Here is a 136,273-nt window from a genome sequence, read left to right on the forward strand (position 1 = left end):
AGGTCACATCTCCAGTTCGCCCGCAATGGCTGGTTACTTCTGATGCCGTGATAGCACGAGATATCAGCCACTTCGGAGCCTCGGCGAACCCATGCTTTCCTGATCCTGCGACTCAACTTTCGCGGCCCGCTCGACGGGACAAGGATTCCATTCAACGGCTTCCACGCCCAGGCGGTAAGGGATCAGGGGTTAGGGATTAGGGATTAGGGATTAGGGATCAGGGACCAGGGGCTTAGGGGTTTAGGACCCTGCATGGCTGCACTTCAGTGGTGTGATCGTAAGCTGCATGAAACCCCTGTCTCCGTAGATCTAGAACCTGCATGGACCGCAGGTGGCAAATTTTCCGACGGGTCCTACAGGTCTCCTATCTATTCTGCTGGCCGGAATCCCAGTTGCAGGTGGCAGGGTTAGAGGTTCTAGACTGGTTGTGTAATGCTGGCATCGGCTCCCTTCAGACCGGCATCTTTTCCCCCGGATGTATACAGTGCGGGTGATTGAACCACGCCAGCCGTGAATCTTGAACTGCCACCCCCTAATGTTGGTATTGTTTTCTGTAGCCGAAATCTGTATCGACAACTAGTCAAACCTCGGAAGCTCATTCCGCTGGAAGGATATCGCTTCGCCAGGCGAAGATCGGGAGCATGACATGCGAGAGGGGTCAAACAAGCTGCGTGACAGACATTGGGTCGCGGGAGGCAGTGTTGAAGGAGTCTCGACTACCAGATACGGCGCTCCCCTACAAGACGACGACGGATGATCTTGGGATACATAGTAGACACAGATTGCCATCAAGAAAGAGCTTGAGTTCATCACAAACTACCTTCTCTTCTCAGGAACACCACCACCTGCGTCTGTCCTTTGACCTCCCGCTCCTTTACTCACTCTTTTCTGTGAACACTTTGCAGTTCAGCTACTCTCAGCCATCATCATGGGCGTAGAATCGGAACCTGTCTTGACACGCCCTTGGGCGTTACCAGATGACCAAGATCTTCAGAACACGCCAACCTTATCCACAAAACCCATCGAGACGACAGCGAAGGCGGCATGTAGCGCTGAGGATTTTGACACAATTCTGTCATGGAATGACACAGAGCACTCTTTCTATGATGAGTGCCTCCATTGGCATTTCGAGAAGCAAGCTACCTCGCAACCCGACTCCCCAGCCATCCTATCTTCTCATCAGACTTACACCTATGGGGAGTTGGAAGCCACGACTGCGCGCCTCGCCAAATACCTCTCTCAAGAGTGTGGTGTAGGGCCGGAAGTCATTGTGCCGGTTTGCTTTCCTAAGTCGGCCCTGGCCATTGTTGCCATGCTCTCAATTCTCCGAGCTGGGGGTGCTTATACTGCACTCGACCCGAAGTATCCCGATGCACGAATCCAGCAGATTCTGCAACAGACCCAAGCAACGACGGTTTTGGCATCTCCTGATTCCGTTAACCGTTTCGAGGGACTGGTGCAGAATCTGGTGCCCATCTCGGAGGAGCACCTCCTCACATTACCCAAAGACACAGATGACCAACCGCTTCCTTCTCCCGATAGCAAGAAAGCCAGCCCAAAAAATGCTTGCATCGTCGTCTTTACCTCGGGTAGCACGGGTACCCCCAAAGGCATCGTCCTAGAGCATAGGCACATGTGTGCCACCGCCCATGAGCACGGCCGGGCCTTTGGGATTCGCAAGGGGCTTCGTGTGCTGCAGTTCGCTGCCTACACATTTGACATGGCCAACTCGGACATCTTCTGCACCCTATTCCACGGAGGCACCATCTGCGTCCCGTCAGAGAATGAGCGCATGGACGACCTTGCCGGCTTCGTGGCGCGGTTCCAGGTCGAGTCAGCCAAGATCACCCCGTCCCTAGCCGGTCTGCTCACCCCAGCCGACATGCCAAGCCTCAAGACCATCATTCTGGGAGGTGAGGTTGCCTCCAAGGACCTACTGGCCCGCTGGGCGGACTATGCCCAGACGATCATCAGCTATGGTCCTGCGGAGTGCGCCGTGACCTCGGCAAGTCATGTTTACGTGAAGGGGGCCGATGCCGGTGTCATCGGCAGAGGTTTCGGTACACGACTATGGATTGTAGACCCCCATAGCTGCCACGTCATTTTGCCTATCGGCTCCGTGGGTGAACTCCTGGTCGAAGGACCCAACGTCGGCCGAGGATACCTGGCCAACCCTGAGCTGACGGAGCAGTTCTTTGTCGGTGCCCCTGACTGGTGCAGCAACAAAACCAACAGCCAGGGCGAGCCGCGGCGATTCTACAAGACGGGTGATCTGGTCCAGTATGATTCCGACGGCGCGGTGCGCTTCGTCGGCCGCAAGGACTCGCAGATCAAGTTGCGCGGCCAGCGTCTCGAACTCGGCGAGGTGCAGCACCATCTCAAGGAGGCTTTTCCCAAGGCCGTGGCAGTCCTCCCGGCTATGATTGCACCCCATGCTCTTGGCGCTGCCAAGAGTCTCGCAGCTTTTGTCCAATTAAGAGACGGTGCCGGCATCATTCAAACCAAAGAAGACAACATTGTCGCATCTCACCTTTTGGGGACGGATGAATGGCAAGCCAGCGTCAAGGCTGCGCATGAACTACTGTCGGAGGCTCTGCCCTCTTACATGGTCCCGGCGCAGTTCATCCCGGTGTCCCAAATGCCAACAAACGCATCTTGGAAGACCGACGTGCGGCGCCTGCAAGAGTTGGCTGCTGACCTCCCCCTGGACGTGTTGACTCTTCTGGGTTCTTCCCTTTCACTTCCGTCCACCAGCCAAGAGTCCCTGACGGAAACGGAACTCAAACTACAAGAGCTTTGGGCCACCGTCCTTGGCCGTGAGTCTGGCCAGCTAGGTCTTGATGACAGCTTCTTCCACATTGGCGGCAATTCTCTCGAGGCTATTCGCCTCGTCGGCCTCGCCCGCGCCCAAGGTCTGGACTTGACGGTCCAGCAGATTTTCCAAAGTCCCAAGTTGAGAGACCAAGCCGGCTTGCTCAAGCCTCGTGCCGAGATTGCGTCAGAAGGGGAACCCATCCCTCCACTGTCGCTGCTCAACCCAGAGACGGATCGCGATACGGCGCTTCAGTATGCTGCCAAGCTTGCCGATGTCGAGCCGAGCCAGATCGAAGACATCTTTCCGTGCACACCTCTGCAAGAGGGCCTGCTGGCCATGACTGCTCAGCGTGAGGGAGATTACGTTGCGCGCAGCGTGTACCGTCTTCCCGCCTCGACTGATCTAGATCGCTTCAAGAGAGCGTGCGAGGAGGTAGTAGCCAAGGCACCAACCCTGCGCACGCGAGTGGTGAGTCTCCCCGATGATGGGCTGGTCCAGGTCGTTGTCAACGAATCTTTCCAATGGGGTCCCGTCCTGGACATGGACTCTGCCTCTTCTCTCGAGTGCCAGAAACCAGGCCAGGTTCTCGGATCAGCATTGTCCTTCTTTGCTCTGGCCGAAAGCGCCCGGGAGGCGGCGACGTACTTCGTGTGGACAATCCATCACGCGCTCTATGACGGTTGGTCGGCGCCCCTCATCTTAGACGCGATCGAGCAGGTGTACAGCGACGGCCAGTCACCAGTCTTTGCCCCCTTCCAAGGCTTCGTCAAGCACGTTCTCCGGCAGGACAAGACAGCTGCCGAGGACTTTTGGCGAGTCCAGTTCGACGGCGGCGACGGCGCCGTTTCCTTCCCCGCTCTCCCCGACCCCTCAAAGGTGCCCCTTGCCGACACCGTCATGGACCGTCTCGTGAGCCTCACCTGGATCCGCAGCAACACCACACCCGCCACGGCTGTCCGCACGGCCTGGGCTATCCTGCAATCCCAGATCTCCGGATCCAAGGATATCGTCTTTGGCGCAACCTTGACGGGCCGGCAGGCCGATGTCGCTGGCGTGGAGCGCATGACGGCGCCAACCATCGCCCCGCTTCCCGTACGAGTGACGCTACAAAATGATCAGAATGTGCAGGATATGCTGCAATCGATCCAGCAGCAGATGGTAAACATGCTTCCCTTTGAGCAGTTTGGCGTTCAGAACATCAAGCGCGTGTCCGGCGCTGCTCGCGATGCTTGCCAGGCGCAGACGCTCCTCCTGATCCAGCCCGCCGGTCAAAACCTGTCGCTGAGGCAGAACGGCCTCATGTCTCACGTCTCTGGCTTCGTCCACGAGACCAAGTCCTATGCTCTCACGCTCTACTGCTACCTTGAGGCCGATGGCGTGCACATCTATGCCGTATTTGACTCGTCGGTGATCAAGGAGGAGCGGGTCTCCAGGATTCTGGGACAGTTTGAGCACATCTTGAAGCAGTTGAGCGACGCAGAGAAGCTTGCCTTGAAAGTCTCTGATCTTGAGGTAGCTTCCCCTCAAGATATGAGAGACATCTGGCGCTGGAACGCCCAAGTCCCCCCGACAATGGACCGCTGTGTGCACGACATGATAATCAACCGCGCCCATCAACAGCCCGAGGCAGACGCCATCCATGCATGGGACGGCGACCTGACATACGAACAGCTGGATACCCTGTCATCGACGCTGGCTCGCCGTCTTATCCAGCTCGGGGTCGGTCCAAACATGATTGTGCCCCTCTGCTTCGAGAAGTCCATGTGGACTCCCGTGGCTGTGATGGGCGTCATGAAGGCTGGAGGATGCTCTGTCCTGCTGGACGGCGGACAGCCAGAGCAGCGCTTGCAGACAATCGTGCAGCAGGTCGCACCTAGCGTCATGATTGCCTCGGCCCTGCGCAGGGATGAGCCATCTAGACTCTGCGCGTCCGAGGAACTGAAGGTGGTGGTCTTGGACCGGCAGGCTCTCGACGAGCTTGAGGCTACTGACGTCCCAGCGCCTCTTCCCGCAGTGCCGACGTCTAGCTTGCTGTACCTCGTCTTTACTTCCGGCAGCACCGGCCTGCCCAAGGGAGCCCAAGTCACTCACTCTAACTACGCGAGTGCTCTGCACTACCAGGGCGACTTCTTCGGCTACCAGACCACATCTCGCGTGTACGACTTTGCGTCCTACTCCTTCGACGGCGCTTGGTTCAACATGCTGCATACTCTCGAGGCCGGTGGGTGCGTCTGCATTCCTCTGGACGAGGACCGCAGAAATGACCTGGCCGCCTCGATCAACCACATGGGGGCCAACATGCTCAACCTCAATGCCACGACCCACCGTCTCCTAAACCCGGCGACACTCCCGGCCGTAAACAACCTCATTTCTTTGGGCGAGCCGATCCGCAAGGAAGATGTCGAGATCTGGACACCGGGAGTCATCAAGCAGGCCTACGGCCCCGCTGAGTGCACCCCCATCTCGACCGCCCTGCGCGGGAAGGCCGACGACCAGCCAAACGTCGGCATCGGCAGCGGTCTGGGCTCCCTCACCTGGGTTGTGGACTCGGAGACCGGCCGACTGATGCCGCCAGGAATCACGGGAGAGCTCTGGCTTGAGGGCCCCATCGTCGGCGCCGGGTACCTGAACGAAAAGGAGAAGACGGCGGCCGCTTTCGTCCATGACCCGGCGTGGCTGCTTAGGGGAGGAGGCGGCGTTCCAGGCCGCCAGGGCCGTCTCTACAGAACTGGCGACCTCGTGCGACAGCTCGACGACGGACCTCTGGTGTTTGTCGGACGCAAAGATACCCAGGTCAAGATCCGCGGCCAGAGAGTCGAGCTGGAAGACATTGAACACCACCTCCACCGCGTCATGGTCTCTCGGCACGAGAACGTCACCCTGGTTGCCGAGGTCATCAAGCCGGAGGGCCAGCAGCCCATCCTCGTGGCCTACGTCGCTCTCTCTTCCCCGGGCCAGGTGTCCCTGGATCATATCCTCGCCTCCCTGGTGGTCGGGGAGCCCGGCAAGGAGTTGGCCACCGCGCTTCCCGCGCATCTCGTGCCCACGGCTTACATCCCGCTCGAGCAAATTCCGCTCACGATGACGGGCAAGACGGACCGCAAGCGCCTGCGCGAGATGGGAGCCGCGATGACGCGGGACCAGCTGGTCGCCCTGCACGAGGCGCATTCGGGTATCGCCTCGAGGGAGCCGTCCACCCCGGAGGAGCTGCAGCTCAGGGAACTCTGGGCGCGGGTGCTCAACCAAACAGAGATCTCAAAGATCAGCGCGGAGAGCAACTTCTTCGTCATCGGCGGCGACTCCATCCAGGCCATGCGCATGGTGGCCCTGGCCCACGAACACGACATGCGCCTGACCGTGGCCGACATCTTCCAGAGTCCGCGCCTGAGCGACATGGCGAAGCGGGTCAAGACGGTGCAGAAGAAGGAGTCGGCGTACTCGGAGCCGCAGCCGTTCACCCTGCTCTCCGAGGATGACCTGGCAGGGCAAGAGCTCGGCGTCTTCATCAGAGAGACGATTGCCCCGGCCGTCGAATTCCACCTCGAGGACATCCAGGACGTCATGCCGACGACGGCCACCCAGGCGATGTGCGCCGACGCGGCCATGCACGACCCGGCACAGGGGTGCTTCATGGTCCACGTGGACGTCCCCGAGCGCGTCTCCCTCGACACGATAGAGGAGTGTTGTCAAAAGGTCTGGAACCACCTCAGCATCCTGGCCGCCGTGTTTGTGACGCCCGGCGAGAGGATGTTGCAGGTGATCCCGCGGAACTCGGCGGCGCCGGTCGAACGGCACCAGATCGGCGACGCACAAGACATGGAAGGCTTCGCCGCGGACGTCTTCCACGCCGCGCTCCAGCCCGCCATGGTCCCGGGGTCCCTCTACACGCGGTTCTACGTGCTGCACGGCGCGGGCCATTCCACGCGCTGGGGCCTCCGGCTGTCCCACGCCCACTTCGACCGCACCAGCCTGACGCCCATCCTCGACTGCTTCGCCGCCAGCCTGCAGGGCAAGGTGCTGGCGCCCATGGCGCGCTTCTCGGGCTTCGTGGGCTGCGTGCGCGAGGCCGAGGACAGGATGCTGGCGCACTGGCGCGAGGTGCTCCGGGGCTCGAAGCCCCTCGCGCTGCCCCTACGGGGCAGCCCGCCGAGATCGTGTCCATCAAGCGCGCCATCCGGGCCCCGCCCGCGGTCGAGGGCTTCACGGCGGCGAACCTGTACGTCGCGGCCTGCGTGCAGGCGCTCGCGCAGCTGCGCGATACGGACGACGTGGTGACGACGATGACGGTGTCGGGCCGCTCCACGCTCCCGCCCGCGCTGGCCAACGTTGTTGGCCCGACCGTCAACATGGTGCCCCTGCGCGTGCGGCTCGACGCCGGCAGGACATTCAGGGGCACGCTCGAGGCAACGCGGCGCGCGCAGCTCGACGTGCTCGGCTTCGAGACGAGCACGGCGGCGCCGCTGTTCGAGGCCTGCACGCCCGAGGCGACGTGGCGGCCCGAGGAGCGCCGGTCGACGTACATCGTGCAGTTTCAGAACCCGGAGCCGTTCACGGTGGACCTGATGGGCGACGGTGAGTGCTGCCAGGAGCTCGGCTGGTTCGGGCCGGACAAGGTGTGGGAGCACTCGGAGGAGGTGTGGCTCATCGCGCGGCCGGACCCGGAGACTGAGACGTGGAACCTGTGGTACAGCGCCAACACGGTCAACTTTAGCCTGGAGAGGTTAGAGGAGCTTATCCAGGAGCTGGAGGCGGTCGTCGAAAAGACTATGAAAGGCGCGGCGAAATGAGTAGATTGTTCGGGCGGTTGAAGTTTTGGTGGCTTTTGTGAAAGGTGTAGATGTTATTTTTGTCAGCATTTTGGCATACTATGGGTCTTTCTTAGAACTTTGCGACAGAAATGGTAATTGATTTCCATGTTATACTTATACTCGATTCGCATCATTTCATACGAAGCGCTGAAATCGTACATTTGAAAAGACAAAAAGCTAATTCGTGACAATGGTATATTATGCGATTGAATCATATGTGTCTCTTCTGAATGCCATGCTTTACAACCTTCTTAAGCTGGCTTCCAGTCTTCCTCCTACCAACATTTTCCACGGTGTTATTCAATTAGCGAATTTATAGACGACCTCTTTCAGAAAAGCTCCCCAATCTAGAAACTACATTGTCATGGGTCCTTTCAGGTGAACCAAACTTTTGTTTTTTATTTTATGTTCATGTCTGTTTTATGTACTCTCGACGATGGCGTCTCACGTCTCGTGTCGAACAGCGCCATCCTCTTCATTCGACAGCATCCCATCCCGGATGAGCTCCAATCACTGCTCCGCAAACTTCAGCATGAACTCCGCCATGTAGCCAAGAAATTCCTCCGCGAGCGTCTCGTCCAGACGGCCGTCGTTGAAGCAGATGGAAAGCCCCGTGGCGCCCTTCCAGCTGTCCATCCTGATGAGCCTGTGCAAGGGGTACTGGTCAGCAGTTCGCCGGCAACAAGCGCAGCCCAGAGGGGCGAGAGATAGTTAGGGATAGTTAGGGCGTGTGAGGAATACTTACACGTCGGAAAGATAGGTGTCGAGGTGGAACAGGCAGCTCTCCACGACCAGCAGCTTCTCGCTGCTGGCGCCGAGCACCTCTCCGGGGACGTACTTGTCCACGATGCCGTCGCTTGCAAAGACCTATTAGGGAAGCCTGGTGTTAGCATGGCAAGACCCGCCATAGCGACGAAATAAGTTCGGAGAGCAAAATACGAACCGGAAAGCTAGTGGGCGGAAACGACGGTGGTGCACTAGTTGAAAGACGTATCAGCCGATACACCCAATCCCTAAACGTTGACATGAGGGGGGGGATACTCACGACCCAAGCACGCTCGCGAGGAAGTTGCCCTTGGCCTGGTCGACGGCGAGCTGGAACTCGTTCCGCAGCCAATACTCGTAGCCGTCCCTGACGCGCGCGGCCAGCGCCCCCAGCGTGGCCCGGACGGCCTCGGCGTCGCCCTCGTCCACGGCCCACTCGCGCAGCGGTGCGAACTCGACCGAGGCGCCGGCCTGGCACGAGCCGTAGCGCCGCGCCGCGTCGCCGCGGAGGTAGCGCCTGCCATTGACGGGCAGCGGGGAAGAGAGCGCGACGGAGTCCGGGGCGTCGGCCGGCAGGGGCCGGGCGCGGAGCAGGGCGAGGACCATGGTGGCGTGGCCGAGGTGCGTGACGGTGAAGCTCGGGCCAAGCCGCGTCTTGATGGCAGCCTTGATGGCGACGCTCTGCTCGGCGGTGAATGCGCGCCATATCGTGCGCGGGGCGCCGGTGCCGGCGGCGACGGGGAGACCCCAGCTGGACTTTGGGGTGTCAGTTATAGTCATGCAGCGGATGGGGTGGATGTTATGCGAAGGAGAGGAAGGAAGAGACTCACTCCGCTTTTGAGCAGGGCGGCAATGAACTCGTCTCGCGTCTTCTCGTAGTCCTCGCCCAGGGCGCCGACATCGACCTTGCACGCGTCGAGAACGGGCAAGTTCAGGTTAGCAATCTCGTTGCCCCACGCATACTGCGACAATGCCGGCTCAGCCTCGCCGGCGCCCAGCTGTTCCCCAAGGCGGCGCAGCAGATCCCCCACGAAGACGCGCGAGCTGATACTGTCCCAGTGGATGTGGTTGAAGACGCCGAGCACATCCACGCGGGCGCCGGCCGCCAGCGGCGCCTGTTCGCCTTGCACGTCGGCCACGACGACGAGCGTCACGGGCGGGAGGGACTTGGCGGGGTCGATCTGGCGCTGCTTGCCAATCTCGGCCGCGACCTGCAGCCCGGTCTGAGACGTAGGCCTCGCAGTGACGGCGGCCCGGGCCCATTGCAGGGCCTCGGCGTCGGACGCCGGAGGGGTGTAGGTGATGTGCGGGGGGCCGTACTCGGAGGCCCAGGCGGTGGTGCAGGCGACCTCGGGGTGGTGGAACCGGACGTGGAGCAGCGCGTCGGCGAAATGGCGCGCGAGGCCGGCCAGGGAGAGACCAGCAGTCTCGACGCGGAGGGTGGTGCTGAGGTAGTTGTCGTATTGGCCGCGGGAGTTGGGGCCGCGCAGGCCGACCCACGCTTCGGTGCCGAGCCCGAGGCGCCGCACGGCACGGGGGTCGTCCGGTGACGGGTGCCAGCGGAAGGCGGCGGGGTCGAGCCGGGGGATGGGGGGAAGGGACATGGTTGGGAGTGATAGGCAAAGTCTCGGGGAGAAAATGTGTAAGACAGATAGAAGAAGAAAAATTCCGTAGTCTGAAAGCAATGCGGGGGGTTTTGATGCTGTTCAAAGTGAAGTAATCGAATAAATGGATTGGTTAACTTGGTTTACTGCGGTCTTTCAAACCCTTTATCAGAAGCCGTCGTCAAACTACTTACTATGTATTCTCTCCAATACGATGGAACACCAAATGGTGAGGGCTTTCAACCACGCCAGAGTCTTTGTCCTCGGGGCTTGTCGCCCGAACAAGCAGCGCAAGCCCGCCCACCAGCTGCTTGTCCCCGTCGCTCGCCATAAGTGGCACCGTACTAACTCGCAAATCTAAATACGGTGGCGTGCCGGGGTCGAGTCTGGTCACACAACACACGCCCCCTCCCCTTCCCCAGCTCCACTCCGCCTCCGCCGCGCTAGGTCGGACCGGGATGGACTGCATCAGGATGGGTCCCGATGGTACACGGTGCCGTCTACGGTGAGTACATTCATGGGAATACGCCCCCGAGGGGTCTGCTCAGAGGGATCCTGGGACCGTAGAGGTCCCTTGCTGCTGTTCAGCTTGGACGAGCGCGATGGATTCACGGCTCATGTCTTGCTTGCATAGACCGACCTCGACCACTGTCACCATCGCCGGCGCCTCCAAGTCGCCTACCGCGAAGATAGGCAAAGGCAGCATCCGCCCCGAATGCCGCCAAGATACAGCCGATGCCTCGTCGTCGAGGATTCAGGGACGTCCCCATCGTCCACCTCGACAGCTGCGGTTCCTGATTCCTCACATAAACCGTCCCGTCGTCTCTCCTCCTCTCCCCGGACCAATCCGTACGCATGGTCGCGGCTCACTTACACACACTCTCCTCACCCTATCCTGTCCCCCTGCAACCCGTACACACTCCACCATGCCACTCCTCCGCCCCCCCTTCGACCCGGAGCTCGCGCCCATCCAAGCTTCCTTCGAGCCCTTCGGCCCCATCACCCCAGAGTTCGTCGTCAGACACCATGCCCGCACCGATCGTGCCCTGGAGGCCCCGCACATCGCCGCCGCGGAAGCCATAGGCGACCGGCCCCTCACGCACGCCGAGCACACGGCCCCGGGCTTCGGCCCGATCGACCCTCCCGTCGCGCTCTCCACCTTCACGCCCAACATGGTCCCGGTGGCGGGAAACCCGTGCCGGCCCTGCATCCTGTACATTCACGGCGGCGGCCTCATCTTCCTGCACCGCCTCGTCGGCCTTTCGCAGCCGCTGGACTGGGCCGTGGCCGCGGGCGCCGTGCTCGTTAGCGTCGAGTACCGCCGCGCGCCGGAGCACCCGCAACCAGCGGCGTCGGACGACTGCTTCGCGGCGCTGCGGTGGGTGCGGGCATCGGCGGGCGCGCTGGGCGTCGACGCCGCGCGCATCCTGGTGGCCGGGCAGTCGGCGGGCAGCGGGCTGGCGGCCGGGCTGGCGCTGCGGGCGCGCGACGCGGGCCTTGAGCCGCCGGTGCGCGCGCAGATGCTGCCGTGCCCGATGCTCGACGACCGCTGCGAGTCGGTCAGCTGCGCGCAGTTCGACGGCGGCGTGGAGCCGTGGGACCGGACTAAGAACGCGGCGGCGTGGGGCATCGCGCTGGGCGGGCCGGCCGGGGCCGAGGCGGGCAACACGGTGAGCCCCTACTGGGCGCCGGCGCGGGCCGAGACACTGGTGGGGCTGCCGCCCGCGTACATCGAGGCGGGCTCCGCCGAGTTCTGCCGCGACGAGGCGGTGGAGTACGCGTCGCGGCTGTGGGCGGCCGGGGTCTCGGCGGACCTGCACGTGTGGGCGGGCGGCTTCCACGGGTTCGACGAGATGGCGCCGGACTCGTGGCTGGGGCGCCGGGCCATCGCAGCCAAGATGGAGTGGGTGCGGCGGGTGCTGACGGAATGATGGGATGGAGGGGGGACGGGGAGACGCAATGCAGCTGCGTTGCGTCAACGGGCGCACCATGTGGTGAGCAGCCATACCCATGGCTGGATTGGGAGAAAGAATGTCCCCATGTTGGATCCGAAAGGGTACAGAGAAGGGGAAAGATTCGAGAAATACGCCGTTTGTTCCAGTGGAGGCATAGGGGGACCCTTGTATACACATCTTACACGTCTCCAACCAACCCGTCTTACACGTCGCAATCGGGCTAGTGGTCTTACGCCAACTCTCTGAATCCTGCGCATTTCGGGCGCGGCCGAGCCAAGGGGGCGGACTCTGAACTGATGACACGCCTCTCCTTACGGCTTCCTCTATTGATGTGAAGCCGGATGGGTGCCAGCGGACGCTGGAGGGCCACAGCAGCTTAGAGAACGTGTTCGAGGCGGCAATCCGGCAACCAAGTCAACGGCCCCATGATCGGCATTGTGTGCTCTTACAGCACGGCGCATGGATTAAGAATCACTCTCACAACATACTTTGGTTGCCTCCAGAGTATCGAGCGGCGTGTCATGCAGCAGAAGGATCAAGAATAGCTATTGGATGCCAGTCGGGCCGTGTCTTGCTTTCCGAATTTGCGTTAGAGAGTTATAAGCTGTAAATTACCCGGCTATATATCCTTCAACTGACGTACTTGATGAGCGAGTGTCCCAGATAAGCGAATGTCTTATTAAACCCCGACCGCAATATAACGATAACAGGGAATTAAAACCAACGATCTGTAATCAACTCAAACTACCCATAATCCTCATGTTCAGACATCCCTTTAACAATGTGTCATGTTTGTACATTGTATCCTTTGTTATCATAGACGCCGCATCGTCGCTGGCCTGTTTCACCCCTCGGTTTACGACCACTACTTCTGCGACTTTTGTCCTGAACCTGCGCATTTACCTTCATTTGAGACTGTATCTCTCCTGCATCAGCAAAAATAAGGCTTCCTCTGCGCTTAGACGTGTTTTCTTTGACCTCCACCCTCGACTTGGTTGATTGTCCTCCTCATAATAAACCTGAACCTTAGGCCTCAGTAGGGCTACGTGGTGCATGATCCCTCTTGTCCCTTTGGATAATCGTTCAACACCCTTGTAATTGGACGCTGGGGAGCTGCTCTGATGATGGGAGATCTGATTCTTAATGAGGTTAGATTGAGAGCTTGCTTCTGTTGGGTTGCTTGGTGTTATTAAAACCTAAGGTAGGGGATGTCTGAGGGAGTGATTCTGGAGGTGTTGGAGAATGTAACCCGATAATCAGCTTTGAGAGGACGCTTTCTGCACTTAGACGACCGATTTCTGCTCTTTCAAAACCTCCTTGAATATTCTCTTTTGTTATAGGTTTACTGAACGCTTTGCGATATGCAGGAGAGAAGTGCGCCAACTCTTGTCCTCGTCTTCTCCCGTAAACACGCCAACAATTCAAACACCCTTCCTCATCCCCTTTCAATAACCCCCAGAAGCTCGTCAACAACGACGACCCTAAACGCCCGATCGAGCCCACACACCTCCTCGCCGTCCCCAACCACCCCTTTCAGCGACGCAAAAGCCCCCGGCAGACGCCTTGGATCCAGCGCGGCCCTCACTGAGGCGGTATACCGCCCGCCCATGACCCCGTTTAGCGTCCTCAGATGCTCCGCCGCCGCGATCGCATCCCCACCACCTGCCGGCCCCCTCGCCTCCGCTACGGCGCCCCCGAGCCCAATCTCCATCAGCACCACCCCCATCGCCAGGATATCTCTCCTCTTCGCCTCCTCCAGCGCCGCCTCCCCGCTGCCGTCGTCACCCGTCCGCCGCCAGAGCTCGCCCGCCTCCAACCCGAACCCCACGAGCAGCGGCAGCGACACTCGGGCCTCGTACTCCCCGCCCCGGACCGCGAACCAGACGTTCTCGGCGCGGACGTCCCCGTGGACCCGGTCCGCGGCGTGCAGCTCGCTCAGACTCCTCGCCAGCGACCCGGCAAAGCGGATCCTGTCCGACGACAACCTCGCCGCAGCCTCGCGCCTCCCGCGCGTGAAGTGGCCCGCTGGGGTACCCAGGTGGTCCGACAACCTGTGCAACCCCCGGTGATATCCCTGGAGGGGCGACGCGTCATAGAGGTATTCCATGCGTCGACGGGGCTGGTCCACGCGGAAGCCCACACAGTGGAGGACGTAGGCTGAGGCACCGGCGTGCAGGAATGTAGCGAGCTTGAGGGTCTTCTGGCACATACTGGGGTCATCCAGAGATACCGCACGGGTCTCGACGATGGCCCCATTGTCGTCGAATCGCAGATGCGGCGTTGAAGCGTCCAGGTCTGGGGAGGGACAGGATTCGCGAGGAGCAGGCTCGGTTTCAGGGGCGCGTCGCCGCGTTGGATTCGGATCTGCCAGATATCGTGCTCGAAGCTGGGGTCGCGCGCAGTGGCGAAATTGCGGAGTTGTATAGCGCAGGGGTTGGAACGGAACAAGTCTTGGTTGAGGGTGTGTCTGATGGCGAGGACGAGGTCGGCGCGGACGTCGCCGTGGAGCGCTTTCAGTTGTTTGTGAGTATGGGATAGGATTCTTGCATACTTGGGAGTCGTGGACGAGGTCTGGTCTTGCTCGAAGGCGAGTAAGATTGCGTCGATGGCCGTAAAGGAGGCTCGGCAAGGTGCCAGTTCCTTGGGGGCGAGTTCGAGGAGCGTTGTGGAGGCGGCTTCAATCTGGCATACTTCGTCGTGATGGACCAGGCTGTACAAAGTTGACGTGCGAGTCAGCTCGGAATAGAGCTGCTCAAGTTGAACCCGCGTATGATCTGGGATATTGTTACTTTGATTGATCACATTGGCCAATCTATCGGCAATTTGGTTGGCTCTCTGGACCACTTCGTCCATGGCTGAGTTGCCAGTCTCGCTTTTTCGTCTCGCCTTCTGTGGTTCAAGTCAGCAGATCACGGCGAAAGAGTCACATCATAATACAGCATTCCTGATATAAAGGGGTCCATGTTGGTTTCTGTTTCAACGCCGGGTTTCGCTCCGCGTACTCCGAGGTCCTTATGACGATCTCACTCTACTGCGGAAAAAGTACTCAGCGCACCCCATTCTACTAAATCAATTCCATGTCTGACTAGCAGTATGCAGGCATCTGCAAGGACGAACTCTAATCCAAGGAAGATATGTTGCTTATGTCCGTTGTCCGACACAAGCTCATCAGCCTTACCAGGCATCATTTAGCCGCCAGTTAAGGTGTATTTCATGACCATGACATCACCTCAAAGACTGTACGAGGTAACATCTTGGGAAGGCAACGGCGTGTGTAGGGAGCGAGAGAAGGCGGACGTTGCTCGACAAGGAAGAGCAAAGTATATGTCGTGAGGTGACCTATGACGGAAGTAAGCCTGGTCGGTATACCTATGGCAGTGTATGCCCAATGTCCTCAAAGCAAGAAATTCGGCCATGGGTCCGCCCCAATTAGACTGCCAGTCTTGTCAGTCTGCGCTCGTCTTAATATTGTCTGCTAAATCTGGAGCGGATTTGCAACCTGGCAGTGCTCCAGAAAAAAGAAATGTAACATCTCCAAGAGGAAAATCCGGCGAATCCGTGTCATGTTGATTGGGCCAAAGAGTCACTTGGCAATTTCAGCATTCGTATCGGCCAACCTCCGTTTGCACAGTCGTCGTTCCTTGATACTTTGAGGTGCAGGCGGTGAGGAAGCATCTCGTCGTAAACGGTTTCGTGTCGGCAACCAGGGCCGCTTAGTTGCCAATGTTCACTCCTCCCCGGCGATTACGTCGGGACAGAAGTCCCCACGTCGCTATTAAAGAGATAAGAATGCCCCATGATTGGACCATTGGGTGGAGGTCCTCTGCCTGCATCTGCGGCTTGCTCGCTTGGGCATATATTCCGCTGTAAGTATACGTAGCCGTAGCCAGCGACTAATATTTGGCGATGCCGTTGCGGCTGCCAAAGGTTGACTACGTAATGCATTTGGTAGGAGCAGATCGGACTTCTCATCCGAGCCTACGTATTGGCCAGCTGCGCACAATCGATAGGGTCTGAGGATTAGCCCATACGGTAAAGCCGGTGATCTCTTGGGGATTAGCAACGCTGCATGTATCGGGTTGTATCTTTGGGTACAAGATTATTCAGACGACTAAAAGACAAGAGGTTTCGACCGGCGATTGAATCAATTTCGGAAGGCATTGTAAGGGTCAGGGACGAACATATCGCACCCAAATGGCACAAGTGCGTGGACGCCCCAGAATCTCATCGCGGACACAGACTGGCGGTACGTCGCATTTACGCGCCGAGGTCCGTTTCCCCTAGTGCAGATGGGGAAGAGAGGAAAACAACCCGACAACTGTTTTTGGTGGATTATCCGCATAGTTATTGGTTTGTGGCATTCGAAACGAGGCATATACTGTACAAGGATCGCGGGCGTGCCTCGTATTGAGGCACCGCGGTCTCTCTGGGCGTATCCCTCGGCCCCCATGAGAATTCGGAAAGGAAATAGTCTAGTAACCAGATGCGGAACCTGTAACGTCTGATGCAAGGCACGACAGCAGGTAAGCCTCTGCATGGTGCGTCATTCCCTCCTGCCTCCGCGTCGCGCTATCGGACAATGGCGGTAGCCGGTACGTCAGCTTTGCACCAAACTGCGACCCTACTTTGCCTCTCCATTGAACCCATCTCGCTTACCATCTGCGTCATACTCTCACGAACTTACGAGGAGGCAGCCTCCTTGACGTCCTCCTTGACCTCGTGGGCCAGCTCGGCAGCGCTCTTCTTCTGCGAGGATTGCCACATGAGGATACGGCTGCACTGGACGACACCGACGACACCGAGGAAGAAGTTGACAGCGGCGAGGCTACGCACATCAGCCAAAGGCTCCCAGAAAAGACGCAGGGATAACGTACAGGTAGTTCTTGGGCTTGATGATAAAGCACCAGCGGGTCCAGATGATACCGGTGGCCGTCAGGGCACCGTTCTGGGTCAGGGAGAGCTTCTCGGCGGGACGGGCAAAGTCGGCAACACCGGCAAGGACAAGAGCCCACTGTACGTTATATCGCTGGTCAGCAATCCGGATGTATCGATCATATCCCAGCCATATCGGTCTTGGTTTCGTCTTCACGGGTTCCTTCTTGTGGAACTCCGACATCGCGACCGGAACTTCTACAAGGGAGGTCTCCGTTGGGACAAGCTTCAGCGCGCAAGATATCGTACCTTCATAACAGGGGCCCTGCAACCAACAGAGTCAGTGGCATGTTCGCAGTGCGAGCCAGAGCTTCGCTTGCATCGGTTCGGGGTAGAACTCACCAGAAGTGCACCGTCTTGAGGCCGACGGGGCTGTCCCACATGCGCTTGAACCAGCTAGCCTGAGCCTCGGCAGAGGCGGTCGAGCTCTGCCATCTCTTGGAGCTCTCGCGGAACTGGGTGCGGAACTGGGAGGTGCGGAAAGCGTTGCGGATCTGGGCGCCGGCGAACATCTGCTGGCGGAAGGCCGGGCGCGCGGCGTTGAAGAAGTTGTTGGCGGGGGCCATTGTGACTTTTTTTTTTTCGCGCGGATCTAAATCGTTGGGGGGTATTCGGTTCGATGGGGGGATTGGCGAAGGAGAGCGATTGAAAACGGCACTCGATCACGGGAGAATGGGGTTGGTTGGAGCGGAGAGGTTTCCTTATCGACGACGGACTCGGAGGTTGGACGGAGGGAGATGGAGGTTGAGTCAAGGTTGGGAAGAGAAGGACCAGGCGTTGAGGATTTGGGATAGTCCGAGGGTGAGCGGGCAGCTTTTTTGGCTGGGATGCCGGAGACCGGGGAACGGTTGCACAGAGCGCGCACCCGCAGCCCAGCGAGATCGCACGCCGCACATGGTGCACTGCGAAGTAGCGCACAGCAGCTCAGCCAGCAGCTCAGCACGCGCAGCACCGCCAGCCGGACTTAAGCGGGAACAACGTCCACCGACGTCCACCCAAAAAAAAAGTTGGCGAGGGAGCACTGGCCAAGCGCCAACTAGCAAACATCCCGCCCAAATCGGGGAGACACATTATGCAAATGCACAAGTGACAGCTCCAAGGTCCAACCAATCACCAGACGTCAATTATACACAACCCAGGTCTGGCAGACTTTGTGCAAAAAAAGATCCACCCCCGAACGTGCGGCATCTCGTCAACTTCAATCCTCGCCCAATTCCCCATCGCTTCCCAGAGCCTCCCCAATCAAATCGACCCCGATTGACCTTACCTTCCCCCGTCCGCCCGTCCGCCCTCCCGCGCAGCGCAAACATGTCGAGCAAGTACGCATTCACAAAGGCCCTCAAGGAGGTGCGCTTCCTCTTCTGCCAGACGGGCGAGCACAGCGCCGCGACCCGGTACGTTTCGATCCTCCACGGCCCTCGGCGACTCCAGCCTCGACACCGGAGCTCCCGTGCTACCGTCCCTGCCTCCAGGCCGCCCTGTGGCATCAATCGCTGACGTGCCTCTTCTTCGATAGCTCCTTCGTTGCGAGAGCGTACCCCACGATGAAGAAGAACAACCCCCAGACCCCGATCCTCCTCCGCGAGGCCGCCGGCACGCTACCCAAGGTCTATGCGAGATACGGTTAGGATGCACTCTCAATGGAGGACTCGCTACGATGGATGGGTAAATGCTGACGAGATATCGTTGAAACAGAGTTCGGCGTTGAGAAGAGCCAATCGCTCGAGGGTGAGCATTACCCCCACCGAGAACATCCCCATGGCGATGGATACTGGTGCTGACTTCGATAAACAGGCCTGTCGGACAAGCAGATCGAGGACACAGTCACCACCCTGGTCAAGAACGACGCATGAGGAGGCTGATTAGGGGATACGTTTGAACAAACAGATAAAAGACTTTGTACCATCACCTTGTTGAGATTCCGGACCGAGTCGACGTTGAAACCAAACGAAACGTGCTTCGAATGAATGAGCATAGGGCCAAAGGGTGCGAATGGATGGACTTGGCTTGTATTTGACTGGTTCAATGTACTGCTCCGGCTGGCCATCGTGATTCGGATTAAGCATGGCGATCATCCTGTGTATCAATGGTTCACTTGGCGGACAGTCACTGACAGAGCAGCAAGATTTTGAAAGGAATTTCATTCTGGTTCTGCTGCGTAGCTCCTGGACCTGTAGCCGTGGGTATCACTCAAACATAGACCCTCCTCGAAGCCGCTCTCCAAATCTTCCCCACTATTTCCTTCAGAAACCCCTCTCACAAACACTCAAGGTACGACGATGCTTTCAGCCAGCCTGCTCTCTCATATGACCTCCGATCTCTCTGTATTTGCTTCTGTGCCCAAATTCTTTCCTTCGAAGCATCACACATCTCTCTACTGCTTACCGCTGTCCTTTTTGCAATCCGGGCTTGCGGTCTCGCCCTTGTGGGCAGTGATGCTGTCATTCGGAGTGGAGGCGGTGGCGGCAGTCGACACTGAACGTGCCTTTCCCCAGACGCTGCTAGCTGGGAGACCCGTCACAGGCTTGGGAGCCGGGGGCAGTGAGGGAAACTCGGCTTTGCTGCCAACAGAAACCGGATTGGTGTTGGGGCTGGAAGCGTAGCGTTGCTGTTGAAGGTGACTCTGTCCCTGTTTTTCCTGCTTCTTAGGCGAGGGGCGGTTCTTCTTGGGGCCCTGCTGGCCCTGCTTGCTCTGTTGTTGCTTATGGTTTGTCTGCTGGCTGTTGCCCTTGGGCTGCTTGGTGCTGAAGTCCCTCTTGGGGCGCTGTACTTGCCAGTCGCCATCGTCATCCGGCGTGCTTTGCGAGACAGGCAGGTCTTCACCAGTGCAAGAATGGTTCTTGTCCATCTCCACGGCGTCCTTGCCTGAAGTCTGCTGATCGGCAACTTGAGCCCCGTCAGTTACCGCAGGACTCTTCGCATCTCTATCCATGGCAAAGCCCTGCTGAGATACCAAGCTCTTCTCCTTGCCTTTGGAACTCTCGACAGCGTTCCCATCGGACTGGTTGTCCTCTTCCTTGGCAGGCGAGTTGCCGGGGGTGAGAGTGCGCGATGTCTTTGACGAAGTTTGGGACACGTTGCGATGGTGAATGGTGGGCTTCAACGGAACCGGCGCAAGCTCAATCTTCTTGGGAGCAGCCGCAGTCGAGAGGGCAGTTGGCGAAACAAATTCCTTGGCCTTCGGGTTAAGCAAAATTTTCGACTTTGGAGTCGCCTCTGCACCTGCTGCAGGTTCCTTCAGCGAAGAGCTTGGTGTAGCTAGGACTGCTCTGGCAGACGGAGGAGTTGCAGGAGTTGACAGCATCCCAGGCGACCCGTCGGTAGAGCGGCCCTCCTGGTCGGTGGTGGAGCTGAAATGTGCGGTGCTTGCAGCAGAAGGAAGTTCAGTATCGGTGAATTGTAGCGCTTCGAAGCTGCTGTTACCTGCTGTGCCTCCAGAAGCGGAGGGCTCCCGGTCAGCAAAGTGCAACTGAGCGGGCTGCTTCTTCCTATTCTTGGGCAGCCGTAACGAGCCGCCACCATTTGCGCGGAAACTCTTGTTGATAGACTCTTGAACGTCCGATTTCTCAGGCTTGTTCTTTGGATCATTGTCCTCTGAGCGAAAGATCTCCTTGTCCTTGGTAGCCTCCAGGGTGTTGCTCTCTGCTGTTTCAGCAACAGGTGGCACTAAGGCTTGTGGGACAGCATTTGCAGGACTATCGATGGCAATTTGCTTTGTGCTGGTGGACCCAGCTTCCTTCACTGCCACAATCCGCTTTGCCTTGGCGATGACTTCCATGAGGGTTGCAGGGTCAATATCCTCTGCCGCTTCAATGTCAAGTGGCATAGGGACGTCAGGGGCTTGCTTCTCTGTAGCGTTGATAGGGGTGTCTCTCGCAGGTTGTTGAGTACTGCTTGGTTCGCCCTGGTTCGCACAAGCGGGTGCCTTCTTCTTCTTCTTGGGCTTCTTGTTGCTCTTCTTCTTCGTGGAATTCTCGACAAGAATCATCATGTGGACAGCATCTTGGTTCTGGTTCGAATCAATCAGATTGTCAAACTCATGACCAGCTCGGGTGCGGGGCTCGTCAATTTGTTCGCCGAAGCGCTCTTCCACGCTGGAGCTACTCATAGCCGATGAGTCGTGCCTTGCACCCATTCTTATCACTGGCGCATCGAAATGCTCGATGCTGAGGTCATCATTCTGCGAAAATATCTTCCTGTACTTGCCCTTGGCGTAGGAGCTCTCCGATTGGGATTGTGCAGGAACAGCCTTGCTGTTCTCAGTGGTTGTTGTGCCTCTAGGAGCAATCTCGGTAGTTGTTTGGGACTCCTTCTGTCTATCTGAAGATGAATTTTTGGGAGTAGTGGTGGCATTAGGTGCACAAGGATTCTTTTTGGTTGGTGTCGTCAATTGGTCATTGTCCTGAGGTGCGGTGGTTTCATCAGACGCGTGAGTGTTCTCATCAGCTTTCCTTGGCTTCTGCGGTGTGGCCGGCAGGTTGACCACAATGGCTTTGTTGCCCCCTTTGCCAGGGCTGCCGTCGGAAATATGAGGACTAGAGGTCCTGGTTGCCTGCTCTTCGTCCGGGATTACCTCCTCGGAAGGCGGTTTTGACTGAGACTCGGCTTCAGCAGAAGTTTGAAGCACCTCGGTATCAGTGGGCTTCGTCTTCGCCTTGGGGATGTTGCAAGTCGACGTGATGTTCCCGACCAGCCCAAGTATCTCTTGCGGAACTCCCTGCTGGATGTTCAAGGGCGGCGGAGCTGCTGAACCATGTACCCCAGGAGGCTGAAGAGGCTTTGCAAGAAGGACTTGTGGTAGCTGGGGTCGAGGCACCATGTACTGCTCCAAGGAAACCTGCGCTCTCGAATCACGACGGACAGACGAAGGCTGGGTATGACTAGATCCACTCGAATGGCCCTTCCACGCTGATTGTTGTGAGCCGTTGTATGACTTTACCGAGCCGTGCTGATCGTTTTCATGCCCGTAGATGCCATGCATAGCGTTACCATAGTCCGAATGATGCATCGCGCCAATCCTTATTATGCAGTCCAGCTCGTCACTGCTGAAGTGATTCGTGGCCGAAGCCTCTCTTACGCGCGAGCCATCGCTAAATCTGTGTCGCAGGCTATAGTCAGCAGTTTCAAGGATCAAGGAAGTAAGTCATGTTACTAACCTGACAAAGAAGCAAACAAAACCTCCCTGGTGCTCGTTTGCCTGCAGCCGCTTTACGTTCTCAACCTTTCCCCACCGAGACATTATACCATGAATCTTGGCATCAAGGACATCTTGAGCGATCCGTGGGGCCGGGTTCAGTTGGATGTACACAGAGCGTTCGCGCTCCTCACACCTCGCACACGTGCAGGGCGTGTAAGCATACTTGCTGCCATTCTTGGGATGCTGGTTTGAGCAGTATGAGTCTCCTTTGCTCGAGGCCCGGGAGTATGAGCGAGGGCGGTTCTCTTTGGTTGGAGATCGACGGAAGACAGGGCCGTGGATTGACTCATCTGCATGCGGAACTTTCTCCCAGCCCCTGGACTCACCGCGAGGCCGCGGCTGACCGTGACTTGCGTCACCAGGGGCACTTGATGTCTTCGAATGCTCCTGTCGTGCATCTTGACCCGTATCGAAGCGTGAAGGACCCGTTGACGACCCTTGCCCGGACCCTTGTTCAAAGGCAGAGTGAACTACTACATTTCGCTTCTCTGTATACTTGTGAGAAGGATTGTCGTCAAAAGTTGTTCTCTGGTAAACAGGAGGCTGTATGCGTTTCCCATCTCTCGATGCCGTGGAGCTCTGAACTGGCGAGGTATACCCTTTATTATGGAATCTGTTATCTGCAGGCTTTTGTGGAGTCATGTTGACTGGATGGCGAGTGCCATAACGCTGTTGTTCGGGCACAGCCTGTGCAGGAGGCGCGGATGGACCAAGAGGACCATGGTAAGGTTGCGGCTCACCGTTGGAACCTGTCATGAATGGTGTATTGAAGGCATAGCCGTAAGGTCTCATGGGATAATGGTAGAACCCTGGTCTGATAGTACCCAAGTTGGTGATATGAGGCGCAGGGGCTTCGGTAGCCTTGTTTCTGTTGCTCGGGACAGAAGTTAAGGACATCGGCCGGTTGTCTGGAAAGGAATCTTCGGACCGATTGTTGGAGTCTGGGTCTGCAGCAAGGCCAAGGTTCCAAGGTCTTGCTTTGTGCTTGCTGTTCGTGCCGCTGACCACGATGGGCTTTTTTGTAGTGGTGATGTTTCTGGCCGGAACATGAGTGGCAGCGGTCGCTTCGTCAACTTCAGCAAAGCCCAGCTGAGACGATGAAAAACCAGCGCCGCCAACGATTATGGTTGACGGGGACACCGCAGGGGGGATGCCACTCGGCGTGTCGTGCACAAGTTGACCCGCTACATATATGTTAGCCGAGTCTTACAACACAGACAGAATGGGATTTACCAAGCCAGCAATGCAGAGTGTTGTTGTGCCAGTTAGCCTTCATACTGTTAGCCGGGTAGGCGTTTGGCCGAGCCCATGGCTTGCCCAACAGCTGGTCTTGTCGATAACACAGAGTATACCGAACAAGCATAACGTCAATGAATGGCAGCTTTTGGAATTCGAGCCAGGGGCCTGAAGTGATGAGACTGACAACATCACCTTCCCAACAGTTGAACGCCATGAGCTTCGTCTTGTTCTCAGTATTTTGGACCCACTCGTCGCACAGAATGCCGACGTAGACTGCAGTAGCTCTGATTTTGTCGCGAGAAAGGTTCTCGTTCTCGTTGAAGAGTAGAAGAATGAGGTTCCACAGGTTTTGCGCACCGTGGAAATAGATGTCGAAACAGTCGAAGTAATCGTACAGGTCCTCCCAGCATTCGGGCTGGGGCATGGACTTCAGGGATCTCCAGTGCTTCTTGCGGATGGCGTTGGCTCTCTCCTGGAGCTCTTCGGCGCTCCACAGATCAAGTTCGCGGAAAACAAGGACGTGGTTCATGCTAAGGCCGCGGGTGGGGACCTCGCCGTTGTTGGTGCTGAAAATCGCCTTGGTTTCTTTGCGGCTGTAGAAGGAGATGGGGAGATTATCCTCTACATAGCGCCTGGACATCTCTCCCTCCTTGGCAGGAACCATCTTGTAGCCGTTTGGAATGCCACCGGGATAGTGGTAGGTGTGGCTTGGAGGCAGGTCCCGAGCATTTGTTATCGGAGAGGTCGAATTCGCGCCTTGCGCATCGCGATCGAAGCTGCTCACGAGGAAGCCGCGATCGTGGAAAGAGCCCTGGTCACCGTGGAAGGATGAAGCCATGTTGCAGAGCTAAACTATCCAACGTCGTCTCGTCAGGTAGCAGGAGAAATAAATGGGTTGAAGGGATGGAGGCTTGTTTGAAGGAAAGCTGATGATATCTCGTGGTAGTGGGGACAGGTGTTGGGATGGAGGATGAGATTGCAGAGTAAAAAGCTGTGAAGTTGCGACGCAAAGGTGAAGGAACAAAAAGAAGGGACGAAGAACTGTTGCGACGTAAATAAAGGGGAAGGACGAGCAGAGGTAAAGGGACAGAACAGGCAGGAAAGAGGAAAGCACACACAGTGCCTTCTGAGGAAGGAGCTAAAGCAAACACTTGCCTGAGGGAAACAAGCCATCAAAACGCAAAGGTATTCACTCTAGGACGAGCTGGATGAAGGACAACAGGAAGGACAGCGATGGCAGAGCCAGCACTGGTGACCAAAGAGAACAGGCCAGAGAGCAATGTGACAGCAGCGATTGCAAAGTCCACAATAGCACTATGGGCAATTCTAAGTCCTGGTGAATCCATACCAGTAACTGAAGGTTTCTTCTAGCAGTCATGGGTTCAACTACCTTTGATGCTCATCTTATGGAAAGGAAGGCATGGATTTTGCTAAGACACATCAGTAACATTTCTCTGGGTCACAAATCCAACAGGGGTCATAGACAGACCTCCGAGAGGGTGTTGTGATATGTTAGACAAGTTCCAGGCGATAATGATCTACCTAACTCTTAGTCTAGGATGACCTTCAATGCATGTTATGCCCATTGCCGTTCTAGCTCGACCCGTCATGATGCCCACTACGTCGAATTGAGCCACAAAGCGGTTTTAGGGTAGCATCACAAGATACAACACCATCAGGTGGGAGGAGGGATATATTCATCATTTAACTAATGTAACACCTGAGTGGGCAGGTTGCAGGTATCTGGTTATACAAAGGTAAGAAAGAAGCTGGCGTAGCCATTTTGAAAGACCGTATGTCTCTCAGCTCTTCTCGCCGTTCAAAGCATTGAGCATCTTGAGAATCTCAGATTCGCTGTCGCCAGCAACAGCCTTGCCATTGTTCCAGTCCACCGTCTGTATGTCTCGGTCAGTATGGGACACCGTAAGGGGAAAGCGGGGAGGCTCCGTCCGGGGACAGAGCTGCCTGGGCAGCGAATACATACCACGGGTCTCTGGAAGGACTCGGAGTTCTGCTGGAACTTCCTCATCGCCTCCTGTTCGGTCGACGCGCCCTTAATGATGGACGAGATCCTGTTCTTCCCGACGTACTCCAAGATGGTCTGGACCTGGTCGGCAGTAGGCGGGTCCTCGGTAATGTTGAGCTCGAACTCGGCGCGCGACTTCTTGGGGTTCGTCTGGACGCTGTGATCGCTTGCTTGATCTTCGGTGGCACCGGACGCGGCATTCGCCGACACCTGCTTGAGGATGTTGGCAACCCTCACGGAGGCGGGGGAGCTCGCTTTGTGGAAGAGGGTGACGATGTCGAGGGTCTTGTGCTGGAGTAGGTATTAGGTATCAATCACGGGGATCCAATTGTGGACAGACTGCCTTACGAAGCGGAACATTGTGGCGGGTCGTTGGATTGTTGTTTTGGTGGTGTGGTTTGTTTAGAGTGAGCTGTGCTTCGTGAATCGTGCAGGGCCTGATGCGATGAAGTCGGCAGTGGAGCTTGGAGCTCCTAGGAAATTTACGTCATCCTTGCCGGCCGCTTAGCTTTAGACGCCAATGCCGGATTAGCGCACAGGCGGGGCCTGCCGCGCTTGACCCCTGGCCGATGCACCTGGAACCGACCAAGGGACAGGAACATGGAGCTTCGCTTTTCGACCCCTCACTCCCGTCATTTGAATGGGTCTTGAGCAAGGCATCTGGGCAGTCTGACTTCATTGCATTTACTTGGCGGAGGTTGTCATCAGGGTCCAATTATGCCACGATACGTTGCTTTTGTATGTACCAAACCGGACTCTGTGCCTGATGCTGGAGGCAACCAGGGCCCGGTACCTCGTTGTTGGGAAACATCACCCAGCAACGGGTCGTTCATAGAGGTATTGGTCGTTGGCGATTCACAGGCACAGTCCCCTTGGGAATCGATGGGAGGAACGATTGCTAGGGATAGCGCAAAGCTTCGTCCTCATTCGTCGTTGGGCGATTTCCGCAGGGGTGGTTCATGTTTGAGGCACGCGACGGTCGGTGCGAGGTGCAATCGGACACCACCCAGCTTCACCAACACCCAAGGTAGGGCTGAACATTGGCAACATGGTTGCAACAGAAAAAAAAAATCAACCACCCTTCAACCTCCTGGCCGAGTGCAATCGCCGATTAACCATGTGGTTTCGGGCAGATCTGTCAAGGCGTTTTTGCGGAGAAATGACCATCGCATGACGTAGGAGAGAGCTTTGCACCCGTCTGAGCTGAGAATCGCCGCTGAAGACGTCATGACGTCCTGCAGTGAAGTAAGTGGTGGGGTGGTTGTTGCGCAGTGCAAGACAGCTCTTTCCCATCTCATATAGAAAGCCCATCCGCTGAACAGACAAGCTCTTATTCTGCTCTTCCATCAATCAACACTCTCGATACCCATCACTCTCTAAGACCAATCATCTCAATTTTGTACCAGAACAATCTACCATCTCTTCACCACCACACAAACAAAAACACCATCATGTCTGGAAACTCTAGTGTTGGCACCAGCGGCGTCTACGAGGCCGGTGACCAGCGCAACGTCAAGAACTCGGAGCTTGACACTGGTGACCGCTTCCACGAGGGCAAGGAGAACTCTCACCTTGGCAACGACTCCAGTACGTTTCTTTTCCATTGCCAATGACCTGCCCGTCGTATTGACCTCCGCCTAGAGGACGAGAGATCTATCGCCAACAGACTCGCTGCCGAGGAGAAGAAGCACCGCCAGGGCGACGATGAGGATGACGCTGAAACCCGTCAGTCCAAGAAGGACTCTACGTTGCCCGTAAGTCACATTCTGCGAATGAAAGACTGATCAACGCTAACCACCATCGCTAGGCCAAGATGCACGGCAACGAGCCCTCCAAGGGCGCTAAGATCGATCAGGAGCTCCAGGAGGAGGACGAACTCCGCCTGAGACAGAAGCAGGGCAAATAAGTGCACAATTTAAGTGATTTGATTTGTGGATCGGCGTTGGTCAGGAAGCATGAGCATAGATGAGGTTCATAGCATGAATATCACGACTTTGCTGATACAAGGATGACTGAAAGTCGGTTAAGTTTGACGTTCAGTGATTTGTAATATTTCCTGCAGACCAAAATGTTGACCCTTGGTTCCGTCTCGTAAACACTTTGGTACAGTATGATTAATGGGACAAACATTGTTGATCATCGCACAGCGGGTTGCTGTTATCAACATTCACAGTTTAATACACAGCTATGAATAGACTAATGCAGGCCACAGCGAAGAGGGTACTTGCCATACGGCAGGATACAAAATAAGCGGGTGGACCCGGCAGAAAATTGAGCGGTATAACTTCACGGAATGAAACGAGACGATGATCAGAAGATAATGCATGAATTCTATTAACGTGATATTGAGTGGCTATACTGGTACCTGAATGCGGAGTCAGCAACGTGCATCCCAATGGAGATCAGACAAGAGAGGTAATGTCAAGGTTGGAGGTCAGAATATGTAAGAAATTGAATATCATATATTCAGACGATATAGCCGCTCCGGCGAAAGAGGGCCACCGAATGAAATCAATCGCAAATTGTTCTCATCATTCCAGGAGAGGGCGGGTACGAGAAGATTGGAATTGTAAACATACCTTTGTTCATTCTGCAGCCTCGTCGTTGAGGGCCATGTTTTTGCACCTCGAAGCTGGTAAAGAAGGGAGAGTAGACATAGAAGAGGAAGCACGAAGAACTGCACCTTTAAGCTGAAGAGAAAAAAAAAGTTCTGTCGTTGGTGGGGCACGCGCCATGCAGCATGAGCACCATGAGGTGGGCGACGACCGCTGACCGCCCAGCTAGGCCATTTTTGGAAATACCCACTCGGCTCGGCAAATCGCACCTTCCGACAGTCGAAAAACGCTCTTGCCCTAAGGTCCCCAAGCTTGTGCGTCTGGAAATCGACGCAACTCGACAAAAAAACCGCTGTGCCGAAACGTGACTTCGAACTCCATCACCACTAACCAGCAGCAAATCTTCGACGTCTGGTAAGTCGACGCGCCCCTCCACAACCAAACAAAAACACCACTCCGAGTCCGCATCACCGATTTCTAACTTCGCGATCCAACTTCCAGACCGACCAGCAAAATGGGTGACGCTACCATCGAGGGTTCTAAGTGGCGACTGGTCGAGGTCGGCCGTGTCGTCCTTCTCCAGGGCAACAGCCCCTACGCCGGCCGCCTGGCGACTATCGTCGAGATCATCGACCACAAGCGCGTACGTTACGACAGCTCCTCCTGATCCTGCTCCTCCCCCCGATACGATTGCTTCTGAGCGCGCGCGCACACATGCACTGTTATAGAAGGAAACAGAATTCTAACATCAAGTTCGAATTATAGGCTCTGGTCGACGGCCCCTCCTCAGACGCTCAGCTCGCCGTTCCCCGCCAGCCCATCTCTCTCGCCAACGCCCTCCTCTCTTCCCTCAAGGTCGAGGGCCTGCCCCGTGGCGCCCGCACCGGCACCGTCAAGAAGTTCTGGGAGAAGTCCGAGATCGACGCCAAGTGGAAGGAGACCAACTGGTTCAAGCGCAGCACCCAGATCGAGCGGAGAAAGAACCTCACCGACTTTGACCGCTTCAAGGTCCTCCGCCTCAAGAAGCAGCGCCGTTTCGAGCAGCGCAAGGAGCTGGCCAAGGTCAAGGCCGCGGCGTAATGGACTTGCGATTGGGACGTCTATGGGGTTGACTTTGAAGACTACGGGGCTGGTTTAGAGCGTGACAGCATGGGATCCGGTTTGGTCTGCATCACCGCAGCATTGGGTTGCTGCACATCTCTTTTGCTCCGTAACTGGAAGGGCTGTATGTCACAATCATCATCAATCATATGATGACCGGCGTCAAATACGGAAATTCAGAGACAAAAAATGAATTCATGGCACAATCAGAAAAATAGATTGGTTGGCTCGTGACGGGGACACGGAGTAAAGATTTTTTTCGGTTTTCCTTTGAGACTCTGTAATTCTGACGATCATGAACTTTTCTGGCGTGCATGTATGTATGTTGTATCTGCCGCGGAATCGCCCACGAAACCCAGCGTTTCTCCGCCCAGCCCAATGTCCGAGACTTGTAGACAACGTCAGGCTCTCCCTCAGCCTTGTAGAAATAACGGGCAGGATGTCATTCGTCTCTTTAAAGGACCTTGCAACCGCGTGCATCTGGGGATTCTGAGCTGGGGACCGACCGGCTGTTTGCTTACCTAATACTCCCCAGTCGCCAGAGGTGCTCCTGCCCGCAGTCAGTGTTCTGCAAACCCTATCAATTTTCTACGATCTCTCCTTCAAACCACAAGCCACCGAATATTCCCCCACGTCGAGTCGAGATTCCCTCGTTCTAAACTTTGGTAAGTACCGCTGTGCCCCTGACGGAATTTTTGACGCCATTGCCCAAACGACGAAGCCACGGCTGCTCGACCGAATTTTGTGCGAAAAGTTGGCAATTCCCTATTTTTTCCCACAGACACACCAAACCCGAAGCTCGCCAAATCAGCTTCTTTGCGCGATCCTAGCTCCCACCACACCACCACCACCAAAAAAAGAACCCCGCAGCTAACAATTTTTTCCGCGGTTCACAGTCGACAAAATGGCCAACCCCCGCGTTGAAGAGCTTCCCGATGACGAGACCAAGAAGGTCTCCGTCGAGGAGCACGAGGACGAGAGCTCCGACTCCGAGGTTGAGGGCGAGGAGGCCGAGGGCCTTCCCTCCGGCTCCACCGCCATCATCCACTCCCGCAACGAGAAGAAGGCCCGCAAGGCCCTCGAGAAGCTGCACCTGACGAGAGTGCAGGGCATCACCCGCGTCACTCTCCGTCGCCCCAAGAACGTGAGTGTCTGAGAAAGAAGCGCCGGTGCCTTTGGAGGTGGTACAGTGCGAAGCGGGGGTTCAACAAGGCTGACCCACGTCCCAGATCCTCTTCGTCATCAACAACCCCGAGGTCTACAAGTCCCCCAACAGCAACACCTACATGTAAGTCACAGGCGCGCCAGACCGCAAGACATGCGGAAGCTGACACTGTGTCCCAGCGTCTTCGGTGAGGCCAAGATTGAGGACCTTAACGCCACTGCCCAGCAGGCTGCCGCCAGCAGCTCGCCGCTGCCGGTGGTGAGCACGACCACGCTGGCCACAGCCACGCTGAGCCCAGCAAGGCCGCCGACGCCGAGGCCAAGAAGGACGAGGAGGAAGATGACGGCGAGGAGGTTGATGCTGAGGGCATCGAGGACAAGGATATTGAGCTGGTCATGACCCAGGCCAACGTCAGCCGGAAGAAGGCCATCAAGGCCCTGAAGGAGAACGACAATGATATCGTCAACTCGATTATGGCATTGAGTATTTAGCGACGGCTACGGCCAAAGATAGTTTCTCAAAATCTCGATAACGGCAAAAAGGACGGCACGGGTTGGCATGTACAATTCCCAGGGAGTTGACTCCGAAAAGTCTCTTTCGCAATAAGAGGTCATGATAATCGGCGTTTTCGTCTTAGTTCTGTGTATATCGTGAAACGTGCAAGCATCGTCAATGGTTCATCAATTACATTCCGAGATATGCTGCAGTTCGTTCATACAGATCGAGTTGAGTTACCCCTCGATTCTCGCGTATTGGCTCAGACCGAATTCGCAGGGAGCTCTGCCCCACCATCTAACCGTTTGCTCCCGCCAACCAAGTGCCACATCCGTGCGGCTATCACGTGATCTTCCGTGTGACCCAGTTCATCCCGGCTCTTTCTCTGCTTTCCGTTCGGCAAAGTCAATCAACAACCTCACGTCGACGCAACTCCCTCTCCACTCCCCCGAACCCTCAACATATCCTCAAAATGGCCGCAGTACGTATATCCCATCCGTTTTCGATCGTACCCTCCTACCGATTGATGCAATTCCCGACGATGCCGCCAATTGGGCCGCGCACCCGCGGTTCTGCTCCCTTGAAGCCGGGCCTGAGCTAATTTCTTCTTCCCCTGCAACAGCGAAGCGCAGCTCTCAAGCTCGACTGGGCCAAGGTCACCACCTCGCTCGGCCTGCGCGGCCAGACCGCTGCCTCTCTCCAGGCCTTCAAGCAGCGCAACGAGACCGCTCGCCGCCGCGTTCAGCAGCTCTCGGAGCTCCCCACGACCGTCGACTTCGCCCACTACCGCTCCGTCCTCAAGAACCAGGCCGTCGTCGACGAGATCGAGAAGCGCTTCACCGCCTTCAAGCCCGCCACCTACGACGTTAGCCGCCAGATCAAGGCCATCGAGGCCTTCGAGGTCGAGGCTGTCAAGAACGCCGAGGCCACCAAGCAGAAGGTCGACCTCGAGCTCAAGGACCTCGAGAAGACTCTGACCAACATCGAGTCCGCTCGTCCCTTCGAGGACCTCACTGTCGTACGTGCCGACCCGGGGAATGGCAATTGCACGCGTTTGGATGCTTACAATGATCGCAGGACGACGTTGCCGCCGCCGAGCCCTCGATCGACGAGAAGACCTCCCAGCTCGTCTCCAAGGGCCGCTGGTCCGTTCCGGGATACAAGGTACGGTCAATCTGCAACGCAGGTGCGCTCCGGCATGCTAATACCCTCTGCAGGAGAAGTTCGGCGATCTCTCGGTGCTATAGACGCGTTCGCTCTTCGATTCCCTTTGTGTACTCTAGCATTGTAGATAGGCGATCGGTCCGAGGGGAGGGAATCAACCCAGTGGACATTAATATCGACCTTTTGTACCAAGCGCATTGTTTCAATACCTGATGCCCATCCGCGGTGCTCGACAAAGTGTCCGACGCATATCTGACGAGCGCTACAGTTCGGTTGAATTTTTCCGTTCGGAGTTTACGTCCTCGGCGGTAACCCCAGTGTCCTTTATCCGACCCAAACTAGCAACCATTCGCCAAAACAGCCCCCTTTCTTACCAGCAGTATGAGAAACCCGTGCAAATTAACCTTTGGATGTCGGATAGCCAGCCCACCGAACTCTGCTACAATGCGGCGCTCAGGGTTGCGCTTACGCCCGCTCCGAAACTCGGCACTACTGCCGGATAAATGAGATCTAATCGCGACATCAAAAGCCCGGAATCACCGACTACCCCACCCACATCGTCAGTCTCAATTCTCAGCTTAAAAGTATCTAACTTTCCACCTGGCTACAAGCGTCGTGCGGATGCTATATACCGTCACTCTCGTCGATTCACTGGCCCTGTTAGGTTTGCTAGGCGTCCTATGCTCGCTACTAATCTCATTCACGCAAACTCGCCATGGACTCATTGAACCACTTCATCCTCAAAGAAGCACCCCCTCTAGATCCTGCCTGGCTCACCTTCGAGGAAGAAGCAGGTCTCAAGGCCCCGAAGAAACTTTACAGCTCACCTCTTGATCGCCAGCCCGTTTACGCGGAAGAATGTAGACAGCTGAACGCCCGTATGCTCAGCCCCGAGGGGCCATATCATCATCTCTCGCACTTCTCGACGCAGAAAATGACCACCTCGTCAAGCCTCGACGGCTTCGCCATCCCGATTCTCCGCTTCTTCGACGATAGCCTCGACTCGACGTCCAAAAACGATGGGTTCGTAGTGGTCTACTACCATGGCGGCGGACTGTACGTTGGTGAGGCAGATAGTGAAGAACTCGCATGCAGGCGAATCGTCAACGACTTTGCAGGTGCGACGGTGTATTCCGTGGGATATAGGCTCATGCCGACCTTTTCTGCGTCGACCTGCGTATCTGACTCGCTTGACGCCTTCACCCACGTCCGCTCCCGCCACTCGTCCGCGAAGCTCGTACTCTTCGGCTCCTCGAGCGGTGGGCAGCTCGCGACCACCGTCTCGCAACTCGCGCCACGTGGTAGCTTCCACGGCGTCGTGCTCCGGTGTCCCGTGACCAGCGACGGCGGCGGCTCTCTGGACTTCGTCCCGGAATATCTTCGGCATGCGTATACCTCCGCCTCGCCATCTTTCACGAGTACTTTGGGGAATGTATTCCGGCGGGTTTCGCCGAGAGACGGGCTGGAGACGCTGCCGCTCGAAGCCAAACCGGAGGAACTGAGGGGAATGCCGAGGACATGGGTACAGGTGTGCAGTAATGATACGCTGTACTCGGACGGGGTTTGCTATGCGATGGCGCTGACGGAGGCCGGGGTTGAGGTCCGGGTTGAGGTTGTGACAGGATGGCCGCATACGTTCTGGCTGAAGGCGCCCGGGTTGAGGAGGGCGATTGAGGCGGAGGAGGAGATGGTGGAAGGGTTGAGGTGGGTTTTGGAGGGTTAGTGGAAACTGAGTAAAGATTTCAATGATTTTTATAAACTTAATCTATGAAAGTCAAGACTTTTGATCATTGTTCCAATAGGACAGAGTTACTTATTTGTATTATATCTAGTGATGGTCGATAGTATCTCCTCATGCCGTCATTTCCAACTGGATTTGACTATGGTTCCAGGAATGATTGCTAAGCGCTGCATGGACCACCTTCAATAATAAGGAGCAAATGTAACACATAAGAGATCCAGTTCATGACTGTCTCTCTGTATCTTCCACGTGCAGGATGAAAACATGTAGGTGTGGCACAATGTCTTGGTTTTTCTCGGAGCTCGGGTCCATCTGGAAACAAAACGCCATTTTCAGAAGGGTTTTCCTTTGACTTGGCGCAAGTTTTTGCTAAACTGACGAGATGTTCATGCGACACAATCCAATATGTCCCATTTCGTGCTGGAGGGAGATCAGGCTGTATCTGTGGCGAGAATTCACTTGACGAGTGGGGTCAAGTTCACGACATCGGCATGTCAGCTAGCTACGATAAGCAAAACAAAGTGTATTATCGAAATTCGAGAGTGTCAACAACTACATCGTCCTGCTATCTTGCTTTGAAGACATAACTCATCTATGTATTGAGCTAAACATATCTTGGGAATGTGCCTGTATTAACACAAGGGCCAGGGTTCTGGAATTACAAGAAGGATAAAGAACTATTCAATTACATCACAGAGAATGGCCAAGAGTAATAGCAAGGTCGCAACTCCTAGCCCATATATGAAGAATAACTGCCTTTAAATGAGTTTCTTGACCATCTATGATTACTGTGCACTCAGGAGGCTGAATTCCCTTTCAGATTGTTTTTGCCTTTTCTTACTGCGCCGGGCTCCGTCGACCGTTCTTTCCTTACGTATCGCTCCTTCCTGCTTTCTGTTTTCTCTTGAAGCTAACTACTCATACGGACCGATCGGTTGGTATGCCGCCCAAAGAGTATTTCATTCTCATCTCTCACCCCTCAACCGACTTTCTTTCTTCCACCCACCCACATCACAACAATCCAGCCTGCCTAAAGAGGTCAGGTAGGACAATACAAAGTAAGAAAGCCAAATACACACTTGATATTCACACGCGCTCACAAGTCAAATAGTACCCAAGGAAAAACAGCAGAAATCCAACAGCAACCATGGCGGGTGACGGGCGCAAGAAAGGAGGTGTCTACAGTGACAACCCCAACACCAAGAGAACGCGCGACTTTCTGCGAAGACTCCCTCCCAACAGAAAGGAGGCGAGACGCAGGGGATCCCTTGAGTACCGTGCTTTCCGCACTACTTGCATCACCCGCTCAAAGAAGGCGGACTATCACAAGGCCACTCGCAACGGCAAGCTTGCCATGTTGCGTGAAGCTTGCCACAAGTCGCTTGCCAACCGGTATGTACCTTTCGCCTTTCATCTCCCTTCACTACCTTTGATTGCCGTCTTTCTTTAAGCGTTCATCACGGAATACACGTGAATATGGCTTGTATACTGACTGGACACCCAGGCTGAAGAGAGGCGTTGAGTACGTGGGTACCGACATTGAGATCTTCATTGCTCGCTTTCACGATCGCGTCATCAAGCAGAACGCCGACGCTGACGCTGGCGCCTCTGATGATGCCGACACTTCCGGCCCTGCTAGTGAGGCGTGCGACTTGGAATCCGACAACGAGCAGCCCGCCACTGTCCCCATCGGCGACCCGTCGACGGCGTCCGCGAGCCTGTCTGACACAGCCAATTTGGCCGACTTTATCGACTACGACCAGGGTGTGGCCGATGAGTTCAGCAAATACGTGGAGCAGCTCGAGGAGAAGCAGGAGATGATCCTCCAGGAGCTGAGCGTCCGCTCCTACACCCAGTTCGAGACCGCGAACAGCTTGGGTCTCCTGCTTGAGGCCGCTGGCTTCTAAGCACAAAACTTCCAACTCTCTCATCTGATGATGGTCGCGACTTACGCTGGCTGGCTGGGATGCCAACGTAAGATGCCGTCCTCAACTCGGCAGACACTGGCTGGGGTTGACGGGTAGACACGTAAGGGATGGGATGAATATCAACACCCTTGATGGATAGGGGAAGTTTCTGGTACGGCAAGGAGTGAACATTATGACAGACGCGAATCAAGGAAATCCGGCCGACACTGAGACTCCACGTGAAGACGGGCGGTGATGTTTATGTGGCGATGAACAATGACGTACAGACCCGACGTAATGAGACCCAGACAAGACACGAGACGATTCGTATGTCGACACCTTCATCAGCCTAATACGAAGTCCTGACTTCCAATGTGATGGTGATCCATGATGGCGACTTGACTGGCTGGAGCCTCAGCTACTGTCATGAGACTGAACTTGGGCACCACGCAACCAGCCGCCCCTTGTGGGTCAGGCATAGGTCTGTGTAAGCTGGCTGCGAGCTACCAGCCTGGTAAAACCCTCAAAGGCCATAGTCCATGGCATCGAGAACAAGCAAAGATGCCGCGCAGGCTCACTTTTCCGTACCAACGTTCGCAGATGCAGCGGTACAGGAGCAGATGCGAACAAGTCTCTCAACAGACCAGTTTGCACCACGCTTCAACGCAGAACACCCATCGAAGCAAACAGACTAAACACAACGTCATCGCGCTCTGGGGCCCGGTCATCCCCAGCTAGAAAGCAACCACCACGGGACATGGGACCGAACCGCAGTCCCCGCCTCCCCCGTCGTACTCGGACGTGGACCAAGGATGTCGGATTAAGCTAAAACGCACGCCCGGTTGTGTCGCCGGTGTGGGAACAAGTCCCACCGGCTCCGGTCAAGCCCGCCCCCCTGCTACCTGCCTGGCCCCGTCGAGGTCCCCATCCAGACTTTCCACGCCCCCGCCGCCGCCAATTTGCAATTTCCGTAGATATCCCGCGCACAATATCTGTAATCCCACCACTCGAAAGACGAGAACCCACAGAGGGTTCTCTCGCCCCGCCAGCCATGAGCGCAGTCTGGGCCGCACCGAAGCATCCACAAGAAGTGGCTATTCGTCTGCGCCGATGGTTTAGTGGTAAAATTCTCCGTTGCCATCAAGCAGCGTCGGGGAGCCGGGGGTTCGATTCCCCCTCGGCGCAATTCTTTTGCGTTTGTACATCTTTTTGCCGGATGGCTGGTGGCGTTGGTTATCCCACGGGAGAGGGGCGGCTGTAGGGGTCATGTTTCTTAACGTTTGTGAGGTGAGCGGGCGGCTGGGTGGTTGCTTGTTGACGGGACATAGGGGCCGGATGTGTCTAATCAGGTGATGTGTGGGATACTTGGTGTCGGATTGGCGGCTGGGGGAACGAGTATTGTCATGGCGTTGACTCTTCTGGTGTTGCCGGTTCGACGTCTCTCGTGATGGTGTTTGGCCGTTAACTATAGTGTTGCAAGATCTTGCGCACGGGACGGACTGCGGTACCAATGCCATCAATTCTCTTGCTCAAAAATCGTGAACGGTAGAAACAAGTTTTATGCTCTTGAGAACCGAAGTTGCTCTGATCTGTTCTAGGATGCAAGAGTTCTAAAAAGGTATCGTGAGAACCGGGGACATGCATGGTGAAAACAACCACCAAAAGACCTAAACGCCAGGGTCCACTGATCCGACCCTCCAAAGTCCATCCAAAGACATCATCAAATTGTACCGAAATTGTAAACGACAGAAACCCTTCTGGCGGTAAAGACCATGTACGACGCTGTCATGATGCAAGAAACAATCTGTGTGACGCACAAATCAAACGCTTTGACATGCAACTCCAGCATCATGCACGATGCACCCAAACTCAACCCAAGAATGCAGCAACTCATCAAAGCTTCTCCATAAAATTCTTCCTCACGGTCCACATGCGCGCCCGCTTGCCGTACAGATACATCGGGATGGAGAAGAAGAGGAAGATGAGCTGGATGACGCCCAGCCAGATAAAGACCATCTTGGGCCCGTCGTCGGTGAGCCAGTGCGTGACGAAGAGGCTAAAGACCAGCCCGTGGAAGATGTTCTTGCTAAAGTTGAGCGTGACGAGCGCCTCGCCCGCGTACTGTCGGTAGCTGTCCACGCAGAACGTGATGGAGGTCGTGGACCCCAGCGTGCAGCCGAACGAGATGAGACCGAAAAAGATGGTGGGCACGATCCAGTGGTCGCGCTCCTGCGCGGACCATCCGAAGCCCATGAGGCCGATGACGGTGGTGACGGCAACGGGCGCGGCCATGACGAGACGGAACTCGGGCTCGTATAGGCCACCGTTGCGGCGGGCCATGGCCTTGACGATGATGTCACTGACCTTGCCGGCGACGGCCGTGCCGAGGATGCCTCCAATGAAGGGGGACAGGTAGACGAGGCCCGTCTGCAGGGCATTGAAGTTGTAAGACTCGCGGTTGCGGTAGATGAGGGCCACCGACTCGGAGACGACAATCAGCCAGCCAACCGACAGGGCGTAGACGACCGAGGACCACAGCACCGCCGGGTAGGCGAACAGGACAAAGGGCCGGAGCATGACCTTGAACCACTTGTCATGGTTGAGGCGGCCGTTCCAGGGCTTCAGCTGCTCGGTGAAGGACTTTGCGGGCTGGTGGCGGAGGGCGTGGGTGTAGGCCAGGGCCTTTGGCGGGGAGTGGACGTCCAAAGAGTCCGTGGCGAACTTTTCGCTCTCAATGGCGGGCGCATTGGCGAAGTAGTCCGATCCCGAGGTGGGGGTACCCGAGGTGCCCGAGGGGCGGGGGCCGGGCGCAGTGTTGTGAGCGTCGGAGCCGTTGTCAGCGTTCTTCTCAACGTCTTCCTTTTCCTGGCTGGGGTCGAAAGCGAACCCGACGTGCAGGTCCTTGTGGTGCGAAGGAGTATGCGGCGACTGTAGAGCAGGGCTGGCGGAGGCTGTGATAACATCCGCAGACCCTTGAGGAATGTCGCGACGTGATGACTGCCTACGCCCGAAGCTTGGCCTTCGAGATGGCTTCCGTGACTTGGGAACTGGCGTCCGGTCCCAGAACGTCTCGGGCACGAAGAAGAACAGAAGCACGCCGCAGAATGCGACGACCATCGCAACGACCCTATAAAGCGTGTGAGTCATGGTTTGTATTCTAGATGGGTTAGGAACGTGACGACTTACCAGAACACCCATCGCCATCCCAAGGCTTGGATGACGACGGCGCTGATGAGCGGCACCAGGTTCTTTCCGCCGAGCAGCAGCAGCGTGTAAATGCCGATGCGGAACGCACGCTCGTGGAGGAAGAAGATCTCGGCGATGGTGGCCGACGGGAGACACTCGACGGGGCTCACGGCGATGCCCTGGAAGATTCTGGCCAGGATGAGAGACGTGAAGTTGGGCGACACGGCGGCCCAGACCGAACTGATAATGAAGATGACTGCGCTGAACAGGTAGACCGGCCTCTTTCCATACAGGATAGCCGTAGGCGAGAAGATGACGGAGCCGAGACCCATGCCCATCATGTACAAGCCAGTGGTCAACGAGACCGTTTCCGTCTCGATGTGGTAGTCTTGGGCCACGTTGGTGAAGCCGGCAGCAAGCAAGGGGGTCATGCCTCCGCCGACCATGCAGTAGAAGCCGAGAGACAGCAGCGCGCAGTCGCGCCGCCATGCGGGCCAGTTGAGGGGATCGTTGGCCGACTCTTCCGGTTGGGGGTTGAGGATGATTCCGTCCTTTGTGGTCTTGGCCTCATCCGCTGGAGCTGGATGCCCGGGGGAAGGACGACCGCTAGGCGTCTCAGGCGGCTCCGGGAACCCTGTGGGGATGGAAGAGTGAGAAGTTCTGGCGGGCGCATTGCGCAAGCCCAGGGGCTCATTGCGATGGCTGGCGAGGAGAAGAACGGAGCCTGTATAATGTCAACATGGAGTCTTTGAGGAGTGCAAGTCGCGGGTGTACTAACCGGGTACTTCGATCGTTGTCGGGTCGTTGAGGACGCCCATACTCCATTTTGGAATGCTGGCATTTTGCTCTTCGTTGGTCAGGTTTTTGGGTTTATTGCCAAAAACGCCTCCAAATCGGCTCTTCCAAGTCAGAATGCCTGCCATGGTTACCGATTTCTCGACAGTTTTCCGGCCCAAATGGGGAGAGAGGGAAGAAAAAAAAAAGGGGCAAGGCTAGTACTGTAATCGGTGTCGCGTCTGTTGATAATGCCAAGATTCTGCAAGTCGTGTAAAGAGATGAGAAAGGTGAAAGGAGACGAGTCAAGGGTCGCCAAGAGAGAAGGGGTGCAGTGGTTCGACTGAAGGTTGATCTCAAGTTCGGTCGGGCATGATTCTTCTAGACCAACCGTGCACCCAAAGACCAGATAAGGTTGCAGAAGTCAAAGAGCCGGGGATGGATAAAGCCGAAGCAGCCGCCTAGCAATGCGGTCTCGACAGATTACAAATTCTCCAAGGGAGTATGCAAGATGAGGATGATGAGCTCGCGGCGTTGAACGCAGAGGGGAGCGAGGAGGAGTAGAGTTGAAGGCGGGGTGGACAAAGATGAAATAGCGTCGCGACGAATCTGTCGATAGGAGATAGACAGCCTTCCTTGTATACCGACAAACGACTGCACCCAAAAGCGGCAGACGGTGGACGGGACAAGAGGCGTTCGTTCAGGGCCCGTGCAGAGCGATGGCGTCAGTAGCTATAACGCCCTGTTTGGTTCTGATTAAATAATGATGGGGGTAGCGTCTCACGTAGTGGCAGACGACCAGCAGATCAAGGATGAACCTCGAGCTTTATGGTGGAATGGGGCGGTTGAGGTTGAGCAGAGTGTTGTTATGCTCCGTCAAGCTGGAGGGGGGACATGGGACGAAATGGGATATCGGCAGGCCAGTACCAGGATTGGCTGACCACCGAGTCAAGTGTCAAAGACGACAACAACACGCCGGGATTTATGCTCCCTGTCTTGGAAGAGTCGCTTCGGGCGGGTTCTGTGGGGGTCTTGGGCTGGAGGGCAAAGGAGACGTTCGTCCACTTGATAGACTCGACAACCCTGACAGACGGGCAGGTGACTCGATTCCAGAGCTGCGATGGTCGAAGGAGGTGAGCAACGGGCCACATGCCCAGGCTGATGGATGGTGTGCGCATCTGGATCCTGGCCCCGGGATTCAGGGACCCCTAAAAAGCGAGGCTACTGGAGGCTACTGGAGGCACGTTGCTGACGTCTGACTGGCCGCAGAGTATCTTGCGGCTCCACGCTTGCGAGTTCCATCGTCCATGGGCACAGCCCTTCTTCTCCACTTGAATCGGTAGGAGTGGGAGGAAGGGAGGGGGCAACGTGAATCAGCGGTCGAAGCCGATAGCAAGGCGGTGACGCCAAACCCGGGGACAAGACGCCCAAGTGACTCGAAAGGGGGCCCTCGAAGCAACCACACTCGTCGCGCGCGGTCTGCTGTCCTTTTGCTGATCTTCGGATGCCATGCGACGGCAACTGTCAGTCGCGCACTTTTCCCATGGGGAAATTATAATCATGGCCAGGGTTGCCCTTTTCGCATGAGGCTTGGGGGCGGTGTCAGATATAAATAAGGTGCGTGCCTCAATATCTCGGTCGATATTATACGCGAATGCTTGCGACCGTCGTATGCGGCTCATCTGGACAGGATTAGAACAAAAGATCCAATATATTCGACGTTGGAAAACGGGTAGAACAAACCCTCGTCCATCAAAAGGGTGCCAAGAGTCCTTTCAGCTGATTGCCGCTGGTGCCGTCCCCCCCAAATCCGCGAAACCGCAGATGGGATCCCTGCAGAATCTGCAAACCGCCTGCTTATGTCACCCCAAGCCGCAGCGCCACAACGTCATCGTGCGCAAAGACCTTCGACCCCACACATGGCATGGCGCCTTCCCTCTCCCCCCAATGAGAAACAGCCGTAGTTTAAGCGTGTCAGCGTCCGCATCTGCACCTGCCAGGAAAGGAGCTACCCTAAGCAGCCAAGCAACAACCGACCCGTAGGCGTACGGAAGCTGGACTCGATTTCCTACTGAATCTCCAGATGAACGACTTGACAGACAACGGCAGCTAAGCAAACCCCGGCTCTGTCAAGCACGATTTCCTTGCTAGCTCACACCCCTCAGACACCGACTCTCGTTGCTCTCTCTCTTTCCCATTGGCACATCTCGCGACTTGATCCCTCGTGTCGGCCTTCCCACGTCCTCCCTTCCAAGATTCTGTCGCATATCAGCATCTCGAGTTGCATCGCGACACATCACGAGACGGCCTTCAACGACGTCATTCAGCACCACACGACGTGCATATGCGCAGAGAAAGTATCTTTGACCGCGATTCATTATGCAGCTCCTAAGACATACCGCCCGCAGCGCCCTCCGGACCTGCGACACTCCCCTTGCCAATGGTATTCGGATCGCGCCGTTCAAGCAACCCTTCGCAGCCGCCGTTGCCCCCTTCTCCACGTCTCGTAACAGACCTGCCAAGAACCAGATCTACGCATCGTGAGTGGGACACTGCATGCTTCTTTACACGCTCGTTCCAATTCGTCCGCCATTCCATGCATGTTCGGTTACTTGCCATCAGCCGCCCGCTAACCTCCTGCCGCCGCTTCCAGTGTCCGACGTCCCGATGACTTCCATACCTACCAGCTCCTCTCGTCCTCCTCTCGAACACCTCTGATAACCCTGTGGACCACATCCTGGTGCGGGACGTGTCGAGTCGTGGCGCCTCTAATTCGATCCATTGTGGAATCCGGCGTGGGTGAGGCTGAGGGCGGTGTCGGTTACTGCACGGTCGAGTTTGACTCTCCCGACGTCATGAGCGGGGGGCTGGGCATGACCTACATGATCACGTCGATCCCGACGCTGTTGAGCTTCGACAACCAAGAAGCCCAGATCCAGACAAAGGTTCACGACGCGAAAAAGTTGACGGACCGCGCCTTCCTCGAAGAATGGATCAGGACCGAGGCGAGGCGGCACGGGCAGCGCGGAGGCGGCGGGGGATCCGGCGGCGTCTTCGGCGGGCTATTTGGCGGCTTCAAATGATCCCGGATGGACAGTCACTAGTACGCCGTGCTTCGAGCAATGGCATGTACCTCAATGCGTCTGCCAGCAAAGGGCTGACTAGGCTACCCGGGCGTGATCAAGACGAAAACGCTCATTATTCGGTTGGTCGTTGACTACAAATGCAATACACTCGATACCCGTTCTCAAGGCGTGTAAAACACCTCCTCGACGGGCTTCCACCACGACGGCTCGCCGGCCTCGCTGCTCACGGCGCCGGGGACCACCGACTCCTGCCAACCGTCGGTCATGGCCCACCACTCGCGCACTTTCGGATTTTCCTTCATCTTCTCCATGTCGCCGGCCCAGTCGTAGCCGACATACTTGAAGGTGGCGAACAAAATGCGTGAATCGGGCTCGTGCCAGATGCTGTCTGTTTGGGGGTCAGCTTCTGGGGGGCTTCCCGTGACGGTGTCGGGCACCTACAGTCGACAATGTTGCACTCCTTGATCTGCTTGAGAACCTCGGGCCAGACGTTGGCATGGACCTCCTTGTACTTGTCGATAAACTCGGGCTTAAGCTTCACAATCTGGGCAATACGACGACCGGGGTTCTTCTGTCTGGTGGTGACGGGCGCAGCAGCCTCCACTTCGGTTGGGCTACTGGCCGCGGCGGGGGGAGAAGCACGTTTGCTGGACCACATGATGCTCGTTGGACTCGTCTGAAGGGCTCGTCGTCAATGGCGAAGGAGGTGAAGTTTTTGCTCGCAAATTGTGCTCGGCGGAGGGCTGACCCAAGTGTGTCCCGTGGACTCGAGCGTAGGCCTAGGGAGCCTGGAGCGTCTGCTTAGAGCCGATCAGCGGGGGGCGGTCGAAGACTCGGCTGGATAGGCGGCGGAGAAAGCAACGGGGCTCGGCCACGTCGGGCGAAGAATGTCGCGAGGCGGGGCGCGAGGGGTAGGATTGCGGGGATTTGGGGGACGGCACCCTTCAGTGGCATTCACCGACACACCCGCTGCAGACACGCGAGACACAGAGCACAACAGGACAGCAGCTTTCTGAAAACACAGCAGTTCAAACAAGCAAGCAAACGCTACGCGCACACACTACTGCACACCTGTCTTTGGGAGAGCCGTTTTGGCTGTGGTGTCAGGTGAAGGGGTCGCCGAGCGACTTGGAAGAGAACCGGAGACGGACACTTTGGAACGTCGACGGCAACGATCCCGTCTCTTCGTGCTTATCGTTTGACCCAATCAACACTGCTAGATGCGATGTGATGTAATTCGTCGTCGTACGGTCGGGGGACGGAGTGGTCGGCTGCAGTGACGTTGGGGGAGACACTATCAATGGGAGATACGCAGTCGGCAGCCCGCGCCAGACTGCGAATGGGCGACAGCCTGTCTCTTATACATTCGCCGGTGCAAAGTGCCCAGTCCTTTTCATTGCAGGCCTGCGCCAGCAGCAGCAGCAGAGATGCAGACACTTCAGTACCGGGGTCCGTGTCGAGTGTCACACGGTGCCGCATCGTCTGAACTCGAGGATCTGAGTGTCTCCGGGCGTCTGTCTCACTCACTCTATTTCACTCGTGAGGGGGCTACCCACACTCAATATTCTCCAACCGTTTTCGAACAGCAGACAGACCGCGGCAGCGGAACCGTCAAGGTTCTGGGTCCTGCACTGCAATGTGCCTAGGCACACACAAACCCCGGTGGGAGAGTTCCATCGAGTTGTGCTTCCCCCCCGGTCAGCTCGGGGCTCCGGTCTCGACCCTCGAACTCAACCCCCACCAGCCGCCCCGAGTTCCCTCTTTCAGCCTGGATGGGTTTCCATGGATCCAGTGGTTCCTGGTGGTATTTATCCGCTAATCAGGGGTCTCGGGGGTTTTTTTTTTCTCCCTCCGTGTGGGAGTCGCCACGGACGTCGGCTCGTGCGAACAGGGCAAACAGACGACCCGGCCTGAGTTTGACGGGTTGATGGCAGAGCAGGGTGACAGGACACAGGTGCGCTTGTCGGTGCGGCGCTGCGGGCAAGTCGAAGCGAGTCGGTTATCTGCCCGCGTCTGCGGGTCCTGATCGGCGAATCATGGAGGTTCCGCCCGCCTGCCCGACCAACGGACGGGTTGGTAAGCTCGCCTGCTCTGCTCTCCGCTGCATCGCGTCTCTGTGGGCCGCTCTGCTGTTACTATTACAGTATGACCGTGACATCCCGCCGACCTGCCGGCGGGTTAGTAATCGAGCCGCTGAAGATCAGTACAGCGCACAACCGTGGTATCCGTCACTACACGGGGGACTCTTCTAATCAACTTGTTATGAAGAACAGGACATAGGCAAGTGTTTGCTCGAAATCGCAACAGTAGAGTGCGTGCCTGCCCCATGCAACGTTTGCTTGTTTCCATCACGCGTCTCAGCCCTGCCCGTCTCGCGAGCACCTGAACCCAGTCTCACAACCTGCGACCGACGCCGTCGGATGGTTTCAAGCTTGAAATTCGAGCGGACCGGCCAGCGGCAACTCCCGCTCCCGTCTCAGGTGTTGTCCGTGTTTATAGATTGTAGAAGAGGTGATCGACTCGGTCCCCTTGGGTTCGAGGCTGAAAATAGCCGCCTTTGGACGAGCCCTCTGCTGGGGTGTTGTCTCTATGGCACGTCTCAACATGATCCGAACCTCCTGTCAGCTATGTACGGCGATCATGACCGTGGTCCCCAGCCTCATACCATCAACCTTGGCACGTTATTTAAGGCATTGAGCCAGATCTAAATTGTATCCTGCCTTTCTTATTCCATCACCTGCCCGTCATCTCCACCATCCATCCATGATCCCAGCACTTGGAGGGACCAAAGAAAACTAGACAAGAGAGGCAGCAGGCGTGGAGGACATAAAACGAGCAACGGAGGTAACAGGCACAAAGGTAGAGCGGTGTGTATCAACCCTGAAGCTTGCCCATTTCCTGCCTCTCCATGTGGCTCGGTACTAGATGCGTCGACCGACTGCGGTGGACGCGCCGCATCTCATGTCTGTGTAGTTGACATCAAAGTGCCATGTGGTTTGGAGACTTGTCATAGCCCCGCACACATTGAAGTAGGCACATGCAACATGATGGAATCACCAATGGACGCGATGAATGACTGTACAACCGTGATACGAGTGCGCGTGCCGCCCAGTCGGCACTAGCTTTTGCAGAGGCAGAAGTCGGGGAGGCTGATATACCATTCACAAGGGATTGAATGAAGGATGGACTGGTGATCACAGCGTAGCGGAATCGATGGGCTGCTGTCGTTTTATCGGGACTGTGAGGGTTGCGAGCGGATGGTGAGGCTTGAGTCTGCATAGTGTGCGGCGCTGGCGTGTAAGCATGACGCTGGTCCTGGCAATGTGTCTATCGGTCTATAGTCGGCGTCTCAAGCCGAGAACCCCAAAGAGAAGCAAAGGTTTACCAAAGAGGTTTTGAACGGCTCTGCTCGCCATTGCGAGCGGAAGGACAAGTCAGTGCTAGAGACTCAAATTGCAAGTCCGTCTCGTTCCCGCAGGCGGTGTCTTGCTTGGTTCCTTCGGCATGCTGTCCGAGCATTAGTCTCCCACGGGACACTGCGTGACATCTCTGAGAAGACGGAACTGATTCGACCCCTAAAGCGAAAGACTGCAATTCCGTCTTCTTTAGCAGGTAGTAGAGTTGCCGCTACTGTAACGCGATGCAGCGTCGTCGAGGGCTGCGTGTGATTGAGAGTTGATGGGTAAGAATGTGGAAAGGCTGGAATAATCAGCTGATTATGTTATGACTGACCTGAGTCTTTGGAAAGAATTCAGGGTTATTCTGCCCGGTTTCCGAGCATTTAGTGTGACTTAATGATTAAAACTGCTATTTTATACTTGTTTTAATAGTGTTGAACATGTGTACACATTCACATTTTGTATTACTGCGCAATCTTCGGTCGAATCTAGCGATGATATCCATAATAACATCCTGACTGAGCCATGAGATGGAACAGTAACTCAATTCACTGCAATTGACCACGACCAGCGGCTTCCGGTCTTGTGTCGCTGTCCACCGAGCCCTGGATGCTATCACGGGCCGGAGCGGGACCTCGCTCAAACCTGGACTCGGTGTGTCGTTGTCGAGCATTCATAGACCCACAACCACGGACTCCTGACATCTCAATTCACGAGTCATCAAAGTGCGCCGATGGTTTAGTGGTAAAATTCTCCGTTGCCATCAAGCAGCGTCGGGGAGCCGGGGGTTCGATTCCCCCTCGGCGCATTCCTTTTGTTTTTGCTTTGGTGCCGTCCTCGTCATGCACCACCGGGGTTGGTTGCATTTGCTGTGTGGACTTTTGGTTTTTGGCCGTTTTGTGTGCGCCAGCCAGGACAACAGACCCCACATTGGCTTTGTGCTCGGTGGGTGCATCCTGAGTGAAGATTGCAGATGTATGAGCTGTGGACAAGAGAATGTCGTCGGGGGATGTTGAGATGAGTGCTTGGAAAAGCTCGCGTTTGACTGAGACTAAGGAATATGTGCACCAAACAATACCAAGTCTGTTTCATAATCTCGTTGATGCTCGCGGCCGCCCTCTCGTTTCTACGACTTGAGTCTTCGCAACCATTCCTCTAGCAATATGGAAATTGTTGGTGACTGCCGCAATTTCTCTCGAGATGATCAAAGCAGCATCAAGCGCAAGTTGTTATCAACCACCTGTATTCATAGCCTCATAGCCATAATTGCTCAATGTCACCCGCAAACGCAATAGTGCTAGTCAAAAAGATCATCGTCGCAAATGCAAAAGCTAAAGTGTCCCTGGCAAGGCTCGAACTTGCGACCTTTGGATGTCCCTGGAGTGTATTCCAGAGTCATTTCAACAAACTGAATATGAGACCAACGCTCTTCCAACTGAGCCACAGAGACCGTGTGAGTGGGTGACGGGGTGGATGGAAGACGAGAAGAAGGGCACATCGTGGGCGGGGAGCGAAAAGATGCAGATGGGGCAGTGGAGATGACAGCAGCCAGTCATGCGTTGAAGACGAGGACGAGGACCCTCTGTTAAGTATATCAGAGGACGTTCAATTAAGCTCCTCGTCCCGAGCAAGGAATCCCTCGGAGCCTCATGGCTGCCTGCTCTCACCGGCGACAACCGGTGCCTTGACTTGTAGGAGCTTCTCAGCATTCCGGTAGGCAATCTTCTCGAGTTCCTCCGTCGTGACCATCCCGCTGTCCCGCAGCTCCCGGACCCACGCCAGCCCGTTCTCGTTCTTCTCGAACGGGTAGTCCACGCTGTAGAGAACGTGGTCGATGGGCGTGTTCTTGAGCACACAAGCCATAGGCGCCAGGCCCCATACCCCACTCGTCGTGATCCAGATGTTATCCTCCCAGACCTGCCGCCACTTGCGCTGCCGCGCGCCCCAGCGGATCGAGAGCTTCTCCACGCGCTCCATCATGAAGGGGAGCATCTCGCCAAAGTGCCCGATGATGATCTTCAGCCCCGGCACCGCGTCGAACAAGCCGACGGCGAAGAGCTTGAGGACGCCGAGCCCGGTGTCCTGATGCCAGCCGAACCCGCTGGACCCGAGACTCCGCGCGGCGCCGGGCTCGTAGCTCCCTTCGTACGCCGGGAGCTGACGCTCCGACGGAAAGGTCGGGTGCAGATAGATGGGCACGTCAAGCTCCGCCGCCGCGACGAAGACGGGCCAGAACCGTCTGTCGTCGTAATGCGTCCCGTCCACGTGCGCATCCACCAGGGCGCCGACGAACCCCAGCTCCCGGACACATCGCCGGAGCTCCGCTGCCGCAGCCTCAGGATCGGCCATCGGCAGCACCGCGAACCCCGCCAGCCGGGATGAATTGTCCCGTACGGCGCCCGCGAGCGTGTCGTTGGCGAGGCGGCTGAGTGCCAGCGGTCGCGCACCGAGACCCGGGGCGTGGGATACGATTTGGAGGGCGATGCGGTTCGTGTCCATGTCGGACAGGCGGAGGGGCCCGACGTCTTGCAGACGGGCCGCGACATCCGGGAGGTGCTTGAGTTGTTCGCCGTAGATGTCGGACAGCTCGGAGAAGACGTCCGGGGCGATGAAGTGCTCTTCGAGCGTGATGAGCGGTGGGACTTGGTCGGACATCTTTGTGGGTGTGTGCTTTTGAAGATATGCCGTCTTTAGCGGCAATGTGAGGTGCACGGAATGTGTACGTGGGATGTCCGACCCTCCGGGTTTTGGAGGTTAAATCCCAACGCTTCACCACTATCATATGTAACCCCGCATGACTTTCTTCGAAGTTCGGATCGGATCGAACTGGCCGAGACATGCAGCAGAAGCATGATATTGGATCGTAGATCCAATGTAAAGTGATCAACCCCTGCAACTTCCCAGTCCGGATCTACTGAAAGCCACTCATCCTGATGCGAGTGATCCGGTGGCCCATATCACAGCGTCAATTTCAATCATACGGATAAGAAGCTGCGATTCATTATGGCGACTTTTCCGGGGACCACCAAGTACCATAGGGATGTTGTCGTTATCTTGGGGGGCCGGCATACGTTTTGTAATTCAGTCGTCCAAGGGCAACTATATCACGCCTGTGAGGCAGGGTCAGGATGAAGTTGTTGGGCTGGGCCAATGGCTCGGATAATAAGCCGGCAGCGTTCTGCATTGATAATGTATTTTGAGACCTGTCAGCTAAAATGATCGAACACTTTGGACAATATGAGAATTCTCGTATACATCTTGTCAACGTCAATTTACCCAAACTTCAGTTGGCTCTCAATGACACGAGTAAAGCACGAGATCGAAAGACGAGCCGACTTGAAGGCACAGTGTCGAGCCTGGTCTTCACTGTGACAACTGCCCCACCATCCACGTCAAGTGCAAAATGCACCGTGACTCCAAGTCCAAGGCCTCACTTACATGACAAGCCTCACCACACGCATTTTCATATACCCCTTTCACGAATCTCACTACAGAATACAAACATGGCCACGAGGATACCCCACGTGCTGGAGAGCTACCTCGCCCTCCCGGCCGAATGCGCCCAGATCCTCCTGACCAGCGTCCTCGGCGCCAGCACAAACTGGCTCGTCCTGCGCTACCTGTACTCCTACCTCCGAAAACCCGCCGCCACCGAGGAACCGTCGCCGACGGAGGACGTCCGCGTGGTCTTTGTGAGCTTCATGAGAGATTTCGCGTTCTGGAAGGAGGGCGCCGGTAGACTGGTACGTTTGCCCTCTCCCATGCGTGCTTCATCTGCCCCTCACTCAATTTTTTTTTACCCCTCCATCGATGAGATTTTCCCAAGCAATTGGTGAGAGGGGCCGGCTCACATGAGACGCATACTGACGCCCCCCACCACAGGGTCTCGACCTCGAGGGGTTGGGACGAAGTGGCAAGTTCGTCTTCGTTGACGGGCTGAGCGGGTTGTTTTCAAAGGACAAGGCCGCGCAGCCGGCAGTCAAGGGTCGGAGAGTCCTCCGCGGGGCGAAGCTGCTGGACATCCAGCGCCAGCTCGAGGGGGCGATTGTGGATGTATCCGCCGCGGATGCGAAGACGGTATTGATTCTGGACCAGCCGGACCTCCTCGTCGCTGCCTCTGGCGAGGATCTCACTGGCCTCGCGTTTAGGAATATGCTGCTCGACGTGCAAGAGGTAAGCGCGCCCCGAGCCCTGTCTTTGTTACGAGATGTCTCATGCTTCGGTCGCAATCTTTTACTGTGCCTTGTTCCACCACCGCCACCCCTGCTTGCTGAGTAAAGGATTACCGACTGACAAGTGAGCAGAAAGTACATGCAACCATCACCACCATCGCGGCAGACGAACCTCTCGTGGCGCCACAAGCTACAACGCTGGAGAAGGAACACGCGAGCCTCGTCCTCGGGCTGGCGCACGCCGCGGAGATGGTTATTAGTCTCAGACTCTTGGACACGGGCAACGCGAGCGACGTCAGTGGAGTGCTGAGGATCACGGCCGGAGGGGACGGCAACGGGGAGAGGGCAGTAGAGGAGACGGAATTGTTGTACTTCGTCGGCGGGGATGGGAGTGTCAAAGTATTTGGAAGGGGGCAGTAACGGTAGCTTGGGTGGGGGGTCCCAGATCGATGGCGCTTGTGAGCAAGTATATGGTGGTTCAAAGATCACGAATGGTCCTCGTTATGATTAGGAGATGGTCAGTCTGGCGGCAGATTCGGAGGAAATCACTAGAAATGGGATGCGATGCTCCATGCACGAGAACATCAACCACGTTACACAACGCCAGTCGCAATCCTCGCACAGCCAACACAGCCCAGAGAACAGTTGCCAACACACTGACACGTTAGATTGCCATTCAGGGCGACCCTGTCATCACTCATATTCCTAAGCGCGAGGGGGCCACAGAGGTGACAAGACAAGCAAAGCCGTTTCTCTTTTTTGAGGATCCGTTTTCCCGATGTAAAAAAGTGATTTCCCCTTTTGCCCGCGCGCGAGATATATGAACGCAAAACACCCGTTGTTTGGTTTTTGTTTGACTCCTTTTTTGATATTGGCTTTGCTTTCATCAAGTCAAACGGGGGGTAAGGAGAGAAAGAAGAGATTTTTCGTGATATCGTTCCGAAGGTTCCCCGCGGGCAACACGCCCCCTCCCCATCTCCCTAACCCCTCGCCCGAATGCCTCGATTGCACAGATACCTCCCCATGTCGACCCGATTCACATTCCAATCATCGCTTTCGGCTTCGCTCACGACTGCTGGACGGTGGGGCCGGCGGAGCCCTTGGGGACACCGGTCTGGAAGCCGTTCTTGAAGCGGCGGGAGACGTCCTTGAGGTAGCGCATGCGGCCGGTGCCGACGGTCTTTCTCCGCTTGGCCTTCTCGGACCAGTTGTCTACATCGCGTCCTACGTCAGTATTTCCGGTCACACGTGCGGGATAAGGCAAGATGATGGCGCAGGAAGGAGTGTCTCGAATGGTGACTGGGCTGGATCGGGTTGGACTCGTCGTCGGGAGGATAACGTACACTTGCGGGTCTTGGCCGAGGGGTAACCGCAGGAGGAGCAGGTGTGCTTCTGGATGTGAAGCGATCGGCGACCTATTCGACATCGGGTCAATCAGTATTTGGCGTCCCTCGAGCGTTGGGAATTTCGCAGGTCGTCGCGTCCCAGCGTGGGAGACTCGATCCCCCCGGGGTAGGCAAGACTTACCGCAACGACGGCACAAGGTGTGCGTCTTGTTGTGTCTCTTACCAAACGAGGAGGTACCCTTCGCTGCAGAAAAATCGTCAGTCCATCGAAACGGCGAATATCCTCTCGTCGCGACGAGGATATTGGTGGCGGCGGCGTAACGTACTCATCTTGGCGGTGTTCGGTGGTCGACGATGGTGTTCTGTGGTTGCTGGTCGGTTAGTTGGTTTGCGGAGGAATCGGTCAAGAAGCTCGCGGGTGGTCAAAATTTCACTCTAAGCGAGGGAGTTTTCGGGCACACAAATTGTGGCAGGCGCCATCGGGTGATCCTCGGGGGTGGGAGCGCGTCACATGACCCGGGCTTTGTGGGAGCAAAAGGTCGAATTTGTCGGCCAATCAGCGCCGTTTTCCGAAAGTGCAAGGGGAGCCCGGACCACCCATGCACCTCACCCAGGATTCTGATGGAGTGCCTGCCGGCCCGCCAGCAGTGCATTCGTAGCATGTCACTAAAAAGCGAACCACAAAAACCAGATGGCAGTCGAGTCGCGTGCAAAGCGTTGATGGCGCACGAAAATGCGATGCGTTCGTCCAATCGATTCAATTGTATCGTCGCCAAACGCCAGCCAAACGCCTTTTTCCCAACTGTGCCTTGCTGCACTTCGTCCCTTGCCTCGTGCGGGTATACAAAAATTCATACATCGTCCACATACACCACTCCAACCGGGATGTATCCGTGTGTTATCACCCTTGAATGTCCAGCATTTGCTTGAGCGCCGCTTCACTCGCCCTCAACCACCGACCCCGCTCCTCGAGGTCGTCCGCATCGCCACCAGCCCCCTCCTTTCGCCGTTGCGCTTCCTTTGCAGCGATTTTGCTATTCTGCCTTTTAGCCTCCAATGGCTGCAGCTCGGCCTGCAACCTTTCCAGCTCCTTTCTCTTCCGCGGCACCCTGGCCTGGAGCTGCTCCAGCTCGCGGTCCAGTTGCTGCTGCTGCCTCTTCTTCTCGTCCACCAAGTCGAGTGTTTTGGCGAGGGGCAGGTTCATGTACGGCTTCTGCCCAGGCTCTTGCGCCTCCTTGAGCTCAGCCACGCGCTCCTCCAACTCGGCAATCTTGTCCGGGAGCTCCTTCAACTTGGCCGTGTCCATTTGCACGCTCTCATAACGCTTCGCCAGTTCTTTGCCCTTCCTCTCCAGCTCCGTCACCATCTCTGCGACCTCGACCTTGAGCGCCTTGAGCTGCGCCTTTGCCTCCAAGTTTGCCTTTTCCAGCTCGAGATTCTCCTGGGGCGAGACGATGACGGGGGGATCGCCGACGATGGCGCGGATGAACTTTTCCTTGGTGACTTGCTCGACGTAGGAGAACCGTAGCTTCGCAAAGAGCTCCTTGTAGTGCTCGAGGTCGGCGTCTAGACTGGCCGGCGTCGTAGCATCTTGAGAGGCATTGGAGGCGTCCGACGTCCGTTGTTGCCGCGACTCCTGCGCGACGGCGCTCGAGATGGGCTCGCTGAGTCTGATGATGGAGATTTCGTGGTTCTCGCTGAGGTCTTCGATTTTGCGCAGCACCTCGGCCGCCTTGTTCGCGTCCATTGTGGGATAATTGCTGACGAAAGAGGCCCGTGGAAGTGTGTGATTGTGGATTCAAATGGTGCAGTCGCGTTAAAGGAATGTGGCCGGCCGCGCGGAGTTGGTTCAAATGTTCTTTGCGCTCGGGGTCCAGTGTCTGGTGACGTTTGTTTACTTTGGTCCGGAAGGGGTAAAGCGCGAATGGCTTCTTATCGATAGACACTTCTCTATCTTATCGGCACGGCCAAACGAGCGGCTGACGGAGATGCATCCCGCTGTGCCAAGGCCTTTCAAAGTGACTCTCCGCCCGTTGTCGATCAATCCTCCAACCGCCATAGTTGGCGACAACGAAGCCTCTGAACTGACCACGACCCCGCCACCCCTCTTCGCGGCATCACTCAGCAGCCATACCGATAGGCCTCTCTGTCACTGTTCCATCCCGACCATCGTTTTCAGGCGATCGGAATCCCCCACGCAACCAAGTTTGCCGGATACTGGAAACCACCTCACGCCCAGTCATCGAATGCTCCCACTCTTCTATTGAATCGCGCCGCGTCCTCGGAAAGGGCGCCATCGACTTAGTCTCATCCGGATCGAAATTGGACACCCGTATCTAGGATGTCGAACGACAACCTCCTCACCGACGAATATGTCGCCGAACTGCTGGCCAAAGAGGCAGACGACTGCTCGCTAAAGTACTCCAGCATGGGCATGGATGCGTTCCGCACCGACAAGAAGTACGTCCCATGACCCCCGGGATCCGTCACACAAATCTAATCGACTCCAGACCGGCAAACATGCCCAAGCCAAACACCCGTTTTCTGCGCCACATCATCAAGGACACCAACACGCACAACAAGAACCTCCTCGCCAAGGAAGCCGCAGAGTCCCGCGCGCGGCTGAAGGATCTCGAACACGCCGAGGAGAAGGAGAGGCGAAGGAAGGCGGGGCCGCAGGATATCCGCAGACGGCAGATGGGCGACATCAAGGCTATTTTGGGCGACCGCAAGGAGAGGCCGAGCCGCGCAGAGCGCACCGACGAGAAGCCGCTGAAAGATGACGACTCATCGCCGCGCAGAAAACATCACAGGGAACTGAGAAGCGAGTCGCCGGAACGTGGCACCAGCGGGAGACACCGCCGCAGTAGGAGGGATGGGTCGGACACGGAGCGCGATGACCGCCGACGGCACAAGAGCGACAGGCGGCGGTCACGCTCGCCCGCCGAGAAGTCTAGAAGACACCGTCACCGATCGCCCCTTGGGGGCAAAGACTCGGCATCGAAGTCGCACCGCGGCGACAAGGAGCGGGGCAGAGGCGAAACCGCGCATGATCTGATATTGAGAAGCCTACGCAGCCGAAAGGAGAGAAGCCGCGAAAGGCCACAGGGGGGATTCTCCATCAAAGGCAGCAGCCGTCGCACGACGCAGGAGCAGGGCTCTGCCACGGCCGCGTCCGATTCGGACCCGTTGGACGATTTCATCGGCCCGGCTCCGCCAGAGCAAGTCCGTTCGCGGGGCCGCGGCGCGGCGTCGGGGACGTCGAGCATCGACAAGCGTTTCGAGGCGGACTACGACCCCAAGGCGGACATGGAGATGGCGGACGACGGCGCGGGCGCGGAGAACTGGGATGACGCCGTGGAGGCCTTTCGGGACCGGCAGAAGTGGCGGCAGAACCAGGAGCAGCGCATGCGGGCGGCGGGGTACAGCGACGAGATGATCAAGAAGTGGAAGGAGGGCGGCGCCGGCGGCGAGCACAAGGACGAGCGGGACGTGCGGTGGGCCAAGGCCGGGGAGAAGCGGGAGTGGGATCGCGGCAAGGAGGACGAGCCTACCGGGCTGTTTTCCGAGTTCAACTGATTCTCGCGTTGGGGGGGGGGTCTGGGATGTGGAAAGGGGGGATGAACGGTCACGGCTCTGGTGTTTTGGGAGGGCGTTTGGTCATGGCAGGCGGGCGGCAATTGCATGGTGAAACGATTTGATATTTTGAACACTGCATATGGTAGGAGGGGACTGTCTTTACGCTGGTTATGCGCTTGGAATCTATCATCATGAACATGGCAGATTTGCACAGAATATGGGCATGCTTGTGGATACACTTGCGTTTCCCGGCTTCATAGGGAGCGCCATCGTAGAAGGGGGGGACACGCGACCTTGTGTTCCACGAAGCTCCACTAGAGTTTGTCGCTGCCCTGGGCCGGCTCTCGTCCGGTTCCCGTGTGGTATGGGTAACCGACATTGGAGATTAGATGATGAGGCTGACCCGCGGCAGGGCCAAGCCCAGCATCAAACTTGATTTTGAGCCTCACTCGAGGCCTTGTGCCAGGAGATAAAACACCGGGATTGATATGGGGATCCTGCTGCAGACCAATCGTGAACGAGATTAGCTATGCTTTGCGGTACCTCAAAAGGCACCATGGTTTCCATTCCATCAGGGGACCTCAAAAGCCGCCCACGAGAAGAAGCGTGGGGTATCGCCCACCCTCGAGGTTACGGCGGGATGGATGGGGGGTCCGCGGCGGCCATTGGGATGGATGCATGCAAACGGCGTTTCACAACCGGCACGTCAAAACGACCCCTGCCCAGATGCCGCTTGTGAAACAAATGGGTTGAATGAAATGCTGGAACGGAAAGGAAGGGAAGAAAAAGAAAAGGGTAGGGGTCCGATTGGGCAAGCGCGCTAGCTGGATTCGGCAGGCTGGGGGAACAGATTGGGATACCTACCTATTTTGGGGAAATGGCGAGCGAATGCACAACTGTGTGGATGTGATGACGGTGGAAAAGCGCCAGGCACGCCAGGCACGCCAGGCACGCGCGGTTCAGAGAATGGATGGCGGCGTCGACTGCGAACGGATGCGGCAAGTGGAATGTTGGTTTGAGGAATGTGGGAAGAACGGGAAGGGAACAAAGACGTCTGCGCGGGGGGAGGGGGAAGGGACCAGACACGCCACGCCCGGAACGGCACTGCCACGGCACCTGTTGTCGCCGATTGAGTGCCGGCGCTGGGAAGACTGGGCCGCGGCCGGGGGAGGCGCGGCCGGTGGCTGATGAGGGATCGTATCGTTGACGCGAGTTGTGCTGTTTGGGGCTGGAGGACTCCTCCACGTACAGCACAGCATTGGTGTTCCTGGGTCGGATGCGTTGCGTTGGGAGCTGGAGGGGACGAGACTCCGAGGATGCCTGGGTTCTGGGAGTTTGGAGATGCATGCCGTACTCTGTAACGCCTCTCTGACCGCGCGGGGGATCAGCTCGAGGCGGTCGCGGATACGACGGAGCGCCTCCGACGGGCTTATCGTTGCTTGGTTGGCCGGAGGTTGTTTACCCCTCAGGATGAATTGAGTTTTTCTCCTTCCTACGGCCGAGCAGAGCTTCGCCAGCGTCCGGAAACAACAAGGAGAGAGAGGGTGAGGGGTTGGCGAGGTGAGACGCCTTGTCGGGCCCGCGCGTGTGTCCGTTCGCTCGTCTGTTCGTTTTGGCTGGTGCCGCGTGCGGTGCGATTCGACGGACGGCGCATGGACGCGGTCAAGGTTGGACGGGAGCGTCAATAGAAAGCAGAGCCGACGGTGCGCTGGAATGCAGTGTGTGTACAGTAGGTAGGACACGTGATGGTTTGGAGATGTCTTCAATGACATGCTTGACTTGGACAGGGGTCGCGACGGCCTGCATGCGGGCACTTTGGAGAAACGGCGGACGCAAACGGGAGCTTGTCTCCCGACGGCGCCGCATGCCCCTGGCCGGGCTTCGTCGAGCATCGAGCAAGCGAGATCCGAGGTACGGCGTCGCCTCTGGCGAGTTGCTTATCCCAACCCCCGAAGGTTTTGGGTTGTTGTGTACTACGGAGCAGTAGGTTACGGTGTAAGCTTCATCAGCCCCTCCCTTTGGCTTCGAGGGGAAAGGTTTTGGGTTAGGTTTTCTTTGAGTGTGTTTCCCCCCGCTGATTCCTTTCTCTTGCTCAACGGCCCCGCTAGGCCGAGTCGGGAGCACACCTCACCACCCCTTTCTGTCTTTGTTCGGATGTTCTTTATCTACGGTAGATTGCGACGGAATGGTTGGATGAGACCGGCGGTAGCCCCTCTCGAAAGGGGATTGTGGAATGAAACATGTCGATGGTCACGAGTAGCGCGGGTTGGCCATGTGAGGTCACTTCACGTCACGCTCCCGGCTTCTTTGCTGTTCTGCTGGCGGCGGCCGCCGCGCCGGAAAGCTCGCTCGACTGGATTCTGTCTGTAGCAAACTGGCAAGTCGACTGCCGATAGGGTCCCTGGGCAGAGCGCTACAGAGGAGGAGGAGGAGGAGGAAAGAAAGAAAGAAAGAAAGCAAGGAAGAAGGTACCCTGCTTTGCCGCCCCTGGGTACGAGATACCGACACGTCGCCCTCAATTTCCCGCCGTCGTCGTATTCAGGAAGCTTTGTGAACCTGCAATGGCGTTTGATGAAGGGTCCTGTCAATCGAGCAAGATCGGCAATATGGGAAATGCAAGACGGAACAGAAAAACACGGAAACGGATCGCCGGGTCGGCGCTTGTTCAATGGCACCCGCATCCAGTTGATCCCCAAGTCGTCCCGCCAGGCGCGACGGGCGTCAAAGGAGCCCTCTTACACGAGCCTGGTCTCACTGGGCGACCTGAAGCACCAGATGTGGAGATGGGGGCCGAGACAGTGGGACATCACAGTCGCTGAATCACTGGTGCTGCGACGCATGCACAGCACCAGGAGAACCCCTTCTCTCCTCTCCTCGCCTCTCTTCGGCCTATCTCGAGTCACCAGGAAAGCCCAGGATACACACCATGTACCAAAGACGGCACTAGGCCCGGCGACGGCCCGGCGAACATCGGCCTGCGTGATAGCAGGAGGAGGGGAAAAAAACGAAGAAGAAAAAAACCTAGACGAGCGTGACCATGACCAGCGTCGTTCAGCCCCTTCCCCCCTGCAAACCCAACCATGCCACACCTCAACTCACGCTGCCCATGTCCCCTCCTGTTGGCCGCCGTGGTTCTGGTGCCGGGATGGCGTGTCTTTGACAGTCATGATGGAATGAGCCAGACTGCGCCCCCCCGTGGACTCGGTACCGGGCTCTGGCATCATCATGATGTTGGCGGGAGGCGTCTGGAAGATGGGGGAAGTGAGCCCATTGTCCACCTCGTTTGATGAGCAGACAGACAGCAGGTTAAATCATGGAGTACATAGTACAGGTAATGGCAGCGGAGAGTGCTGTCTGTAGGTCCCTGTACGCGTATCCGTCCGTCCGTCTTCGTCCCGGGATGTACCGCCATAACCTCCCCGGCGGTGTCGAATGGTGCCATGACGGGTAAGAAAGTGTGCTTGCCAGTTGACGATGAACCTGTGCCTGTCCTGTGCCTGTGCCGCCCGATGGATGCGCGTACCCAGCGCACCGCATCGGATGTGCCAGCCAGGTAGGGCCCCCTAAACCCCCGGGTCGGGTCCACTCTGGACTCCCCCGCTGCGCAGTCACTTAGAACAGATGGATAGTGTACATACATAGTACGGGTAGTGCAGAGGATACGACGAAATAGCTAGTGCTTCCACGGACCGGGAAGAGGAGGAGGAGGAGGAGGAGATGAAAAGGCCAAAAGTTGCCAGTGTCGTGCCATTGCACCTCGACGCTAGGCGCTAGAGAGAGCGCGAGAAAGAGGCCCCGGCACCCAAACAACAACAACAACACTCACCCCGCCACCAGAGACGCCGCCTTACGTAGGGGGGTCGGGTGTAGGGGGGAGGGGGTGCCGGCTCCATTTGTTCGCTCATGCTCCATGTATCGGTGCCAATGCCAATGCCAGTGCCAGTGCCAGTGCCCGTAAGGTAAGGTACCTTGCCTTACTACATTTACTAACTACATAGTATGTACTAGGCAGCGTATGTACTAGGTAGCGTATGTACCAGTGTGTTGCCATGCCTCGTGCCCGCCGTCCGCCGCCGCCGCCGCCGCCGTCGTCGTCGTCGTCGTCGTCGTCGTCGTCGCCGTCAACTCCACCCTTTCCATCCAATTCTGTCACTCGACTCCTTGTCTTGGCTTCTTTTTGGGTCTTGTCGCCGGCTCCGTAACCTCCCTCCCGCAGCCAGTCATACCATCATCCATCCCATCCCACCCCAGGACCGGCTTCCGTCTCGCTCCCTCTCCTTCGTTGCTGTACTGTATGGCGCTGCACCGTTCTGCGCTGCGTGCACCTTCACATTTCATTAACCTGCGCCAAACCCGACTCGACTCGCCTCGCCTCGACTCGATGCAAAACGGCCGGACCTCTAACAGTCCTCACTAAAATAAACCTGATCGAGACACACACACACACACTGTCTCTCTCTTCACTTCGTCACCTGTTGCTCCCCTACCCCCAAAATACCCCCAGGCTCTATTTTCTCCTCCTCCGTTCTCTCCTGTACCGACATTTCCCGTGGCACGAGACCAAACCAAGAGATACGGAGTGAGAGGCTGCTGCCCAACCGCTTTTCGCCCCTCGTGTAAATACCTTACGATCCGTACCTTCACCTCCCGTCGTCACCTCCTACCTCCGCCTCGACACACAGCGCCAGTAGTCTCATCATCCTTCTCTCGCCGCATGACTTTGCGCATGTTCGGCCCCTGTGCAGTTTGCCGCTGAGCCACTGCCAGCAGCCGATCGGTCCTCGACACAGACTCGACTCCTCTGCCCTCGTGCTGCCATCATCGCCAGGCTCAACTGCCCCGGTCGCCGCGCCGTGCGCCCGACGCCCCACCCGTTATCTCTAGAGATACTCACGACACAGAGCGTTCGACCTCTGCCCCTTTCCTTTGCCTCATATTCTTAACGACCCGATACGATACCCAACCATGCGTACTCCTAGAATAGCCATTCTCGTCTTCTTCTTCGCCGCCTCGTTCTTTCTCTTCTGCCGCTCCGTCTCCTCGCCATCGCGCTCCAACGCCATCGTCAACCCGGCCGCCGTCCCGCCATCACGGTTCCAGAGCCTCTTCTCCTTCACGGCGCCATTCTCCATATTCACCCCGAATGCCGCCATCAGCCTGACCGACGACAACAGCACGTCCTTCGTCGCTCGCCCTGCCGCCTTTGGCCCGAACCTGCCCAACAAGGGCCTCAGCGGTCAGCTATGGATCGGCAGCGGCTTCGCCGACGATAACCTACAAGAGGGCGAGGGCGAGGGCGAGCTCGGATGCACCGACATCCCCGGCTGGGAGGACGGCAAGCCCAACGCCGTCCTCAAGTCCGCCGCCAAGGGCGTGTCCAAGTCGGACACCAAGGCTGCCACTGCTGCTGGCAAGCCTGGCCACCACAAGCGGGACAAGGTCGAGGCCGACAAGGACGCAGTCCCCGGCGCCGTCGGCGTCCCTAGCACGCGGCTCAAGTCCAAGATCCGCCCCCTCGACGACGGCACCGACGACTACCTCCACCAAGGCCTCGCCCGGAAGCCCAAGCCGAACCACGATAGCGCCGTGTCCACCGAGTCGACCCACGCCGATATCCAATCGATACAAGAGGCTGCGGAGATCGCCGGTAAGATTGTGCTGCTCAGTCGCGGCGGTTGCGGTTTCTTGGAGAAGGTCAAGTGGGCGCAGCGACGTGGCGCCATCGCCCTCATTGTCGGCGATAACACAAAGGGCGGACCTCTGATCCAGATGTTTGCTCGAGGCGACACCTCCAACATCTCCATTCCCTCCGTCTTTACCACCCGCACCACCGCTCACTTGCTTTCGTCCCTGACCCAGCCGGGCAGCTTTATCGAGGACACCATTGACGAGCACGGCCGCCCCGCCCTCAAGGTCCTGCACTCTGACGGTGCGAACCGGAAGAACAGGAAGACCAAGCAAAAGGCCGCCACCACGACGCCCACGCCGACACCCAAGGCCAAGGCCACGGCGACGCCCAAGGCCAAGGCCAAGGCTGCCACGAAGGCCAAGGCCCCCAAGACGAAGGAGACTAGCAGGCCCCGTGTCGGCTTCTTCCGCTGGCTGTTCAGCTGGGGTCGTAGTTCGCGATCCGGCGACGGCAGCATCCAGCCTCCCAGTAGCGGGCGCCATAACTGGGTCCTCGTTGACGACTGGAGCGAGGAGAAGGACAGGAGCATCCGCGATGGCCTCGGCAAGGCCGCCAAGAGGGGCAAGGGCAAGGCTCCCGAGTCCCGCAAGAACGAGGACAGCTTCCAGATTGGCGTCCAGGACTGGCGGGACCCTGACCTCGTGGATGCCCCGAGCACCAAGGACAAGAACGAGAAGGCGGAGCACGCCGGCAAGACGGAAAGCAACGCAAAGGGAGGCAAGGATGCCAGCGGCCCCAAGGGTGGAAGCATCACCCCCGGAAGCGGCGAGTACAACCCCAACATGCCCCCCGTCGAGCCCAAGGGGTCCGCCTCTTCCGACAAGGATTCTGCTGCCCACGCCGGCATCATGTCCAAGATTTTTGGAGACGACGATGGCGCCGACTTCTCCAAGGAAGACAAGCCCAAGGAGCCTCCCGCGCCGGAGAAGCCGATCCCCGACGACGATGACAACGAGCCCATTGGACACGATGGTCTTTGGGTTACCATCACGCCTTCAACCAGCTCCAGTCCCTTCTTCGATACCTTGTTGGTCCTCGTGGTCAGCCCTCTGATTACCCTGAGCGTCGTCTACGCGCTGCTCATCCTGCGTGCGCGCATTCGCAGAAGACGATGGAGGGCGCCCAAGTCGGTCGTCGAGCGCCTCCCCGTGCGCACCTACCACACCGTTGCGGCCTCGCCTGTGCCCTCACCGAGATTGCCCTCGCCCACGAGCCCGACTCCCACCACGCCTCTGCTGCAGCAGACTCCTACTCGGCCAAGGCCTCGTTCTAGGACAACGACGGGAATTCCCGAGTCGGAGAGTCTGTTGTCCGTCAACTCGGCTTTGCAGATGCCCAGGTCGCCTTTGCGGGCCGAGCATGAAAAGCCAAACGGCAGCTACTCGAGCGAGTGGAAGAAGTACATGGGCAGGCAGGTTGAGTGCGTTGTGTGTTTGGAGGAGTACGTCGACGGCGTCAGTCGTGTCATGAGCTTGCCCTGCGGCCATGAGTTCCATGTGGAGTGCATGTAAGTGACGTTTGCCTTGGATTTTATTGCTCTATGCTAACCATTCCCAGCACACCTTGGTTGACGACACGCCGTCGCACATGCCCCATTTGCAAGGGCGACGTTGTGCGGTCGCTGGCGCGCGGCTCTCCATCCAGCCCTCGCTACGAGCCATACCACGACGACTCTGACGACGAGGTGGAAGCCGAGGCGTCTGGCTCAGGAGACAGAGGCGATGATGTCGAACAAGGGATCCTCTCGCCGGCGCCTAGAGGACGACAGAACCGACCTGAAGGATGGCTCGGCCTGCTGTCGGGCAGCTTTGGGGGATCCTCCCGCGCGAGCCGATCGTCGCAGGAGGACCGCAACAGGTGATCTGGCCACGCTTGCGAACGCTTGCGATTTTTTCTTTGGGTCTGGTGGCAGTTTTGAGCTTTTCCCCCATGCACGACTGAAGCAAACGGCATGGGAGGTGGGGACACAATGGCGTAATTAGGGGTTTCTTGGGCTCTTGGGAAAAAAACACTGGGATGGTGTTTTTCGGGCAGCATGGTCGGGGTATTCGTATACGGCCCGGCGGAGAACGGGGGACCTCAACACACTCGTTTCGATTGTTGTCCTTTATTCCTTTTATTTTTTTGGGTGGCAGATTTGAATCGTTGCGTGTTTGATGGCTTTGCTCACCTCGAGAGAGGGGGCAAGGGAGGGGGAAGACGAGTAAATACGGAGGGAGGGGTTGATGGTATGAGCGAAGTGGCTATTATACCCGCCGTCCTGTTCCCCTACAGGGGGGAGCAGACGTCTTTTGGAATACGAATTCCATTGCCATTACTTGTGTGGGTTTGTGTGCGGATGCGCCATGATGTGGTGTGGCTTTGAGTGATTATGTTTATTGCTTTGACGGTGAAGTCTGCTTGCCGTTGGGGCGTATGTGTCTATGCTGGGTATATATTCCCCGACGTACAAAAATTTCCCTGAAGCCTAGCCGAGTTCCTTGATATTCCCTGTCTCTCGATGAACCGCGTCTTCTGTAGGCTCAAATCTCTTACCATGTAGAAGAACATGGCAATGTTGCAACCTGCAGGCTGTGTGTCCTCTATCTCGTCAAGAAGTCAACGGGGTGAAATATGAACGGGGCGACAGGAAGAATCTGGAGTAAGGCTTAAGAGTCTTTGAGTGTGGGTTGATTATGATTAGATACGTTCAAGTGTTTTTGGTATTAGGGACACGTTTGCGGAATAGGGGTGTTCTAAGCAGACAAGACAAGACAAGAGGATGAATCTTGGGCTCAGACGTCGTTGTAAAAGATCATCCGCGGCATCTCCCTCTCGCAGACGGAGTGGGCCCACGCGGAGCCCGGCGCGGGGGCCGTCATCAGGGAGCCTGGTGTCGGCGCCGCTGCTGGTGCGGTGCTTGCGGCGGCGGTGGCGGAGGGGGAGGGCTGTCTTTCCGGCGGGGAGGCGGAGGCGAGAGAGAGGAGATGGGCTCGTTGGGGCCCCTTTGGGAAGGTCCTGCGCGGTGTTAGCCTCGGACACGTCGAGATCTCGCATGGTGCCGTGCGATGGGAGGGGGACTTACAACGCGGTGCCCAGCGCCCCGTGGAAGAGGTTCGGCTCCCTCGCTGGTCCGGGCTCCTGCGCCTGCGCCCAGAGGAAGTCGCGCGCGGCGCTGATGGTCGCGTCAATGCGGTCCTGCAGCGCCGGGAAGAAGGGGCGCAGGGAGATGAGGGAGATGATGAGGCCCTGCGGGCCGGAGGCGAAGCCGATGCCTCCTGCGGAGGTCTTTGCGGGTGGTTCTGAGGAGTGGTCGTGGTGTTCTGTCGGTGTTGGTCCTGCCGGGGCGGTTTGGGGCTGTGAGGAAGGCCAGTCGCCGCTGGGGAGCTGAAGGTCTAGCAGGGCAGAGAGGCGGGGTGTCAGGGCGGGTGCTAGAGGCGGGGATGTGAGGATGATCTGGGTGATTGTGCCCAGGTCGCCGTGGGCCGCGCCGTGGCGGTCCGTGGGCGAGAGGCGCTCTGATAGAGGGGAGGGTGGAGCGTGGTGGGAGGGCGAGTGGGACGGGCACGTCCAGGTCGTTGACGGAGAGAGGAGGTACTCTGACACGTGGACGATTGCGCGGGAGACGAGGGGCGCCGAGGAGGGGACCCAGTGGCGGATGAGACGGAGGAGGTAGAGCGTTCCTGCGAGGCCGTGGAGGAGGCATGTCGGGAGCGGTTGCGGCGGTGATGGTTGTGCGTCGAGGTCCATTGCCGAGGACGTTGTGTTGGTTGTTTGTAGAGAGAGGATGTATTCCACCACGGGGGCTAGGAGGGAGAGAAAGAAGCGCACGTGGGCGAGGTCTCTTGTGATGCAGGCGCGGACAGCCGGGCTTGCGAGGGCGTCGGAGAGGAGGCCTAGGACGGGGTGGTCTTTTGCGGCGTGGTTCGTCTCGTTTGGCGGTGTTGAAGACGGGACTATCGGCGCGGACGGCGTCGGGATGTTGGAGATGTAGGCGCGGGCCCAGTGGATGGCCGGGTAGGAGTGGACCTGCAGGCGCGGGTGGTCGGCCGAGACGGCGAGGAAGAGGTAGGCGAGGCCGGTGTGGGATGTCAGGGGTCCCGTGAGGGTGGAGGGCGGGTGTGTTGATTGGGGCGGGGAGAGGGAGAGGAGTTTGGAGAGGTGGGATGGGAGGGGGGAGGGGTCCATCTTGGGTGTGGGAGGTGAGATGAGATGGTGTGAGATGGACGGGTGTAAGATGAAAGGGAGGAGAGTTTGAGATGAGTCGAGGTCAGGATGTAAGTAGTTGGATGAGTGCGTGTAATGGCAGGTATGGCAGGCGACAAGCGGTCAAGCAGCTTGCATGGGGTTGTCCCTTCGCTGAGGGTGCGACATGGCTCCCGGCTGTCGTGTGAGCCATGAGTTGCAGTTGTGGCGGGGAATATGCGGGGTCGGAGTTTTGGGGCTCGAGGATTCAGGGACCGGGAGGTTGGAGCGGGGAGGCGGGGGGTTTGCGGGACCGCCGTGCGGGTCTTCTGCCGGGGGGTTGGAATGCAGATGTTTGGAGTGGTGGACTAGCGTTCACCGAGCTTACCGACCCCGGACACTGCGCGGTCTGTTGAAGCCAATCTCCAGAAAGGATGGAAATAAATACCCGATCAATCTGAATGGGTTGAAACGTAGATGTAGTTGATTCCCACAAAGCACATGATGTCTTCTAGACTCATGTGATTCATCTACGTTTCGACAAACAAGCAGCCGTCGGCCGATGCGACACCGCACGAAGCCCGGCAGCCGCCCCGAAAACCTTGCTCCACTCGGGTCCGGCATCGACGGATTTTCAACGCTGGCGACAATTCCAAGCCCAGCTCGCCAAAGGTTGCCAAAACACAGAGCAAACTCATGTGGAAACGACTCTGCCTTACGTGCATCTGCAAATCTAAGCACCGCACGCTTCAGTCAAATCGAAACCCAAGACCGTCGTGCCGGTTATTGGTGAGAGATTTAGATGGAGTAGATATTGGCTTCGGTCACTGCCCGTTTCTGTATTAAATGCACCCCTTTCTTTAGAAGTGAGACAGTGCTCCCCTGCCCTAATCATAGGTGCTTGCTTCCGTATGGTGTCTATGGACCTGTTGAACCCGAGCCGATCCTAGCATTGTCAGCAGGCGTCACGGAGACACCCATCGCCGACGGAAGATTGCTGCATTATCGCGGCATGGCTTGAACCATCCGTGAAAGACCGGGCTGCGAAATTGCTTCCCGTTTGGAATTTTCGTACATGGTAGCTAGCTGGTGCTATGAGCACAGGTAATCACAATTTTCTTCAGCTAGCGGTTGGTCTCGCACTTGGACGACATATATCTTTTACTCATATTTTAGATGTACTCACTCATGAATTACGCAGGCACAAAAAAACCTCTGGTGTAAAACGGGTTGAATGCTATGACAGTTTTCTCTCGCTTAAGCACGAGAACTTTAGGGTCTCGAGCATGATCTAGAGTACCATCAAAGCCACACTGAGCGCGGCTTGTAATAGCTCAAGACGTACAGCATGATTATGTAGTCTGCAGAGCCCCCGGGATGAACAACGTGAAACTAGTTCCTGGCACGTGGAGTGGAGTGGCTGACCTCGAGAAATGAGCCTGTTACGGTAAGGTCGGAAATACAGCATGGTGGGTCAGGCTGCGGCTGCGTCGGTGGCCGCTAAACCTCGAGAAATGCACCCCATCCGGTAACTGATCTGCACTCATGCGCATTCGCATTGGTTGGTGACTCCCTTCAGCTTCGGCGCTTCAAGTGTTCGTGATGATGAAGCCTTCTAGCGTAGCATAGCATGCATGTCAGCGAAGTTATTGGCAGCGATTGCTGCCTTCTCGAGAAATCAATCTAATGAAGAAGTCTGTAGCAGCATGGCCCTGGTCTCGCGCATCTCTCGATATCAGTCTTTGTACAAAAATCTCAAAAGCATTTAAAGCCCGCCATGACCCTGTTCGAGACTCAACACATGCTCACCTGCTGTAGATGATATTCCACAAAGGTTATGCAAATTCATCGACCATGGGTAGAAACCAGTCAGACTCCTACGCTGCCAGCACATTGGGAACAACAAGGCACGCCCCTGCACCTCCACCATATTCCGAATATGACCCAGATGGCATTCGGAGACAGCCCCTGGGCTCGTTATCTTCCGAGTCCGTATCTTCGGATACTCGGTCCATGAGCGACCTTTCAATTGGCTCTATTTCAGTACACTCTTCCGACCAAGATGAGGAGTGCGATATGGAACCCAATACTAGCTGGATGCCCCGAAAGCCCGATGCTCCTGGCCGTTTCTTATGCCCTCTCAGAGTAAGCATTAGGACTTTTTGGTCATGTTTTGTCAGAATTCGACGCTAACTTCCACTGGAGAAGCCAATCGTTATTCCGAGAGTTGATTTTGCTCGTCCACTGGCAGCCCCGCTTCCATTCATGAGAGCGTACAGCCCTGACCTACGGGCACACGACATCCACGAAGAAGACTTTGTCGCGTTCCTCGACAACTTGACTGTAGCTCAGGGACCTCCCGCCCCTTGAAAATGTTGAAAAGTGCCGGAGATGTCATAGGGCTCGTGTAAGCCAACTCCGTACATCCACCAGGCTCTGTGAGACGTCGCTGACAGTCCAAGTCCCAACCATTGGGCGCAACTAGCAGGAGGAATCGTGAGTTTGACTGCTGGAGTGGGCACGGCAGCAACATGTATTGTTCGGAGCAAAATTTTCCTCGACAAGATCAACCGCGAGTATTTCGAGCCTAGGGGCCTCAGGGCGATAGTGTGCAAATCCAAAGACCTCGCTGTCAAGCTAGGTTGCGGTGATACGCTCCCGGAGCTTTCGTAAGTGTTTCTCATGAGGGAAAAACGATCCAAAATGAGATGATTCTAACCAGTTTTCATGATATGCAGCCCTACCGACTTGAGTACATGCGAGATGAGCCTGCGAGATCGCCGAATGCGTACTCTCGAGCCGTTCATCGCCCCCCTCGTTTTCGACGTGCCGCCGCCCAGTAAACAGCGAAGCATAATCGACAGAATGACACAAAAGCAGATTGAGCGGGCACTAAAGAAGGAGGAGAAGAAGAAGGAGAAGAAAAGGGAGAAATTGGGGTATGCGGGGCCCTCGAAGTCCCAGGAAAAGCACAAGAGAAGAGAAAAAGAAAGTCGAAAAGCGGAAAGAAAGATTAATAAATTAAACAAACGCGAAGAGAAAATAACGACAAAGCAATCTAGAAAGAAAGAAAAGAGCTACGCCAAAGACGTCAAGAAAGTGGACAAGATTGAGTACTTATTGATAGAGAGTCTCGTATAGAGTTGTCAGGCGGGGAGATCAGCGAGCGTAGAGTTCACGGATTATTAGTTTCCGCAGATACCACTTCTAAGACTATGTAGAATAAATACGTATCAAGCTTTCTGATGTAATCATTGATGCAGGATTCATGTGTAAAACGCGCCGAGCCATGGTCCATCTGCCAGTGGAGTTGGACGAGATATGTGCGAGTTGGAGCAGGAGCCATGAGCCAACAACGTCGTCCAATTTACCCACAGCCTCATAAGCCATCCTTATGGGAAACAAGATGGACGAGCTAGCGATGTCTCGAAGCTTGTCCAGATGATAATCCACACTGCGGCATATCAAGATTCCAGATCCACATATCCTTGTTAATAGCGGCTCTGAATCTTCCTGATCCTGCAGTGCTAAATTCAACCCCTGAACAAGCAATAGCACCAGAATCAGGGTCCCGTGGAACAGAGTCGACACGCTAGCATCGTAAAGAGTACGATATTGCAGGATAGTGGCCCAGACCGGGTGAGGCAACCCATAAGATCTTGTGCGCGTTGGCGTGGTGATTGGTGCTGGGACCTCATCAAACTGATTTAAAGCAGTGAGTGCCCAGCATTCCTCCCATCTTTCCAGATCGCGGAGCACTTTGAGAGCCCTTTCCAGCAAGGATGTCAGTCTTGGCGCATCAGGAGTCTCGTCTGGATCACTGAATATCTCCTCCCGTAGGACGAAGAGCTCAGGGCAATCTGCAACAATATCGAGGAGAAGTTGTAGTGGGTCTTTGCGTTGCGGATGATGCAGCCATGGTAGGCCTTTCCATGCGGAGTCGGATAGAATTGTGTGCTTGCGGACGACAAGAGCTGCAAAAATTATGGAAGGACGAGCTTTCTCCAAGAGAAGCAGGCACGGCAGTGGTTGCATGGATTCCGCCCCTCGGAATTCCAGGAGTTTTTCAAGACCGCGTGCATGTCCGATCCACCCGTCTTCGCCGTTGCCAACAATCATCTTGATTCTAGATTAGTTATGTTGTTTCACATGGCCACCGCTTGCCATTTATTGTGAGCGTGCGACAGATCAACTCACCTCAAAGAGAGCCATGATTATAATAGCTTCCAGAACATCGAACGAACGACACTCTCGAGGGTCACTCAGCGCTTGGTTTAGGGCTTTGAGAGCAACACCATATCGTTGAAGACCGCGCTGCAATACACGCTTCTCCATGTTATCAATACCGAAAATGGTCGTAGATAGAGCCACAAAGCATTCGTTGGTGAGCGTCCGGTCGGTACCGGGCTTAACTACGATTCCCTCACTCTCGCGAAGCAGGTAGGTGAGTGCGTATGAGATAAAGATGTCGTCCATTGATTCTAGCATCGGAGATGGTTCGAATATCCGTGATAAGACGATGGTATCGGCTTGAGACACAGCTAAAGCTGACGTCGGTACGATTTGGTTAGGAGACGTTCGAGTAGAGTAGCTGTTGGCTGCAGTGTTGCGGCCGCTAGTGGTACTGCTGCCATTGTAATGAATGAAGCTAACACCTCGACATCCTCCGCATTTGAGTCGCGCCTTGAGGCATCTCTTGCATTCGGGGGTAGCGAGATCTAGCTCGTTGATTAGACAAGTTATATCTTACGCCCTGATTACAAAAGGCAGCGTATGCTTACCACATTTAACACGCCGGTGTCGGCAGTTATCACATGCTTTACTCCTCCCTGCTACTCCGACCATTTTGCTACTGATGAGGGAAGGTTAATCTCCCTACACCTAAACGCCAAGGATGGATCTCTTGTAGTAGGTAACATAGCGTCTGACTTATCAATGACAAGAATATTTAACGTTACCTCAATCTCACTCATTACTAAGCGTAATATCATTACGAAAGCGGCTAGGAAGCGCTAGGTGTCCTTGATTGGTCCTCTCCTGATTTAAGCATTAGAACCTGTTGATTCACAGGCGGTTGGATCTCGTACGAGTGATAACGACGATTCCGTCAAAAGTGGTGATAACTGCTGGTTGTTGGATATGAAGAAGGGATGTCTGACTAGTTGGCCAGCAGCAAGGTGAAGTGGGATATGCCCCTTGTTGTGACTAATTAGGCAACCCCACCTTGCCGGATGTGGCTGGTGCTGGTCCGCGCCTCCCATCTCCTGTTGCCTCGCAATTGTCCCTTTTCCAACAGTAAGAACATGTGATCCGTCTTGAGATAGACATAGGATCATCCGATCGCATTTACCTCGTGGTGCTTTGATTCTACTTCATGACTATGTATTGAACTATCGATTAAACTCAGCGCTGAACTTGTTACTTATCTGGCCATAATAAGAGAGCCTACCCCAATATTTACCTCATGCGATGGCTTCTTGTTGCTCCTACCTCGATGGCTGTCTATTGGCCCATGCCGAGTCGCTGTAAGCACTCTGCACGCCCTGACATGTGTCTCAAAGCTTTTTCATGGAGACATGCACGCAACTAAACCGGTCTGATGCCAAAAGATGGCGTAGGATACCTGCCGCGACGCAAGGAGCTGGGTTCTCCGGATGGCACAGGCAGCAGACGGGCGTTCTACTGCAAGACGGTTCTCGCAATACTCGGCGCATGCGGGGCTGACCAGGGTAGACGGCCAGAACCCCCAGAGAAGCTGACCAGTGATCCATCTTCAATAGAAGCGGGGGTCTAGGGATGGCTTGGGAGTGTTGCAGCCCCCACTAGACTATCTTGCCCGCTTGTGCCTGGCCCAACCCTTGTTCATTACTTACACGTGTACATCGTTGAAGCGCCCCGCGGCCTCGATCAAACTCGACTGCATTTATACCGACCTAACCAACAGTGAACAGCGTGGTTCGACATTATACACTTCCAAGAGGTTGGCCAGAAATACTCATGCAGGCTTGCTTTGCTCCGCATAATCGCACACTATCCCCGCCCGCTTGCAGCACCAGCAAGTTCCTGCCATTGGCTTAGTCGCTGGATGCAGGATGCTCATTAGAGCGGGCAGCACCCCCCCTCTGCCTTGACCTGGCGTGTTAAAGGTCGTGAGAAGCACTCAATGGCCGTAGCTGATTATGACAATACCCTGCCAAATCGACTAGAATCTGAAGCACAAAGAGCATTCTGCATTTACTTTCAATGAGTCATAGCTCTGTCCTCTTGCAGCTGCAAGACATCCTTTTGCCCATTTTCATTCGCACTTATATTAGGTCGTGTCTGCTAAAACTGGAATATTTGACAGTAATTAAATGGTGATAAAACCCCCTAGCACATCCCGCTCTCCCATGTGAAGAGCTTGACATACAACACAATCGCAGTTAAATCCTCAGTTGCCTCCTGATGGCCCTCCAGCCCCTTTGGATAAAAAAGCCTTCTTCACAGTCGCCTGGCTCCCATTCGGTGCGTTGGTCTTCCTCGAATTTTGCCTTATCATTCTCCTGTTTCCAGACCCAAGTCCTGAGCTCTCCTCTGCTCGGGCTTCTTCGACTTCAAACTTCTCCAGCACCATCCCTTCATTAAGTGTTTCTTGTTGCTCTTCGTCAAGCAAAACAAAAGCAGGCCAAACAACGACTACGCCTTCTTCGACCCCTGAGCATGGCTTGCCCTCTGTGTTGGATTGTACGTTGTCTTCTTTGCGTCCGGATGAGGTTCCTTGTGGTCTCGATGGCAGGCTGTACATTCCCGGAAATTCCATCAACTTCCATTCGTCCGCTTCAGGCACGGCTCCAAACCTGGTGATTGGTTCCACTCTATCGGCTAATCGTTGTATCTCTGCCCATAGGCGGCTGGCATCCTGGCATATCTTTTGAAGAGCCGATGCGAACTCATCTCGCTGATTAGGCATTAGCATGGGGCCCACGTATTTGACCAAGTCACTAGTTGCTCTTTGGGCTCGTTCAGCAGCATGTTTCTCCTGCTTGGACGGGAAAAGTGGCAAGAGAGCTGAACGAAGGTGCGCCTCTCTTTCAAATGCTTCATTTGATAGGCTGTTTAGCAGGGTTGCAAGTTCGTTGTCGCTCAACAAGTAAGTCGGCTGGAAGACATGCTCTGTCAATGCTGAAGCGAGTATAGCCAAGGAGGCAGCAACTCGCATTCGCTTTGCAGCAGACGAGTTGGTTGGCGGGACAGGAATAGCCCGGTACACGGTGTGGTGATCACGTATCTCATTCCATATGAGAGAGTCGCTTAGCACATCATCTGCAAGGTTGATGCCAAGGAAATTCCGCATCAAAGAATATGAAGATTTGAAAATAGCACCCAATCGATCTCGGCTGCACCATATGTTAGAAGAATGTATAAGGCCTTGTCAGGTAAACGTACATGTCTTCTGGAGGTTGTCGTTGGAGCTTTGTGACGAAGTTGTTGAGTTTACTCAAGCGAGTCTCCCTCTCAGTTAAATCCGCACGCAGCGTCTTTATCTGTTTTTGAGCCTCAAGCTCAGCGCTTTTCACTTTTTCCGCGGCCGACTTCTCTCCTTCAAGAGCTCGTTGCAGCTGGCTGATTTCAGCTTCTTTTTTCTTCGAGCCCCCTTGCATCTTCGACATTTCCTCTGCAGTTGCGACAAGTTCCAACTCTTTCTCCTTCAGTTTTTTCTCAGCTTGTGCAACCTTGTTCTGTAACCCAGCTGCAGTCCTTTTGGAACTCTCAAGTTCGGCAGTCTTCGCTGCATTTCGTTGATGTTCCGTTTTTACCTCTTGCTGGAGGTTCGCCAAAGCCCGCAGGTTCTGGTTGTATGCAGTATCAAGTCTAGTCTGGCTGGCTCTGAGGTGTTCATTCTCCTCAACGAGTGTTAGGAGCTGACTGAAAGAAGGATCCTTTGAAATCGTCTGGAAGAGTTTGACGAAACTTTCGATAAGCTGGGGCGACTTCACTTGCGAGGCCATGATGGGCAAAGTGTAAGGCAGAGTGAAGAGGCGTCCTTTCGGAATGATCAAATGAGAAGGTTTATAGATATGATGAGATAGAGAGAAAAATAATAAGGGTTGAATATGTGAGAGGATAGCAAGTCTTCAGTATAGCTTGAGGATTGTTCAAATACTTATTCAGAATTCGGGTGACTGAGCATTCTCCTAAACTATGCATGCCAAGACCACAAACAAGTCGTTCACCAATATGTTGAGCTGGCATTTCCCCTCCTAGGTTTTGATGAGCTGCGGGAGGTCTTCCAACGCAGAATCATAGGGAGGGAATAATCCACGTCTTCTGACAGCCTTACACTTTCAGGCAGGACGAGGCTTGCCATTAATTACTGGACAATCAAAGCCAAAACCTACCCACCCTCTGCCATATTTTATGTTGGTCGGTCGTGAAATCAAGGCGGTCTCCAACTTTCAAGAATCTATCCCAATTGGCCAAGATGAAGAAACTGGAGAAGAATACTGAAAATAATGTAGGATGGTGTGATGCAGTGCTGTCTGTTGGTTGCAGACCTGCATGTTATATCTAGGAAGCAGCCTGACATGTAGATGCCACCAACGGATTGCCCTCAAATTCCGACAAGTCCGAGGATCAAAGAGGGGTAAATGCAGCCAATTCACTCGGCGAACAGGAAACGACCCATGCTCCAACAGCCAAAGTCATGGATCTGCAAAGCATGCACCATATGGAAACTTTCACCGAAGAACATGTTAGTTTTTCAACATCCTTCTTTAACACATGGCCAGGAAAAGGACACATCATTCTAAACTTGGTGTCCTTCATAGGGAATGTAACGAACGTGAAATGGAGCCGGCTTCCAAAGAACCCAAAGGCGTGCATCTCGCACAAGATCCTCATTCTTGTCGACCTGCTCCCAGTCAAAACCCCAAGCCAACTTTGAAACAGCGATCCTGATCTCCATATAAGCTAGGTGAACACCAATACAAGACCTAGGGCCGATGGAAAATGGCTTGAACACCTCTTTTTGATCGTTGTCGAACGCGGAGTCATAGCATGGGTGATCTGCAGAAAGCCATCTCTCCGGATGAAATTCTTTCGCTTTGTAAAACCATCTTTCATCACGGTAAATGACATGCCCCGCCGTGGCTACAACCGTCTGTATCCCAGTTAGTTCTTACTCTGAGTCTTCCCATGGGGTTATCTTACGCCTTTTGGAACCCATTCCCCAGCAACTTTGGCGCCCGGACTGACTCTAGGCAAGCCGAAAGGATTGGATCTAAAGACGCGCAGAACCTCTTCAATCACAGCGTTAAGGTATTTTAATGACTTTGTAGACTCGCCGTTAATCTCGCTACTCTGCCGAAATCTCTGGCGTAACTCAGTTTGAAGTTGTTGTAGGCAGTGCGGGTGTTGTACAAGATAATAGGTTAGCGCAGACAAGAACACGGCGGTTGTTTCAGTTCCACCAGCAAGTAAGTTGCCCCCTTGCGAAGCGAGGAAATCGATGTCAGCTTCTGAGCCTTTCTCGCGGAGTAGATAACTGAAAAGGTCGAAGCGATCGACAATGGCACCCCTTTGAATTCGCCGAGTTGCTGCCTGGCGTGCCATTGCCACGTACTTTTGTCGCATTTGCTTGCTTTTCTTATTCACCAAACAGTACCTTACCAGGTGCTGGAAGGCATTCCATCGGCGACGCACCACAATTCCCAATGTGAGTGCAAATCCAGCACTAGTCAGCATGTCTGTCCATTCGTTTCCTTTACCTACTCAAGATTAGCAATGGGGTACATAGGGGTTGTCAATTCAGCCATGTCTTACCCATCTCAACCGTGCCATTCTCCTCGCCAAACGAAAGGTCCGAAATTACATCAAAAGTAAGCCACATGAACCATTGGCACATGTTCATACCCCCTGAGTTGTTTCCGCGTTTTGAGACTTGGTCCACAAGGGCGTCAATATGACGCATAACTATATCTTCCTGGTTGTAAATTGCAGACGTGCTGAATCCAGGGGCGATTCGTTTTCTGATTCCTTGATGGACTTTTGGGTCAATTTCCGTACCGAGAGCGCCGCTAACGTCTGACTGCTTGTAAAAATAAGGTGCTTTAGTGAAATATAGGGGGTGATTGATGTTTGGCTGTCCATAAATTTCCTTAATCGCTTGTGGATCCGTAAATGATAGTTCGTTGGGAGCAATTCGCACTATGTCGCCGTATTTGGCATGTAGCGCCTCTACTTCCCAAGACCACTTGCCAGATATCCTATTACTGGTGAGAAGACATATGTGTCAGAGGCTCGTTGGTCGTACCATTTACGCGACACCCAAAGATCTTGGGCTCGACCGGAAATCGGTCCTTTTATCTATCAGCCATTTGGAACCTTTTCGATGATGATAACAGAGAGTCTCACCGGGAAACCTAGCTAGAGGGTGAAAGTAGAGGTTGTATATCGATGATACAACGAGATAAACGCAACCCTACCGATATCAGTTCTGGCCTCTCAGCTTATAGCATTGAGGCTTAACAACTTACGAAGAGCAGAAGATAAACAGTGGCATACGCAAATATGGATATAATCCGATATATTATGCTGTCGAGATACATTGCCAAATACTTTGATGAGCCTTAATATCGCAGGTAGAGCCAGTCTTTCAAAGAGTATCAATTCTAGAAGACAGGGAGTCTGAGATGGTCTATGAAGAGTAATACAAGAGGAGTCTAGTGACATATATCTAGGGTAGAAAATGTCCAAGGGTCGGAGTAACTTAAAGTGCAGTCTGTAAGTTCTCATCAGAGTGAGCGCTGAACGAATACAGTTTCCAATTGGGTAGCGATGGTCGTCTCAACAATTAACGACTTCCTCGCCATACTGAATCTATTTGATAACAGGGAAGCACCCAAAGTCAAATGTGTAAGTCGAGGGGCAAACATAACTCGGGAAAGTTAAGGACATCTTAGTGACTGATTATGGATGTTGTAACCTCTGCAAGTACCGTCTGGCGCACTTGAAACAGGGAGAAGGTTGACCAACAGAGAGTAGCTAAAACTCAGTTGTCAAACCCCAGTTCATAGAATTCGTCTAATAAAGAGAATTGAAGTCGGCATCGAAGGATTAAATGTTGCTAAAGTCCCCAAATACCTGGGAGAACATGTCAGCTGACTCGTGCTGAGTGACCTAGCTTAGACGCGTACTAATCGCGGCAATCCGCGGTAGGTTTCACTAACACAGAGTGATGCATTGACGGTCTCACAGGGCCATGCTTTGTTGTCCTCAAACTTTGAGCCAAATCCAGGCCAACAAACAGAAGATTGGAAGCATGCAGTATTTTAATCTGTGGTGAATATCAATGAAGTGAGGAATAATCGTCAGCATACCGTGGGCCTTCGACAGCGTTATGACCATGAGTATTATCCTCCTCCTCATTGGCCTCTTCGCCATTGTCTGCTTCGGATATAGTTCCTGAAGTCTCTAAGATGTAGTTGAGCGCAATATATCGCGTTCCGCCAACAAAACTTTTCACAAATACACCTCCTAGATATAATTCATTTATAACTACAAAGTTTATCAAGGCCGATTTACCGGAGCAGAAGTTTCTTGCTTCTAATGGCTTACTGAAACATAAAAGCCGTGCCGCATTACAACAGCGCCATTAGCATTGTACGATGAAGTTGCAGTGTCACAAAAATATCACCGTCCATTTCAACATGTACCACACTTGTAGATGCTGATAGGTACAATATATTACGTACACAACCAAATAGTAAATCCCGTGAAGAAAAAGAATACTCTTCTAAACAAGTATTCAGAGCAACTACAGGTCCTAAAGATTTATCACAGAACCCCTCTTGCCCCGAGCGGCTCTCTGCCATTGCGGAGACGAAGGTCATGCTTGCTCATATATTGCTCAACTGTACCGTCGAAATGAAGTATGAAGCAAAGCCAAAACGCCCATATTTGGGAACAGTCGTGATACTGGAGAAACTTTCACGGCTTGTGATCAAGAAAATACTATCGCCATGTGTGTCGGCAATGAGGCGAGCGACAAGAGGTTCGTCTAAATCACGAGCACCATTGTGCCAGTTTCTTTTGGATAGGTGAAGAGAATACAATTGCGTCGCAACAGCCCGTCGTCATCATCGTTCAAGACTCATGCAGAGCTCCTTACGTGGTACAAACACATTTGATACCTTACCTAGCATGGAATACTTGTGACTAATCCTTTTTTCATCATCCGAAAATGTCTAGAAAAAGTAAGAGCATTCAGTTGTGTGTTCCACAATTATTTTGTCTCACATGGTATAATTCCCGTGAAGCTCAAAGTTAGTATACTAAGGTTTTTTCTTGTGAGGACCATCACTTCACTGTCGGAAGGAAAAAGCCTAAGCCTCGCGCAAGCTGGGTTGTTAGATAGTAGGGAAGTGCAGGCCACATAACCCACCACTTGCAAAATTTCCACAACAACTGACTCAGTCTGAATTCTTTCCCCCATAAAGTTATTTTCGCAACTTGGCCACAAGAAAACGATTACAGATTCGGTGATCGACTGGAGCCCCCGGCAAATAAACTTTACCGTCGTTAGGAAGATGGGCTTGAGCGCCGCAAGCTGCGCGTGGTATAGTACGAATGAGTGAGCTAGCGAAATCGAAGAAGCGATACTCGCCATCGATGTAAGATCTTGCTCGTTGCCGTTCTTATGAGCTGCTCGAAGTCTACGTGGCCATTGGCGACATGACTATTGTACCTTTCGGGTAAATAAGTTGGGGTAGCAGGTGCGACACCTCGAAGGCCCATCATTCGAAGCTTCGATACTCCTTTGCATACATGCATGTCGTCCAAAGACGTGACAAGGAAGTTCCACATATGAGAGGAAAGTCAATCACCGCTGTTGGCAAGAAGCTTCGTCCCGCCGGTGATAATCATGCTGCAGGCAGGCAAGGCAGGCAGGCCTTGGACTACAGTAGGTAATTACCTACTCTTGATAGGACTCCGCGGCTGAACTTGAGTTTCAAGATAGTTTACTTTCGGTCTCCTGCAATGGTCCATATCCCGGAAAACTGCTTTTATCAAGAACTGCGGAAAGCGGTTCAGAAAGGCCTGGCTCTCGGTTTTTAATTCTACAAATAGGGTTCGAAAAAGTGTTGTTTATCCGCAAGGCTGTTCCAACCCATCTTCCTGTCGAGCTAATCACGCCACAACCGGCGGAAAATGAGATTCAATTATCTGATCACCATAGGTCGTCTACTGTTAGAGAAAACATAGAGAAAACCCCCCTACTTAGAGGGCGACGTCCCGCCGTATCCCACAAGTCAAGTAAACATATTGTCCTTCATGGCAGCCCCAGATAAAAAGTTGTAACTATTGAAATTGCAACAGGGTGTAATAGTGGCTACACCGTTTCATTGAGTCATATGTCGAAAGTTTTGTCAGGGATCGCAAGCATGTGAGCGCTGCTACCAACATTGCCAATGAGGGCTTGGGCGCGCTTGTCTTGTAATAAAGAAGTCGACGACATTCATTAGTACTTCTTGATCCGCAAAGAAGGGCACTGGAGAGACGCTAGTTTCAGGACCCATGCCTGCAGAGAAGGTCTTGGAAGTACTATAGAAGATAAGAAATGACTATATGAGCGCATGCAGGCAAGAGTTGCATTGCTCGGCGTGTTGTTCTTGTTCTTCAAGTGAGCCTTGCCATCTCCTCCGTAAACACCAACCGCAACGTGATTTTAAGCGGCCGCACGGTGAGGCCCAACACCTCATGTGTATACCTCAGCCTGAAACCTCGAAACATAGAAAGTAGCGTCTTGGCCTGTAAAAGCCTCTGTTCCAAACTGGTCGACTGGTTGCATCACATCTTGTTAGCATGCGCTGCCAAAACCTGTAGTTGAACGGCGGACTTACTCAAGAGGTATTGGTCGGTCAAAGGGAAAGCACATTCGCTGGCCAAGAAGTTGAAAAAGTCCACAATGTCGGCGCTGAAGTTGTAGATTGGTCCTGAGGCTGCCAAGAAGCTGTATACCTTCATCTCTCCATTGTACCCAAAATACAAGTCCCACGTATAACCGGCTAACTGGACCTGGGCGATTGGCGTGCCTGTATTGTTCTCTGTTATGGGCCAGACACCTCCGTATCGATTCAGCCTATTGCCTCTTGTTGTCAGAAGGGCACATCGATTCTCAATTCATTGACTCGTCTGTTGCAAGAAGAGGAGCTTACCATATCATGACTTCGTATTCCCCATTGTAATTGGGATGATTGGGGTCGGGATGCGTAAAGAAATCATAAGCCACGTTCGCACGTATACTGCTATTGCTGTAACTCCACTGAGCTACAGTAGGCAGGCCCGTGATGTTGCTGAGAAGGCTGCGAATAAATTGGCGGTTTGCATATGCATAGCTCTTGACGTTATTGGGCGCTCCATTCCACGTCCACGTCGTACCCCAGGAGAGGCCACCGCCAGACGCCGGACCGTAGTAGTAAGTGCACTGGGACCCCGAGTCTGCGTCGTCTTGGCCCCAAATGTTGTTGAGGAGGTCATAGCCGTTTACAGAGGCATAGGCATATAGGGTGCAGAGAGAAGACTGCGCACTATGTGTGGCGCTCGTGGTTGTTGATGGTTGCGTGGTAGTAGCTGGCTGATTCGTGGTCGTAACAGCACTCCCTGGGATACACTGATAAAACCCTGCACGATTCTGTCAGACCCCTTGGCTTAACTCAAGAGTACATGACTACGTAGGTTGAAGGAACTCACAGTCGTTCTGCTTCGTGCATGTGTAGCCCATAGTGCAAGTTGTCTGGCCCGTCCATTGATTGCCTTCATGCTTTGACGTCAGTTCGGCGGCAACAAGTAGACAAACATCTATGAGATGTACATACCACCACACTGGCCCCAGGCAGTAACTTGGGCAAGCGCCTGGCTAGCAAAAGGCAAGCAATAAGCGACACGAATGATATTCCTCATTTTCAGACGTCATCGGCAGTAAGATTTTAGCCTGGCCGTTCCATGCCACATGAAAAGCTTGGCCAGCTGGTTAGGGATCTCTATTTTATAAATCTTCAAGATTTCTTCTCCATTATATTTGAGAACGGCTTTGCTCGCGAAAAAACACCTCATCTTTCTTGTTCAGCTTACAGTTACGGACTGGCGAGTCACCCTTCCAATGTCGCCGGAAACGACGCGAGTCTCCAAACAACGCTGCGGACAAAGGGTTCCCGGGCCTTTCCCGAAAATGATGCGGCTGCTACGCTCCGGAAATCTACAGTTGCTCATATGGAGCCTAAGCTCCGGTCCAGACACAAAAAGTAGAGACGTTTGCGGTCGCTGCACCTATCTTCTGCAGTATCCGACTAGGCCCAATTAGTACCCGCGGTCTTTGCCAAAACCAAACCGTTACACAAAACTACACTCAGCGGCCGCAGGAACTTTGGTGAAACAGTTTCGGCGGTCGTCTTAAACCTGGTGACCGGCTTACTCTTTCTCGTTCCGATATTCCTTCATGAGATTGGCCTCTAACAGCGACACTAGCTGGCTGGGTGGATAAGGATTTAGTATCCAGTCTCGGCTTCAACAAACATGCCTGCGCTGTCATACTCCAGCAAACGCCAAGGATATATCAGCATCGTCAATCTTATAGGGAAGTATCGGCAATAGACATAAGAAGCGTAAGTGCCTTGGTTTGGTAAGAACATGGCAACTCAAGAGGGAACTTGTAGCCGAGCTCCAAAGGTCGGCCCCATGGCATCCTATAGAGCAGCCGTAACCAAGTGGTGAATACTCCCACCCCTAGCCTTCACTCTCATCCCGGACTCGTACTTGGCTCACCTGCTTCCTCATTCCTACGGATGGATTGCGAGAGGGGCAGCGAGCTGGGAGGAGAGCCTTCACCTTGGACCGGTTTCCGCTCTCCCTCGTTTTCGTCAGACAGCGCCCTGCGCGTCATCCTCATCAGCCACTCCTCGCCGTCGTCGACACGCAACTCAAGTAAAAGAGAAGCCCCTGCGAGACTCTGACTGGATGACAGCCACTTTTGGTCTCCTGGGTTTCAATTGATATTCAACAACGACCCGAGACCGAAGAAATGCCGCACACAAAAACTGCTTGAGCAGACGATGACGGCATCCCTATGGTCGAAGAATGAGTCTTCCCAATACTGACAGGCCTGAATCGACCCAGCCGTTATCCAAGGGCAAGGGAGCAAACCCAAACGCAGAGGATAGGCAAAACTGAATGGCATGTCCGGATCCAATCCCGAGAGCAAGCCTACATCACTTTAAACCCGTAGAAATTGGATGGAATAATTATATATGCTTAACGCCGAACGTTGCCTGTATGAGCATGCCCACTCCGCCCTCGGGCGAAACAAGACATCAACGCAGTGTGCGTCCCCCATCCTACCACCCTAATGCCATGGCCTGTGGGGGCGAAGAATACGAATGCCTCCCAATCCAACGAAAGGAAATTGGACTGCCCTATTTCCAGAACGCCAGTGCAATCTCTCGCTCTCTCTCTCTTTCTTCAAGCCTTTTCTTCCTGTTCCGAGTAGATTGTACATCTGGTGTCGTTTGATGCCTTACAAGTACACGGGGGGGGTTGCACCTTCGTCTCTTCATCCTCTGTTCGTGGTCGTCATCGCGGTCGACACAAGAGCCCAGCTCGGACCGCTGTCGTATTACATGGGAAGTTGGCGGTGCGTATGGCGTTGATCTCCTTCTACATAATTGAGCACTCGCCCTCCTGTTGCTTGCCGATCTTGCTGCGAGAGATGCGCTCACGTTGGCGGGGGCCGTTCTTGCCGGCGCGCTTGAGGTCCTCAAGACGCTCGCGGGCCTTGGGGAAGTCCTGAGCTGCAGGGAGCTGTCAACAAACGTGTCTTGTCAATGGGTGCGTCGTACTTACCAGCCGCTCTCCAGTACCATCGCTTTGCGTCCTCCATGTTAGCCGGCACACCAATGCCCACTTCGGTAAAGTAACCCATCGCATACTCGGCCTTGGCCAGGCCGGCCGTGGCAGCCTTGCGGGCCCACAGATACGCCTCTGTGTCGCTCTGCTGCAGAACGTTGTCGCTGCCTGTCAGGTACCAACCACTGAGCGACAGCTCGGCTTGGTGCTCGCCCTGCTGTGCTGCGCGAGAGTACCACATGATGGACTGTCGAGGATCGATGGGGCATCCCATCAGGCCATACTCGAATGCGCAACCCAGGCGGTACTGCGAGAACTTGTAGCCTAGGTCGGCCGCCTGTCTGAAGAGCGTGAACGCGTACGCCTCGTCCTTGATGATTGCATCATTGGGTGCTGCCGATTCATACAGCAGACCCAGCTCGTGCAAAGCATGGGGGTTTTCGGCATCGGCCCGTTCTGCAGCTCTCTTGAGCCATCCGACAGCCTCGCGGGGGTTCTTTGGCTGGCCGAGGAGTCCCTTCAGCAGGATCATGCCGACCTTGTACATGGCCGGCGTGTCCCCTAGGGTAGCAGCTCTCTTATACCACTGAATGGCCTTCAGGGGATCTTTCCTGGTACCGCCGCCTTCTTCGTGGCCAATCTCACAACACACAGCCGTCCTGTAGGCTGCAGCCGCGTGCCCGAGCTTGGCAGCCGACTGGTACAACGTAAACGCCTCCTTGTTGTCGGGCTCCGGTCCAAACAAGCCACGGCCGAGGCAGTCGGCGTAGAAGAACATGGCTTCGGGGTTCTGCGCGTTCGACAGCTTCTTGAGGATTTTGCTGGCATCGGCGAGGTATCTCTCCCGGCCACGAGCCCTCATCTTGGGATCCGCAAGAGCGGGGGCCAGGACATCGGCAGCCTCTACCAGTCGCTTTGCTAGCCTCAGAGCGGACTCCTGGTCGTTCGGGTTCGTCTTGATGACCTGGCGCAACCGTTCCAGTTCCTCTTGAGTGACTGGCGTCGTGATTTCTTGCAACGAGGACTTGCTCGGTTGCTGAGGCAACATTTGCTGCTGCTGCTGCGGTGGGGGTGCACCACCGGGACCGACGGGAGGCGTCGGCGCATTTGAAGCGCCGCTGTAGTTGCGGATCGGCGCAGGCTTGTCGCTCATGTTCACCATGGAGTTGGGCATGTGGCCAGGCCGGACAGGAGCGGGGTGAGATGGCAGACTGTCGGGGCCGCGACCGGAAGCAGGGCCCTGGGGCAGGCCAGGACGCCCCATCTGCGGGTTTTGCGGCTGATTCCAGCCGTTCGCTCCGTTGTAAGCGTCTTGGTAGCCGTTGCCCATCGGCGGCATCGGCGGAGCATCGCCGGCCATCTCGAACACGGCTTGCTGCGATTGCCTCAAATCCGGCTGCGACTTTGTGCGGCTCATCTCCGGCACGCGCTTAGCGCCCGGTTGAGTGTGCTCGGCGATGCCGGGTCTTATGTGCTGGTCGAAAGAGCCACGAGGGCCGTGCGACGGCGCAGCGTTGAAGTCGGGAGCGTCTTGCTGGGCGTAACTGGCATTGCTTTGGTTGCTCATGCGCGTAGAATGGTAGTAGGCGTCGTAAACATCGCCGAAAGACGCTCTGGTATCCCGGTATGCATCCTGGCCTCCATCATACTCTCCACCGTATCCGCCATGTTGAGGAGGAGGCGGTTGTTGGTGGTGATGTTGTTGTTGCTGCGGCGGCATCTGGTTGGGAGGATACATGCGCTGCGGCGGTGGGCGGTTTCCTTGCGCTGTCGACGGCCGAGGAGGGACTCCATTGCGCGGCGGTCCTCCTGGACCACCATATGGATCCACGCGTGGCGGAGGCGGGCGTCGTTGTGATCCATCGTTGACGGGCATCGTCATGCTCCTGGAAGGAGGGCCGAAGTCGTCTCTCGGTGGTCCTGGCGGACCGTAGCCGTCGCCTCTGGGGTCAGGTCCGTATCCTGGATCAGCACCATATCCTGGGTCTGGACCGCGCCGGGGATCCGGGTGACCTCGCGGCGGCGGCGCTCTAGCGTTAGGAGGGCCAGGAGGCCGTTGGCCCCCAGAGATGTCCATTCCCGCCATCTTGTTCAATATCGCAGCCTCTGCGTCAAGATCCGTCTTGCGGCCTTGTCCCGGGAAAGCCGGGAAAGCGCCGCCGAACCCTTGGGGGCCGGGCGGGCTCAATGGTCCTGGGTCTTGCGGCCGAGCGCGGTTGGCTAGCGACACATTAGCATACGGGAGGCGCAAGCGGCAGCGAGCAACTTACGTGCAGGATCGGAATTCGCCGATCGTTCGAACTGGGCAGGACGACCTCCTCGGCCGCCCCCGGGGAATCCTCCTCGGCCTCCAGGAGCACCACGGGGTGGATGTGCGCCGCGCACCCCGTCAGCCGTCGGCGGGCGTGCTACAGGACCGCCTCTTCCCATTTGAGGCGGCCGACCTCCCCTCGGCGGGCCATTGGGTCCAGGACCGCCGCCGTAGTAGTCCTGGGGCGGGTAGCCTTGGTTCGGCGGCGGCGGGCCTCTGGCGTAGTTGGGGTCCTGATACTGACCGCCGTATTCTGGGCCGTAGCCTCCGTCGTCGTAGTAGTCGTAGCCATAGCCATCTTGCTGGTAGTTGTCGTACTGCTGGGGAGGAGGAGGACCCCGCGATGCAGGCGCAGGGCCGGGACCAGGACGAGGCGCGGGCGGGCCACCGCCGTAGGGGCGCTGTCCCGGGTATCCTGCCATCGTCTGCTATACCGGCGCTGCTCGTGTCGAAGCCGTGTCCGTCGGCTTGTCGATGGTCGGCGGGCACGAGGTGCAGGACTCGTTCGGGTGTGGTTGTGGTGGTTGGGAGACGTGTAGGTGGGTGGTGGTTCGAGGTCGGAAAAGTGCCGACTTAGAGAGCTCCTAGGCGGCTCAGTGTCGCATAAGGGTACTGAAAAGGAGAAAATTAGGTGTAGCTCCACAGCTTGCCGGAAATGGACGGTCTACAACAGGCGCATATCTGACGCTGTCGAGAGCCCAAGGGTTGGCGGGGGGGTTGGTTCTCTATGCTGGGATTCAGCACGTTTCGGTTCAATGCTGATCGACAGTTTCGGCGGGCCGGGCTATGCGTGAGAGAGGACGGTTCAATCTGACTTTGCTCGACGAGGAGAGAAGAGACCAGCCTGCAGGGTGAATTGGACGCGGTCGGGACGGGAAGGGCACAGTCAGGCAAGTTCCAAGGAGACAGAAAGGAGAGAATAAGAAAGGAAGCGGCGCGGCGCGTTGGGCGTTGCCGAGGGGGTGAAGTATGAATCAATAGAGCAGCCGTTAAGGGGAGATCGCAGGTGTTTCCAGAACACGGCGTCTATTGGTGGCAGTGGTCGTGGTTATGGCCGCGGTGGTGGTGTGGACGATGCCGATGGAGGGGGCTGGGCCGAGCTTGTGTGGGCAAATCGAAGGTCAAAGGTTCTGGGGTGGCCGCGGTTCGTCTGGCACGGTGCCGAGTAGGGAAAAGGTCTGGTGCTGGGCTTCAAGGAGAGTGAGGGAAGAGAGGTAAGAGATAGAGAGCGAGGACGAGGTCTGGCTCATGCATGTGTCCACATCCAAGGAGCGAAAGAGAGAGGGACGGAGGCAGTGCGTGTGCTGTGCTGTGTTGTGTTGTGTTGTGTTGTGTGTTGTGCGGGCGTGAGTGTGTATGGTGTGTGGATGGATGTGGATGTGGATGTGGATGAGAGTGTGGGAATGAAAAGAGAAGGCCGGAGCAACAGGAAGGAGGAGGCGGATGCAGTGTAACTGCAGGTTGGGTTGAATACGTAGTAAAGGCAAGACGAAATGACTGGGGAGAGGGAGTGTGTGTGTGCGTGGACAGCCCAGCAGTGGACAAGACAGTAGTACACTACACCACACTACAGGTTCCCTACGGACAGTACCCAGGCTTCGGTTGACTGGGCTGGGCGGGAGGGATCGGTGATGGATTGTGGGCGGAATTGGGCTGCTAGGGGTGCGCCCAGGTACCCTTTTCGCTTTGGGAGGGACGTACGGAGCCAAATGGGTACGGGTGCTTTGTACGTTGTACCTCGAGCACCCGAACGTGGAGGGCGAAGCGGAGGAAGGGGGTGGGTGTTCAACGGGCTGGCGGTGTCTCGGTCTCCCAGGGCCCCTGGTTGCAAACCGCTGGCTGTGACAAGTGATGCTAAGTGGAGTGTACGTACCATGAGCGGAGAACCTACACCACACTACTGTACACTACCTAAGAATGGGATAACCTCGACGACGGTAGACTGCGTATGCAATTATATCCTTCACTCGAGGGTCTCGAGGGCTCCTCGAGATGTTGGTGTTGGTTCCGGTCGACATATCGCAATTTTACTGCTCGTACGAACAGCAGACAAAACAGAATAAAACACGGTACCCGAGCGATATCAGCACCCAACCATGACGACAGCGTGTTTGAGAAGCCGCCGGTTGGGCCCGTGTCCCCTCGCCCTCATGCTGCTATGGTTGCAGTCCCGGGGCCACAGGTCGTCGACGATGGGATGTTATGATCCGGGAACCTCTTAAGCTCATTTCGTGGGATGCGTTTGCGCTCATGCTGGCCGCCCAAGCTGAAAACCAACCCCAGCAAGACGACCACGTTTCTTGGTCATCGCCGTCTCAGCTTTCTCGTCTCCTCCTCGTCCTCTCCCCCGCTTCGTTGTTATCTCCTCTTCTTGGGCAGTCGCTTCTGCGTTGTTCGCTTTGCAGGACCCGGTTGCGCCAGTGACAAGACGAGATACCTCTGACACCAGAAGCCGGTACGAGCCCACGCGATACAACGCTACTTCGGTACTTGTGCCGCCAAACCGAACGATAAGGTACCTCACCTCACTAAGGCAAGGTACGCATGCAGCGCGCGCACTGCCGCCGCTAGCTTGAGGTTTACTTTTGGTCGGCTCTGCAAAGGGCCCCCATCCATCGACAGTGAGGCAGCGCGCACTGAAGAGATGCAGCGAAGAACACCACTGCTGAACGCCCCTCCCCAAGTCCCGCCCGTTATAGTGTCGATAACAGCGCTAATCCCCTCCTCTGGGGAGGGGGGCCTACCCGCGTGCCCGCCCCTCCGCTAAGAGACCGAATAAATTGCTTTCTGGTCAGTGAGCAAACAGACTCTATTTTTTACATAGTGCTGCGCCCGTGGGCTTTGGTGGGGTTTATCTTGCTAGAACAATACCGGCCCTGTCCCAGATCGAGCTGGCCGCCGGTGCCGTGCTTGAACCGTCCGTCGCTCCATGACACACGCGAGTTTGCTGGGCCATGCGTCCTGAGCTTAACGGGCGTAGCAGACGTGAAGACTGAAGAGAAGAGAGAGCTTGCTCACTGAAAAAGGCAAAGGTTCATCCGAGCGCTGGAACGAGGATCTCCCCAGCGTCGCAACCTGGCACTGTGGCCATGGCTGCGGGTACCACGCCCCAGCTTTCGCATTCCGTCGCAGCGCATTCCCCGCCCACAAAGAGGGCCCTTGTGCCAGGGCGGAGAGACCGCGAGAGTCAGTCGGACGGCTGACGACCGCCGAAGAGTTTCCAAATGTCCCAGATGTCTTCAGCGACCTAACTGACCGCTGATTTGCCTCATCCGTTCCGTCTTGTCAAGGCCAGAGACATCCAGGGCTAAATTGGGAACCATGAAAGCTTCATCCGACAACTGCCCTGGACCGTGTTTATCGACACACAGACAGAAGCATGCAAGGCTTTGTCCTCAGTAAGCGACCCCCATCAAGCATCCGGCCTGTTCTGACCCTGACTACCCGACCTGGTCGCACATATGAGTCCTGTTAAGACGCAAGGATCAATCATCCCAGGGACCCTGTCGGACGAGCGGTGTTGTAATGCAATCTCTCTCTCTCCCTATGTCTCTCCGTCTCTCTTTCTCTCTGCATCTCTCCAAAAGGTGCAACCAGAACGCTGTATCAGAAACCCCCGAGTGGCGAACCTGATTGGGTCCTTCAGCCCCCTTTCCCGTGTCTGGTACCCTGGGCTCTGCCCTCCAAGGGGGGGATCCAGCATGATCACACATACAATCCGTGAAGCCGCAAGCATCAAGGGGGCTGCCGGCTGCCATCCGACTCCTGCTTTGCCCTTCCCGTAAAACAAAAAAAGAGGCAATGTCATCGGGTGTCAGAGATCCGGCGTAAAAATCTGATTGAAGAAAAAAAGTCTCGAAGAAAGCAAGGGCGAGAGAACAATCCAGGCTCCTTGGAACCCTTCTCCTGAGTTAGAACCCCCTCTTAATGTTCCGATAACCTTCGGCCATGAGCAATTAGGTTTGTAGAGCCTCTGTGCGCCGAGCGTGCCCCCGACACTTCGTCTCATCTCATCTCTCCCACCCTTCCGTCGTCTCCCGTCATGTTGCTCGGAGCCCTAGTGGACGGACTGCGGCATCCTCAATGACACCAAACGCCTGTACACGCAGCCCCCTCCGAGGCAGCGCCGCTAGCTCTCCTCCTCGTTGCGGCGGCCCTGGTGACTCGTTGAAAGGGACACCACCTGGGAGGCGAATAATCTCGCTCCACCACGGGAGATGTCCTTGTGAGGGACCCTTCGCAGCTGCGCGGTTCGTCAATGGGCCGTCAGCCTCTCTTGGTTCATGCCCAGGAGGCCTCAACCCTATCGTATCGCTTTACGACGGCGTTGCCGGTCGCCTCCTGCCGCCTCCACTTCTCGCCCGCTGCCCGGGGTGGGAACTTCCCAAGGTCGAATGGGAAGGTCGTTCGGCCCGGTCAACCTACGGCCAAGAAAGCAGCAGCTGTTGATGCGCCAGTCGTCAGCGCCACCTCCCGCTGCCCATGAACGTAATTCCGGGTCAAGGAGGAGAGAGGGCTACGCAGCCAAGGCCGGAGTCTCCTTACGGGGTACAGGGCTTTAGACACCAAAGGATGAATCAAGATGCGAGCGGCCGGCCAGAGAGTTAGATGCTGCAACGGGCCCAAAGCCGGGAAGGCATTGCTGCCACAGCGGCAGACTTCAGACTTCAGACAACGACGGCAGGCCGCAAGAGAAGCTACCGGTGCCAACGAATAGGGTTGTGGGCTTGGCAGGCAGGCCACCTACCGCTTGGCTTTCCTTGTTCCCCGGCGATGTCGTGCCGCAACTCGCGGGGGCCGGCGCTCGACTGCGACTCGTCATTGGGGGTTCCCAATGAAATAGCGATTTGCGTTCCTGCAGGTTTGCGACGGGTGTGTCGGGTTGTTTCTTCGTCTCGTCGATCTGGAGCGCCCGCCTGCGCCCTGAGTGGTTCAACTCGACACAAACCACCAAACGTTTGCTGTTGGATTGGGTCACAGCCCCCAACGGGCGAGTGCTCATCCGCCTGCGCCACGAACCTGCAGTGCCCTGCCCTGACATGTGCTGGCAATTCAGGACGGCGAGATCTCGTCTCTGGATGTGGCGATGAAGAAGTGCTTAGCAGGGTGTGCCACACTTGAGCAGACTCGAGTCTCGTGGTCGTAGCTCATTTTGAAATGCAAGGCATCTCGGTGCCATGATTGGTTTCATGGTGATATTAGTGCTTAATGCTTTGAGCAATCAGAGCTAGATGCATTGTTCTCAGTCGGGGAATGCGCGGATGCTAACAATTGCCCCCAGGGGAACAGGGTGCAAAGAGCATAAGCCACAATTTCCTGCATGGAAGGTCTTCAGCCACTTGGGGGCATGCTTAGGTAAGTGAGGCAGCTTCCCACCGCTTTCCCAAACAGGACGAAGCCGGTAGATCTCCAATCAAGCGCGTCAGGTTCGTCATCGACTGGGAGAGGATTGCCTCTTGGTCGCAAAAGCGCAGAGTCCAGACGCCAACGCCGGACCATTGTCGAACCACCGCACCCCGACCGCCGCTCCATCCCACGAAACCGGACACAATGGCAAAGAAGGCTACGAATTGGAAGTTGTGGGGCAAGATGATGCTCGGGTATGTTGAGAGCCCCCAGGAAGACGTTGCGAATAGCGGACTGACGAAGCTCGCAGCGGAGGAGCCATCTGCGTTGGCGGCCCGGCCTTCACCATGTGGGTGTCGCCGACGGAGGAGGAACTTTTCAAGAGATACAACCCCGAGCTGCAGGCGAGGAGTCTGGCCAACCGCGAGAAGACGCAAGCCGAGTTTGACCAGTTTGTCACGAAGCTGAAAGAATACTCCAAGTCAGACAGGCCAAGTGCGTATCGCTGTTCCGGTCCGAAGATTGCCTTTGGCTAACGAGCAGCAGTTTGGACGGTACGGGACGAGGATATTGAGAGACAAAAGGCAGCGCAGGCGTTCGAGCAGAGAAGAAAGGAAGCCGAGCTGAAGGCGCAACAAGCAGCAATGAGGAGAGAGTCGGGGATGTCGGATGATCTGGATTGAAGCGCTGTATCCGTCTACAGACTGTACTATACGTGATGGACCTGATTTGGGATATGCCCCGGACGGCTGTATAACAATGAGATACCATGGCAACCTCTGAGGGTTGGCTCTTTGGCGTTCAAAGGCTCAAGAACGTCTCGACGGGTCGGTTGGGCTGTGTTAAGAATGATGCCATGTACTGGAACAGAGGATAAAATCTCAACTTGACCAACGCGAATCAACCAGCAACATTGCAACCCATCTCCGGTGAGCTTCAACATGACGTTGACGAACCCCTCTACGGACCGAGGGCCAAAAAGCTCACTGCACAGGCCCACCCCACTCGGTGTGCCCTCGGTGAGCCGGTAGAAGATACGTACCCCGGCACATACTATTTCCGCAAGCGAGGAAACTCTTGGCACGCACAAAACCTCCATCATCACGTTGCTCACCCAAAGCTCAGAAGCGGCTCAGCCTTACGATATTGATAGCAATACGGGACGTGACGAGACGAACGAATTACGGTAAGCAATTTTTCTCCGCCGAGCCGGGACCGGACGGGAAACCCTTCGTCGACTGCGTGCTTCGCCAGAGAGGGGGGTCGTTCGGTGGCTGCCCGCCCGGGTTTTTCCCACCTCCAACCACATTTTTTGCTAATTGCCCTGGCCTCGCACAGCACAGCTCTTCTTACTCTTCCCCCACCCGCAAAACCACCGTCCTCCCCCCAAACCGTCAAAAGTTCGAGCATCTGCCCACCATGTCGGACGTTCAGGAACGCCTCAAGAAGCTCGGCGCCTCCGCGCGTATCGGTACGTTTTCCAGGTCCCGGAATTGATTTTTGTTTGGGTGTTTTGTCGATTGAAAATGGGTGACTGACTTGCTGCGCGCAGGGTATGTGTGACCTCCGAAAAATGACCCCTCACTTACCCTCCATTTCCTCCCTCACCGAACCGACGAAAAATAATCCCACAAACCGCCGTTGCGCGATTGCTGTTGCGGTTCACAATGACTAACGTTTCGATTCTTCTTCGCCCGACGATAGCGGAAAGGGCACTCCCCGCAGAAAGATGAAGCGTGCGCCCGCGCGCTCCGCTGCCGACGACAAGAAGCTCCAGGCCGCCCTGAAGAAGCTCAACGTCCAGCCCATCCAGGCCATTGAGGAGGTCAACATGTTCAAGTCTGACGGCAATGTCATTCACTTCGCTGCTCCCAAGGGTAACGACCCCCCTCTCCGCTTGCCTCGTCGAGGAAGCTCTGTGCCCCCAAAATACCGAGATGGACCTTTTGACTAAGATGACGTTCCCTGCCCGCAGTCCACGCCGCCGTCCCCGCCAACACCTTCGCCATCTACGGCAACGGTGAGGACAAGGAGCTCACCGAGCTCGTCCCCGGCATCCTCAACCAGCTCGGCCCCGACTCCCTCGCCTCTCTCCGCAAGCTCGCCGAGAGCTACCAGAACATGCAGAAGGAGGGCAAGGACGGTGAGGAGGACGACATCCCCGACCTGGTCGAGGGTGAGAACTTCGAGAGCAAGGTCGAGTAAAGCGAACCAAATATAAAAGAGGACAATTAAGGAAACCAAACGGTTCTTTCTTCTTCTTTTTCTTTTAGTTGGAGTTTGATCGCGATGCCGGGTCCCGTGGATATATCATCTGAAGCGTGTGGATTAAGGAATGGGAAAAAAAGAGTAAACTTTCATTTCCAACGCAACGATCGACACGACGGCCTTTGCCTGTTTTTTCTTCCGGACACGCGAAAAACGGATCTCATGAGGATTACAGACTACAAGCTCTGGGAAAAACGAGGTTCACGTTCATTTCCCCCATGCGGTACCAAGTCTCTGCATAATGAAGAATGCAAAAGCCTGGAAAGAAGTCGACTGTGAGAGCCCGTGTTATAATGTAATGGTGTGATGTGACGATATCCGATGTGAGTGAGTTGCTCAGGATGAGACCACGCGATAGCTTGTGAGGATACGTGATATGCCTTTATAGACGGGAGAAGCCGTCATCCCCCACGTTGACAACCCATCCCGCCAAACCCTCTTTCCTCGTGCTCTCCTTTACCTCACGTCTATCTGCCAGGAGCTCTCCTCCTTTGACTTGGGCATATGTATCAACCTCGACGGTGCGCCGCAACAATTCCCAATCCCCTTCCAGTCTCCCAGCGAGCAGAACTGCAAGCTCCCACATCCTCCTCCTAGATACCATACTTGCCCCTTTGACATCAAAGGCCTTCCGCCCCTGCAACCCGCCCCCCATCGTCCCCTCGTCGACACCGCTCACAGTCCATGCCGCCGCCAGATTGCTCGCCGCAAGCTTCTCGGCCCGTTCCCCGACGCTCCTCTTGGAGAACCCAAACTCCTTCGTCGTTGTCGTCACCTCGAAGGGGTGGAACCTGTAGCCGCTCCGCCACCGTCTACCCGCCAGCGCCTTCAACCGGCCCGTCTCTGAGAAGGACCTCTCACACCCCGTGGCGGAGTACTGCGATTCCGGCAGCACGAGGGTCGAGATGTAGGCATTGCCCGGGTGGACGATTAGCGAGACGAGCGAGGAAAGTAGGGATGTGCACTGCTTCAGTGCGAGCTTGTCGGAGCACGACTTGGACATTGTCGGAGGCGCGTCGCCGCGGGCTGGCTTGCGGCGGACAACGCCGAGCTGGGAAAAGTAGGCGCGTCCGGGGAGGGATTCAGCGTCGGTTGTAGTAGCAGTGGTTCCGGAGGCGGAAGTGGCGTCCGGCGTAGGAGGGATCTCCCACGGCGAGGCGTCGTCTTGCGCCGCCATGGTAAGTTCCATGCTCGCGTCGCCGCAGGGGGCTTCAGAGCAGTACATGTGCAGCTTGATGCCGTCCATGATGACAAACGGCTGAGGCGAGTCGATGGTTATCTCAGAGTGCTCACGCCTCCTGATAACATTTGAGGCAGTGCCTTGCAGATGGCTGTTGCACTCATCCAGGACGTAGCGGTTGAAGGTGCGGATAGCGAGGACCTCGGCGTGCCAGTCATGTAAGGCGTTGCCCTTCGCCAGTGAGAGTTTGCTCGCTGGAAGACATTTCATTCCCGTCCTGCGAGTCCGTTAGTCTTTGTGTCAAGAGGAAATATTGTGGTGGGAGTCTGCTATGATTTAATGATGCTACATATCTAACTCGATAATACGTATTGTTCAAAACCAAAATGAGCAACTCATAAATCAAAACGTCTCAACGACATTGGCAACTCATGCAGAAATCTTCAAGTTTGCCTCATAAAATAATCACAAAGCACTTACGCAAGTGAAAGACATGTTAAAACACCGTCCTTCTCAGCAACGATGCCGCTCAGGGGAACCCATTCGTGGAGTCCATTGTCTCTGACCTGGGGCCTGCGCTTCGCCGGTAGCTTCTGGAACTGTTGCAGAACCAAGTCGGCAATCTGATCAGGGTCGGCCGTCATTTGCAGCCGTAGTCTGTCTGTGAGAGGTCTCGTTGCCCTCAACCAGCTAGTCATCCCGAGTTGAACGTTGACATTCCCGCACCGGAGTCACGTCCCGGGCCTTCAGCTTGGCCGAGATAGTGGAACCAATGAATCGGCCCCCAGTGCAGCACTGCGTCCAGTGTCGGGTCTTCAGCAGAGCGTCATTGCGCCGAGAGCAGCTGCGCCACAGGCCACCGTCTCCACGCAGGGCAACTGGCACGAGCCACACCTTCCACCACACAAACCCTGCTTGGCCGGTCGTCACCACGCACGTGACGCACTCGGTTAAGCGAAGGCGCTACTGTGGGGCCAGGGCACACTTTCCCTCCCGGAACCACACCTTCCTGCGCCCGCCTCCAGTGTCGAAAATTGTGAATCTCGCGAAAGAGCGCCGTCGTTCACCCTCCCCCCTTCCCCCCGAACCCTTTGACCTCATCACCGACAAGTCAGCAAACGTTCGCATTCAACACCGCCAATGTACGTGCAATAGCCTCCCCATCCTCCCGAATCTCGTGAGAGCCCCCGGTCGCTCGTCTAGCTATTTCGAAAAAATTACTCCGACCGGCAACTGCGAAACTTTTCTCGACATTTCTACCGCCTGGCTAGACGGGGACCGGATCGAGGGGCAAACACTTGATTGCGTTTTGGAATCGGTTCTGACAGTTATTCAAGATGCGCACGTACGACGACACGTTCTCGGGCCAGAGAATCTACCCTGGCAAGGTACGATGAACAGATCCTCTCCCCATTCTCTCCGATGTCATCTTTCCCGTCGATCGAAGGAATTGTTTGAAGCTGCTGGGCAGTGGGAGACTCGGGTCTCCGGGTGGACAGAAGGACATGTGGGCAACGACGTGGTCGAAGAAAGAGCATGGATAATGACGATCGACGGGAAGGGAATGACCGAGAGAGCATGGCGAGGCAACGGACATGAAAAAGGACATGCGCTGACGAGACTCTGAACTACAGGGTAAGCTCTACGTCCGTGGTGACAGCAAGATCTTCCGCTTCCAGAAGGGAAAGTCCGAGTCCCTCTTCCTCCAGCGCAAGAACCCCCGCCGCATTGCCTGGACCGTCCTGTACCGTCGCCAGCACCGCAAGGGTATCTCTGAGGTGCGTTTTCACATCCCCTTCCGCGCGACGCACGGCGCGAGGTTTGAGTGCAGCTCTACTGCTTACAAACCTTGCCCCGCGCGTCAAGCAAACCCCATCACAAGCAGATGACTGATCCCCGCCGCAGGAGGTCGCCAAGAAGCGCACTCGCCGCACCGTCAAGGCCCAGCGTGCCATCGTTGGTGCCTCCCTCGACGTGATCAAGGAGAAGCGCAGCCTCCGCCCCGAGGCCCGCTCCGCCGCCCGCGCCGCCGCCATCAAGGAGTCCAAGGAGAAGAAGACCGCCGCCGCCGCCGCCAAGAAGGCCGAGAAGGCCAAGAACGCCGCCGCCGGTGGCAAGAAGGCCCCCATCGCCAGCAAGCAGGGCTCCAAGGGCGCTGCCCCCAAGGTCCAGGCCCGGACCCGTTAAGAACATTTCGCCTTTGATGGGAGGGATTCCTTGAAGACGGAGATGAAAACGTAAAATCAACATGGGCATTTGGGCGTGGCGAAAATGCAGCAATGGCCTTCGGCCACAGGTCCGCGGCTGGCTGGTGGGGAGGACCGCAAGATGAACCTTTTGATAAAGATGGGACAATACGACCAGGTTCAACTATTTGGAGTCGAGGGTTCTTTGTGCTTTGACGGCTGGTTCTATAACTACACAATCACGGTAGCACGGAATGCATGGATTGTCCCACGGGATTACCAAGTTAACTGTCTGGGTGTCTGATGAACTGTGACTGCGCTGGACGGACGATGCTGATCATTGCTGGTCTCCTTGAAGTCTGTGCCGTGTGATGTGATTGAGGTGGGTGATGTGTGATACGGACTTGCCCCCGAGTCTAGTAAGCAGGCTTCCATAAGGCTCCAAGACCTCGAGTCTCAAATCATCGGTGTCATACGCCAGGTGAAGGTAGTGAGCGGTCGCTTCCGAGCACACCGCATACACGCCGCACACCTAAAATGTATGCTGGAACCTCTCCCTGAGACGACGCTTCGGCCCTTCATCGACGCTATCATATCCATCATAAAGCGTATTGCTACTACTATCACACCCCGCAACCCTCTCATCTAATACGAGCAGTCTCAGGCGTGATGTTGCCATCCGTCCAGCACTTGCGACATCCCACCCCGTCGACTCGGTGCCCCGCGGCCGCGGACGGCCCGGCCGACGCAGCGAAGTGTTGGGTCTTGAATACCTCCAAAAACACTATTAGAACAATCCTACTAAACAATCAACTCAATGCCAAATCAGCATCGTAACAAGATTCCTCTCGCAGGCCCGACAGATCCAAAGTCGCAGGTACATTGACGACAAGAGTTTCGGGTTTGACTGGCATCCTCACACAGTCTCACTATCCCACAATGGCAACGCCATCCATACACCCAAGCTCGTCGCGCCACGTGGGACGCCCTTCAAAGAGCTCCTCGGTCCAAAACCCCCCTCCCGAAACCGCCCCGCGTCTGCCTCGACTCAGCGCATCGCGGGCTACCTAATGTTCCTCTCCCGTCCGCAGCCTCGGATCTCCGAGCCTCATATCCCGGCCCGCCTGACAACCAAACCATGCAAGACAACCACGCACGTCACGACATTCACCGACACGAAGCAGAATATGGCACCGCAAAGGTTGTGGCTTCGTAATGAAACCGTGTATTTGCTCTAAATTCTATGGTAGGCAGAGTGTGACGAACCCGTCTAGAAAACGACTTTTGTCTAAAACGCACTCTATCCCGATTTAATTCTGTTTATGGCATTTCTCATAACTGCATCCGACGGCAAACGGCAAAAAGAAAAAGCAAAAGAGTTTCCAGTTAGAAAACCCTTACAGAGCCTTGAGGACGGGCTCAGCGCCAGAGACCTCGAGGCCCTGGAGCTCGGTCTCCTTCTGGGCGTAGATGACCTTGCCGTGGTCGATGACGATGGCGTAGCGGGCGGTGCGCTCGCCGTGGTTCCAGCCGATGGAGGTGGAGAACTCGGCGTTAGGGTCAGAGGCGAAGATCTAAGGGGGACGGTGTGTTAGCATCCTGTATCACGTTTGGTGATGAAGGATAACGTCGCAATTGAGGTATTACTTGACGAGGGGGAATGGAGACCAAGGGGGGGGAGGGAGGTGAGGTGATGCGAGGCATTGTGGTATCATGTTGAGAGCTGGCGTGGGAGGGGCATAGTGGGGGTTGTGTAGTGGGGGCATGTTTATCGGAGTCGGTGAGAGGGGCAGAGCTGAGCAACAGCTGGGAGCTCCAGGGGAAGAGGGGGGAGGGGTAGCAACACCAGCCCATTTGGCGTGTGGACACGTAGATGAGGGGGAAAAAAGCACATCACGGCGGGAAAATAACGGGAGATCAACGTACAATGAAGTCGTCCTTGATGTTGTTGGCCTTGCCCCAGCCGGACATGACGAAGGGGTCGTTGTAGGCGAGGAAGATGACCTGGTCGACGCCCTTGGCCTTGAGCTCGTCCTTGTGCTCAATGTAGCCGGGCAGGTGGGAGGCGGAGCAAGTGGGAGTGAAGGCACCGGGGATGGAGACGATGACAACCTTCTTGTCCTTGAACTCTGTTGCGAAACGCCAATTAGCACGGGTGTCGCGATCGCGAGGGTGCGACTGAAGAGACGTTGACTTACCCTTGGCGGTGTCGTACTTGACGGGAATACCGCAGACCTTGAAGTCGGCAGTCTCCTCCTGGTAGGGGATGTACTGGAAGGCAACGTTCTCGGGGAACGGCTCGCCGACCTTGAGACCAGACATTGTGATGGATGTGTGTTTGGTGGGGTTGGGTATTAGAAAAAGAGTAGGTTGAAGGGTTGGTGAGATTTGATACAGAGCTTGTTGGTGTTTGTTGGAGGAAGGAGAATCGGTCGAGATCCGGACAGGGACGCGAGGATGGCGCTGGAATTAGTACTGCGCGGGATGTCGAGCGATCGCCGAGTCAGGGTCCGGGCGAATTCTGCGAGCTTCCAGGGAAGTGGAGCTCGTGATGATTTGTATTTGAGATACGGATACCACCTCCCCTTAGCCGCGGGGCGGCGACTCCTTCCTGGGACGGTTGGCCCGCAAGGCCGGACCGGGACTACTTTTTTTGTGCCTCGCCTCTCGCCTCGCCTCGCCTCTTCACGTCAGAGTCTGTGACGAAAGAAGAGTGGGTGGGAGCGGACCTCGGCGTGCCTGATGCAGTGGAAAGCCGTTTGAACTGTCTCGGAATTCTGGAGTCTTTTTTTTTTCCTTCTTTTTTTTTTTCCCCCTCTGCTCTATCTCTAAAGACTGCCAACCCAATCGATAAGAAGAACTCTCCTCATCTTCAAAAGTCAGAACCGGATGATACAACCCAAGTCCCGGTAGCTTTACTTGCGCTGGGAAACTCTGATAGCAGCGCTGCAAGTGCGCACCCTTGTGGCCCACCGCTCGACATGACGCAAGACCGGGAATTTATGCCGCGTCCGTCTGGGCTCCGATCCCCGGCCTCCCTTCGTCCCTGGTGGGGCGACATGGCCTACTCGGCCGTCCGAGCATCCAGGCTGTCGGCCATTTGCCAACGTCCTTCGGAGATACCACTGTGCCAAGCGCCTCGCTTGAGTCAACGGAGGGTTTGTCATCGTGGCATGGTTCGGGCCTGGTGCCGCGTCAATGGTGTGCAGAGGTACAACCCTTCCAACGAGAGTCTGTCCGTGCCACCGACTCTATCGGCCGAGGCACCGGGTTATTTAAGCCGTAGGAGTCGGCCGTCTTGTACCTGCCTCACGGCTCTGAGGCATGCGCATGCGCTTTGGCGCGGCTTTCTGAGCGGCAGCCCCCGCATCGTCGGCGATTGCCCGTCGTGACTGTGCTGCCCGAAAGTGAGCCGAGTTTATCGTCATCGTGAGTAAGCGCTCGCAACGTTCGCATTGAAAACATACAAACCTTGGGCTTGAGAGCCTACTCTTCCTCTGCCGGTGCACGAAGGCCATGCATCAAAGCCCGCGGTGTTTGTCAATCTCAAGGGCGCCGGTGACGGCTGACAAACCCCGAAGCACGGACCATGTGGGCCTGTGATTGGCTGCGTCGTCCCTCGTCGCCGCTGTGTCATGCTGCCGTTTATAACCACTTCCGTTGCCATTGTGACAGCGTCATCCTTGGAAGGCAAGTCTACAGAATTATCATATTCGTGATCATGACCAACCAAGAGGAACCCAGACCGCCCTTCCCGCCATTCACCAAAGAAACAGCGCAGGCCAAGGTGAAGGCTGCGCAAGATGCGTGGAATACCAAGTCGGTTGCCTCCCTTGAGAAGCGCACATCGACTAACATCGCTTCAGGAACCCCGCCAAAGTGAAGCTGGCATACACTGTCGACTCCATCTGGCGAAACAGGGACACGTTCCTCCAGGGCCGAGACCAGATTGAGCAGTGGCTGACCAAGAAGTGGGAGAAGGAAGATGGCTATCGACTCCGCAAGGAACTATTCGCTTTCACCGACAACAAGGCAAGCAGAAGCCCATTCCCGCCAGGCACTGGCAGTGGCTGCGCGTCTGATGACATGGCTGACTATCGACCAGATTGCTGTCCAGTTCTGGTATGAGTGGCATGACGAGTCGGGCCAGTGGTGGCGGACGTATGGCCTCGAGGACTGGACTTTCGCCGAGAACGGCCTGATGCGCAAGAGGCAGATGAGCGGAAACGATGTCAAGATCGAGCAGACGCAGAGGTGGTTCCGCGATGGCGTTGATGTGAACGCCGTTGCCATCACCGAGGAGCACTGGTAGTTTGGTAGGCCTGGATGGCAGGCAGCTCGAATTGCCTTCGGCCTCAAGCCAAGACAATAAACGAACCCTTTCCCGTCGACTAGTGCGCTGTAACAGCGTTATTGATTCACGTCCTCGGTGCAAGGGATCTTTGTCTCGAAACTAGCAGTTGGAAGGATGACGCCTTGCCGTTGGCTTCTGGAAAAGGTCGTCACATGAGAAACTTGCGCCAAACCGAAATGTTTTTCTTTCTCAGAAGTGAGGACGAGGCGGTTGGAAGGGCCATGTACTTCCATGTGCCAAACATGCGATGGATTTCCCCAGCCGTCTCAGTCGGCAAAAGGAACCAGAGACTGCAATGTTTCAACACGTTTGGCTCGCAACGCGGCCACGAGACTCCCCGGGCTTCCACGAGGGGCAAAATGTGCACTGAGGTATGGCGGTCCAGTTTGGCGGTGTCAAAAGCAGCTTTGGTACGGAAGCCAGACGGTCGGTAATGGCGCTTTGACAGAAGAAGCCAGTGCTGGCGGGAAGGTGACAGGAGCAAACGCTAACCTCGACGATCTGGTATGGAGCAGGAAAACCGAAGCGACAGTTGATGGGGATGGTTAATCCAGTTCCTGGGATCGCGACAGGAGCTTGACGCCACCGCTTGGAGACGCTACCGAAAACTGACAGACTAGGCTGGGGGGAAAGCTGGCAGCCCCTGCGTAAGACTGGGATGAACGGAAACCAACGACTCGAGTGGCGATTGGCGTTGGGGTCTGGGCAGCTGAGACTAGCTTCTCATGCTTCGGAGGTCATTGTTATATGTTTCTTTGTGCTCCTCTAGACGGCAACTCCCGGGAAATCTAGCCAGGATTTGGCCGAGTATCATCTCGACCGCAGGTTTTTCAAACACATTGTCTTACAGTCTGCGTTCACCACACCTGTGGACACGCGTGGCCGTCATTTATGACGACAGCCGAACCAATGTCAACACGATGGGAAAATTCTCCTAGCAATCTCCTCTCTCGGGCCGGGGGCAGCGTTGTGATCAGCAATATGACAAGTAACTCAGCACAGGGGTATTGTCCAAAGGTCGAGCCCCCCTATCTGGCAGGAGGGGTCGCTTCGAAATGAAAGCAATGATTTGCACTAGGATCTTTTCAGCTCTCGAGCCCGGTTGATGCGCCAAGCATCTGGGAAGTCTGCAGGACGCAGCGAAGTTGAAGCAAGATGTGGACTCTGCTGACTCTCCCCAGACAGCCGGTTCTTATACAGAAGCTATTGACCGCCGGCTCGATCGGATAGATAGCCCATCGAATCTGCACAGACAAAGGCGCTGTTGGGAGCAAGATGGGCTCGAGTTCTTGTTGCATCCGCGTGGCTTCGGCGAGCACGGCCAGATCCAAGCCGCTGATTTGGCAAGGGAGCCATTGGGTCTGGCCTAGGCCGCATCTGGGTGGTGGTTGAGATGGGCGACTTGATTGGCTGCGGCAGCAAGCGAGGATTTGTGTATCGATTGGCGAGGCGACGTGATCGATGATTGAGACGCGGGCTTCGCAGGGATGGGGATGCGAGAGCGGGAGAAGCTAGTGGTGCCGATATTGCTTCATCGGCGGGTGTAGTTCAGTTGAGCATAGTGTAGTCTGTGATGAGATTGATTCGGTGAGGATTGGTAGTGGGTCGCAGAGTCATTGGATTTGCAAAAAAAAACAAAACAAAAAGCAAGAAAAAAAGGAAAGAAGGAAGAGAATTACTCGCTGGCACCTTACGTTTGACATAGAGAGAGAGATGTGTGCTGGTCCAGCTGAGCCTGGGTAAATTGGATGATCGAACTCTGGTTGTTTGCAGAGCCAGGGACAGGTACCCTGGAAGATGAAGTCCAATGGTGAGCACTTCTGTGCCGGGACTCAACCTGTGGAGTTGCCTCAGCAGCTTGCACACTCACAGGGACAGGCAATCACAGCAATACCTAGACCAGGACCGACAAGAAGAAAAGCACCACTCCAGTGAGAGGCCTGGGGAACAAGGCAAGACAGGAAAGAAAGGCACATCACAGGAGCGGACGAGTCTACTCCGTACCTATGACAAAAACAAAAACGAGGTGAAATGGAGGTGCTGGGAGCACGGACCATGCATGCAGGGGCTGGCCGATCTAGGTTCAATCCTAGGCACCTGCTACCCATCACCCATGGCTGGCCCGTGCACGACTCATCGTCCACTCTCGCGTCCGCCTCTTTACCCTCCCAACCAGCTGGGACCGTCCGTCTTCCATGACATTTTCGAATAGTTTCAAGTTTTCTTTGCCGCTCCACTGACTGTTCACAGTTCACAGCCTGCTCTAGCCTGCTCTAGCCTGCGCTAGCTGCGCCAGCGGCGCTGTTCGACGAGTGACACTCTCTGGCCCAGACTTTGCTTGCATTGGACGAGACCATGGTGGAGTGGCCCAGCAGGAGACGACGCCTTTCTTACCTCCCGTTTTCTTTTTTGGCTGTCCGAGCTGGCTAGGCAAGCTACGCTCGCCGACCTACTCTACACTGCCTTACCACTTGCCGGGCGAGCTGGCAAGAGAGGCGGCCGGCTCCACCAGGCCTGTCGACGGATTCGGATCGAGGCGCAACAGAGGGAGGCCAGCCAGTGAACCTCGGAGCCGGGCCTCACCTTCGCCCAAGCAGGGGATGGGAGGCGACGCCCGGCCTCGTCATGATGCAGCTACCCACGGCCCCTGGCTACCTACATACGCTACGCCCCCGTCATTCGGCCCCAATGTTTTGGAGAAAAGAGGGAAACGGAGGATGACCAAGGCGGCTCGGATCGCAGTCGTGCGTGGTGTTGTCCCGACGACTTCCTACTCTTCGGCATCGCCATGGCAGTCGGGGCACGACGAACCACTCGCAGCCCGGTTTGTACCAAGCAGTCGGTTCTTTCAAGCCGCTCTGGCCGATCTTCTGCGTTGCCGAATGGGATGCTCGTGGGAATGTGAGCGAAACTCGTCTTGCAGGGAAGACACTGGCTATGTACAGTCACATTCTGCAAGAAAAGCAAGTGCAGCTGCCAAATGTCTCAGCCAAACGAGACGCCCCTTACTTGTCCAGGAAAGCGCGAGATGCTAGTGCCGGGCCACCCTCACCAATCACCACGATCCTGCGGGTGATCGCCTGGAATTCTACCGCTTTGGGGCGTTCGTCGTTCTTACTCTCAATTTTCAAGATAGGGAACAATGGGGAAGAGCAACCAGAATCGATTGCCGTGCATCTCTGACGTTTCCCGTCAATCAACCACCTCTCCGGTAAGGCAAGTGCATTTACCCAGAGCAGCTGGGTGCTTCATGCCATCTTCCTCTTACTGGACCAACATCGAGAGGGGTGGCAAGCAAGAAGCCTCGTCTTGCAAGCGTTCGCCGTCCACGATGCAAGAAGCTAGCGCCTTGTTGCTTCTTCTTTCTTGAAGCTCTAGCCTAGTATTACTCCTAATGCGTCCCAAGCCATGTCTCTTACTCTAATACATCGCCTCCACACTCTCCATGTCGGCGCTAGTACTTCTGCGTCGTCCCATGCCTGCCAAGTCTCTCGATATCACCATCACACCCACAAGGTTGGGAAGAAGGCACATCCTTGCCCTCCATGCTGTTACCACTCATCCATCCGCATTCCGCTAGAGAAGCAACAAGCGGTTGGGACGCCTCATCCATCCCAGGTTCCACCAGCGCCTTGATGAAAGCCCGGTCCACGCTTTCTTGGATTGGCCCAGCTTCAGCCCTCTCCGTCAATGGAAGCCGGTCAAAGCCTAACAAAGTACCTCGTCTCGCCGTCGACATGTGTGTGTGGGGTTCGACTTTCCTAGCCATTGGCACTTCACACCATGATATCTGAAGGGTGGGTGGACAGGTACGGCTACAGCTACATCCCACTTGGCTGGTATATCAGCCCCTCGGAACCCTCCTGTCTCTGTGTTCCATCATCCCAAGTCTAACTGTCCTTCACTACTCCCAGTTCTTCTACCCTTCGTACAGAGTGAGAGCCAGTCTCGACCGTGCAGTAGCTTGTATTTCGTCAACTCTATTTCAAGTCCGACACCTCCTCATCCCCTCGTTTCCCGCCGGCCCTTCTCGCCGACCGTCATCGCTCAGTCTTGACACTAGAGCCGCCCTGACCCAGTCGACGCTTGCGTCCATCCGTTCTCTACACTCCATTAAACCCCTAGAACCTAGAATCACAGCTTCGACTCTTGAATCTCTCCTTCTCTCTTCTTCACCAAGCCTGTGAATCTCCTAATCCCTTAAGCCTCGTCCAACAAGCCATCATGGGTTTCCTCCCTCTCACCTACCGTCGCCCGGTGTACGTCAACAACTCGGCTGGCGAGAGCTCCTCCGATGTCTCTGACAGCGGCGATGAGAAGCAGAGCAGCAGCTCTTTGTCCTTGCGCTCCGGCAAGTCCGGCCCGCCCCAGGGCATTCCCGAGTCGCTGGCCTTTGACAAGATCATCAACGGCGGCACCTGCCCTGTGAGTAGTAGATTGCTACCGCCATCAGATCTCATCACTAACTTGCCAGCCATGCACTGTGCGCGACTTCATGAACTACCTCATTTACATTGAGCACGCGGCGGAAAACCTGCAGTTCTTCCTCTGGCACCGAGACTATCAGAAGCGATTCGGAGAGTCCAAGACTTCGGACATGTCCCTCGCTCTGGAATGGACCGAGGCCATGGAGACCGAAATCCTCCAGCGCATGTCCAAGGAGAAGACGCAGAGAATGCGCAAGAAGCCTGGCCAAGAGATCTTTAAAGGAACGGATTTCGAGAAGAAGGGTGCCGTGGCTGCTATTGTCCAAGAGTCTTCTAACTCGAACCCTTTCTCGACCCCGCCCAGGACCCCCGACGATCAGGAGGAGTCCGTCTACACCGGGTCTCACGGCGCTTCGAACGCCGACTCGTACCGCTCCCAGGCCAGCGATGCCTTCGCTGCCGTGGGCGCCAAACAGCCCTGTAAGTCTCATCGGCGTTCCTCTGTATCCTTCATAAGAATCCTAACCATTACTAGTTACGATTCAGCCATTCCGCGAGGAGATGGACCGTGTCATTGCCACATACATCATGGAAGGAGCCCCGCGACAGCTCAATCTTTCAGCCAAGGAACGTGATGCCACTCTTCACGCCCTCGCTTACACCACCCACCCTAGTGCTTGCCGCCTCGCAATAAAGGTTATTGAGAACTCGCTCCGCCAGCAAGCACACCCTAACTTCATTCGATGGTCGATCTGCAACGGCAACCCCGCTCGCGTCTTCTTTGCTCGCGCTCTTGGTGTCGGTCTCATCGCCATTGCTTTCGTCGTCGCCATCCTCATCACCCTCAGCCATGCAGGCCGCGGCTGGCGCGCGCTGGCCGCCATCGGATGGGTTTTGGGCATCTCGACTTTGGTCGCAGCCTACAAGGGCATGTGCGTCGTTCTGCACGGTATGCATCACCGCCACGTCCGGCCTTGGGAGCTGTTCGTCGACGAGGAGAACGAGGACGAGCGGAACAAGACCTCGTTCGAATCTTTCGGATCGACCAATAGCTACGAGTCGGAGCCCTGGATCATCAAGTACGAGAAGCGCAACATCGTCCGCAAGGTCTTTGACCGCGAGGTATGGATTGAGGAGCCTGCTCTGCGTACTATCCAGGATACCATCTTCTTGCAGGCTATGCTCTGCGCTGTGCTCGTTGGTGGTATCTTTACCGCCATCTTTGTTGCGATTCCCACGCACGGTTACTTCTAAGTACGTGTTGATTCAAAACATCTCGCTAGTCCTCATGTGTGTTTGTCGGAGGCCTTCGTAGGGAATAATTTGGTTGCTTGGCGTGTAGGATTGGAAGCACGATACCACTTGAATCGTCCGGGCGTCTTTGGAGGGATTTTGGTCAACGCTGAGGGTTTTTTTTTCTTATAGACTTAGTCAAGTGTTGAAAGCATTCATTGTGATTCTATGGATTGTTCTTTCCGTGCCCCTCATCGCCGAATTCCCCTCTTCATCGGCATTTGCCCTACGTTATTCATGTCCTTGTCATAATGTCGAGTCAATGACAAGAAAAGTAACGGGCCAAGAGTCAAGAACTCGGGTTCGCCTTTTCATTGTCACGTATTTGTTCGATTTGTCGCGAGGCATCCTCCTTCCCGTTGCTTGCTACCTGATCTGTTTGGCGGACACATCTCACAATACCCTGGTTTCAGCCGAGTTGGCCCTCAATGCTTCGGACCCATGAGCTGTTTGATGAAATCTCCGGCTGCGGTGTCTCGTACTCAAAGAATTGCTGCACTCCACATTCCTACCTCCCCTGTACCTAACGGCAACGCAGTTCTCAAAGCCGCGCATGCGCTCCGGCGAGGATCGAAATTTTGGGTAAGACACGGCCCGGGAAACGGGGGGGGAACAGCAGCGCAGGGGAATGCCATGGTCGGATTCCTACTACGACGGAGCGCCGAGGCTCGTTTAGGCATGGCTGGGCCTTGGTTTGATGTCGTCAGCCACGGTCCGGGAGGGGGGACCGGGTTGCCGCGATATTGGGGGTGGAATGGACTGGTTATGGATTTAGGGTTATTAGTACTCATGGCAGCGCATTCCAGACGACGGGAGGTGGCTTGGCGAAATTCGGCTGGGCGTGCCTGCGCTCGGTGTTTGGCGCATGGAGGACTGTTGGCCGGGTTGGCGACCGGGCCGTGTGGCGGGTTGGTATTGATCGGGCGGAATGTGTTGGTTCACCTGTGAATTGCGGTAGAGCGACTGTCGTTTGAGATCCATGGAGGGTTTTCGACTCGATTGTCCGGCGCATATCTGCTGGAACCGGCCGAATCGGGCCTTTATGAGTGATGGAGGAGAGCGTTGGGGGGAGGTTTCTTAAATCTAAATGCTGGAGGGTGAGCATCCAAGCACTGGGGTTCGATGCAAAAGAACAGAGAGACACTGCTTCTCGTCTCCGGTCGTTGTACGCCAAATCCAGACATGGCCTTGGTCGGGTCCCGCACGCCGGGCCCATGCTGTCGGTGGAGTGGGGATCGGCATCGGGCTTCATAGGGGACTGGACCCGCAAAAACGCGGATCGGCCGGCCGGGGCTCCAATGTCCAGGATTAGCAGGGGACAGCGTCATCTGGGTCCGGTGCAGTTGAGTCGAGCCCGGGCGCCCACGACATGATTTGTTTTGGCTTGACACAATGCTGACACAGACAAGGTCGACGGGGCTCAACGTCTTAGCATAGAGTTTACGCGGGAGGTCTAACGTTGTTTCGAAATGGGACGGCGTTTGCACAAACTCTATTGCAGCCCACGTGTAGGCAGTATTCTATGTAAAACAAGCTCCAACTAAACCTCCCGCTTGATAAATGACAGCACTAGCTCTTTGCTTGAACGTTTCTGCAATGGAGATACCGACGGATCCCTGCCGGCAAGTCGGGTGCGGAAGCCGAAAAGCGCGGCATTTTCGAGATATCTGTGATGTGTATACTCATGGAGAGGTGCTTAGTTGCAGCAGCAGACCTGTGGGGGAAAAATGGATCGTTAGATATGCTCGCATTCTGGCAGCTAAACCAAGAACTTACAGCGCCGCCTTTGCCAGACTTTGAGTTACTGCAGCAGTTGAGTTGGGAGCAGAACGTGCCGTCGTCGCCGCCCTTGGAGCAGGTACCCGGCTGCGCGCAAGCGCGGGTCTCAAGGAGGGAGTTGACATCGTCGGCGCCCATGTTTCTCGGCGCCGCGACGGCAAGAGTGGCGAAGAGGGTAAAGAGGATTGTAGAGGCGCGCATTTTGGGGGTTGTGTGGTTGTGTTGGTCTAGAGAGTGGATGGTGGAAGCTGGACTGCAAAGACCCGGGACAGAAGACTGGGGAGATGAGGTTCGTTGATGATTGTGATTGTGGAAGTTACTGCTGATGAGCGGAATGATTATAGAAAACGTGGGGGATTGACGTGGTTCTTATAGAATTAGAAGGCTACGTGATGGCGGTCGATTCGTTTTGTCGTGGGCGCAGTCCACCCAGAGGAGTGGAACTGTTCGGTTGTCCATCGGCGAGAGCCGATCCACACTGCTGGATCTGTTCGCTTGGCTGGAACCTGAGCTACTCCAGCCTCAGCCTCGTCGATCATCCCTTGTCAGATGAACTGCATGACCGATTCTTTCGAGAAGGCGTAACGGCCGGCGGGAGACACATGAGTCAACTGCCGTCAGGAAGTGTCCGGCTCGCAATAATGGTATACGTGTGGTGTTGATAGAACAGCAGGGGCAGCCATGCAATGATGAATACAGGCCAGATTCCGTCCAGGGCGTACGATATACTGAAAGACGAGTTAATACAGCATCCACGTGGTGGGCCTGTCGCCTGACACGATGCCACACGCGCACCAGGGGTGCTGTTTGCCATGGATCTACCAGGGTGCCCGGTTATCTAATTCTTTTGATTAGGCAATGAGATGGCGATAAAGACCAAGGGCTAGTCTGCCACCGTGAGGTTTTCGTTCTTTGTCATGTCCTGTGAAGATAGACTTTCAGCTTTGAAACTTGAGCCCTCGTCGGCTTATGGGTGTCAAGAAGCGGTAGTACATGAAACACGCGCGGCAAGCGGCAGGCGGCATCTTGCCGCTTTACGTTGTGAGTTGATTCTACATGCGCACGTGGGATTGTTCTTTTGGCACACCTAAGTAGTCGGTAGTTTTGGCAGCCACCACACAGGTGCAAGCGATTAGATTAACGCACCAGCCAGCGACAAGAACCAATCCGACGGAGTTTCTAGGTCTTTTTCTTCATCTGGATAGGTTCATGAAGGTACGAGCTGTCATGTACTTGACGGTTTGCCAACTCACTCATAGTCTCAGGCAAACGATCAAAGACACAAGCAAGGGAGAAATTATCACAGACCTCACGACAACACTGATAGACACCAAGCGCGTGTATGCTCTTGCACTCAGTTGCATCCCGTCAACATAATCAGTATATCCGTGACGGCAGCTGTTGCCGCAACAGGTAGGCAACTTGAAGAAATGGCGTGTCATACTGGTCAACCCGTCGCTCAAATGACAAGGGGCGGCTCCGAGACCAAAACTCAAAGTCGAACCAGAAGAGCCGCGAAGACCGACATGGCGCTGATGAAATTGCCGAACTGCCGTTTGGAGTACAAGTAACTTTCGCGTCTATGTGACTCCGCGACCATGAAAACGGGTTGAGCGATCCATACGCGGAAACTGCGACCCGAAAGACCTCACGATGCTCAGAGCACAAGCCATCCACCGTATCGGGGGCCATCCCTGACGACACGTTGTTTGGAGGCATCGAACTTCCCTGCGCTGGTCGACCTTGCAGACATGTTTGGGTTTTGAAAGTTTTCTTTTTTCTTTTTCGGTCCAAAATTATGAAGGTTTTGGTCCGTCTGGTGTCAAGTTCGGGTGGGAATAAGATGACGCGGTACATCTCCGGGGCCTGTTCATGCCAAGATTCTCTACTAAGCATCAGTTCCCGTGCTTTGGCTGTAAATAACGTTAGGCTCATTTGCAATGATTTAGACGCGTGAATTTGACATATTGATTAAGAAAGGGTCAGACGCAAGTCTATCTACTCACTGGTTCTCGTGTGGTCACATGCACTGAGGTATTATCGGCATGTTGACAGTGATTGCCAGACTGGACACTAGAATCAGGGGAGCAACATCGAATGACTCTGACTCGCAACTGGTGCAAACTCAACTGAGATCCGTGCTTTATAACTAGCAGTTTCTAAACTCGTATGAGTCTGAGACTGACTAATGCTCAAACATCTAAGCCATGTTGAAATCACGGGGACTCGGGGCGTAACTGTTGTGGCGGGCTAATGGTAAGAGAGCGATGATTCAGTGGATTTGAGATCCATGGTGTGACTCCAAGATCGCTGAATTTGCGTTGTACGTCCGACCATAGTCGTCGGGCACCCAGGGCTACGCAACTCTTCCACGGAAAGCAACATTTTCTGTGAGGACGTCCTCTACAGACAAGGTCGCGGGCTTTTGAAACTCCCCTGCATTTGACCATCCCGCAAAGACGTTTGCACTTCAGAAGATAAATTGATTTAATAAATCGGTTAATACATTCTAAACAGGCTCAGCTACTAATGTTACACGATAAGACGTGGCACTCGTGAGTTGAAATAATTACGAGAACAAAGTCAAAATCGCCCTGGCCACTTTGTAGACTCTGCCTTGTAGCCAGACAACGAAGTTAGGGTTACAGATAGACAATCCCATGTTACGGTCAGATATCTGACAGTGGTGTTTTCTGCTAATAGGTAGCTAAGGTTAATACTTGGTAACAGTAGGGTTAGTCTTGTTGGTAATCTTGCTGGTCTGATGGTGTTTGGTGATTAGTTAGGTATGTCTAGGTATAGGTAGCTTATAGCTTTATAATAGAGAAATAATTTAAGAGTTACTTATAAGAGAGTGAATTATAAAGTTAATTATTAAAGAGCTATAAAAGGGGTTTATTTTTTTTAGAATAAATATTTTTATATTTTAACTTTTTTTTTTAGATTATTTTTATTACTTATAATCTTAAGTAAAGAATTAGTTTTATTAATTAGTAATCTTTATTAAAGGATTATATTAGATTACTAGTAATTTAATTAATTTATTATATAACTTTTTTTAGTTTTTTTGTTTTAAGCTTAGTTTATACTATTAGCTTATATACTTAAATATTTAGTTATTTTATTAGTTACTTTAGGGGTTTACTTTAGGCTATACTAGTTATTAAATGGATTTAGGTTATAATATTAGGGTTTTTTTTAAAGGTCTTATTTTTAAGACTATTATAAGTATATTGTTTTTTTTAGGTTAAGGAGTATTAATTATATTCTTTTTAATAATATTAATATTATATTTAGTTATATAAGTAAATAAAAAATAGATTCTAAAATTTCTTAGAAAACTTATAAATATTGTTTTTTATTAAAGTAGTTAAGCGCTATAAAGTTAATATAATGTTTTATATTTATTATTTTAAGTTTAATAAGGTTTATAAAATAGCTAAAAAGTTATTATATTATAGTAAATATATTTATATTAGTTATACTTAGTATAATAAGAATAATATTATAAATATTTATAAGTTTTTTAGTTATTATATATATAGTTAATACTAATTCTATAGTAAACTATTATTTAATAAAATAGTAAAAGATTAAAAAGAAGAAATAAAAAGCTAAAGAAAAATATTCTTTAGACTTAATTAGTTATTACTTTAAGTTGTTTTTTTTATTTATAAAAATAAAAATGGTTTTTAAAAGATTATAGTTTTAAATTAATTTAATAAGATATATAATTTTTAGATAAATTAAAAGTAAAGGATTAAGAAGTAACTAAGATAAAGGCTAAAGTTAAATATAATTTTGTTTCTTAAGGTGTAAGTAATATTCTAGACTAGAGCTTACTAAAGGTTAATTTAAAGTTTATTAATCTAAGGCCTTTAAGTCCTTTTTATAATATTATTAAATTATTTTTTAGTAATATGAAAGGTTTTTAACTAGTTCTTATATATTATTTTTATTTTTATAGGTCTTTTATTTTATAAGGTATTATTTTTTTTATTCTTATGTTATTTATTAATGATTTTTTTAACTTTATATTTTAGTTTATTTAAGTCTATAATAATATAGTTATTAGTATTTAATCCTTATAGTACTAGTTCTAGTAATATAATACAAAAGACTAAATAGATTTTTATTATTTTTAATAAGTTAAGTTTATAGTTAACGTTTAAGATGTTTTAAGTAATTTTAAAAAGTCTAAGGTTTTTATAATTAAGTTTATTATTTAGTTATTTTGTTTTAATGTTTTAGTGTAGTAAGTATATATTATATCCTTTTTTAAAGGATAGTTCTATTATCCTTAAAGTATTAGTGTATTTAGCTATTTATATTTTAATAAATTCTAAATCTTTTATAGTATTCTCTTAGATTTCTTATAATTTATTTTAACTAGTTATAGCTTTATTTACTTATAAGCCTTATTATAGTTCTTTATAAGTAGTTAGTTAAAATCTATAATTAAGGTAAAATAAGGAGTTTATAGTACTTTTTTTAATAGTACTATTATAAGTAAATTAGGTTATTAGTAGTAGTAATACTTAATTATTTTAATTATAGTTAATATAATATTATAGATATTATTTTAGTATTTAATTAACTTATTCTATTTATTTATTAGTTTAAGGGTAAAAAGTAGTTAATAGTTTATAGTTAGCTCTTAGTTATAAAACCAGAGACTTCTAGAATTTAAAAGTAAATAGTTTGTTTTTGTTTAAAATAATTTCTTTTAGTAGCTTATAGTTACTAATAATATACTTAAGGAATATATATATTAATTCTTTTATTATATTTACTTTCAAGTAAAGAATAAAGTATATATATTTTATTAGTTAGTTAATAGTAACTACCATATTATTATAATAGACTTTATTAAGTAGTTCTTTTAACTTTAAGAGTTTAACTATAAAGTCTAGAGAGATTAAATGTTATGCTTTAAGTAGTATTAGTAGTAATTGTAATTATTTATGTAGTTTATATAAACTGTTTTTGCTTTTTTTGTATATGTTATAATCCTTAATTATAAAAGCTACTTTAGCTTAAGTAACTTATATTCTAATATTATTAAATTTATTTAAATGTTTTAGTAACTTCTTAGTGTTTATAAGCCTTAGTACTATAAATCTCTCTAATTTATTTAGGGGTTATCTTACTAGTTATACTAATATTAATATAAGTACTAATTATAATAAGCTTTTATACTAAAATAAGGTTAATTTTTTTTAAGGATAACTTAAGTTTTTTTAAGTTTTAGGGTTTTATAGTCTAGTTTTTAGCTTAAGGTATTAGCTCTCTTGTTTTTACATCCTTTAATATAAATAATTTTAAAGTTAAATTTTAATAGGAATTTAAATTATTTAATTTCATTTTTTATTAAGGACTTTAAAAGTAATAAAGTAAATAAGGTTCTTATAGTTAGTATAGACCTTGACTTTATATTAGGTTCTAAATAACTAAGGTTTTTATTCTTAGAAAGCTTTAATAATTACTATAAGTTCTTTATTATAAATTTAGTAATTAAGCTTAGCTTTATTAAGCTTTTAAAAAAAAAAAACGTAAAAGTATAGCTTTTTATTATTATTATATTAGCTAAGTTATTTATTAATAGTATAATTTAAGGTATTAGTTTTTAATTTAAAAGGTTTTCTTAGGTCTAAGATAATCAGAACTAGTTTAAAATATACTTATTACTTAACTTTTTTAAAGGCTTTTTTTTATTTTTTAGTTTATTTAAAGGGTATTTCTTTTTAGTAAGCTTAATAAGAGAGTTAATTTTACTAGAATACCTTTTAAGGAATTATTAATAGAAGTTAATAAATCCTTAAAAGGATTAAATATTTTTAATATTCTAGGGTTAAGGCTAGTCCTTAATAGCTATAATATTTTTATTTTTTATTTAGATTTCTTTTAGTATAATACTAAATCTTAAGAAGTTAACTTATTAGCTATAAAATGTACTCTTCTTAGGTTTAACTAGTAGTTTAGCTTCTTATAGTTATGAAAGTATAGTATAAATATACTTTTTGTGTTCTTTAAGGGTATAAAAGTAAATAAGTATATTATTTAAGTAAATAATAATAAATATATCTAGGAATTCTTTTAGAACATAGTTAATTATTATTTAGAAGGTAGTAGGTGTATTAGTAAGTCTAAAAGGTATAACTAGATACTTAAAGTTACCGTTTTTAGTATAGAAACATATCTTCTATTCTTTACTTTCCTTTATTCTAATTAGGTTATAGGCTTTTTTAAGGTTAATAGTTATAAACTATTTAGTATAGTATAGCTAGTTTTATAATTCTAAAATAAGAAGTAATAAGTAATCGTTCTTAATTATAATATTATTAAGTTATTAATAATCTATATAAAGTTATAGTTTATTATTCTTCTTTAGTATAAATAATATTAGATATTTTATAAAAGATATTAATAGTTAAATATTACTTTTATATAGGTTTTCTTTAAGGTATTTGTTAAGTGTTTTATATTTTATTTTATTAAGTCTATAGATTTTATAAAACTTTAGGTATACTTATTCTTTAAGTAGGATCTTATAATTATATAAGTTATTACTAGAATAATAGTACTAGCTAGTTATATAACACACACGACTTAAAAACACATATTATAGTAGAGGGTATAGACTAGATATTTAGCTCTTAGTTATTTATTAAGGGAATTAAAAGTATATTTATACTAAACTAACTTAAAGATATATAAGATTATATATCTCGTGTATAAAAGCTAAGTCTTATAGTTAAAAAGATAATCATAGAAAATATATCTTTAGTTTACCTTAACTTTTAACCTAAGTATAATTATATAAATAGGTTCTCTTAAAAAAAAAGAATTTATTTAATACTAATTAATAGTTACTTAGTAATCTATATAATTACTTTATATAATTATAGATTAGTAAAAGTAAAAAAATAAGACTTAGGCTTTATAGCTAAACTACTAAAACTACATGGGATAAAGGAAGCTAGTAAGTAGGTAGTTAACACACAAACCACACTAAACACCGAGGTCCTAGTATTATTACAAGTACACCTGGAGTAACCGATTACCCTAGGTGACTACCTTAACGCCTAGACCATAAGATGCTACTTTTTCTAGGTCCTCTTTGGCCTGATTAGGGCTATAAGCAAACTAGAAAAAGTGTATTCTTTACGTCTTGTAGTCTGTTTAGATTTGCCCTTATTGCTAAGTAGTATGTATATGTGTGTTATGATCTCTCGAGGAGAAGGATGCTCTCCTAAACCTTGGAGGTCTAGTCAGGCCCAAGGAAACAAAATAACAGTCACTTATTACACGTCTTATCTTAATATCAAAGTGATGAATTTGTCTGTGTCTATCTAAGTGCCTGTCTAAAGATATTAAGCTTGTCTCTCTGCTTTATACCCCTTCCCCTCTCCTTCCCCTTCCTTCTGTGATAGTATGTGACTAGAGTCCTTTTTTGTACTTGGAAGAGTCCTGCTTAGTCACGCCTGATCAGGCCTGTGATTGTGTCTGTAGGCTGATAAAAGGAAAATTGGAAAACGCGAAACCCTGCTTTTTTTTACTACTAAGTAGTCTTATACTTTATATAAAATAAGAAATCCTTAAGGATACCTAAAGGGTTATACTAGAAAGTCTTTTATACTAAGAAGCCTTAATCTTACTTATTATTACCTACTAAGTTAAACTAAGTAGATAAAATAAAGATAACTTTTGCTTTACTATTATATAAGATAGATTCTCATTATTGCTTACTAAGCTAAACTAGACAAGAATCTTTATTATACTATACATAAAGTATAAAGTATATACTATAACACTAAATAAACTAATTTTAATATTATATAATATAAAACAACTACTAAATATAATATAGCTTCCTAAAAGAATCTAGAAGATAATTATTAAAGCTAATATAATAACATTAATAGATACCTATTAACGTACAAAGAAATAAGTATAAGAAGTAAAGTCTTACTATATATATAGAAGAAGATTATAAATCCTAGACGCTAAGGAAATCTAGTTAATATTATATAAACACTATCTAAAAAAGAGATAACTATGTATATTACATATATTAATATAGAAATACTTTATTTTAGGTAATTAAAAGAAAACCTAATAATATTACTATATAAAGATTTTAACAAATAATCTACCTTTTAATAAAAAAAGGTTTATTATACGTTTAAGGTAAAGTTTATATAACTTATTAAGCTAAAAGAATTTGAATTACTACTAATAAGAAATATAAATTAATAACTAGTTAAATTCATTAAAAAGATTAAAAAGAAGTTTAATAAGTAAGAAGAATAGCTTTCTACTTATATAGCACTTATACTAAGTTATATAATTATAATAACTTAAATACTTATTTAAAACCTTAAATTAACTTTACCTTAAAATATAGCTAAACTAATAATAAAGCTAATTAAGCCTTTATATAATATATAAATAACTTAAATATTAATTATATAAGAGTAATTAAAATTAGCTTTAAGAAATATACCTCCTAGAACAAGATTTATATAAAAAGTTAAGAGTTTTTTATAAATCTAAAGTTATTATTACAGTTAGATATTTAACAGTAGTGTTTTCTGCTAATAAGTAGCTAAGGTCAATACTTAGTAACAGTAAGGTAAGTCTTGTTAGTAATCTTGCTGGTCTATTAGTGTTTAGTAATTAGTTAGGTACGTCTAGGCGTAGATAGCTTTATAGCTTTATAATAAAAGGATAATCTAAGAGTTACTTATAAGAGGGTAAATTACAAAGTTGATTACTAAAGAGCTATAGAAGGTTCTTATCTTCTTTAAAATAAATATCCTTATATCTAAACTTACCCTCCTAGATCATTCCCATTACTTATAATCCTAGGTAAAAGATCAGTCTTACTAGTTAATAATCCTAGCTAAAGGATCATATAAGATCACTAGTAATCCTACTAATCTATCATATAACCTTCCCTAGTTCTTCTAATCTAAACCTAGCTTATACTATAAGCCTATATACTTAAATCGTTTAGCTGCCCTACTAGTTACTCTAAGAGTTTACCTTAAGCTACACTAGTTACTAACCGGATTTAAGTTATAATAGTTATATAATACCTTTACATTAAAAAGATAATATCTATAACCTATTACTAAAACAAATAATCTAAAATAAATTATATAAGCTAATTATAATCTTAATCTTCTAAAATAATAAAGAAAAAACAGGAATTATATAAGTAAGCTATATAATATCTTATATAATAAGGTAAAAGTCTTTATTAGTTTTTATTAACACCTTAAGATTACTAAAGACTAATACTATATAGTATTTCCTAATATCTTAGCTAATTATACAGAAGAGTTTTATCTCTATTATATTAGACTAATAAAAAGATAAGACAAGATAACTATATAATAAATTAAAAATACACTTTAATATTAATATTAACCATACTCTCTATTAAACAAATTAGACAAGTCTATCCTTTATATAAGTTAAACAAGATAATCTAGACAAGAATCTAATAGATATATTAGAAATACTCTTAAACAAGATATCCCTTATATAATAAGTACTTAGCCTAGGTTTTTAAAGAAATATTATACTTTATATATAAGTTACCTAAGCGTATAAAGGTATACTAAAGGTAAAAACTACTCTAAGTAATCTTAAAGCGTATTATATATATAAGTAATTCTTTTTTAGCCTAAAAGTATTACTATAAGTCGCTTTAAATAAGAAGTCTATATTATATAACATTAACTTTATAAATAAAAGATACTTTAATAACAAAAGTTACTTATAACTATTATATAATAACCTATCAGATAATAAAAGATCTTCTTAATAACCTTAAAAAAGTTAACCTTTATTATAACCTAGGTTTAATTATATAATATCTAAAAAAAGATATTTTATATATAAAAAAGTGAATTATTAGTCTATAAATCATTTAAACAAAGAACATAATTATATAAAAGACTAATACCTTTAAGTATAACGTATCTACATAGCAAGTCACTACTTATAGCAAGTTACTACCCTTCCCTTCTTTCTACCTCTTTAACCTTTACACTAACTTTCCTTTACATACAAATATATAATCCTCCTTAATTAAAAATCATATTATCTTTACTATCTAAGCTATTAAACAAGACCCAAAAATGTCTATAAAAAAAGCAGTATTTATCTTTAAGGTCCCCTAAATAACACTACATAACTAACGCGCTAGACGTATTATATAAGCTAAAAGATAACTAAATTTAATAAAAATAACTATAATAAAAGAAAAAGTAATTCTTAAATAAATTATTAACTTAATTAATTAAAGGTTTCTTTTATAACAAAAAAACGTATAAGATATAGCTAATTAACTCTTTTCTAAACGTAATATAATACATATTAAACCTTAATAAGTAAAGAACTTTATATAATAATAACCTTAATTAAAAATATAATTTTAATATTAAATTAACTATTAAAAGGCCTTAACTAAGGATCTTATAATTATACAAGACTAATTTATACTTATATAAAATATAATTATAAAATATAAGATATAAAATTATAATATTTATAATTTTAATAAGACTAGTTTTTTAATAAAAATACTATTATATATAAAAGTTATTATTACTTCTAACTATAAAAAAAACCTTATATAAAATAGCCTAGTAATTAAAAATAGGTTTTTATTATTTAAGGTATATATATAGATAGCTAAGTACTACCTCTATATATTATTATAAAAAGTAAATATTACCTCTTCTCCTAGTATACTAACAGCTAATTCTTAGTTATATAATATATTTATCTAAATAAAAATAAATAAATAACAAATAATATTAGCTTAAATTAATTAAAGTACTTTAATTAATATATAAAGACTTATATAAAAAGTTCTTATTAGCTCTTAATCCTTAATAGCTATAATAGCTACAAATTAACCAACTTTAATAAATACTATAAAAAACAAAACATTATTACTTTCTATATACCTCTTTATTTATTATATAAGCTTTAGCCTCTTAATATTAAATGCTTTAGCCTATTAAAGTACTTATATAATAAAAAAATCAAAAAGATAATATAAATATAGATTTTATATATTATAAAAAATAACTTCTTTTTTACCTTTAAAGCAACATTCTTTACCTTAATAAATAAAAACAACATATAAGCTAATTTTTAACAAATAAACCTTATACTTTTAACCTTAAAGTAGTTATTTTCTACTTAAACTTTAAGCCAAAAACACTAACACTATCCAGCTTATAACTAAACAACTAAAACTCTTAGGACTTTAAGACACTAACTACAACACTAAATAGCATATAAAATACTAGTTCCCTTAAAGAAAAGATCTAATAACATTAAAATAGCTTACTAATAATAATATATAAGATTATTAACTTCTAAGCCAAAAATATTAACAAATTAATATATAAGCTTACTTTTACTAAAGCTAAGAAAAAAAAGTATTATATAGTAGTAGAGATACTAAATAAACGCTAAAGAGCCAAAAAGACCTAACTACGTCTTAGAGGGTTACTTAATACTACTAAAGCAAAAGCACTATAAATAGAAAAGAGTAATATTAATACTAAAAAAAAGAATAACCCCTAGAAGAAGGGTTATATAAAAAGTGCTAAACTACGTGCACGATAATATAGTAATTACAGAAAGCCTAGATATAACGCATAAACATATAAAGTAGTTTAGGATAATAATAATAAAAAAGCAATAAGTAGTTTTAATTAATTTCATATATTATAGCTAAATTAACTTATATAAAAGGTAAAAGAGTAAAAAAAAGGTAGTAACTCGCTATAAGTAGTAACTTACTATACAGATACGTTACTATATTAAGTTATATAAAAAAATTAAAACTAAAAGTAAAATCTTAAAAAATAAAGATAAAAGATTATAAGCGCTTTATGCTTCTAGAGTTTATTAAAGCTTATTTTATTATTACTAATATACTTTATATTTATTATTTTTATATAAAGACTACTTATTATTTTAATAAAAGTTCTTTTTACTATTAAAGTTATATTAAGGCTAAAAAGCCTTATAATAGTGTTTTAGTACCTTTTACTTATAAGTATCTTTTAATTAAGTATAGTCTTTTTTATCTGACTTTTATTTATAATATAAAAATTAAATACTTAGTAAAAGGAGTTAAAAAAAAAAGAAGTAATAAGTAAAATGCTTTTAAGGCTTTATAAAGAGCTTACTTAATTATAGTCTTTAATAGCTATTATAGCTAGTTACTTATTTAGAATTCAGAAAACTTAAAAGCTTATTTATAAGCGTTAAGCTAAAACTTTTTATTATAATATATAAGAAGTTAATAAGTCTAATGCTTTAAATTTAGTATTAGATACTTATAAATAAGGAATAGTAAAAGAGTTATAGTTTATATAAGTACTTAATAATATAGACTAGTCCTTATATAGGCTTAGTAATAAGCTCTTAGATTTAAGGCTATTAGTGTAGGTGTTTAGTTCTAAAGTATTTATAAGTTATAATAGTTTTAAAGTAACTATTAAAAGTACTAAAGGTTCTTAATTAGTTCTTATAAGTTATTCTTATATTTATATTCTTTTTATTTAATAATATACTATACTTTTTTATTTTCTTTTTATTTATTAATAATTTATTTAACTTTATATTCTAGTTTGTTTAGTTTTAACGTACACATAACGTACATACATAGTAAGTTACCTATTATAGTAAGTCACTTACTTCTACCTACCCTCCAGCCATTTATATAAGTTAATCAAACAGCATCATACAAAATCAATTAAAACTACTTATTATCCTCTTCTTCAGAGGTCTCTTATACTACTTAACATATTTATACGTTATATCTAGTCTTTCTGTAATTACTATATCGCTAACTATGTAATTCACTCCCCTCTATATAAGCCCCCTCCTAACGCGTATTTTTACCTCTAGTATTAACAACCCTCTTCTCTACCTAGATTACCTTTACTTTAGCTATATTAAGGGACCCTTTAAGACATAGTTAGGTTTTTTTAGCCCTTTAACGCTTACTTAGTATCTTATTTACTATATAAAACTTATAGTACTTAGCTTTAATAAAAGCTAATTTATATACTAATTTACTAATATTTTTAGCTTATAAGTTAATTACTTTATATAAATAAGTTAATAAGTTATATTAATAACTAGTAATCTTTTTTTTAAGTAATATAAAACTTTATATAACGTTATATACTATAGTTAGTGTCTTTAGGTCTTAAGAGCCTTAGTTGTTTAAATATAAGTTAAATAGTATTAGTGTCTTTAGCTTAAAATTTAAGTAAGAAATAACTACTTTTAAGTTAAAAGGGATAAGGCTAGCTTATTTAAAGCTAACTTATATATTTTTTTTATTTATTAAAGTAAAAAAGGTTACCTTAAAAATAAAAAAAAAGTTATTCTTAGTAATATATATAATCTATATTTATATTATTTTCTTAATTTCTTTATTATATAACGCCTTTAATAAACTAAAATAACTAATATTAAGAGGCTAAAGCTTATATAATAAATAAAAAGGTATATAAAAAGCAATAATATTATATTTTTTATAATAATTATTAAACTTAGTAGACTTATAGCTATTATAGCTATTAAAAATTAAAAGCTACTTAATACCTTTTATATAAAACTTTATATACTTTTTAAAATACTATAATTAATCTAAACTAATCTTATTTATAGTTTATTTATTTTTATTAAAGTAAATATACTATTAAAATAAAAATCAGCTATTAGTATACTAAGAAAAAAAGTAATATTTACCCTTAATAATAATATATAAAAGTAATACTTAGTTATCTATATATATACCTTAAATAATAGAAACCTATTTATAATTACTAAGCTACTTTATATAAAGCTTTCCCTTATAGTTAGAAGTTATAATAACCTTTATATATAATAGTATTCTTATTAAGAAGCTTATCTTATTAAAATTATAGATATTATTATTATAAATTCTATACTTTATAACTATATTTTATATAAAAATAAACTAAGCCTATATAATTATAAGATCCTTAGCTAATACCCTCTAATAGTTAATTTTATATTAAAAACACGTTTTTAGTTATAATTAGTATTATACAAAGTTCTTTACCTATTAAAGTCTAATACGCATCATATTACATTTATTAAAGAAATAATTAGCTATATCTTATATATTATTAAGTTATAATAAAAATCCTTAATCAATTAAGTTAATAACTTATTCAAAAATCACTATTTCTTCTAGCTTAGTCATCTTTATTAATTTTAATTGCGTTTCTTATTATAGTAGTCATTTAATATATTAATCACAAAGTATTATTCTTAGGACGTTATAAATAAAAGTAGCCTTCTGTACAGATAATTTTATATCTTTTTTAATAGCTTAGAGTACAAAAAGAATATAGCTTTCATTTAAAGTAAAACTTATTATTATATATAAAGTAAAGCTAAGAGGAAAAAAAAAAGTGTAGAAGGAAAGGGAAGTAGGTAACTTACTATAATAAGCGACTCACTATATATGTACGTTATAACAAGTTACCTATTATAGTAAGTCGCTTACCTTTCTTTACTCTTCTACTCTTTTTATAAGTTAATTAAACTATAATATATAAAATTAATTAAAACTACTTATTACCCTCTTTCTTATTATTATTCTAAGCTACTTTACAGGTTTATACGTTATATCTAGACTTTCTATAATTACTATATTATTATACGCGTAGTTTAACACCTTTTATACAACTCTTCTTCTAAGGGTTATTCTCTTCTTTAGCATTAACATTACCTTTTTCTACTTATAGTACCTCTACTTTAATAGTATTAAGTAACTTTCTAAGATATAGTAAGGTCTTTTTTACTTTTTAGCGTTTACTTAATACCTTTATCCTTATATAAATCTTATAGTTCTTAGCTTTAATAATAATAAGCTTATAAGCTAATTTACTAATACCTTTAGCTTAAAAGTTAATTACTTTATATATTAGTATTATTAAACTACTTTAATATACTTAGATCTTTTTTTTAAGGGAAGTAATACTTTATATACCTTTTAGTATTATAGTTAGTGTTTTTGTATTCTAGGAGCCTTAGCTACTTAGCTATAAGGTTAAGGGTATTAGCGTCTTTAGTTTAAATTCTAACTAAGAAATAACTACTTTAAGGTTAAAAGGTATAAGGTCTACTTATCTAAAACTAGCTTATATATTATTTTTACCTATTAAGGCAAAGAATACTGCTTTAAAAATAAGAAAAAAGTTATCCTTAGTAATATATAAAATCTATATCTATATTATCTTTTTAGTTTCTTTATTATATAAGTACTTTAATAGACTAAAGTACCTAATATTAAAAAGCTAAAGCTTAGACAATAAATAAAAAAATATATAAAAAGTAATAATGCTTTGTTTTTTATAGTATTTATTAAAGTTAGTTAATTTATAGCTATTATAACTATTAAGGATCAAAAAGCAATAAGTGCCCTTTATATAAGTCCTTCTATACTAATTAAAGTACTATAGCTAATTTAAGCTAATATTATTTATTGTTTATTTATTTTTGCTTAGATAAATGCACTATATAGCTAGGAATTAGCTGTTAGTATACTAAGAGAGAAGGTAATATTTACTTTTTACGATAACATATAGAGGCATTACCTAGCTATCTATATACATACCCTAAATAACAGAAACCTATTTCTAATTACTAGGCTACTTTATATAAGGCCTTCCCTTATAGTTAAACGTTATAATAACCTTTATGTATAATAGTATTCTTATTAGGAACCTAGTCTTATTAAAATTATAGATATTATTAGTAAGTATTTTATACTTTATAATTATGTTTTATACAAATACAGACTAGCCTTATATAATTATTAGATCTTTAGCTAAGGCCTTCTAATAGTTAATTTAACGTTAAAATTACATTTTTAATTCAAGGATACGTTATACAAAGTTCTTTACTTATTAAGGTCCTATACGCGTCCTATTATATACGTTTAAGAGTTAGTTAGCTATTTAGTAACGTTTAAGATTTTTTAAATAATTTTAAAAGGTTTAAGTTTTTTATCGTCTAATTTATTACTTAGTCGATTTGTTTTAATGTTATATTAAAAAAAATATATACTATCTTTCTCTTTTAAGGTTAGTCCTTTAACTCTTAATATATTAACGTATTTCTTTATTTATACCTTAACAAATTTAAGATCTTTAGTAGTATTCTCTTAGATTTCTTGTAATTTATTATAATCTACTATAGCCTTTAGTACTTATAGTCCTTATTAAGGTTCTTTATATGTTATAAGCTTAAATCTGTAATTTAAGTAAAATAAGGAGTTTAGTATACTTTCTCTTATAGTACTATTATAAGTAAATTAGGCTATTAGTAGTAGTAGTATTTAATTGTTTTAGTTATAGTTAATATAATATTATAGATATTATTTAAGTATTTAGTTAATTTATTTAGTTTATTTGTTAGTTTATAGGTAAAAAGCGGTTAATAGCCTATAATTAGCTCTTAGTTATAAAATCAAGGATTTTTAAAACTTAGATATAAATAGTTTATCTTTATTAGATATATTTTCCTAAAGTAACTTATAGGTACTAATAATATATTTTAAAAACGTATATACTAGGTCTTTTATTATACTTAACTCTAAGTATAAAATAAAGTATATATATTTTATAAGTTAGTTAATAATAACTAATATACTATTATAGTAGGTTTTTATAAGTAGTTCTTTTAACTTAAAGAGTTTAATAATAAAGTCTAAAGAGATTAAGTGCTAAGCTTTAACTAGTACTAGTAGTAGTTATAATTATTTATATAGTTTATATAGATTATTTTTGCTTTTTATATATATATTATAATCCTTAATTATAGAAGCTACTTTAGCTTAAGTAACTTATGTATTATAATGTTATTAAATTAGTTTAAATATTTTAGTAACTCCTTTATAAGTCTCTAGGATCTATTTAAGTATTATTCTACTAGTTACACTAGTATTAATATAAGTACTAATCATAATAAGTTTTTATACTAAAATAAAGTTACTATTATTATCCTTTTTAAAGATAACTTAAGTTTCTTCTAATATTAAGGTTTTATAGTCTAGTTTTTAGCTTAAGGTATTAGCTTTTTTGTTCTTAGATCTTTTAATATAAATGATTCTAAAGTTAAATTTTAATAAGAATTTAGATTATTTGATTTATTATTTGTTAAGGACTTTAGAAGTAGTAAAGTAAGTAAGGTTCTTATAGTTAATATAAACCTTTACTTTATATTTAGTTCTAAATAACTAAGGTTCCTATTCTTTAAAAGCTTTTTTTTACTATAAGTTTTTTATTATAAATTTAGTAATTAAGTTTAACCTTATTAAGTTTTTAAAAAAAGAAAGCGTAAAGGTATAGCTTTCTTTTATTATTATACTAGCTAAGTTATTTACTAATAGTATAGTCTAAAGCATTAGTTTTTAGTTTAAAAGGTTTTTTTAAGTCTAAGATAATGAAAACTAGTTTAAAATAAATTTATTATTTAACTTCTTTAAAAGGTTTTTTTTATTTCTTAGTTTATTTAAAAAATATATTTCTTTTAATAAGCTTAATAAAAGAGTTAATTTTACTAAAGTATTCTTTAAGGAATTATTAGTAAAAGTTAATAAATCCTAAAAAGGATTAAATGTTTTTAATATTTTAAGGTTAAAGCTAGTCCTTAATAGTTATAATGTTTCTATTTTTTATCTAGATCTTACTTAGTGTAATAGTAAATCCTAAGAAGTTAACTTATTAACTATGAAATATACTTTTCTTAGGTTTAACTAGTAGTTTAGCTTCTTATAGTTATTAAAGTATAATATAAACGTGCTTCTTATGTTCTTTAAGGGTATAAAAGTAGATAAGTATATTATTTAAGTAAATAACTATAAATATATCTAGAGATTCTCTTAGGACATAATTAATTATTATTTAAAAAGTAATAGGCGTATTAGTAAGTTTAAAAGGTATAACTAGATACTTAAAGTTACTTTTCTTAATATAGAAACACGTCTTCTATTCTTTACCTTTCTTTATCCTAATTAGGTTATAAGCTCCTTTAAGGTTAATAGCTATTAACTGTTTAGTGTAGTATAGCTAGTCTTATAATTTTAAAATAAGAAGTAGTAAATAGTAGTTCTTAATTATAATATTATTAAGTTATTAGTAATCTATATAGAGTTATAGTTTATTATTGCTTTTTAGTATAAATAATATTAGATGTTCTATAGGTAATATTAATAGTTAAATATAACCTTTATATAGGTTTTCTTTAAGGTATTTGTTAAGTGCTTTATGTTTTGTTTTATTAAGTCTATAGATTTTATAAAACTTTAAGTATACTTCTTTTTTAAGTAAGATCTTATAATTATATAAGCTGTGTTTAGGTAAGCTAGTTTCTAATTCTTTAGTAAAGAGCTTAGTATACTTATAGTATTATTCTAGGATTAGAGAGAAGCATTCCTTTTCTTATTAATTATTAATAAATTATTTAAATCTATTATCTTTTATAAGCTTAATTCTTTTAACGTATATAATACATTTATGTTACTTTAATTTACTTAGAGGTTATAGCTTATAATACTGTTTAATAGTTAAATCTCTCTATTAAAGTTAGCTTATTCTTTAACTTATACTAAGGTTATATTATTATAGCTATAGGATTCTATAAATAATATTTATATCCTTAATTTATACTATGTTAAAGATTATATGTTCTTAATAGTTATAAGTAACTATAAAGAGTTATATAGTTTCTTTGTTAATAGTACTTTTACTATACTTAACTATTTCTTTTTTATATTTTATAAAGTATATAAATCCTTTTTAAATCTCTTTATAATTCCTTATTAATTTACTAGCTATAGTAAGATTAGGTTTACTTATACTCTACTATTAATTACGACTTAAGTAAGCTATTCTTTAATATAAATACTTAAAATAAGGCATAAAGTATCTGTTATTATAGCTAAATATAAGGACTTTCTTAGTATTACTGCTTATTATCTTAGTGTAGTTAGCGTCTCTAGTTTTTTAAGTAGTATTAGTAGTTTAATCTTTCTTTTATATTTATTAGTTTTACTTTAAGGGGGGCTTGTTCCTTAATCTAGGTCCTCTAGGCTTTAGCTTTATTTACGTAATATATTATATATATATCGTATATATATTTAGACTAGTATTTAATTAGTCTATTATAGCATAAGACTAGGTGTTTTAAACTAGGTTATATATATAACTAGCTTACTTTAAATTCCTTAACGATCTATATACTAAGTTAGTAATAAAGGTAGATTATAAGGATTAGCTACTGTTTTTTTTACTAAGAAAAGAAGTTATTAAGTTCCTTATCTTAAAGGTAAAACTAGTATTTATTATAAATATAATTAGCCTAAAATACTTTAGTATAGTATATATGTTTTTAATTAAAGTATTTATAGTCTTTAAATATAAGCTCCTCTAGGATAAACACTACTAGTTTCCTGTTAATTCTAGTATTATCTGTTTTATAGAACTAGACTTCCTAATTATCCTTATCTTTTTTGTATTCTAGTTAGTACTTAAAGTAGTTATTTTTAGTAAACTAAGCCTTTTTAACTATTAAGTTATTACTAAAGTCGCTACACGTTTACGTAACTATTAATTTATTTAGGTTATAGTAAGTTAGGCTTTAGTTAGCTTTATAAAGCTATACTTCCTTTTTATAAAAGACTTTTTGTTTAAAGTCTAATTTATTAAAGGATTCTTCTTCTTTTAAGAATAGTATATATATAATCGTTCTAGTTTTTTTCTTAATATCTTATTATAGACTATACTAGGTTTAGTTTTAGTTTTCTTTTTTAAAAGATCTCTAAGATTATATTATAGTAGCCTTTATTATTAACTTAGAAGATATAGTACTAGGACTTTATTACTTTAAGGTTATTTTTTACTTCTATTATTATTTTTCTAGTCTTATAGTTAAGGGCCTTTTTTTATATCTTTTATAACACTAGTTCTTTTTAGTATATTACTTATAAGACCTTTTTAAATATACTAAGAATTAAAAAGTAATATTATTTAAATTCTTATATATAAATCTCTTTATAACTCTATAACTAAAAGTCCTATAAATATATAATTATTTTTTCTAGATTCTTCTTAAAACATAACTTTTAAAAGTATATATTACTATATATAACTATACTAATACAAAATACTGTAAACTAATACAGTCTACTATATATAAACGTATATACTTCTAAGTATTATATATATTAGCGCTTATACTTATCTACAGGCATATATAGGCATATATATATATATACAAGAAACATATACGTACCTCTCAGCGCTTAGATATACGCTTAGATACTATATATATCTAAGGGACTTTCTATATAACTAAGAGATATTCCCTTTACTAGAAAGGGGCAGGGTTTTGCGTTTTCGTTTTTCCTTTTATTAGCCTGCAGACACAATCACAGGCCTGATCAGACGTGACTAAGCAGGACCCTTTTAAGTATAAAAGGGGACTCTAGTCAGATACTATCACAGAGATCGGCATCTGATCATGAAGCAGAGAGATAAGCTTGATATCTTTAGACAGGCACTTAGACAGACACAGACGAATTCATCACTTTGATATTAAAACAACACGTGTAATAAGTGACTGTTGCTTTGTTTCCTTAGGCCTGACTAGACCTCTAAGGTCTAGGAGGGTATCCTCCTCCAGAGATCATAACACACACATGCGTACCACTTAGCAACAAGGGCAAATCCGAACAGACTGTAAGACGTGAAGGATACACTTTTCTGGTTTGCTTGTGGCCCTGATCAGGCCAAGGAGGACCTGAAAAGAGTAGTATCTCACGGTCTAGGCGTTGGGGTAGTCACTTGGGGTAATCGGTCACTCCAGGTGCACTCGTGACGATACTGGGACCTTGGTGTTTAGTGTGGTTTGTGTGTCAACTGCCTACTTGCTGGCTTCCTTTATCCCACGCAGTTTTACTACTTAAACAGTTTTATAAAAAAAAACAGTTCTTTAACGGTTAATATATATATATATATACCTTTTCTGTTTACCTTATTCTTCTCTACTTTTCCTTGTAACTATTATAAATAACCTCTTGTTATTCTTACTTATATTATCTTTTAGTATAAGATATTCTTATTAACTTTTAGGTTAATTAATACCTTATTTTTTGATTATATGTTATCTACTTAAATATAAAAGTCTACTTTAAAATAAAGATATAGCCTTTTATTCTAAGGTATTTAAATACTATTAACTTTAATAGCTACTAATAAATATTATCTTTTTATATATTATAGTTACTTATATTTATAGTATTATTTTATAGTATAGTTTAAAGAGATATAGCTAAGTTTTCTATAGTTATAATAAGTAATTAATAAATTAGTTTTATTATAAGGTAAATAGCTATTTTCCTTTTAGCTAAAGGCTTTAATATAAGTATACTTATTATTAGTATAGGTATATTTATTATTAATATAAGTATAAGTATAAAGCGTTATCTTTTTAGCTTATTAGTTATTACTTTAATAAGTATTACTTATAATATAATAGTAGTCTATTAGTTTTTTTATTCTTATAGTTCTTTTATATAGCTATTAAAGGTATTTTTATATAACGTTTAATAAGTATCTTAGCCTTTTCTATAGTATTATACAACTTTTGTCTTATACTTAAAAGGCTTTTTACTAAGATATAATTCTATAAGTCTATTATAAAGCAGTTTAGTATATATATTACTTATTACTTTTTTAGTATAATATTAAAGTATTTTACTTTAGTTCTTTTATATTAGTTAATAAACTTTTAATATAATTAGCTTAGCTTTCACTTTATCTTATTTAGCTATATTATTATATTAAAGGCTTATATATTATTATTAGTTATATTATTTTATAGCTATACCTTTACTATAGCTTATATTATATTTATAATCTTTTTATTATAATAGAAGAAGATATAGTCTTTTCATTTATAAGATAAGTTATTTCTTAGTAATATACTAATAAACTATATTATACTTTTATTAACTATAAATATATTTTTTATAATATTAAAACGCTTTTTTAGTTTAAATAAAAAATCTTAAAAGTTATTTTAGTTATTTATTTTATATTAAATAAAGGCTAGTTATTAAATTAATATATTAATATATAGTTATTTAGGTTTTAGCTATAAAGTAATAAATCTTTTTTAGTAGCTATAAATACTTTCTAAAAATACCTTTTTTCTTAAAGCTATAACTTACTTAATATATTCCTTTTTTTTATTACTTTTATTACCTTAGCTTTTAAGAGATTTCTTAGTTTTTTTCCTTTAACCTTTTTAAGTTAATTATTTTTATTATCCTTTTAGTATAAAATTATTAGTATTAAAGGTAAGCTACTTAAAGGTAATACTTTTATATAAGTAAATAGCTAATTAAAATTAAATAAAAGATATTATTATTACTTTAATAGTTAATATACCTATAGATAAAGAGAAATTAGAACGTATTAAAGGCTAAAGTTATATAAAGTAATAAGGTTAATAATAAGTATAAATAAAAGTAAGTATTAACTGTTATTTTAATTTGCCTTTTCCCCTAGGTCTGTTATAGCTACTCCTTATATGCCTTCTAGGTCTTTTCCCCTTAACTAAGCTTAGTTCCCCTGGCTATAACATTAATTTAGTAGCGTTATATTATTGCTTTTCTTTAACGTCAATCTTTGTGGCTAACCTTTATTGTTGGAGTCTATGTTAGCCGCTTAGCTAGAATCCCTTTGTAATCCCTTGACTATGTGTTGGTGCGGCCCCCAGCTACCCCGCCGACGGCCCTACTAGTGCCGCGCCGGTGCCCCCTCCCCTCTGGGCGCCTGACAACTTGCAGACCTTATTGGTATCTCACTGGGGCTGGCTATTATCTTCTACGGTCTTTTAATCAAACGTGAGTCTAGCTCGCAGTGCTCGCCTATCCCCGTCTCTGCTGACTTTGCTAGTGTGTGAGCTTAGCGTGGGAGTCTACATGTGGCAGGTCAAACGCGCCGATTATTCTCCTGCATTTCTGCTGGTGCATCCCTTGTTGCATATTAGAACTGATCTGAGCTACCACCAGCAATTCAGGCTATCCACGACTAAGCATCCAGCATAGCTTGATTGCGATTGTTGTCTATTCCCTTAGCGTTACGACGGCGAAACTCTCCCTGCTTGTCCTCTACCTACGTCTTTTGCTAGATTGGTGGTTTAGAATTGTTACCATGATGTTTAATGGCTTTGCTATGGCCTATGCCTTAACATTCTTGCTCTTGATTGTGCTTAGTTGCAGACTGATTTGAGCCTCGTGGGATCTTTCGGCGAGGGTAGGGGCGACATGCGTTGATAAGAACATAGTCTATCTGGTTCTTAGTGGAACTAATATTATGATGGATATCGTTTGTCTGACCCTCCCCTTCAAAATCATCATCCCTCTCCAGATGGCTAGGAGGCAGAAATTGTCTCTAATTCTTCTTTTCGCCACAGGCGGATTGTGAGTTGACACACTCTTTCATCGTTGTGGAAGCTGTGATGTTGCTGACAATCCCATAGCGTATGTATTTGTGCCATCAGACGCACGATTCTTCTCCTACCGCTATTCACAAGGAGGGATTACACCTTTGATATCAAAAAACAATTAAACTGGGCATCAGTCGAAGTGAATGCCGGGGTCGTTTGCGCGTCTGTTCCTGCCCTTAAGCCGTTTGTCATGCGGTACCTACCCAGTTTTGTTACTTCTCGCATCGTTGGCTGCTCTAAGTCCAGTGAATCGAATCTGAACCATTAAAACTTTCAAACCATGAACCCTTACTCAACGACAATTGAAAATAACAAAAAACGCCATAATGTTTAGTACTAGGCCTATGAGTTGCGTTTGCACAACGACTTCTCACTTTCGTTAAACGAGATGCCGAAGAACGGCATGAACGAGGACATCGCGAAACTTTGGTCAGGCAACGCGTTTCGCAGAGACTGCGCGGGACATCGCGAAACCATTATCGAATCGAAACAAAGTGGCGAGGATGGCAGCAGTGTTGACAGTGTTGTCCCAATCTGCCTCAGCGAGTGGCAAGCATGAGTATCAGGGTCACAACAGAAACAAGGGTTGAGTACGAAACTTTATAATCCGCTCTCTTGATTGTTATGTTTGCGGGTGGGCGGTGATTTGCGATTTTTGGGTGGTATTTTCTCTGCTTAGATCCATAAGAAGCCGTCTTCATTGAGTGAACTTATGTCTGGTATTTATCTTTTATTAAGTGATCTAGAGTCTCTATTTGGTCTTCAGGTGCATGATGTCTCTAAGGTCCTTGACTTCTGTTCCTGGACGAGTTGCGACAGGCTTTGACTTTCTGTTGCTATACTTCATTCTTTTCTCAGGCCCCTTTCCTTTCTTTCCAAAGCGTCTAAAATATAGTCTCTAATGATTAGGAACATTTTGAAGGCGTGGCCTGAGTTGCTGATAGTAAGGAGAAGGGATTAGTGTTTTGGATGGTTATTAATTAGCTAGTAGGCGCTAGGAGAGTTGGTATACCAATAGACTCTAGCGCTGAGGAGTGGCTGCCCTGAAAACTGAGGCATGATAGTTTTAACGAAGCGTTTGATAGTATTTGCGGCTTTGTTAAGGATACTATTGTCTGGATATATGCTTATATATTAAGGGATTAAATAGTGTTCTACTTTGCCTAAGGGATTAACCCACCCATCCCACAAGAGAGCCACCCCCACATCCGAGCCATCCGAAATTGCTGCATCGTCAAGAACATCCCTTTTTTCAAACTATTGCAACAATTGCTATTTGTCGCCGAACAACGCCATCTTTTTAGGATACCTTCTCTATTACACCATGAAGCAATACACTGAGTTTGAGCTCCAACGAGCCCTTGCAGACGTAGCAGATGGCTGCCCTATCCGCCAGGCTGCTCGTAACTGGGGTATACCATACCAGACCCTTCAGCATTAGCTGCACGGCAGGCAAAGCAAAAATACTGCGTGGGTTGATTATCAGCGATTATCGCAGTCACAGGAGGCTAATCTGGCTACTTATATATCTACCCAAGCTGCCCTAGGCAATGCCCTTACCCATCAGCAAGTAAAGGGCCTAGTAGAGCGTATAACAGGCAATACCCAGCGACCTCTAGGGAAGAGATAGATAGCTCGATTCCTGCGGCAATACCTATTAATCAGGACCTAAAGATACTAATCGATTGATTCTAGGCGATATAGAGCCTATACTGTAGATGCTATCCAAGAATAGTTCAGTTATCTAGATCTGCTAGCAATTAAGGGTATCTATTTATCTAACTAATAGAATATAGATGAGACTAGCATTATAGAAGGCAAAAGAAGTAATAGGCTAGTACTAGGCTCTATAGCATTACAATATATCTAAAAAAAACAGCCTAGATCTAGGGCATAGATATTACTGATTAAGTGTATATCTACTACTAAGACCTCTTTACTTCTTTTTATTATATATAAGGGCAAGTCAGTCTAGGCTTAGTGGTTCTTATCGTCCAACCTATCTAGATATGCTAGCTAGCATTTTACAGCATTAAATAATAGCTAAACAAATAACTAGATTACATTTAAGTAGCTAAAGAAGGTCTTTATCCCAGGGACTATACCTAGCTAGCTAGATAAGGCTAGGCTACTGATTCTAGACGGCTATTACAGCTATATAACAATAGACTTTATATAGTAATACTTCTAGTATTATATCTATCTACTGTTTTTATTACTATATTCCTTTATTATCCTCTAGCCTCTAAATATATTAGTCTTTAGCTTATTAAAGCAGGTATATTAGAAAAGAGTTAAAAGTCTAAGTAACTAGATAAGTAACTTAACTATTATTAGTAAAAAAGTATTTTTAGACTATTATTTTAATATATATAAAACAGTAATAATAACCTAGAACATAAAGTCTAACTAGAAATAGGCTAGGTTATAGCTAGTATCTATATAATACCCTTTATCTAACTCCTTAGTATTAAAAGCATTATCTAGCTAGCTAGCTAGCTAGCAAAACAGTAGCTAGTAATAGAATAAGGCAATATCTGCTATCCTATGGTTAACCCCTTATTACTCTGCTGATCTGTAGCATTAGTTATATCTATTTAACCAGCTAGGCAAAGATACCTTAAATACCTATACTATCCGTTACCTATCTAAAAAGCTACAAAAGGGATATAATGAGCAGGCATCTAGACTAGCAATTACAGAGCAACAAGCTAGCGATCTGCAGGCCTGTCTAGATAACTAGCACAAGGGCAAGAGGAAAAAGGTCCCTACTTCTCCTACAGCACCTTCGCAACAATAGCCTATATCCAGCGGGCACAAAATACGGATATCAGCAATACAGATAGTCTAGATGAATCTAGCGCATCTGAATTATCTAGTAAAGCCGAAAGTTGCATCTGGGTGGGTGGAAGAGGGAGTGAAATAAGTGGTGATAGTGGTAGTGATGGTGGTGCCGATGGTGGCTCGGATATGGGGGTGGCTCGTTAACAGGGTGGTTGTGTTAATATAAGTCTTAGTATAGTATTAGTAGCCTAGGGATCTATTATTAATATTTATTTACTCTTTAAAATAGTTAATAACTTTTTATATTATATTAATAGATTCTAATTTACTAGTTTTAAGATCTAGTTTAAAAGTAAAACTTAACTTAAGTTATCTATAATAAAAATCTTTTTTTACTAAGTAACTTTATTATTATTCAGTTTAAAATAAGCTAAAAACTAATACTTTATCTATATCTCCTTAGATAATTCAAGAAATATAGCTAGCGATACTGCTCTAGTGTAGAGTATATACCTATCTATATATATTATGTCGCCTAAAGCAACCTTGATTCTATCAAGGTTACCTAAACTATTGAGATTTAGCCTAGTCATGGTGCCCCTAGGTCTTGATATAAACCTGACACTTATATCTAGTGCCTTTTGACCTTATTTCTTGAGTGACTTCTTGGTATGTGCTTAGCTGCCTTGGCTGTTCTAGAGGCCCTTCTATTTCTTGATTCCATCTGTATTGCGTAGCTGGGGGATGTGCTTTGTAATCTGCTCTTTGCACTCAACCAGCTCGAGACTGCCAGCTTGCCTGGCCTTTCTCAAGTTCTCGTAAGACTCTTTGAGATGCTTATCTGCTAGAGGATCTCCCAACGTTGTCACGATGCGACCCTGGCCAAGGTGTGAGGAATCAATTGCCAAAGATGACCGTAGCTAAGTAAGGCTGGGGCCGTCAACTCACCGTTTCATGGAAGATACCACTCCATTCCGGTTGTCTCCAAGAATTGAGCGATTCAAGCGCTAGGTTGGTGTAGAGAGGCTCGTCAAATGTGCTCACGGATAATACTCACGTGCCGATGATTGCGATACTCGAGGTCTTCGACAAGGAGGGGTTGCGGTCGGCCATGCTTGCACGAATGCTCTTTATTATCTTAAGTTATCTTAAGGCAAAGAGACAAGATGAGGCAAGGCCCTGTAAATTGTGGCAGCAATATCGGAAGCAGAGATGTACTAGCAGCTAAACAAATCAGATAACAAAACCCTAAGTGGTGACGGGTGATGAGATTCTGGCTGGTAATCCTATAGTTATTAAAATAAAGACAGGTGAAGAGTACTACAAAAAGCATGATAGCGCAAGGTACAAAAACACTTCATATGATGCAAATTGCTGCTAAGGTGATACTTTGAGCTTAAGATCAATATCAACTACGGCACTTTTAATTTAACGGCCTACTAAACTATGCAGTGATATTAAAGTTTATGTCTAAAGATAAATGTTCAACGTAGGATAAAGACACCCTAGGTGGAAGATGCGTCTACAGGAATTGCTATAAGAATCCAAGTAGGTGTCTATAAACTACAGGCTTGAGGACCGTTGTCCTTAAGGCTACTGAGTGAACAAAACGATGCATGAGGATAGTAGTCACCCATAATGGCAACTGTCGCGTCTAGAGAGGACCCAGGGGGTACTCTTTTGACACCCTCGGAAAAGCCATCGGCGGTAATCATCTGGCGGAAGATAAGTCCGTGATTCGTGTCAGGATAATCAACCGAAAATGGTATGAAAGTCGAGTTTGGTATCCCCTGAATTACATCTCGCTGCGCTTCAGTACCCACGATGGCGAGGTACTTGTGCTGTTCGTCCAGCTGGAATTGGCTGTCGTGGCGGCAACCGACGTCTCCTGCCTTATTGACCACTACCGGATACGGGGCCTGCATGATCGAGTTGCAGAGAGACCAGTACCTCACGTCGGCATCATCTGTTGGCCACACACTGGGGGAGTCACCCAATGGAGACCTAGGCGAACGGCCCTGGATGACAAGAACCGTATCACCTTGCGGTGGTTTGACAGGGGCAAAGAGATAGGCTGTGTCGCCGTTGGCTTGGACATCGGTATCGTTGTAGCGGAGGAAGGTGACGTTGTCGAAAGAAGGTAGGGGCGCAGAAGGGATCGGGGCTTCCGGTGCAGGTGCCGCGCAAGGCTTGAGAACCTTCGAGACCCCATCGATATTAACAATAATAGTCGGTGGTGCATTCGCCGTTGCATTAACATATGTCCGCCAAGTTATCTGAGCCGCCGCGCCAGGCTTGGTGCCTTCGGGTGCAAGAGGTAATATGTTGGCTTTTTCTGAAGCACCAAGGGCCATGCTGCCGTTGACTGAGGGAAGTTCCACACCGACAGTGAAATTCCCCCCCGGTTTGCCATCCTGTTGCCAGGGATTGATGCTTCCGGCATCAGGGACAATTTCAAAGTCCGGCAAGATCGAGCTAGACCCAAGAGATGTCGTGAATGTACCACCGGCTGAATTAAAGACGGCCAAAGAGACATATCTTGCGTCAGGGAAAGTTCCCATCATCGTTAAGCTCATGTTGTCTTCAATAGTAAAGTCGAACGTCCAGTAGGTGGCAGCTGTGTCTACCATTGCCGCATTGTAGAACAGGTAACTATTCCCGATCCAGGAACAGGCGGGAAAATTCGGCGTAGATTTGGCTGCTCTGGCTGAGGCAGAAGCTAGCGACAACATCAGAAGCCAACTAAAATTTCCGCTGCGGAGTCCGGCAGGCTGTCGGGAACTGATGTAAGTAGACATTTTCGGCTGAGGCCAGGCAGAAGAAAGAGAAGGGAAGAGCCGTATTTTCTTGATTGACCTGACTTGGAATTGGTCATATTCTTGAGGTATGAGGTCGGAGGACATCTGGATATCTTATAGTCTACAGGCTAGGGCGTCTAACTAAAGTCAACACTAAGTAACATGTCATCCGAGGTCAGTAACCCTAGTCTGGAAACCTTGCGCT

At 50.0% G+C, this 136,273-nt stretch overlaps 36 protein-coding genes and 3 non-coding genes across 39 annotated transcripts; 19 read left to right on the top strand and 20 right to left on the bottom strand.

The window, feature by feature from the left end:
• Nucleotides 1-928: 928 nt before the first annotated feature.
• ColSpa_06112 (nonribosomal peptide synthetase dtxS1) lies at nt 929-7,602 on the top strand (the record flags this gene model as incomplete). The annotated part of the gene is made up of 2 exons (XM_049272324.1): nt 929-6,871; nt 6,892-7,602. 2 exons carry the CDS (start codon nt 929-931, stop codon nt 7,600-7,602), a joined length of 6,654 nt encoding a protein of 2,217 aa, XP_049128281.1.
• A 531-nt stretch (nt 7,603-8,133) lies between these two features.
• Nucleotides 8,134-9,992, bottom strand: ColSpa_06113 (putative 15-O-acetyltransferase SAT12; the record flags this gene model as incomplete). Its single annotated transcript, XM_049272325.1, has 4 exons — nt 8,134-8,269; nt 8,369-8,479; nt 8,669-9,144; nt 9,219-9,992. 4 exons carry the CDS (start codon nt 9,990-9,992, stop codon nt 8,134-8,136), a joined length of 1,497 nt encoding a protein of 498 aa, XP_049128282.1.
• A 926-nt stretch (nt 9,993-10,918) lies between these two features.
• On the top strand, nt 10,919-11,923 carry ColSpa_06114 (carboxylesterase NlhH; the record flags this gene model as incomplete). The annotated part of the gene is made up of 1 exon (XM_049272326.1): nt 10,919-11,923. The coding sequence occupies one exon, from the start codon at nt 10,919-10,921 to the stop codon at nt 11,921-11,923; it is 1,005 nt and encodes a 334-aa protein (XP_049128283.1).
• Nucleotides 11,924-13,382: 1,459 nt separating this feature from the next.
• On the bottom strand, nt 13,383-14,800 carry ColSpa_06115 (uncharacterized protein; the record flags this gene model as incomplete). Its single annotated transcript, XM_049272327.1, is given in 2 exon segments — nt 13,383-14,147; nt 14,159-14,800. The coding sequence occupies 2 exon segments, from the start codon at nt 14,798-14,800 to the stop codon at nt 13,383-13,385; spliced, it is 1,407 nt and encodes a 468-aa protein (XP_049128284.1).
• Nucleotides 14,801-16,419: 1,619 nt separating this feature from the next.
• Nucleotides 16,420-17,063, bottom strand: ColSpa_06116 (putative mitochondrial transport protein fsf1; the record flags this gene model as incomplete). The annotated part of the gene is made up of 3 exons (XM_049272328.1): nt 16,420-16,516; nt 16,632-16,772; nt 16,822-17,063. 3 exons carry the CDS (start codon nt 17,061-17,063, stop codon nt 16,420-16,422), a joined length of 480 nt encoding a protein of 159 aa, XP_049128285.1.
• A 154-nt stretch (nt 17,064-17,217) lies between these two features.
• On the bottom strand, nt 17,218-17,445 carry ColSpa_06117 (uncharacterized protein; the record flags this gene model as incomplete). Its single annotated transcript, XM_049272329.1, has 1 exon — nt 17,218-17,445. The coding sequence occupies one exon, from the start codon at nt 17,443-17,445 to the stop codon at nt 17,218-17,220; it is 228 nt and encodes a 75-aa protein (XP_049128286.1).
• A 742-nt stretch (nt 17,446-18,187) lies between these two features.
• On the top strand, nt 18,188-18,507 carry ColSpa_06118 (NADH-ubiquinone oxidoreductase 10. subunit; the record flags this gene model as incomplete). The annotated part of the gene is made up of 2 exons (XM_049272330.1): nt 18,188-18,273; nt 18,396-18,507. The coding sequence occupies 2 exons, from the start codon at nt 18,188-18,190 to the stop codon at nt 18,505-18,507; spliced, it is 198 nt and encodes a 65-aa protein (XP_049128287.1).
• Nucleotides 18,508-19,253: 746 nt separating this feature from the next.
• On the bottom strand, nt 19,254-24,153 carry ColSpa_06119 (uncharacterized protein; the record flags this gene model as incomplete). The annotated part of the gene is made up of 3 exons (XM_049272331.1): nt 19,254-21,975; nt 22,036-23,260; nt 23,355-24,153. 3 exons carry the CDS (start codon nt 24,151-24,153, stop codon nt 19,254-19,256), a joined length of 4,746 nt encoding a protein of 1,581 aa, XP_049128288.1.
• Nucleotides 24,154-25,117: 964 nt separating this feature from the next.
• On the bottom strand, nt 25,118-25,701 carry ColSpa_06120 (putative rhamnogalacturonase; the record flags this gene model as incomplete). The annotated part of the gene is made up of 3 exons (XM_049272332.1): nt 25,118-25,210; nt 25,300-25,632; nt 25,690-25,701. The coding sequence occupies 3 exons, from the start codon at nt 25,699-25,701 to the stop codon at nt 25,118-25,120; spliced, it is 438 nt and encodes a 145-aa protein (XP_049128289.1).
• A 1,091-nt stretch (nt 25,702-26,792) lies between these two features.
• On the top strand, nt 26,793-27,247 carry ColSpa_06121 (uncharacterized protein; the record flags this gene model as incomplete). The annotated part of the gene is made up of 3 exons (XM_049272333.1): nt 26,793-26,928; nt 26,983-27,095; nt 27,149-27,247. The coding sequence occupies 3 exons, from the start codon at nt 26,793-26,795 to the stop codon at nt 27,245-27,247; spliced, it is 348 nt and encodes a 115-aa protein (XP_049128290.1).
• Nucleotides 27,248-28,410: 1,163 nt separating this feature from the next.
• Nucleotides 28,411-28,976, top strand: ColSpa_06122 (60S ribosomal protein L14-A; the record flags this gene model as incomplete). The annotated part of the gene is made up of 2 exons (XM_049272334.1): nt 28,411-28,539; nt 28,662-28,976. The coding sequence occupies 2 exons, from the start codon at nt 28,411-28,413 to the stop codon at nt 28,974-28,976; spliced, it is 444 nt and encodes a 147-aa protein (XP_049128291.1).
• Nucleotides 28,977-31,129: 2,153 nt separating this feature from the next.
• Nucleotides 31,130-31,904, top strand: ColSpa_06123 (ATP synthase subunit d, mitochondrial; the record flags this gene model as incomplete). The annotated part of the gene is made up of 4 exons (XM_049272335.1): nt 31,130-31,138; nt 31,280-31,675; nt 31,735-31,821; nt 31,875-31,904. The coding sequence occupies 4 exons, from the start codon at nt 31,130-31,132 to the stop codon at nt 31,902-31,904; spliced, it is 522 nt and encodes a 173-aa protein (XP_049128292.1).
• A 632-nt stretch (nt 31,905-32,536) lies between these two features.
• On the top strand, nt 32,537-33,544 carry ColSpa_06124 (AB hydrolase superfamily protein; the record flags this gene model as incomplete). Its single annotated transcript, XM_049272336.1, has 2 exons — nt 32,537-32,877; nt 32,917-33,544. 2 exons carry the CDS (start codon nt 32,537-32,539, stop codon nt 33,542-33,544), a joined length of 969 nt encoding a protein of 322 aa, XP_049128293.1.
• A 1,165-nt stretch (nt 33,545-34,709) lies between these two features.
• ColSpa_06125 (uncharacterized protein) lies at nt 34,710-35,469 on the top strand (the record flags this gene model as incomplete). The annotated part of the gene is made up of 2 exons (XM_049272337.1): nt 34,710-34,954; nt 35,067-35,469. 2 exons carry the CDS (start codon nt 34,710-34,712, stop codon nt 35,467-35,469), a joined length of 648 nt encoding a protein of 215 aa, XP_049128294.1.
• Nucleotides 35,470-36,573: 1,104 nt separating this feature from the next.
• On the top strand, nt 36,574-36,654 carry ColSpa_tRNA_163. Its single transcript is given in 2 exon segments — nt 36,574-36,609; nt 36,620-36,654. It is a non-coding gene; the product is annotated as a tRNA-Gly (tRNA).
• A 708-nt stretch (nt 36,655-37,362) lies between these two features.
• On the bottom strand, nt 37,363-39,578 carry ColSpa_06126 (putative MFS-type transporter; the record flags this gene model as incomplete). The annotated part of the gene is made up of 3 exons (XM_049272338.1): nt 37,363-38,596; nt 38,656-39,379; nt 39,434-39,578. 3 exons carry the CDS (start codon nt 39,576-39,578, stop codon nt 37,363-37,365), a joined length of 2,103 nt encoding a protein of 700 aa, XP_049128295.1.
• A 2,230-nt stretch (nt 39,579-41,808) lies between these two features.
• On the top strand, nt 41,809-42,512 carry ColSpa_06127 (thioredoxin domain-containing protein; the record flags this gene model as incomplete). Its single annotated transcript, XM_049272339.1, has 2 exons — nt 41,809-41,969; nt 42,083-42,512. 2 exons carry the CDS (start codon nt 41,809-41,811, stop codon nt 42,510-42,512), a joined length of 591 nt encoding a protein of 196 aa, XP_049128296.1.
• A 164-nt stretch (nt 42,513-42,676) lies between these two features.
• ColSpa_06128 (L-rhamnose mutarotase) lies at nt 42,677-43,173 on the bottom strand (the record flags this gene model as incomplete). Its single annotated transcript, XM_049272340.1, has 2 exons — nt 42,677-42,903; nt 42,957-43,173. The coding sequence occupies 2 exons, from the start codon at nt 43,171-43,173 to the stop codon at nt 42,677-42,679; spliced, it is 444 nt and encodes a 147-aa protein (XP_049128297.1).
• Nucleotides 43,174-46,640: 3,467 nt separating this feature from the next.
• Nucleotides 46,641-46,721, top strand: ColSpa_tRNA_164. The gene is given in 2 exon segments: nt 46,641-46,676; nt 46,687-46,721. It is a non-coding gene; the product is annotated as a tRNA-Gly (tRNA).
• Nucleotides 46,722-47,250: 529 nt separating this feature from the next.
• On the bottom strand, nt 47,251-47,363 carry ColSpa_tRNA_166. The gene is made up of 2 exons: nt 47,327-47,363; nt 47,251-47,286 (listed from the first exon to the last, which is right to left on the bottom strand). It is a non-coding gene; the product is annotated as a tRNA-Met (tRNA).
• Nucleotides 47,364-47,560: 197 nt separating this feature from the next.
• ColSpa_06129 (decarboxylase orsB) lies at nt 47,561-48,568 on the bottom strand (the record flags this gene model as incomplete). Its single annotated transcript, XM_049272341.1, has 1 exon — nt 47,561-48,568. One exon carries the CDS (start codon nt 48,566-48,568, stop codon nt 47,561-47,563), a length of 1,008 nt encoding a protein of 335 aa, XP_049128298.1.
• Nucleotides 48,569-49,416: 848 nt separating this feature from the next.
• On the top strand, nt 49,417-50,505 carry ColSpa_06130 (elongator complex protein 6; the record flags this gene model as incomplete). Its single annotated transcript, XM_049272342.1, has 3 exons — nt 49,417-49,656; nt 49,796-50,086; nt 50,218-50,505. 3 exons carry the CDS (start codon nt 49,417-49,419, stop codon nt 50,503-50,505), a joined length of 819 nt encoding a protein of 272 aa, XP_049128299.1.
• Nucleotides 50,506-51,151: 646 nt separating this feature from the next.
• Nucleotides 51,152-51,761, bottom strand: ColSpa_06131 (60S ribosomal protein L37; the record flags this gene model as incomplete). Its single annotated transcript, XM_049272343.1, has 3 exons — nt 51,152-51,477; nt 51,613-51,675; nt 51,758-51,761. The coding sequence occupies 3 exons, from the start codon at nt 51,759-51,761 to the stop codon at nt 51,152-51,154; spliced, it is 393 nt and encodes a 130-aa protein (XP_049128300.1).
• A 571-nt stretch (nt 51,762-52,332) lies between these two features.
• ColSpa_06132 (kinetochore protein Sos7) lies at nt 52,333-53,178 on the bottom strand (the record flags this gene model as incomplete). Its single annotated transcript, XM_049272344.1, has 1 exon — nt 52,333-53,178. The coding sequence occupies one exon, from the start codon at nt 53,176-53,178 to the stop codon at nt 52,333-52,335; it is 846 nt and encodes a 281-aa protein (XP_049128301.1).
• Nucleotides 53,179-53,772: 594 nt separating this feature from the next.
• ColSpa_06133 (uncharacterized protein) lies at nt 53,773-55,010 on the top strand (the record flags this gene model as incomplete). Its single annotated transcript, XM_049272345.1, has 2 exons — nt 53,773-53,891; nt 53,942-55,010. 2 exons carry the CDS (start codon nt 53,773-53,775, stop codon nt 55,008-55,010), a joined length of 1,188 nt encoding a protein of 395 aa, XP_049128302.1.
• Nucleotides 55,011-59,975: 4,965 nt separating this feature from the next.
• Nucleotides 59,976-62,560, top strand: ColSpa_06134 (E3 ubiquitin-protein ligase RNF13; the record flags this gene model as incomplete). The annotated part of the gene is made up of 2 exons (XM_049272346.1): nt 59,976-62,206; nt 62,257-62,560. The coding sequence occupies 2 exons, from the start codon at nt 59,976-59,978 to the stop codon at nt 62,558-62,560; spliced, it is 2,535 nt and encodes an 844-aa protein (XP_049128303.1).
• Nucleotides 62,561-63,473: 913 nt separating this feature from the next.
• ColSpa_06135 (uncharacterized protein) lies at nt 63,474-64,866 on the bottom strand (the record flags this gene model as incomplete). The annotated part of the gene is made up of 2 exons (XM_049272347.1): nt 63,474-63,696; nt 63,764-64,866. 2 exons carry the CDS (start codon nt 64,864-64,866, stop codon nt 63,474-63,476), a joined length of 1,326 nt encoding a protein of 441 aa, XP_049128304.1.
• A 4,185-nt stretch (nt 64,867-69,051) lies between these two features.
• ColSpa_06136 (uncharacterized protein) lies at nt 69,052-69,339 on the bottom strand (the record flags this gene model as incomplete). Its single annotated transcript, XM_049272348.1, has 1 exon — nt 69,052-69,339. One exon carries the CDS (start codon nt 69,337-69,339, stop codon nt 69,052-69,054), a length of 288 nt encoding a protein of 95 aa, XP_049128305.1.
• A 9,259-nt stretch (nt 69,340-78,598) lies between these two features.
• Nucleotides 78,599-79,624, bottom strand: ColSpa_06137 (endoglucanase cel12B; the record flags this gene model as incomplete). The annotated part of the gene is made up of 4 exons (XM_049272349.1): nt 78,599-78,681; nt 78,744-78,982; nt 79,059-79,503; nt 79,594-79,624. The coding sequence occupies 4 exons, from the start codon at nt 79,622-79,624 to the stop codon at nt 78,599-78,601; spliced, it is 798 nt and encodes a 265-aa protein (XP_049128306.1).
• A 1,928-nt stretch (nt 79,625-81,552) lies between these two features.
• On the bottom strand, nt 81,553-84,474 carry ColSpa_06138 (chitin synthase regulatory factor 3; the record flags this gene model as incomplete). Its single annotated transcript, XM_049272350.1, has 3 exons — nt 81,553-81,686; nt 81,739-83,961; nt 84,012-84,474. The coding sequence occupies 3 exons, from the start codon at nt 84,472-84,474 to the stop codon at nt 81,553-81,555; spliced, it is 2,820 nt and encodes a 939-aa protein (XP_049128307.1).
• Nucleotides 84,475-89,602: 5,128 nt separating this feature from the next.
• ColSpa_06139 (assembly factor cbp-4) lies at nt 89,603-90,081 on the top strand (the record flags this gene model as incomplete). Its single annotated transcript, XM_049272351.1, has 3 exons — nt 89,603-89,652; nt 89,709-89,893; nt 89,945-90,081. 3 exons carry the CDS (start codon nt 89,603-89,605, stop codon nt 90,079-90,081), a joined length of 372 nt encoding a protein of 123 aa, XP_049128308.1.
• A 736-nt stretch (nt 90,082-90,817) lies between these two features.
• On the top strand, nt 90,818-91,603 carry ColSpa_06140 (nascent polypeptide-associated complex subunit beta; the record flags this gene model as incomplete). The annotated part of the gene is given in 4 exon segments (XM_049272352.1): nt 90,818-90,869; nt 90,883-90,928; nt 91,103-91,275; nt 91,374-91,603. The coding sequence occupies 4 exon segments, from the start codon at nt 90,818-90,820 to the stop codon at nt 91,601-91,603; spliced, it is 501 nt and encodes a 166-aa protein (XP_049128309.1).
• Nucleotides 91,604-92,048: 445 nt separating this feature from the next.
• Nucleotides 92,049-93,490, bottom strand: ColSpa_06141 (tRNA-specific adenosine deaminase TAD2; the record flags this gene model as incomplete). Its single annotated transcript, XM_049272353.1, has 2 exons — nt 92,049-93,123; nt 93,327-93,490. 2 exons carry the CDS (start codon nt 93,488-93,490, stop codon nt 92,049-92,051), a joined length of 1,239 nt encoding a protein of 412 aa, XP_049128310.1.
• Nucleotides 93,491-94,183: 693 nt separating this feature from the next.
• Nucleotides 94,184-95,033, top strand: ColSpa_06142 (60S ribosomal protein L24; the record flags this gene model as incomplete). Its single annotated transcript, XM_049272354.1, has 3 exons — nt 94,184-94,234; nt 94,481-94,624; nt 94,752-95,033. 3 exons carry the CDS (start codon nt 94,184-94,186, stop codon nt 95,031-95,033), a joined length of 477 nt encoding a protein of 158 aa, XP_049128311.1.
• Nucleotides 95,034-96,429: 1,396 nt separating this feature from the next.
• On the bottom strand, nt 96,430-97,354 carry ColSpa_06143 (putative peroxisomal-coenzyme A synthetase; the record flags this gene model as incomplete). Its single annotated transcript, XM_049272355.1, has 3 exons — nt 96,430-96,606; nt 96,959-97,161; nt 97,231-97,354. 3 exons carry the CDS (start codon nt 97,352-97,354, stop codon nt 96,430-96,432), a joined length of 504 nt encoding a protein of 167 aa, XP_049128312.1.
• Nucleotides 97,355-98,835: 1,481 nt separating this feature from the next.
• ColSpa_06144 (uncharacterized protein) lies at nt 98,836-99,344 on the top strand (the record flags this gene model as incomplete). Its single annotated transcript, XM_049272356.1, has 2 exons — nt 98,836-98,851; nt 99,100-99,344. 2 exons carry the CDS (start codon nt 98,836-98,838, stop codon nt 99,342-99,344), a joined length of 261 nt encoding a protein of 86 aa, XP_049128313.1.
• Nucleotides 99,345-103,610: 4,266 nt separating this feature from the next.
• Nucleotides 103,611-105,067, top strand: ColSpa_06145 (uncharacterized protein; the record flags this gene model as incomplete). Its single annotated transcript, XM_049272357.1, has 3 exons — nt 103,611-103,811; nt 103,861-104,293; nt 104,349-105,067. 3 exons carry the CDS (start codon nt 103,611-103,613, stop codon nt 105,065-105,067), a joined length of 1,353 nt encoding a protein of 450 aa, XP_049128314.1.
• Nucleotides 105,068-106,802: 1,735 nt separating this feature from the next.
• Nucleotides 106,803-107,086, bottom strand: ColSpa_06146 (uncharacterized protein; the record flags this gene model as incomplete). The annotated part of the gene is made up of 2 exons (XM_049272358.1): nt 106,803-106,820; nt 106,883-107,086. 2 exons carry the CDS (start codon nt 107,084-107,086, stop codon nt 106,803-106,805), a joined length of 222 nt encoding a protein of 73 aa, XP_049128315.1.
• A 27,740-nt stretch (nt 107,087-134,826) lies between these two features.
• ColSpa_06147 (uncharacterized protein) lies at nt 134,827-135,624 on the bottom strand (the record flags this gene model as incomplete). The annotated part of the gene is made up of 1 exon (XM_049272359.1): nt 134,827-135,624. One exon carries the CDS (start codon nt 135,622-135,624, stop codon nt 134,827-134,829), a length of 798 nt encoding a protein of 265 aa, XP_049128316.1.
• Between the last annotated feature and the right edge of the window lie 649 nt (nt 135,625-136,273).

Source organism: Colletotrichum spaethianum, assembly GCF_022836535.1.
Source record: "Colletotrichum spaethianum MAFF 239500 DNA, contig14, whole genome shotgun sequence".
Taxonomy (NCBI): Eukaryota; Fungi; Ascomycota; class Sordariomycetes; order Glomerellales; family Glomerellaceae; genus Colletotrichum; species Colletotrichum spaethianum.